Source organism: Hyperolius riggenbachi, chromosome 6 (genome assembly GCF_040937935.1).
Source record: "Hyperolius riggenbachi isolate aHypRig1 chromosome 6, aHypRig1.pri, whole genome shotgun sequence".
In the NCBI taxonomy this organism is placed as follows: Eukaryota; Metazoa; Chordata; class Amphibia; order Anura; family Hyperoliidae; genus Hyperolius; species Hyperolius riggenbachi.
In genome coordinates, this window is record NC_090651.1 from 307,816,395 (window position 1) to 307,918,095 (window position 101,701).

The 101,701-nt window shown below is 44.1% G+C and overlaps 1 protein-coding gene across 1 annotated transcript; it reads left to right on the plus strand.

The window, feature by feature from the left end:
* Positions 1 to 15,803: 15,803 nt before the first annotated feature.
* Positions 15,804 to 83,360, plus strand: CYTH2 (cytohesin 2). Its single transcript, XM_068241285.1, has 12 exons — positions 15,804 to 16,016; positions 50,017 to 50,164; positions 52,024 to 52,090; positions 55,548 to 55,666; positions 57,933 to 58,013; positions 64,126 to 64,238; positions 64,329 to 64,477; positions 67,597 to 67,708; positions 74,410 to 74,486; positions 79,310 to 79,381; positions 81,068 to 81,222; positions 83,213 to 83,360. The coding sequence occupies exons 1-12, from the start codon at positions 15,998 to 16,000 to the stop codon at positions 83,319 to 83,321; spliced, it is 1,221 nt and encodes a 406-aa protein (XP_068097386.1). The 5' UTR covers positions 15,804 to 15,997; the 3' UTR covers positions 83,322 to 83,360.
* Positions 83,361 to 101,701: the final 18,341 nt, after the last annotated feature.

Here is a 101,701-nt window from a genome sequence, read left to right on the forward strand (position 1 = left end):
CACGCAACCAATCACTACCACTTGCTGTTTTGAACTCGCTTCTGCTCACCAATGAGCCTATTGTAGGAGATCTTCTGAAAGAAAATAATGGTCCTTCAGTCACTAGAGGCTTCAGTATGGGATCCCTGGTCAGGATGTCCCAGTTCCTATGGATTTCTTTCTTTATATGATCAGCCATATTGGTGTAGCCAAAAGAGAAGGGAGTTTTTCGCTGTATAGGAAGATTCGTTGGTTTCCTCTGTAAGAGGTCTGATCTCGTTTTGTACTTGCTTTTGACATAGGCCTCTTGGATGTCCTGCTCATTGTAGCCTCTAGCCAACAACCTCACTCCCAGCTCCTCAGACTGCTGGCGGAAATCCGCATCATTAGCATTGTTGCGACGCAGTCTGAGGAATTGGGAGTAGGGCAGAGTCCGGGCCACGTGTGCGGGGTGAAAACTCGATTTGTGCAATAAAGCATTGCTTGCTGTAGGTTTTCAGTATACCTTGGATAATAGCCTATCCTCACTGATTATTAATTCAAGATCAAGAAAGGCAATTCTTTTTGGGTGAATAACGGCTGTAAAAGCCATATTGACAAAATTGCAATTAATGTGGGATAGGAAGTTAAAAAAGGAATCACAAGTCCCGGACCAAAACACCAAGATGTCGTCTACATACCTGGACCACATCCTGAGATCCGCCCTGTATGGGTTGTCCTCCGAATGTATAAAAAGTTCTTTCCACCATGCTAGGAAAATGTTGGCGTAAGTGCAGGAGACCGCCGTCCCCATGGCGGTCCCCGACACCTGCCAATACCATTTCCTGTCAAAAAGAAATGCATTGTGGGTCAATACAAACAGGAGGCATTCGCAAATAAAGTCCTTACAGACCGTAGATTTGTCAGTTTTATCCAAAAAATGTCTTACGGCTTTAATGCCTAATGTGTGGGGTATACGGCTGTAAAGACTTTCAACGTCGATAGTGGCTAACAAATCGCCTTTGTGCCATATTAAGCCCTCAAGGCCCCTGAGCACGTCCATGGTGTCCCAGAGGTGAGAAGGTATTTCCTCCAGGAGAGGTCTCAGGACGTGATCCAAATACCCGGACAACCTCTCCGTGGTCAACCCCATGCCAGAGACAATGGGGCGACCCAGATGGTTAGTCTGGGACTTGTGAATTTAAACCCTGTAGGTCAATAGCACCCTTTCCGGTGCAACCAGGATCTAGCTTGGATATCTTTCAGAAAGTGGTTGAACGTGAATTGAAGGCAGAGAATTATCCAAAAACATGCCTTGAAGTGGCTACGATCTAGACCAGATTTACAAATTAAAAGAGCCGATAAAGGCGGAATAATTGTTGTCACGTCCACAAAGCAATATCATGAGGAAGCCCTTAGGCAATTGCAGGATAGAACAATCTATAAACCACTGTCGAGAGATCCTACTATCCATTTTTTAGACCAATTGAGATCCCTCCTAAGGAAAGGCGTAGAGATAGGAGCCCTTTCTCCCTCACTGGCGAGTGGCCTCATCCCTTCCCACCCAACCAAGCCCATTTGGCATCACATACCCAAGGTTCACAAGTCCCGGACCAACCCTCCGGGTCGCCCCATTGTCTCTGGCATGGGGTCGACCACGGAGAGGTTGTCCGGGTATTGTAAATTTGAAGCCTCCGTATATAAGTATGTAAATTTGCAGCCTCCGTAGAAGCCCAGCACCCACCACCACCCACGCCTCCTCTCACAAGGGTATGTTGATGACTTTTTATGCCATTTTGCAAGATGTTGCACGCCTGCACTTTATGTATGCTACAATAAATTTAACACTTGCAGCAGTGCCAGCTTTCCTGCTCTTCTTACTTGCTTGCTGTTTGACGTTCCTAGCTTGAGCACGCTGAAGAGGTTCTAGAGAAGAGGTGTATACGTTTCCTCCAGTGCACACTGCATGTCCCTTCTAACTGAGTAGTCTTTGTCGCAATCGCTGTAGTGCCAACCGCCTGCTTTCTTTTGTTTTGGCTATAATATCAGTCTTGAGAAGTTTTTATCATTACTATTGACTCTGAGAATTTCTACTTTGTTACTATTTTAAATCTATTTATAATCGCTATATGCTAAATAGACGGCATAAATACAGGCGTCTCCAAACCACTTTCTGTTGTTTTGAAAACAGTTAAGGATGGATTTTTGGTAAAGCCACCAAGGCCCGAGCATTGGGTAGCAGTTAGCCAAGGAACGGCTAGACATGGAAGAGGAATTGCTGCATATGGAAGAAGAGGCTGCAAATGGGAGCAACATAGACATAGACGAGGGGAGCTGCTGCACGAGAGATCTGTATATAACTGAAGGGGGCTGCTGTTAATGAATGTTAGACATGGAAGATGAGGCTTCACAGGGTGCTGGCATAGGGGCAGAAAAAGTATAAATCCAGCCTTAAAAACAGTATGGCCTGGCTTGAAGTTGTTGCCGTTTTGAAGTTGTTGTCTGTCCATTTAGCCATTTTATCCCATCTGTTTTAAAGGACAACTATCGAGAAAAATTGACATACATATAGAATGTAGATTTCTCTACTGCCCTATAAATTACATTTTTTCTATGTTGCTGTCACTTACAGTGGGTAGTGAACTGACAGATTTGACAGGTACCAGGCACAGAAACTCCTTCTTCCCACAAGCAGTTCTTCATCTAAACTAGTGGGGGACTCCCATTTAGCTGAGCATAATCTCCCAGCCGCTACCACCTTGGTCGGAATCTGAACTGTCCTTAAATTTCTGTTTTTGTAGGCCACAATGACCTTCTAGAAATGTAATTGTTATATGTACCACAGCACACCTGTAAATGTCTGTCTTGCGCTTCTGTTTTTGCCTTTCTTATGTAGTTTGTAGTTTGCCTATGCCATGTGTACCACAAATAATTCTGAGTATGACTCCTGTTGTACTTGGCGAATAAAAATGATTCTGATTCTGAGGTTTTGACTAGTTCATCTCTTCATGGGGGATTTTCAGTTTGTTTGTTTTTTTTGTTTTTTTTACAAAAACACTTACTGAGCTGCCGTTCCTCAGTCCAGCTGACAAATTAGTGTGCAAACTAGTAGGAAGACTGGTCAGCAATTTTGTATAGATCCTTTCCAGGAAGTGATTTTGCAAAGAATAATGGTAATTGTAACCCATTCGCGTTCCGTCGGTTTCACTTGAGAAATGTTCACCTCCCATTCATTAGCCTATAACTTTATCACTACTTATCACAATGAACTGATCTATATCTTGTTTTTTCCACCACCAATTAGGCTTTCATTGGGGGGTACATTTTGCTAAGAGCCACTTTACTGTAAATGCATTTTAACAGGAAGAATAAGAAAAAAACAGAAAAAAATGATTATTTCTCAGGTTTAAGCCATTATAGTTTTAAAATAATACATACCTCCATAATTAAAACTCACGTATTGTATTTGCCCATATGTCCCGGTTATCACAATGTATGGCGACAATATTTTATTTGGAAATAAAAGGTGCATTTTTTCCGTTTTGCATCCATCACTATTTACAAGTTTAAAATGAAAAAAATATAGAAATATTTCATCTTTACACTGATATTTAAAAAGTTTAGACCCTTAGGTAAATATTTACATGTTTTTTTTTTATATTAAACATTTTATTTGGGTAGTTTTGGGAGGGTGGGAGGTAAACAGTAGTGTTATAATGTAAATGTGTGTTGATTTTCATTTTTTTTTACTTTTAGTTGTAGTAGTTGTAGTATTACTTTTTGGCCACAAGATGGCGGCCATGAGTTTGTTTACATGACGTCACTCTAAGCGTAACACCCGCTTAGAGCGACACATGGGGGAGGTAACAGCCAGAAAAGGCGCAGCTTCCGAGAGAAGCTGTCGCTTTTTCAGCGGGGGAGAGGAATCAGTGATCGGGCACCATAGCCCGATTCACTGATTGGCTGGCTAACGAACCGCGGGCCGAGAGCGCGCGTGCACGCGTGCGATCGGCCGCCGGAGCGCGCATGGTTCCTGGATGTAGTTTCTACGTCCAGGAACCAAAATAGGTTAAGTATCCCTCATGAGGAGATGGACAAGTCCAAAATCTATCAGACCTGTCAGCTTTTTACTACTTACTACAAATGACAGCAACATACGGAAAAAAAATGGGAGAAATGTACATTATATAAGTATGTATTCCTTCAATGTCGTCCTTTAACCTGCCTGGCGTTCTGATTCCCGCGACGGTGGCCTGACTGTTTTTTTTTTTGCAAAAATATTTTTAAATTTATCATGTAGCTAGCCTAGCGCTAACTACATGATTCCCCCCTCCCTGCGGCGTCCCTCCCACCCCTCCGATCGCTGCCGGCGCAATCACCCGTCCGGAAATCCCGATCTGAACGGGATTTCCAGGAGGGCTTCCCCCGTCGCCATGGTGACGACCATTGTGACGTCATCGACGTCATGATGTCACAGGGAGTCTCGATCCACCCCTCAGCGCTGCCTGGCACTGATTGGCCAGGCAGCGCACGGGGTCTGGGGGGGGGAGGCTGCATCGCAGCGGGTAGCGGCGGTGGCGATCAGGTACAACACGCAGCGCGTTTTAAAAAAAAAATATTCAAATCGGCCCAGTGGGGCCTAAGCGGCGACCTCCGGCGTTTCTGGACGAGCCTAGCTCGTCCAGAACGCCAGGGAGGTTAACCGGTTCGGAACATCCATAGTTAAAATTATGCCACATTTGTGGCTGCCCAAGCCTGTCGTGGCGTAGTCATAACGCCGCCCTCTTCTGTGAATGGGATGCGATCGCCTGTCCCCACTGGCACAAAACTCAGCTGTCTAAAGACAGCTGAGCTCTGACTGTACCTCAGGAGCTTATTTCATTGGCACCAGACCACCTGATCACTGGGAGCCCAAGGGTGTGAGTACCAATGCCAGCTGGGCAACATGCATTGCATGCGTGCTCAAGGATTAAAGTTATATAATACACCTGCTGAATTGAACTAGGCCGTGGTGGCCAATAAAGACGGCCTCGACAGAGAATCTTGAATGAATCCAGCACGTGTACAGTGGTCACTTGATGTCTGCTAATGATGTGGCCTGCTGGATCTTTAGTGGTCCCCCACGCCTGATGAGAGCATTGTTTTTACCATTTCCCCTGCCTGTGGTAAGCTATTTCATCATGCACCGCTCATCCCCTCCCCCCATAGCAACGGGGCCAGTGATGCACACGTACAGCGTCAGCTCTTCTGTTGCCCAAGGGATCGAACCCATCAGGCAACAGTAAGGTCCATGGTGTGTATGGGGCTTAATTGTATATCATGTAGATATGTTACGGCCAGAAGCCGAAGTTTGGCCAGAACTAGAAGTGGCCGGCCACTTCGGGTTCTGGCCGGCCAATGCGCGAACTGGCCGCTGCGCTGCGGCCAATGTGAGAAATGAAACAATTCCTGTAAGGTTTAATGTGATGTTGTGGCCGCAGCGCAGCGGGGCAAAATGTATCACACATCTTTACTTTATTCAATGGCATTAAGCCGCCCGGCTTTTTCCTCTGCCTCTCTCTCCTCCCCTCCCCCCCCGCCTCTCTCTCTCCTTCTCTTTATGGGCACAGCCGGGCGGGGACACGCGTGTCCCTCCGGAGTCGTTCGTCGCGGCAGGGGAATCCTGCCGTTCTTGCAGAGCGGGTGCTGGCAGAAGCAATGTCTGCAGCCTCCCCGCTCTGCTCTCCTGCCGCGAGGAACGACTCTCCTGGACACGCGTGTCCCCGCCCGGCTGTGCCCATAAGAGAAGGGGAGAGAGAGGCGGGGGGGGGAGGAGAGAGAGGCAGAGGAAAAAGCCGGGCGGCTTAATGCCATTGAATAAAGTAAAGATGTGTGATACATTTTGCCCTGCTGCGCTGCGGCCACAACATCACATTTAAACCTTACAGGAATTGTTTCATTTCTCACATTGGCCGCAGCGCAGCGGCCAGTTCGCGCATTGGCCGGCCAGAACCCGAAGTGGCCGGCCACTTCTAGTTCTGGCCAAACTTCGGGTTCTGGCCGTAACAGATACAAAAAATGGCAATTACAATGTTCTCTAGCCAGGAAGCAGAGGTGGGTACTTACAGGATCAGTTGGAGACAGATCAAGCTGTTTAATACCAAATCAAACACTGCATAAGAACAAAGGACTTGGGTTGACTTCCTTTCATCTGAAGTGGGACTGAGAGGCGACATCTAGTTTTGTTTGCCTTTGCAGCCAAGCTTCTGAAGATCATAGGGAAGGATATTGATGCGATGGCTAAAGCTTGCACAATGCCTGTCCATCACTACTGCATGTTTTTTATGAAGGTGCCCATTAACGGTGCATTTTTTTAGCAAAAGATCTCACATTTGATAAGGTAATTCAGATCAACAAAAAATACTGTTTTTAATCATTCCGCAGCATTAAAGAATACAACTTTTGACCATATCTAAACCAGTTATGATTGTATGAAAACATCCACCAGGCCGACCATTTCTGTAAGTAAACAATCCATTAAGCGATCAACCATAGTTAAGGTTAGGTACCAGGGAGAGGGGCTTAAGGTTAGGCACCACCAAGAGGGGTTAAGGTAAGGCAGCACTAGGGGGGGGGGGGTCTTACGGTTAGGCATTGTTAGAGGGAGGGTTCTGTGTGAGAGCCAGGTTAGAGGTTAGGTCACAGCAAAATATAGGTAAAGATTTACAGATATTGTACTATGGTGATTAAGAAGTAGAATATCGGTAATTTTACTGATATTCTACTTGTGGCCATTTATGGCGCCATTTTTACATGTATGACGTCCCTGACCCCTTCTCCCACCCCTTAAGGCGCGTACACATGCCATACCACCATAAACGACGGGTCCGTCAGACCCTCCCACTGGGCGGACGTTCAGCGGACAGTACCACGTGTGTACGCTCAGTCGGCAACGATCCACTCAGCGGATCATTTAGAAACAACGCGTACACACGCGCTACTGTCGGCTGAACGTCCGCTCAGCTAGAGGGTCTGACGGACCTGTCGTTTGCAGCGGTATGGCGTATGTACGCGCCTTTAGAGATGCATTTTAAATTGTACCTTTTTACATGAACCGCAATTAATGGGGCTGGACCCGAAGTTTGCTGAGGGCTAAACATATTCAGATTCAGAGATAATGACTACGGTAATTACCTGGCAGCTGTGAAGTACCAGTAATCCATCATTAGCTTTCCAGATCTGATTAGCAAATTGTGTAATGCTAGAAACACATCATAGTATTTTGTGTTAGATAGATGGTTCAATAGATAATTTCTGTCATGTCCGATATTATTTTAGAACGTTTTTTCCGGTCGATTTTATCATAGAAGTGAATGGAAATTGATAAGAAAAGATAAGAGAATTGAGGGAGAAATCGGGCAGAAATACGAATCGATCGATTGGAAAATGCATCGTGTGTTCCTAGCATAAAGTTACAGTGCAGAGTGCAAAGTTTCGACCTATGCGGTCTTTATCGAGTGCTTGTACCATGTGAGCTGGTAAGATCAATTCTTTATCAGACGCCTGTTAAAATGTACTAAAAGCACACCTGAAATTTGGAAAAACTTCAAATTTAAATACTTATACTTATAAAGCGCCAACATATTACGAAGCGCTGGACATTAGTTTAGGTTACATCGCCGAGAACAAGTGCAGAGTTGAAAACTCATTGCCTTATAGATTTTATACTATTATGTATTGATAGTGCTGTCCGCATTCATTTGATTTAATTATATTATTATATTTCCTTAATTTTTTGTATATAACGATTATGCCTTACTCCGTATATCATATTCGACCATGTACTTCCTCTGGGGGCGGGCCTGACGGACTTGAGGCTAGGTTACGACGGTGACCTGACTGGTTACGTGCGTAATGACGCACGAGCGCAGTCCAGCGGTGGGTGTGGCAACGCCCACCGGTATTCGGCGGCTCTCGGGTTTAAAAGGGTTTTTTGAATCATTGCGCAGTTATCTCCGACTAAGGACAGGGGTCTGGAACGCGTGAGATTGCGCACAGCATTGGGGTCTCGGAATGTGGGCTCTCCTCCATTGGGTAAGTGCATGGTCTGATTATATACATGTACATATAGGTGCGGGCAGCATGGTCATTTTACTTCCGTGATTATTCTTTATCGAGTGCTGCTAGGGATTCATTGTATATTTGCTACCTATATTGTTGTAACATGGTCGCTTGCCTTATGATGGTAATCAGTTTCCTGTGAACTAAGGACTATTGTGAATGAATCTTTATAATGAATCATTGCTGGGCAGAAGTGGCCGGGATCGGTGCAGTGAGCGGATTCCGGGCTCCAGGATGAGCTGTCAGATCACCTGCGTGTCCTGGGTGCAGAGGGGGGTCTCCAAGGAGGTGCCCGATAAGGTGGGACCCCGATCACTGCTATGGGGATCAGCTAGTGATGTCTGATGATGAGCATTGTGCTTGTTTGACAGCATGAATCCTGGCTAGGTCAAGTACCTATTCAGTAAGGAGTTCAAGGCAAGACTCCCTAACACTGCAGGGTGGCCTCCTGAGCGCGTCCCAGTGGCTGTAGCTCTTGAGCGCTTTGAGTCCGACAGGAGAAAAGCGCTATATAAAATGTTCAGATTATTATTATATTATTATTATATATTATTGTGACACAGGTCTTGATTTATGCATTTGTCCCATACATACAGACCCACCGCTGATTGATTTTACTTAATTTTATTTTGTTACCCTCAATAAAGTATTTCATATGATGGCTATGGAGTTGGCTACTTGTTGATTTATAGTGTCATGGACGCTTTTTCTTGTTGTTGCTGATCATGTGTGTTTTGTCCAGAGACATGGATGGAGGTCTGGTTAGAAATGTATCCGTACTCTGTATTGTTTTGGTTAATTAGTTTAGGTTACTGACAATATTTAGGGGTGACATTCAGCAAAATGACAATACATGAATACAAGAAAGACCAGTACATGCAGCACAGTATGAGTACAAGGTAATGCTTAGTCAGTCACTGGATGGGAGCATGAAGAATAGGCAAGTTAGTTTCACTCAGATGCATAGCATGGGTTCACAGTAATGGAGGTGCATGATCAGGTAGGGCAAAAAAGGAAGAGGACCCTGCCCAAAGGCTTACAATCTAGAGTATTGTTACCCCAGTATAGCAAGTACAGTTACCCCAGTATAGCTAGTACAGTTACCCCAGTATAGCTAGTACAGTTACCACAGTACAGCAAGTATAGTTAGCCCAGAATAGCAAGTACAGTTAGCCCAGTATAGCTAGTACAGTTAACCCAGTATAGCATGTACAGTTAGCCCAGTATAGCAAGTATAGTTAGCCCAGTATAGCAAGTACAGTTAGCCCAGTGTAGCCAGTACAGTTAGCCCAGTGAAGCCAGTACAGTTAGCCCAGTGTAGCCAGTACAGTTAGCCCAGTGTAGCCAATAGTTAGCCCAGTACTGTTAGCTCCCCCCCCCCCTCCGAGGCCGCTGCTCCTGTTACCTTATGAGCGGGCGGCCGCATCCTTCCTTATATTCCCCATAGCTGTTCTCCTCGTTGCAGCCCCTTCAATTACAGCATTGCGTCACACGGCTGATGTAAGGAGGAGGGAAGCAGGGCAGCAGTTCCCATGGTAACGGCGATGCATATCCCACATCCACCACCACACCTCACAGGTGGCTCAACATTCTTAAAGGGGAATACTCCTGGTGGAAGGGGAATGGATTCCAGCATATTGCACAATTATTTACATAGATACATATAAAATATATTACATTAAAAATTAACATTATGGTGAGACCAGTCACTATCATCATAGTTAATACAACGCCGGAAGAAGGGGGGGGGGGGGGGGAGACAGCGGGAGAGGAAGAAGGAAAGGAGGGCACAGGGGGGAAAAAACGGAGAGGAGCGGGGAAGGGGGGGGGGGGGGGAGGGAATAAGTCACTCATGATAGAGCAACAACCCACCCCACACATTGCATAGTTAAATAACTCCTTAAAGAGACTCTGTAACAAAAAAAAAGGGTCCCCCTGGTGGATACTCACCTTGGTAGGGGTAAGGCTCAGGGTCCCACTGAGGCTTCCCCCTCCCCTGTAGCTGCAGACAGTCCAGCGCTGGCTCCCCCGAAGTGTTCTGGAATCCTCCCTCGACAAGGCTGACAAGCGCTGATTTATTTACCTGTCCTGGCTCCAGGGGGGGCGCTGTTGCGGAAAACCATACGGAGATATGCGGAAATAGCCGATCTCTGTCGGGTCCGCTCTACTACGCAGGCGCAGGAGACTTGCGCCTGCACAGTAAAGCAGGCCGACAGCAATCGGGTATTTCCGCCTATCTCCGAGCGGATACTGCTCTGGAGCCGGGAAGGTAAATATTTACATGCCCGCTGTTTGGAAGGGCACAGCGAGACCGCCGTGGGACACAGGAGGACGGGGGAAGCCTCGATCGGATCCGGATGCTTCCCCCTACCAAGGTGAGTACCCCCCAGGGGAACTTTTTTGTAGTTACAGGTTTTCTTTAACACCATATCAAGTACAAAAGAGACTGTTCCTCAGACCTCACACTGAATCCCTATATGAATTTCAAACAAAAAGATTAACGTATGACTAACCTCTGGACACCTAATGAAGTGTAAGTGTTTGGTGTAACTGTAGGCTATCTCCCGTGAGGCGGGAGACACTGGCAGCTCGGCCAGGCACCACCTGAGGAGCAGGTGGCCCTCGGCTGTGCAGGGACTATCTCCTAAGAGAGGAGATAGAGATGATCTGGCAGCCCGTGATTCCCTGGTAAACTGGGAATCAGACTGTACTGCAGCCAGAGGACTCCAGAGGAGTAGAGGCCACTGGCTGCTAGCAGGCTGGACTCTCTGAGGAGCAGGAGTCCTAATAGCTAACTGACACTTGGTGGAATAGTGTCACAGCTAGTACAGATAGACTGAGCACTCAAGGGATGAGTGACAGCCTGGAGGGTCGGGAAGGCCAGGTAGGCAACACACGAGCAGATAAGGTACAGAGACAGAAGGCTGATTTGGTAACCGGGTTAGATAGTCATAACAGATATAAAGCACAGTCCTAGTCTGAGGTGTGAGGTCCGTGGTCTCGACACCCAGGAACTAGTCTAGATAATAACTCATCAATGACACAGTAATCCTAAGCTTGGGTGTGGGGTCCTTGGTCTCTACACCCCGGAACTGGTATAAAGTATAACACAGTAATGACACAGTGATCCTAAGCTTGGGTGTGAGGTCCTTGGTCTCTACACCCCGGAACTGGTCTAAAGTATAATACAGTAATGACACAGTGATCCTAAGCTTGGATGTGAGGTCCGTGGTCTCAACACCCCGGAACTGGTCTAAAGTATAACACAGCAATGACACAGTTATCCTAAACTTGGGTGTGAGGTCCTTGGTCTCTACACCCCGGAACTGGTCTAAAGTATAACACAGTAATGACAATAGCGTAATCTGGCTAAGTGTGAATTCCCAGGTCCACCTGATTCTAACACACTGTGGGATCTGACTGAGGTCTGAGTGCTCACACATAAGTATTCGCAACGGCAGACAACCAGCAACTGACAAGCAAGATCTATATATAGCAGCAGTGCTGTGCAGCTCCGCCCAAGCCACTCAGCCAATCCAGAGTCCAGCTGGGATCAGCTGATCGGCCTGATCAGCCGATTCCCCTTCTGCTGGTATAAGTGTCCTGTCGCCTGGCGCGCGCACGCGTAGCTCTCCATCTGTGTGCACTAGAAGATCCAGACAAACCAAACACATGTTGCTGTGCGGAAACCGCCGGCCTGAACGCGGAGACAGCCGCCCCGCCGCCAGACCGCGCGGCGGCATCTCCGCTATTCATTACACTTCATGTTCTAATAATTTATTTTCTAAATCCCCACCTCTACTGTCCAGATAAACCCTCTCTAAACCCTGGAACGTAAAGTGGCTCAGATCCCATTCCCCACTGTGACAGGAACTAAAGTGCTTAGCCACATTGGAGGAATTCAAGCACTTCAGGTTGGCCGCACCACAATAGTGCTCTGCAATTCTAGCCGTCAAGGGTCTAGTGGTACAACCAACATACTGTTTCCTACAGGCATTGCAACTGACAAGGTACACTACACCTTTAGTACATGACCAGTTCAGATGTACTTATACCTGTGAATGAGGTTTGCGCAACTCTATAAGCTTGGATACGGGCAACTGCATCCTAGTTGGACAAGCCTGCAGTGGGAGCAGCAGGCAACGGGGTCCTGGGTGGAAACAGACAGCTCTCCAGAGGGGATCCCTAAGCAGGATAAGCATAGCTCACCCTTCTTTGTGAGTACCTCTCCAGAGGAGTCTGTAGGTAAGTATACATACTGATATATGTTTTATTCGTTGAAACACCTGCTCATGTGCAGCAAACCTGCCACTTTGAGGCCACAAAATGTTGAGGCTAGGGTTACACTTGCCAAAAATTGTGGGCGTTTTCTGCTTCCCAATGCACAATTGCAGTACACTGAGAGCAATGTGCAGTTTTCTGCAGCAGGAAAAAAAAAAAACCGACAGGCCCAGTGCACACCAAAAACCTCTAGAAGATCCACAAAACGCTAGAGGTTTTGAAGCAGATTTTCAGTGTGATTCTAGGCATGTATAGAGGTTTTCTAAACATGCCTACCTTTTTTTACAGCGTTTTTGTGTAGCAGATTTCAAAGATTGTTACAGTAAAGCTGTTACTGAAGAGCTTCTGTAACAAAAACTGAAAAACTGCTCTGATCTAGCGTTTTTTAAAGCTGTTTTCCACTTTCCTACACTTTAACATTGAGGCAGAAACGCCTCAGAAATCTAAAAAATGCTGCAGCCTGAGTTTGTGGAAAAAAGAGCTGCTCTGCTGTGCACCATCCCATTCACTTTTATTAGCTAAGCTGGTTTCCCCTGCAAGCGTTTTAAAAACGCTTTAGAAACGCTCTGGTGTGCACCAGTCCATACTGTTGCTTTTTATCACACAACGCGATTCCCCTTTGCCGACATACACAGACCAAAAGGTCACACACCAACATTCTAATTAGTGGTGAGTGCTGGACCATGTAGCAAGTCAATCCACATAACCAAGAAAGTTATTGTGCCTTGACAAAGGGGACCCTTAGTGGCTCCGAAACAATAGTTAGCGAACAATCAATTTTTGGTAATGGAGCAATAAAATAGGTCCTGCAAGTGTGCTGAGTGGACCCTTCTTGGACATGTGGATCCCGTTTGCCGACAGTCAACCGTTCTCAGCTTTCTGCCAGCCAAGAATGCTGATTTGGGAGCGGGAAAACTCTGCCATTTTTCTCGCAGCCTCAAGTGTGACCCTACCCCCATAGTTATGTCGGTAGGGGAAGCCTCTGGATGATGCAGAGATTTCCCCAACGTCCACGACCTCTCCACTGCAGGCCACAACCCTCAAGTGGAGGGGTCATGGATACAGGGGAAACTGTAGCCACGAACCCCTCAGTGTACGAGCACGGCCACACTGCACAGGTACATAAATGGCTGCGTCTGAGCAGTAGCGCGGAGCTGCTTATGCACAGAGAATGCAGCAATGCTCAAGCAGCTCCATAATACTGCACAGGCATGGGTTATACTGTGCACCCGGCAGAATGGCTAAGCTCGTACATGGAAGAGCAATCTTTGATTTTGGAAGACCGAAGAAGCCTCTGGACCATCCATAATCTTCTCCCTACTGAAGGTTGCTCTTTTTTCAAGCTGGGTACACAGGGAACAGTTTTCTGTCAGATCGACAATCTATTCGATCATTGATTTTTCATATTTATCAACACAAAATCGATCAGAAACAATTTGGATGTCTACACACGATGCAATTTCTTATCAGATCACCAAGTCGATCTGATGTAAAATTGTACCCTGTGTATGAGGCTTTATAGAGTACATGTGGTTCTGGCACCGCTCAGTTCGGTGCAGGGAGAGCAGAATGACGGCTTTCCCTGGTGCCGTTAAACTCCGAGGCGTCATTAAAGCAGAACTGAAGATAATCTAAAAATAAAGAGTTTCACTTTCCTGGGGCTTGCAGCTGTCCTGTTCCGTGCCAGTCCTCCATGATCCTCCGTTCTCCCGCCGCCAGCTTTCGGTTTTGCCATCGGGCTACTGCGCCGGACGGGAACACGTATGACGGATACCCTTGGCAGCCCCTCTACTTACAAGTCGAGTAACGAAACTAGCTGGCGGCAGGGAACAGAGGATCGTTGAGGAGCGCCATGGGACAGGACGACTGCAAGGGGCTTGCAGAAGCCCAAGGTAAGTAAAACTCTTTATTTTTAGATTATCTTCAGTTCAGCTTTATATACTACTAGCAGACCTTAGCAGTGGCTGGATGGTGTAATGGTTAAGGGCTCTGACACAGGAGACCAGGGTTCGAATCTCGGCTCTGCCTGTTCAGTAAGCCAGCACCTATTTAGCAGGAGACCTTAGGCAAGTCTCCCTAACACTGCTACTGCCTATAGAGTGCGTCCTAGTGGCTGAAGCTCTGGCACTTTGAGTCCACCAGGAGAAAAGCGCAATATAAATGTTTTATGTGTCTTGTCTTGTTTAAAAACGGGCTCTAGGTCTGCGATTCCCCGCCACCACCTGTTAGTGTGCTAGTGATGGGAATTCCGACTCTTCTCGAAGAATCGGCTCTTCTGAATCGGCTCCCATTAAAGAGCCGGCTCTCAATTGGCTCTTCATTAAATATCACTAGACACCACTCAGAATCGGAGTAAAAGCCCCGCCCCCGTCTCCATGACAACTCCAGACTGCTTCTCTGACTGGGGCAATCCCTCCTGCTACTGCTCTGCTCCGCCCCATACACTCCTACAAGCTGCAAGAGGAGGACTACATCTCCCAGCATGCCTCAGCGCCCTTTATTACACAGCAAATCAGAGCTGTGTGGGGCGGCTGAGGCATCGGCTCTTTCAAAACTGAGAACCGCCTCTTGTCGTTCGCAGCAATGAGCCGGCTCGTTCACGAACGACCCATCACTATAGTGTGCACCCGCCGCACAATCGGCCGCCCTCTCACACGCCCGCCCATGGCCGTCCTCCTATCTGTGCGAGGCTGGGTCCATGCTGCGCACATGCACAGTAGCAAAAACGCAGCTACACAGAGAAAACTGTCCCTACTGTACACAGGGACAGATGCCCATTATATAGGATACCCCCTCTGAGTTGTCGCAACTCAGAGAGCGATGTAATTCATGGTCTGGTAGCCCCCAGAGCCCCAAATTGGCGCGCAGCATAATATCGCTGCTATGACGGCGCACAGCACCAAAATAACCTGCTTCGAGCTTCATAAAGTGACTTCAGATTTACTTTAGGATACGAGGTAGAATCAGCCTCTTTATCTGAAAGATTTGATCAGGGAGTGACCAGTCACTTGCCATCTTGGGTCATCATGGATGGACACGTGTATGGCTCGAAACAGGGCTAGCAGGAAATGGATTTTGCTGCCCTTTCAGCCAAGACACATCTGCGGCTGGAATTCCACCACACGACGTACAGTGACGTCTTCAGCTCGTTCTCTAACTAAAAAAAAAGTTGCAACAGCGAAATATTTGTGACAAACGGCATCAGCATTTCCTTTCTCTAGCCTCGGGCTAGCTGCAGCTCTCCTTCCTATCAGGAAACCCTATTGGTCAGCCGCCCCTCCCTCCAGGCGCCGCCACACCCTCTGATAAGGAATGCACGTCTGTGATAGGAGAACCCGCTTGTCCGTCAGCGACCAACGGACGTCCTAGAAACAAAGGGGCTCCAGGACTCCGCCCAGAATCGACCCAGCCCGAAGCCCTTTTCGTGACTGGATTGGTGGAAGGGGCCGTCGCTCAGCGGCCGTGGGTGGGAGCTGCGTGTGGCTGCTATGGAGGCAGGGGGCGGGCTTTAGGCGAGACCGTGAGCGGCTGATGAATGCTGTCCGGTTAGAGAGGACGGTGGGCAGGAGGGATTATTGTGCTGTGGTGTTATCAGGGGGCGCCTACTGCCGGGGCTTCGTTATTATCTGACTAGCGAGCGTCACCCCCCTCTGTAGCAATGGAAGACGCCGTGTACGGTGAGTGGACTGCCTGGAACGCTACACCTGGGAGAGGGTGGGGGAGTCTCTCCCTGACAAATGGAATTACTAGAATAACTGGAGGTCCTTTACTGCCCAGCGGGCCTGACTGGGATGTGCACGTCAGCAGGGAGAGCACAGGATGCTCCTTGGTGATGGGGTATAGGGGGGATGGGGAGTGTTACTATTGTGCATAGGAAGCAGCGTGTGTTGGGTCATTCCATCTCCTCACTGCAGAGGGGTAGGCAGCTGCCACTGCATGGTAGGAGATGGAACCACTGCAGTGTGGATACAGGTGCTGAGTGGAAGCTGCTAGTAGTCCAGACAGTGTTTATTGTACGATCTTGCTGTGTCCATGTAATAAAGTGCTTACCTAAGCAATATGTTCAGAGGATTTCCAGCCTGATGGGCCTCCAATGCCTGGCACACACCATGCAATTTCCTGTCAGATCAATGGGTCGAGTAAATACTTTCTGACATTTATTAGTGGTTAGCATGCTTGCCTTGCAGCACTGGGTCCCCGATTCGTATCCCAGCCAGGGCACTATCTGCACGGCGTTTGTATGTTCTCCTTGCTTCTCTGTGGGTATTCCTCTGGGCACTCCGGTTTCTTCCCACATCCCAAAAACATACAGATAAATTAATTGGCCCTAGACTGTGATACATGCACTGCATGATGCATACCATATGACTAAGGTAGGGATTAGATTGTGAGCTCCTCTGAGGGACAGTTAGTGACAAGACTATAGGGACTGTTAGTGACAAGACTATATACTTTGTACGACGCTGTGGAAGATATTGGCGCTATATAAATACTAAATAATAATGTCTGATTTGCGCCCGATTTATAATGGGATCAATTTTGTGCAGTAGTGATCGGAAAATTATTCCCGTTACTGATCGGGAACAGATCGGACATGCTGAAAATCGATTTAACCTGACGATCTCATGGGAAATTGTATGGTGTGTACCTGGCATAAGCTGGCCATACATGTTACAGTACAGTGGTTTGAAAGGGCTATTGATTCACTCCTAGGACAATCATGTCAGATGATCCACTCAGGGATCTAAATCTGGCCATACGCTATACAACTGTGATCGACATTACTAAGAACCATCATTGCTGATTGCAAAATGTCAACCATGGTGCTGGTGGAAAACATGATTTTTTTTGCCTAATAAGGCATTTTTGTTTAATTCAATGTCTAGGTGGGCATAACCTTTTTACAGTGTATGGCCAGTAGATTACCTGTCATTAGTCGATATGTTCAGTGACATGCTAATAATTACAGCTTGTATGCAATTTGGAATTGAGCCAATGGAATGCACTTTGTTGCTGTTTGACCTCTTCCCAAGTGACATCCACTTTGCATGCAAGTTGGAAAAATGAGTCTCTCATTAACTTACCTTTATTCATCAGTCAGATTAGGTGATGACAGAATACCCAAGCAGCTCAGGGTCACCCAGAACCACTACTAACGTATACGGGACCAAAGGAGACCAACAAGCCCTTCTGCACTGAGTGATGAGTATCTGACATCTGTGTAGCAATAGGACTATTTCATTATACGCTGCACAGAGCTCTAGGAATCTTTAAAATAAATCATGCAATTAGACACTTTGCTGCTAGGATGGTGTGTTTAGCAGCAGCAGATTGTTGATTGATTGTTGGGATGAGCAGAAATTTAAAGGATACCACATGTGAAACAACCTAGAGAAATGGTGGGAGCAGGCATATACTGTTACCTGTCCTGATGCTTACTGCTTCTCCTGTTCTCCTCTCTGCCCCCGCAGTTTAACTAAATGCCCTTCTGGGTCGCCGGAGTTGGGCACTACTGCGCCGTGCTGCGTGTGTCCTACAGCGCCGCCTGTGGCCAGGAGTGCACTGCACACGTGTCTGACGTCGTACTCATACGCAGTGTGCGCGCTGTTGGCCACGCGCAGCACGGCCTTCGCAGTAGTGGCTGACTCTGGTGACCCGGAAGAGGCTGCTGGAGGGGCATTTGGGTAGCCTGGTGGGGCAGAGAGCAGAACTGGGAGAGCATCAGGGCAAGTAACAGTGTATGCCTGCTCCCACCATTTCTCTAGGTGATTCCACATCTAGTATCCTTTAAGGCTCGTAGACACGTGCAACTATTCCACCCAACTATCATCTAAACTTGGTCTGTTGGATGATAGTTGGGCGTGTGTACGCTGGCAAAGGACAAGACGTCCAACTGATAACAGGTGATTTGCCCAATCTAATCAGAGGATCAACCTTCCCAGCTATCATACAGGTTGGCCACATGGGTATAAGTAGTTTGAACAACTTGTTTTTTTTAATGCAGACTTGTTGGCATACACAGTATGAGTTGGTTATTTAGTTGATCAGAATACTTGTGTAAACAACAAGTTGCGTGGTTGGTCATGTTGTGCATTAAGTTGCACGTGTATATGAGCCTTTAACTAGGTATGCAAATATGTGCTGACCAGGAAATGGATATGTGTTGGGGATCATTAGGATCCTGAGCTGTCAGTCAGTTGTCTAGCAACTGATAGACCAGTTGCCAGTTTAATGGCTGTACCCACTGGTCTCTGCACAGAAAACTGGGCCGTAGGTCTAGTTTCAGGGACTCAGCAGGAAACCTCATGGGGAACGGTTCTCCAATCACAGCACCCTCTACACCACGAAGCGTTGTGATTCGCTGAATAGTAGTGTGAGTTTACTACAGCCGATATGAAACCTAAAAGTTTGAGAGGGTGCTGTTCACACAATCATGTCAGTGGAATTTCCTTATGAGGTTTCCTGCAGGGTCCCCTAAACTAGACTAGTGCTGAAAACTGCATATTAGATTTTTGGGCATCACTAAGGCTGGGAGGACACTTGTATGAATTGCATGTGTTTTGTCTCGGAGAGTAAAATGCACACAAAATCCCACTCAATGTAAATCTGCAGCGCATAGTAATTCCCAGCTCTCTGATTTGCAATGTGCGTTTTAAAATCGAACAGCATGCAGCTTCTTCACGCATACTGTCTGCAGTCTGCGTATACAGTGCTTTCCTATGGGCCATCAAAAAAATATTTGCAGGGCGATGTAGTCACATCATTGGCAATCATTGCGGCGGGTAGGTGGTCGCAACCCTGTCATAAACTTCAAAGTGTGGTTGCTCTCTAGGGAACATGGCACACTTGGGATAGCGCACCTCTGCCCCCCTCCTCCTTGGTAAGTAATGACGGCTCGCCCCCCAACAGCACTCTGTATTACAAACCTACCTTATTGGGAGGTTCATTTTTTAATTTGTTAGGTCAAGGTACTTGGGTCACTTAAATATGATGTGCCAAATGTTGACTGACTGATTTATTTTCAAAGCCAGGCATGCACCATTAGACACTTTTAACGGATTGGACATACGTTTTGATAACCTCAATATAAGAAAATCTTATTTAAAAACTAGGGCATTCATGTTCAATATTTAATTGAAGCAGGAGTGCCCAGTCTTCGAGCAATGCCAGGGAAAGCACATGTAGGGGTTTTGGGCTACAGCAGTAAATGAGTAATACCATTGCTTGGTACTACATTACTGAAGCGATGAAGTTGGTGGACCAGATGAAAATGTTAGTCATTTACCTGGTCTACCACAAATTGTATACTGTCAAGGGCACCACCTTCTTGTTGAGTTTCATGGTTGTGTCCATTGCATTGGACATGTCGTATATATGGACTTAAGTGTTCCATTACCGCATTGGACACTAGACACGTCAAGCAAAGGATCCGTTCAGACATGCTGACATGTCCGCTGTGGTCCATTCAGTGAACTTAATGAGGCACTTTAACCAAGGATTGCACTTCATCCCAATCGATAGCTGATAACCCCTTTCCCATAAGGAATCTTTACCTTTTTCTCGTGGTTTGTGGATCTGATATTGAGGTGAAATACCACACACACACACACACACACACACACACACACACACACACACACACACACACACACACACACACACACACACACACACACACACACACACACACACACACAGTGTGTTGTTATGACCAAGGTCCTGACAGTTTCCTGTATGTGAACCTCATTGCGTTGTGGGAAATAACTGCTTTTTCCAACTGCCAAGCAAGTATTCTCCTACTCTGTGCATAGAACTCAGTGGCGAATGTTCCGTACAGATCACCTGTCAGAACTAAAGATGTCACCACTGGTGATATATTTCAGAATGTAAATCAGAGAGAGGAAAGATTTTACAATGGCCAGACACTGGCTGACTAATCTATAAATGAATATTGTAAACAAAAAGCAATTTTTTGCATTGTTATTTTCACTACAGTTCCTCCTAATAAAGATCAGATCGCTCAGCAGCATAATTTACTTCCAAATCTCAGGCAATCAGAAACGACTGATCGATTATATGTTGATGATGAATGAATGGTAGCACATCTCCCCCTGTGCACTTGGTTTTATCATTCTGTTTGATATTGATGCTCTGTATATGTTGCTTAGATCATTTCTCCCTGTTGTTTCTTATCATCCGGATTGGGTGATGCAGGACGGCTTTTATTTCATAGAGACTCTAGTTTCATCTGCTTGTAGTTATCTGCAATTATTTGCACAAGATTTTAGTAGTACAATCAATATTTAATGCCTCATTTGTTCTAGGTTTAAAAATAATTTGTATTGCCAGCATCCATCAGGGTTGCACATGAGAAAAGAGGACTTTTGGGCAACAATTTTGACCATAAAAATTTCTAAATGTACTGAAATAAGTTCTAAGCCCATTAGATTTCATTTTTGCTGACACATTTCTGTAACTAGAGTAACCCTTTAAGCTCCTTTTTAAAATGACATTGCACAACCTCATTTATGCTACTTATCAGCCAAATTAAAATCTGAGCTAACACTCCAGAGACCTGCTTTATGCATGGACAGGAACTAAAATTGACTGAGAAAAAAATCCAATCTGGGTTATTGATTTTTTTTGGGGGGTCCCCCCTTCAGCGCAGTAAGCTGTGTGTGTACTTAGCTGAAGATAAGATTTAATGATCATTGCCTGATGTGGCTTGTCTAGACTTGGACAGCAGTCATGTAAGGCCGTATCTACCAGTACGTACAGACTTATGCTGGGTACACACAGTGCGTTCCTGCACTCGATTCCCATCGATGCGCCGCTCTATTCCCGTCGATTTGTTTATTTCCGACATGTCCGATTCGCGTTTAGATGGATAGTTAGGTCGATTTGCCATACTTGGCATTCGACCTAAAAATCATCCAAATGCGCTCGGAAATAATCAAATCGTCGGGAATCGAGTGGCGCATTCGATGCGGGAACGCAACGTGTGTACCCAGCATTAGAGCTGTCAGCCATATTATCTCATGCTTGGAATACACATTAAGATTTTTTGGCAGAAAGATGGTTAGATAGTTAGTTTCCGACAGGTCTGATCAATTTTTTGATCGATTTCCATTCACTTCTGTGAGAAATTGTTCAGAAAAATGAAGATCAAATTGTAAAATAGGACAGTAAATCTGTGTATTCCCAGCAAAAAAAAACAAACAAAAAACACAGAAGTATATACTTGCATAACGTATGTATTAGACTGTCGATTTTTTGATTTTAGTGATTTTTCTATAGTAAAAAAAGAGAAAATGGTTCTTAGGATTTTCCATTTTGACTATATCAATCTTGAAGCCAATCCTGACATCATTTCCTCCCCTTACTCTGTGTATAATTGCTCGCCCTCCTGCCTTCTTCAGAGACTCCCACCAAGCTCTGCAGTAGAAAGTGCATTGTCTCAGCATGATAAATATTGGCTAATCAGATAGGAACACAGGAGGGAAAGAGGCTTCAGCCAATGAGGCTGCATTTGTTACAGTATGTCTGAGGGGAAGGTAAAGAAGACCAACAGAAAAAACCCAGCATGCCCTGCAACTTCCTTTGTGGGGCATATGTACCAAAGAAGAGCCAGGGAAACTGGAGAATGATGATGTTTTATGGAGAAGGAAAGTAAGAGTGATTTTTTTTTTTTTTTTTTTTTTTTATTAACTTTTGGATTGCCTTGGTTAGCATCGTTATTTGTTCACCGGATATAAATAAAGAATTGATTTTTTTATTTCATGCCTTTCAGTTACACTTTACTGTTGCTCAGAATGGTTGATGGAGTTTATTTCAGTTGCCTGTTTATGAATGATCACTGTGGAGATATGTCACTTAGTATCTTTTGAGCAGACTTTCTTTGGGGACTGCAAGAGGGGTGAGGGCCCTTTTCCACTGGGAAGTGGAATCGCCCACAATTTCCACTACCCAAGACTGTAATAAGCTGATGGGAACGGACGGCGATCCTGGCGAGACTCGTGCAGCCCAACAATTGCGATTCGGAAAAATGACTCGCAGGAGTGGGAAATGAGCAACGCAATTTACACATTATTGCGATTAGTCAGAACTGCTGCGATCCATTTACCAAAGCAACTAGTGGAAAAGGGCCCTAAAGAGGCGTCCAGATGTAGATAAAATACTCTAAAATATGAGGTGGCTTACCTCAGATCAAATGATCTGCAAAAAACTTATTTGTAAAACGCTGGTAACACATTTCGTGGGGCTGAATTTCCACTTCCTCAGGCCAGTAACAGTGCCGATTACAGAAAAGAGCTGAGTATTTGATCGTGTCTTCTCTGCATTGTATACCCTCCCACTAGGTGGCTTAGGGCCACAGTCTATTTTTCGGGCTGTTCTTATGAGAGAGTGACTGTGAACCAGTGTAAAATCCAGGATATCAGAGAGCAGACGGAAACTTCTCTACACGCCTTTATTGGTTGGTTGCCCAGTCAAGCAATCTGTGACTCGATTACAACATTGTCAACAATGTTGGGGTACACCTTTAATAGCACTAGTTATGTATCTGTATTTGTATGGTTAGTGTGAATTCTGGTATTTGTAGTATCAATGAAAGGCTTCTTTGCCACCTGGACATTGCATTTTAGGGGACGTTATGGTAGCATAACGTGCCCCTAACGCAACGCCTGGTGGTGCTGGATGTGGACGTCAGACTGAGCCACGTTGTGCAGCTCACTCTGGCGTCCGTGATGTGTACTCTTGGACGCATGCGGCATCACGTGGTGCCGCCAGTCAATCGCCGCACAGAGCGGCCGCTCCAGGAAGTAAACACTGCACATCACACCGTGCAGTGAATATTAATTAGCCATGTGCCTGGCCGCTTTCCCCTCCCCAACATTACTAAGCATGTGCAAGCAGTCTAACACAGCTTAGCCGCATATAATGTACTGCATGCAGTACGTTATCTTGAGGTGCAGCGTTACAATGTAACGCAACGTGGGCACTGTCTACAGCCTATTGATTTTTCATTACTGTGCGGTGGGCTGCGTTACAGGCTGCTTTAACGTAACGCCCTGTAACGTCCCACTGTGAAAGCAGCCAAACCCGTGTGTTACTGAGTATGTTGGGCATGTTCGACTTATAGCTGCCATTTTTAGGATTATACAGCATTGGGATTAAAGAGCAGCTTTGATGTTCAAAGTGAACTGGATTATAGCAAAATATCCACATTTCTACCTTCTAATTAAAGATGATTTCTGGTTTCTGCACCTCCTCAGCGTTTAACACAACTCCTACCCTTCCACAGTAATTTATATAATAAATGCATATAAAGACTATGGATAATACTTTCATGGTCTGGTAAAATAGAACATCCGATTCAATTATCGAATTGTGGGAAAATTGGTGCCGCCAAGTGCATGCCCGATCGACGATGTAACCAAATTTTGAAATTGGTTGCATGAATTGGTTGGACATGCTGCAAGGTGTCGTGGTCGGTCGGGTGAGCGGCGGTAACGGTACTAACGCAAAGAAACACCTGACTGTGTGTGTGTGTGTGTGTGTGTGTCCACCCCACCTCCAGTGCCAGTGCACTGTGATTACCTGACCGTGTTTGCCGCTGGCTTTGAGATCTGTCCTTTGTCCATCCATGTGGGGCGGGTGTATGGATGGAGGAGCCTGGAGGCAGCAGCAGACACTGACAGGTAATAGTGCACTGGGGGGGCGCATTAACAATTAGCGGGACGTCGGGCTGGTGAAGCGGTCGGATGCGGCATCACAAGGCCAATTCCAGATCAATTTCAGTATGAAATTGATTGGGAATCGACCTGCGGTGTATGGGCAGGCAACAGATCTCTCTATCTACCCATACGTCATCTGGTGTTTAAGTACTTTGACTATCATGATTGTACAGTATTGTCTTTTTATGTATGTATTTTTTTTTCTTGCTGTCCTCTTGGGCAAGAATGTTCCTTTTTTACTGCTTAAAGTGGATCCGAGATGAACTTTTACTCATTGCATAATTGTGTTCCTTTCCTATTGTTTATAGGGCATTCCTCAAGCCAAATACTTTTTTGTTTTTGTTTTAATACTCTAATTCCCTATAAATTACACAAGCCACGCCCACAGGTTTTCAGAGAGCCAAGGCACTTTCAGACAGTAGCAAGGCCTCATGGGAGCTCAGTCTGGCCAGGAGGAGGGGGGGTATTACTAGCCAGAGATTTCAGAGGGGAGGAGGAGGGGAGAAATATGTTTATTTACTCAAGATACAGATAAGCCTGCCTCTGTGTAATATTTACAAACAACATGGCTGCTGTCATTGTATCACAGGAATAATCAATCATATTCTGATAAAGCTGTGTGCAGCTAGATTTGCTGTAAACTATCTAAACTTTAGGTAACATATATACACAAGTTACTTGTTATAGGTAGTTTTTCATCTCGGATCCGCTTTAAAGAGAACCTGAACTAAAAATAAAAAGTCGAAATAACCATACACAGGTCATACTTGCCTCCTGTGTAGTGTACTTATCAATCTTTCTCCTCTCGGGTGTCCCATTTGTCCACTGTGATCAATGGATTTTTACGTCCTCTGTTTTTAAAAAATGGCCATATCGCCATAACAGCTTCCTGGTCAGCACACTGTTAAACTGTAATATCACCCACTTGAGCCATAGGGAAACATGGACATTACCTTGCACATTCAGGTGTAGCTGAGACAGCTGCTGTTATATAACTGTCAGCAACTGGTATATTTCAGTTCTGACAAAATATTGTCAGAACTGGAAGGGATCACTGTAAGAAGAAAATGGTGAGGTTCAGAGAGGAACTAACGGTGAGGTTAGTATGTAGTATTCATTTGCAGCTACATCATGTGTTTATTTTAAATAATTTCCCTTGCTTCAGGTTTCCGTTAAAGGATTACTATCGCGAATATCGTCAAATTTAAAATACATGTTAACACATACAAATAAGTATGTTTCTTTTAGAGTAAGATGAGCCATAAACTTTTGTCTTATGTTGCTGTCACTGACAATAGGTAGTAGGAAAAGCATAAGATATGTACTCTTACTAAGCACTCTATGTGGGTCATCTGTATGTGATCATATTCATGCAGCAGCACTGCAAGGCTTCATGTAATGGAAGATATGCATCACAGTGTTCTCCCCAGAAATTTTTTCCAGCCGGGTGGCATGAAAAAGTAGCCGGGTGGGACGAGATGAGAATGCAGGGCAGGTGCTTCTGTGAGCAACTCTGATTACAGCATAGGAGCAGGTGAGCCGACGACAGCCGGGTGGTCACCAAAACTAAAAAGAGCCTGGGGAGAACACTGCATCAGGACCTTCAGATAACATTGACATTACACAGCTGAATGCGGAAAAAAATGTTTTCCCTGATTTTTGACTTGTTTTGTGCTAGGCAAGCATATTTAAATATTTGTGTGACTGCTGATCTCTTTGGATTCTCATTCACAAGAGTTTCTAGAGTTCACCCTGTGGTGCAGAAAGTATCAGTGAGCAGTGGTTCTGAGGACTGGAAATGCCTTATCGATGAGAGAGATCTCAGGAATGGTCAGAACGGTTTAAGATGTTGGTGGGCTACACTAACTAATTTAACCACTGTGAGTACACAGCATGTTGAATCACCCTGGGTTTTCTGCCAGCCAGAAGAAGAAAGCTAAGGCTGCAGTGGGCTCAGGTTTTGCTAAATGTGCAAACGCTGAAAAATATAGCCTAGTCTAATGAACCTTTCGAGTCACACAGGTGGTACAATCAGAATTTGTTGTCAGCAGCATGACTCCAACTTGCCTTTTTAGTAGTCCATTTAGTGATGGTTCGAGATGTGCTAGGTTGTGTATATTCCTTGCATGAATGTGCAGCTAATACAACAAGACATCTGCACTCCTCCAAGAGTGATATAGTAACTGAAAACCTCTTTATGGAATCATCATTAAAATCATACAAAATGGTTACATGGGCAGTGCCATCAGAACAGCTGACTCATTTCCAACCCCACTGGGTACTGTACTTGTAGCTATTTCACCACCGGACCCCTGCCCCCCCCCCCCCCCCCCCCCCCCGGGTGATCCAACAGGCAGGTCCATATTACTCATATTTACATTTATTTACGTTATAAATTGTTCAGTATCTGCGCATCATATGTTGTTGTTGTGTTATTGAAGGTGGGCTCATATACAAACATGATTGATTACAAAACAGAGGCTTCTGCGTTATGTAATCTGACCTCTACTTCTCAGGTGTTTGATGTGCCTCATGCCTGGTGAGGACCAGCATTATCCATTGTAAGCATTCCAGGAAAACAATGTACATAATAGAGGCAGCCCAGCAGATGTATTTTCATGCTCCCTTCACATGCTATTGATAAGTTTGCCTTGCAGCTCAGTGATACAAATGACCTTTTTTTTACCGTTTCCAATTACTCAAGTTAAAAAGGTGCAGCTGTGCGGCTAATGCAGACTTAATAACACTTGCATAGTGTACCCTGAGGCTGCTTAAAATAAACAGCATTACAAAGCAATCCGTAGTGATTCAGAAAATGAGTGAGCAGGTTATTGGCATAGCATAGGGTGAACCTTGTCAGGATCCGGAGGCATGAGCTGACTGGATTGTGCTTGTTGGCCCAGGTGCTCCCCAGATAGAAAACAGCTAAACGCAGTAATGACAAGTTAATTGCTTGTTTTTCGTGATTATATAATATTGTGCCGCCTAACATAAAAGAAAACCAGTGCTGTGGAGTTGATGCACAAAAAATCACCCAACTCCTCCGTATATGAAACCTCTGACTCCAGGTGCCCAAAAAAATGCTCCGACTCCTTGACTCTGTCTCCTTAGTCTACCGGGTCTTCCATGCTTAACAGGGCTGTGGAGTTGGTACAAAAATTATCTGACTCCGGCTCCTCATTTTATGAACCCCCCCCCCCCGACTCCAGGTACCCAAAAGGACTTGGACTCCTCGCCTCTGACTTCACAGCCCTGAAGAGAACGCCATGAATTGTCATTGATTTGGGAACTCATGTTTGCTCCCTTGTCCCTCAAGTTATTAGCTCTACAAATTTTTAAACTCTGTGTACCCATCTGTCCAACTCTCCTATTTGAACAAAGCTAGCCATACACAGGTTGATTGCTGCCAAATGCCAAATCTACCCATTCCCTACCCTTTTCGAATTTGCGGATAGTGAGCACTTCTGACACCGCATGACAAATAGTGATGGTCATGTCTAGGAGAATGCCTGGAGAAGCATGTGATCAGTTTGGTCAGATGATAGATATGCAAGTCTCTGAAATCGCATGCTTCTCCATGAGTTGTAGATATGACCATCGCTATTGGAAAAACTCTATTGGACATTGTCTGAACCGCTAGCATTGTACTGCTCAATGCAGGGCAAGGCTAAGGGTCATCAAACCACAAACTCCTACCCTAACTATAATTTTTTTTTTTTTTTTGATTACTAAATTGTGCAAAATTGATTAAAATTGAATCGGTCAGATATGCTGGAGCAATAAATCACCGGCTGATTTGATCAGTGGTCAAAAATCATTCAGAAAAATAAAATTGATAAGCACATGTGGCCTTACACTAAATTACTATTATAATTCGATGCCCCAACATGGCTCTGTGACCGTAATTTTGATAGACTTTGACTAAATGGAAGTTCTCATTTGAAAAAGGGCAGGGGTGCCAGGGTTAACTGGGTAGTTCGACAGTTGGCTTATGCCGCCACTCACTGAAGAGTTGGATGATTTTTGTACCGACTCCACAGCCCTGTTAAAAATTGACCAGTCAGATGCAGGGCTGTGGAGTCGGTACAAAAATCATCCGACTCCTCAGTTTATGAAACCTCCAACTCTGACTTCAGGTACCCAATATTGCTTCGACTCCAACTCTTACAGCCCTGGTCAGATGCCACAGTAGTAGAATTTGATTGGTTTATTTTCAAACTGCATATATTCACCTAAAATCTACATCAACTCTAATGATTTGCTGCTCTTTGGCTGTCCCTAGTTAAGAGGCCCTGGGGAAGAGGGAATACAGCAACTATTATTACTTCATATTACTTTTGCACTTCCTGGTTACTGAATAGGTTCAGTGCTGCAGAATTTTCCTTCTTTTTTTGTTTTGTTTGATTTTGTTATGCCACTTGGAAATGCTGACTGGGTTGCAGGGCAATCTTCTGGCCATGTTTTGCTGACACCAGAGACAGCATTTCCTTCTGTTCCCCACAAGCCTTTTGGCTATTTCCTGTACTCCAGACCACCACAACAGCCAAATGACTCTTCTCAAGTAACAGATATTGGTTGAGAGTGTGTTGTCCTTGAAATGTATTAAAGAGTAACTCCAGTGAAAATAATGTAATAAAAAAGTGCTTCATTTTTACAATAATGTATAAATGATTTAGTCAGTGAGTGCCCATTGTAAAAACTTTTAAATCCCTGATTTACATCCTGACATTTATTACATGGTGACATTTTGACTGTTGGCAGGTGATGTAGCTGCTGCATGCTTTTTTGGCTGTTGAAAACCGCTGTAAAAAGCTATTTCCCTCAATGCAACAAGGTTCACAGACAGGAAACTGCCAGGAGTACCACGGTCCTCAGTTTCTTGTGGGAGGGGTTTCACCACAATATCAGTCATACAGCGCCCCCTGATGATCCGTTTGTGAAGAGGAAAAGATTTCCCATGTAAAAGGGGGTATCAGCTACTGATTGGGATAAAGTTCAATTCTTGGTTGGAGTTTCTCTTTAAGTTGTTGCTGCACTGAATTCGCCTACAAACATAATATGCGGCACCTTCAAACTTCACATTTAGAGTACAGTACGGATGTCTGACACTTTTTATGAACGCAGTTTAAATAGTTTGCTAGATGAAATATATGCTTCTGCTGCTCATGTTATCTTGAATGTTCAAGAAGAATATCCAGTGACAAATTTCAGACCTGCCAGGTTCCTCTGGTCAACATTAAAGCCCCTTTGTGCTGCATTGCCCCGCATTACTCTTCTGCACCACATCCCCTCTGTGAGGGCCATGCTTGTCTATGGAGACTTGCACACTTCGCGAGATGCGACTCAGGCTGGTTCACATAGACATGTACACAGCGGTAAATGATGGCCGCAGTACTCATCAGTTACGCGATGTCCATTCAAGTGAATGTACAGCTGCCGACACAATTGTTTACCATCCACGCAAGTGCTGCGCTCACTCCTGTTGTCCTCCCCTAATCACCTTTTTCCCCACTCTCAGGGCCTGTTCACACTGAGTGTTCTCAATTTCTTTTTTGTAAGCACTGGCGATTTTTAAAAGTGCTTGTGCAATGATTCTCAATGTAAGTCTTTTCACATGAGCGATGAGCTCTCTTTCCAATCGCCAAACATGGGTCCTGCACCATTTCTTGAGCGTTTGTGCTTCAATGGAAGGTGTAGGAAAATCGCAAAGTGCTTGAAAAAGTGATTTTGTGAGTGATTTTTATAACATTTAAAGAGATTGAGTTCCAGGTCAAAGAGTTCACTTCCTGATTGACTGCAAAAAAATGTGCTTATCACTACACAAGCGCTTTACTAAATCGCTCACCGCTTGCGATTAATAATGTGAACTAGGCCTCATAAGCATTCCCTGCCAGCCACCACTAAAATATCTCCCTTCTTCACCTCCTTTGCTCCCACTGCCATGATAAATCCCTTACTGCCCTCCCCTCAGTCTCCACAGACTCCTAGACCCAAGCATGCTGCATATTGGCTTGGAGGACCAAGTTCTGGCCTAAGGGGTGGGGGCTTGACAATCAATGTTAACTAATTAACCCAGTGCACAATAATGATTATCAGGTGTTTTCTTTAAAACGGAGTGACATGGGTCACTGCACTAGCTGTTAGTACAAACTTGTATTAGCAGGGACTGCTTCTCAAACCCGGGTCAACTAGAGGAAACATCTAAAGCTTGGTAACCGCTGCTTCTAACAACAAGCATTCTGCTTCCAATTAGCCCTGATGTGTAGAGATTACCTACAGCACCTCGCAACAAATTGCTGCAACAAATTTTCTAACTTTAAAGTGAACCCGAATATTTAATGCTAGGAAAATGCTGTTTGATCTCAAAATGTTGTAGATTTTCCACGGGTCATGAATATGCTAATTTTGATTGTGAGTGATAAGCAGAGGCCAAGATATGCCATATAAGGAGAACCTATTATGCTGGGAACACACGTTACGATTTTCCGTACGATAGATGCATCCGATTTGATAAATTCCCTCATGTCCGATATTACTTCCGAGCGGAAAAAACTGTCGGGTGGGAAAATCGAGTGGAAAATCGTAACTTGTGTACCCAGCATTACAGTATCTATCAAACATACAGTGGGAGTCGAACCTGATACTTACCTGAAGAACACAACTACATGGGACCCTTCTGAAGATCACAACCGCGCTCCTCTTTATGCAGGAACACAGCCATGCTGTACATGTGCAGTAGAACAGAGCCGCTCTGGCTTACTGCGCAGGCACGGTTGCACTTGTGCAGGTGCTGTACGGCTGCACTTGTGCATAAAGAGGACCACGGTCCAGAAATCTGACAAGCTCTTGCTGGATTTCTTTAGGGGGTCTGCAAGTGGCGACAGTGGTCTGGAACACAACATTGGAAGCCTCTGCAGGATCCAAAGGCTTCCCTCTTTGCATCCAGACCTTGTTTCCCCCTTATTTTGTTTTTTGTGCATCTTAATGGGATAAAGAGGAATGAGATAGAAAGAACATATTATTTCTCAGTTTAGCCAATTCCAGTGTAAAAATCAAAACCGCTACTGTAGATAAAAAACACAAATTTTGCATGGCTATTTCTACTGTTTCTCACAAAACTTAATTATGTTCCTGTCGCAATTTTTTGGTGAGGATATTTGATTCTGAAGTAATGCTACAGTGTGTAATTTTTACTATGAATTGAGGAAAAAAAGCATTTTTAATAATAAAAATCAATCTTATTGGCTCAGGGAACATATATTCCCTTTCACAAATTAGTGCTGCAGCAGATAGGGCTGAAGGTGTGCATTGGAGCAAGCTAAATCATTCACAGCTGTGCTTCAGCTACAAAACTAACGGCCCGTTTCCACTAGAGTGGAAATCGGGACGAATCCGCAGAGTTTCCCCGCAGGCAAATCGTGCAGGGAAACTGCCAGAGGATAATACTGCCACCGTCCGAATCGCTTGTCATAGCGATTCAGCCAACATTACACGGCTTCGGGGATTCGGCTGCGTACTCGCAGAATAAGAAGTGGCGCCAAGCATCTCGTAGGACGTGCGGGGCTTGTGGAAACGGGGCCTTGTATCTACGTCCTCGTGGCTTACATTAAGTCACAGAGGACGTAGATATACTGTAGTGGTGGATAAAGTGGTTAAGGAGGGCTTTTCAGGTAGAAAGCAGGAGAAAATGCTGTTTGAGTTTAGCTGTTGTGCTGCAGAAAAGCTGTCACTCCTGCTACTGTCAAGTTTTGTTTTTTGTTTCCTTTTTTGTTGTTTTGGTCTTTTTTTTTCGTGTTCTCGGAAACGTTAGTTTTGTCTTTTTTTTTTTTTTTTTTTTTTTTTATTTATTTATTTATTTATTTTGGTAATAAGCTTTTAGCACAGATAAGCTGTAGCAGATTGGATCTTTTAGTTTTTATATGCAACTCCTAGCCGTATGTTACTCCAGTGGAAAATGTGGATGGCAGGGGGTGTGAAGCTTGTGTCAAATTTATTTATCTCTCAGTCAAAGCTGAAGGTGCTACATACATCAGGCGACTTGATCGACCATCCGATTCAAAAATAATTATAATCGAATTGGATGAAAATCTGTGCGGCGAAGAGCATGCCTGATCAATGATGCGACCAATTTAAGGCAGAAATTAGGCGCATGTATTGATGGGGCATGCTGGAAAATCTCAGGCCGACTCGCTCGATCAGGAGCGCGGTAGTAACGCCGTGTGATATCAAGAGACTAATGCATTACTTGGCACTGACCAGCTGTGCTGTAGGCACAGTGTAGATGGGAGTTAAAGCAGCAAGCTGTTCAAACTCCCCTGTATCATCACTGGCAGTAATATCATTAGCGATGGATATTGTTTGATTACTTGTGTGGAGATTGCCTGTAGTGCTGGCAGGGCTACAGAGTCGAGAAGCTGGAGTAATTTTGGGTACCTGGAGTCGGTGGTTTCAATAAATAGTCGGATTATTTTTGTACCCACTCCACAGCCCTGAGTGCTGGTGCATTCAGCATATTAAAGTTTAGACCTTCCCTCCACAAGGAAGTAGGTGAGAGCTGGCACGCGACATGGAGGGCGAGGTGACAAGGATGAGTTAACTCCCCCCTGCCGCGGTGCGTATGCACGGAGATTCCAGTTCAGATCAGCTTGTTCCGAATGGGCATATACTGAATGCACCAGCACTAAACGTCTGTTTATCTTTACTATTTAGATATAGTGCACGTGGCTGGGCAGGCCAGTGGTGAGTGGCTACAGCCAGCAGTGCTGCATGTAATGCTAGGTACACATGATACAATTGTCTGACAGATTTACTGTCAGATTGATTATTTCCAACATATCTGATTTCCGATACATTTTCCATTCACGTCTATGGAAAATCGATTTGGAAATGAGATTGGACTTGTTAAAAATAATTGATCTGGCAGTAAATTTACCAGAAAATCTCATTGCGTGTACCAGGCATTAGGATGAAACGGACCCCACTGTACTCCCTCCCATGTCTATGGCCAGCTATAAGCTGTGAGCTGCTCCTCAGGAGAAAAAGGGTAATATTTTAATAATGTTAAAAAATGACTTGTCGCTGTAACTGGTTACATCAATTTATTAATGGAAGTCACGCTATTAATACACCCCTCTTAGTAAGCTTGTAATCATTGTTACATAAAGTGGTCATATGTCTTCTTACTGAACACTAATGCTCATCACATTTTCCCGATTATAATCTGGCAGCATTTGTTCTCTTTTAGTTGTACACTCAGAAGTAGTTCTTGTATTAGGAGGCAAGGCGGCTCCTTGCACTTCCTGTCTACATCCTTCCCAAGCATTCCTTCTTACTTCTGCCAGAAAGTGACACACAGTATTTTCTCCCCACTGAGATGATTCACTGTGGGAAGACATGACCATGGGAAGTGAATATTCCTCTTCTGGGTGTTCTGAAAGGTTCAAGTTGGAGGGGTTGAAAAAAAATGCACTCCGAGGAAGTTTAGCTTCTTGTAGCCGGAGGAAAGGGGATCACAACTGCCTGGGAAAATACAGTGGCCCTGATTCAATTCATGTTCTCTCCTAGTAGATAATTCTTCACCTTCTAGCACATATGCAATTCACTTTTTGGCCTGAGTTTTCTCCTAGGTGATAGTTTTAGAAAGCAAGAAAATTATCAAAATTATTTTTATATTACTTTTTCACCTACTTTTTGGTACTTTTTTTTTTTTTTTTTTTTTTTTTTGTGGAAAAATGCTGGTAAATTATTTTTAATTGAAGATGAAAAAATGTATCTCCTAGAAGAAAACTCAGGCGAAGAAGTGAATGTCATATGGCCCCCTGTTTAAAATAACTTTTTTTTTCAGTGCCCTGCAGTTGATAAAATACCAAATAGTAGGTGAAAAAGTATTGTCAAAATTATTCCGGGTATTTTACTGCTCGCTGGAGGAAATCTAAAGCCTGTATAAAAAAAATTAAAAAAAACCCTTACCTGGGGCTTCTTACAGTCCCCTGCAGTCATCCAGTGCCCACGCCGTCCTTCAGAGACCCTCCAGCTGGCGACACCCTCTAAGCTGCCTGACCACGCACCTTCTCATCGTGTCCCATGCATGCGCAGAATGCTCCCGACGATGGGACCGTGATCAGGATGCGCACAGCTTGGGGCTGTGCATGCGCAGTAGCCTCCGATTGATCACTTTTGAGGGTGTTGCTGCTGGAAGATAGTATAAGGATGGCGCAGGCACAGGATGACTGCAGGGGGCTGCAAAAAGTTTTGTTTTTTTTCCTAAGTATCCCTTTAAGGCCCCTTTCTTACACTTACTGTGTTTAATTGTATTGCAATCCCCTATTCCGCCGCTGCTGGTTGCAAGGACCATGTAAGTCTTTGGGGACTTGCACACTATGGTGATCCGGTCTGACGGAAGTAGCTGCAAACTCTGCAGCGTGCTGCCACATGATCCGTCTCCTACTGGCTGGATTTGCCACATGCTTGATTTAGGTTTGTGATTAGGACACTACATATGCCAGAAAGATCAGCAGGGCTGGTGTTGTTTAACAGGAAATACATCTGGCAGCCGCCATATCCCTCTCAGTTCAGGTGTACTTTAAAGTGGGCCTGAACTCAGAGCTTCCTCCCTGCTCTAAAAGATAACCGTATAAAGCCCCGTCTACACGGGGCGATGTGTCTTATCAATCGAGCCGTTGATGCGGCTCCATTGATAAGATCCGACAGGTCCGATCTCGCTGCCGCCGATTCCCTGCTCGTTCACCACGAGCGGACAATGGCAGGGAATCGAGCGGAAGATAGGCGGGGACGAGGGGGGATCGAATCCAACGCGAGCAGGTACGCACGGGGATGCGACAGCGGCGATCCGGCAGCTAATCGAGCCGCCGGATCGCTACGTGTAGACCCAGCTTAATAACCTTTTAAAGAAGAACATTATATTTTGTTACAGCTTACAGAACTCCTGCAATAATCTGCAGTGTCTACTTCCTGCTTTTATGGAAGCAGATAAGGGGTTAACATCTTGTGTTTTCAAATTAGCTGTCTGCTGAGGACTGCCTCTGTGCTGACATAGCTGAGAGATCAAATTACACTTGTGATTACTTGAAGATGAGGGGTGGATTCGAGACAGAGATTTTGCTCAGCCCAGACTTCCAGCCTAGGAGGACCTTATTACCCAACACTAACCTGATGCTTGTGAAAAATCGGACTTCCAACCGAAGCCTCTCACCTGAATGCTATGTAATTCCTGCTAGGTATGGTACAGCAGGCAAAGGGTGTATGACAGTGCACCTGATTGGCTGACTGGCGTCTGCTGGCCAGATAGAGGCAGGATATTGCTCTAGCTGGAAGTTAGCAATTGTGTTTGTTGCAGAAAAATCGCACTTGTCAGATATTTTTGTTTTTCCCCTCTCTACTTCTGTAAAGTCGCTGAGACAGGAAGTAAAGGTATTCTGTCAGGAAGCATTCCATGGTTTCCTGATGCTTTCTGGCTTTATTCTTTTTTTCTAATTGTGATAATGTAATCTGTTTACAATGGACTTCACTGTTTAATAAAAACAATTGTTTCGTAATAATAATCTGTGTTTACGCCACAGTCTTTCTAGTAATCCCTGATTTTATAATTTTCAAAAGATTTATTGTATTGTGTTTGTCGCGGTGTTAATGAATCTGCAGAGAGATTATCCTTACCAAACAGGATCAGAATAATGGCATTATGGCCGACATGCCCAGTGTGCATTTCACCAACAGGGATAATCAGATGCTGCATGCATTGCAGGAGATGAGTCAGGAGAAAAATATTCTTTCTATTTCATGTCTGATCGGATGACACTTCCTGAAGTTCTCATTCAGTAGTGCTAGTTTTCCTGGTTGCTGTGTTGATCATCTGGCTATCATACTTTGAAAATAGCTGGCTTAAATGGACCTCAACTCTCGCAAGGGCCAGAAGGAAATCGTATAGAAATGCACCCTGTATGTATTTAGAGAGTATAGCCTGTCTAATTCCACCGCATCTGTGACTAAGCACAACTTATAATTTGATCCTTCGGCTGTGTCAGCTGCCAGCCATGGCAGAGAGCTAAGTGGTGAAGACAGGATGTTAATATGTCTTCTTTCATGAAAGCAGGAAGTAGAAACCCTGAAGATGTATTGCATGATTTGTATCCGCTGTTACAAAGCCATGTTTTTCTTTTAAGGTTATTATGCTGTTGTGTATCTTTGAGAGCAGAGAGGAAGTTCTGAGTTCAGGTCCGCTTAAATACAAGTATTCACATGAGTATATAATAGTGAGAGGATCAGCACTTCAGCCAAGCTACTTGTGTTGTCATAAAATAAAACAAGCAGCCTGCTTTATTTCAATACAACCCTGTCACAAACTTGTGCAATAGAAACTAGCATATGGTGAATAATTGTTCAAACAGCCGGCAGTTCCAGAGATAAGGCTGGTGAAGACAAAAGTGAAAGTAAAATGAGTTGAGCACTGAAGCCACCCGTCACATGACCTGTCACATGACTGACCAGCAGGAAGGCTTAGGAATGGGCAGGGGGAGGAATTAAAGTCGGCTTGTTGGGTTTTCTTTTCTGTTACCTCAGTGACCTGTATCTCAAATATCAAATGCATCTCCACTGACCCATAACTGGTTTTAAATTCCCCCAAACAAGACGTCTGGCTGCTGGTTAATTAACAAGCTGCTGATTGGTTGGTTGTTGTCTAACTGGATCAGTCGAAATTGCAACCCATCACTACAGTAATTACATTTCTAACAAATATAAAAGCAATATCTCCAGACAAGTAGACCCCCATCAATTGGGGGGGTATTCTGCTGCTATCCTGCATAACTTGCATGGTATTGCAAGGGAAGAGGAAATGAGAAGCATCCTGTATGTTGGCAACAAGGAGATGCAAACCCATGACCTGCACAATAACACTGATGACGATTTACTGCAAACATGCTGCCTTTTGAGCTTTTTGAATCCTGGTGTAAAGGTGGGTACACACGTCAGATAAAAGCCTTTGGAAAATGAAAGATCACAGACCAATTTTACCCCCTTCCATGTAGTATGAGAGCCATACCTACACAGTCTATGCTATGGAGCTGAACTCCCAATCAGATAAAATCTTTGCAAGATGCTGCACACAAAGATGCCCGTACATATGCAACAGATCAGTATCTGCAAAAGATCTGTTCCTGCAAAAAATCCATTCCTACAAATTGCATTCATAGTCTATGATATCTGCAGAACACCATACACACCTTGTTTAACAGACATTCATCTGCAGATCAGATCCACCAGGTTGGATCTTCAGATCGGCAGATAATTGTCTGATCTGCAGATGAATGTCTGTTAAACAAGGTGTGTATGAGGATCTGCAGATCTCATAGACTATGAATGCATTTTGCTGAAATGGATCTTTTGCAGGAACAGATCTTTTGCAGATACTGATCTGTTGCATGTGTGCAGCATCTTGCAAAGATTTTTATCTGATGGGGAGTTCAGCTCCATTGAATAGACTGTGTAGGTATGGCTCTCATACTACATGGAAGGGGGTAAAATTGGTCTGTGATCTTTCATTTTCAAAAGACTTTTATCTGACGTGTGTACCCACCTTAAGGCTCTGCGCTTATAGGAGGGTTAGCATTAATATTGTGCAATGATTGATCTTTAGGGCTCATTCACACTACAGAACGCATGCACAAACATGGTTTCGTGCATGCGCTGCCATCGCATGGAATGCACATCGTGCTACGTTAAAGCGCAAACGTTGGCAGCCGTATACAGTAGAACCCATCAGGAAAGGTGTGCGGCATGTGTTACAATGTTCCCTGACACATTACATCGCAGTGCATGGGAACGCACAGCTGTACTGTGAATGGTAACATGAAAGTCTATGGACTTTCCTGTTGCCATGTGGATCGCACACTGTGCAGTGCGTCAATACTTGACAGCGCAGCACATAGTGTGAATGAGCCCTTAGCAGCTAGTGAAGTCTGCTGGAGGATACATAAAGGATTATGTTCCACGTTACGTTTGCCGTTTCCATAAACATCATTTTTCTTGGCTAATCAGTAGATGTTTGACTGTTGCGGTGTGAGTAGTTCATGTTTGTAGAAAATAAAGAGTGCCTCCAGGCATTTATACTGAGGAATTAGGTTTATTGCAGTGTCAGGACAAGCAGGCAGCAGCCTGCCCTTCTGCTACAGCACAGCCTGTACTCTCACTAGCTGATGATGTTCTGATTTCTGACTCAGGGACTTGGAGGCAATAGGAGAGATGATTCGTTCTGCAGCAAAGGCATCACTTAATCCTGTGGCAATATGTAGCAGCGTAGGAGTACAGGGGAAGTCCATTAAGTCTTCATCTGTCGGTTGGAACCCAGTTAGTGTCATGATGTTGTTCCCTCTTTCTGCTAAGCTTCTCCCCACTGACTTTCTCCAAGAGCCGTCCTTATGGTCGTGTGATCACTGCATGCGCTCAGCATTGCCTAGCAATCTTTATATGTATTCACCCTAACAGCATGTTTGTTTAACCTAGATTGTTAAAATACTGTAGTAGTGTGTGTTTAAAAGGACACATAAAGTGAGAGAGATATGGAGGCTTCCATATTGACCTGAACTCAGAACTTTCTCTCTGCTCTACAAGATGGGCAACAGCATAATAACCTTTAAAGGACCACTATCGTGAAAATGTGTAACATTTAAAATGCATGTAAACCTATACAAATAAGAAGTATGTTTTTCCCAGAGCAAAGTGAGCCATAAATTACTTTTCTCCTATGTTGCTGTCACTTACAGTAAGTAGTAGAAATCTGACAGGAGCAATAGGTTTTGAACTAGTCCATCTCTTCATGGGGGATTCTCAGCAAGGCTTTTTTTTTATAAAGACATTCCCTGAAAAGGATTTATACAATGATGCTGGCCAGCCTCCCTGCTCGCTGCACACTTTTTTGGCAGTTAGACAGAGCGACAGCGACTGCCGTTCACTACGCCCCTTTTTTTTCTTTACAAAACTCTGAGCATCCCCTATGAGGAGATGGGCTAGTTCAAAACCTGTTGGTTTTGTCAAATTTCTACTAACTACTGTAAGTGACAGCAACATAGGAGAAAAGTAATGTATGGCTAATTTTGCTCTGGAAGAAATGCACTACTTCTTCTTTGGATGTGTTTACATGTATTTTAAATTTTAAAATTTTTGCGATGGCGTCCTTTTTTTAAAAAACAAACAAACAATTTTTGTTACAGCTGGTAAAAATCCTACAATAAATCTGCACGGTTTCTACTTCCTGCTTTCACAGAAGCAGACATATTGTTAACATCCTGTGCTTTCAAATTGACTTATCTGCTGTGGCAGTCAGGTGACACAGGGGATAGTTAAAATGATAACTTGTTATTAGGCACAGATGAGGGGATATATACAGGCGCTCTCTCTAAATACATACAGGGTGCTTTTTCTCTCTGTTTTCCTTCTGTCAATTGCAAGAGTCCCAGTCCACTTTAATAATGCCAGTTGCCTGGCTGCCCTGCTGATCTTTCATGCCTCAGTAGTGTGTGAATCACACACCTGAAATAAGCATGTGGCTAATTCAGCCAAACCTCAGTCAAACATCTGATTTGCATGCTTGTTCTGGGTTTATGGCTAAAGGTGGCCAATAACGATACAATTCACCGAATTCATACAGGGAACGCATCCATCTGCCTGCGATTAGGGTCGGTTCACACTTGTTTCAAAACTGTATCCGTGGCTTCGTGTGTTTTTTTTTTTTTTTTTGCCCTGGACAGAAACTGAGCCACGGATACCAATGTTAAAAATAGCGTCCGTCTTCACACACTTCAAAAAAAAGATCCGTGGCCTCCGGTTTAGAAAACTGAACAGAGTGTCCGGATTTGCCACATTATCACGGAGTCCAGATACCGCAGAGACAACGAAAGGCAACACAAAAACGGATCTCCCTCTACACAGAGAACTTCTGCACGCAAAACTGATGCTAAAGTGGATTGCCTACTGCCTGCTCCTCCCCTCAGTGTCATCTTTGTGGACCTCCTTTAGCCAATAGAAACACAGGAAGGAAGGACATGTTTTTGACATGTTTAAACGAACTAGAAACATATGCTGCAAAAGCACAACATTTAGAATAACTGATCTGTTTAAAACTCATTCCGATCTGCAACATAAGTGTGGACCGACCCTGATCACGGACTGCACAGAAGTGCGCTCCGCTTACCGCAGTGGATCTCACCAATCCATTGCAGGCTGACAAGTGTGAGTGGCTAAAATATATAAAATAGGAGCCATTCACTGTCAGTTTTGCAATGAGTGGAGAACGGCCAAAAAGTAATTTCTCAGCTCAAGTGTGAACACAACCTAACAGGAAATGTCAGCATTCTATAAATGCGTAACAATAATGATCTCCCCACTGGAGATGCCTTTGTGAATTAGAGTCTATTGTGTTTATGGTGACGCTGTTGCTGCTTGCATTACTATTTCTCCTCAGAAGTCTCTGCAGCTTGGCAGCATCATTTACTTCAAGCCTTGTGGAGGAAAACTAAGCAAGTTCCATTTTCTTCTCACATAACAGAAAATCTGCTCCAGTTAGCAGACATTTGTCCCCGGCTGTCCCAATCCTGTGGCACTAAAGTCATGAGGTGCAGGCGTTTCAGCCAGGGAAATCTGTTTATGCCATGATAAAGATGGCTTTGTGGAAGGAATTTATTAGGCTGGCATTTGAAGTATCCGAGGCCACTGCTAATTTGCATTTTGATTTTGCAGTAACGTATTCTAGAGGTTTGTGACAATGGATCCTCTTATTCAGCATTCCTGCCCGCCAAATGTCACAGGGATAAGTAGTCTGTTGCTTGGCGTCACTGCTGAAACGCTGCACAGATTGGTGAATAGGACCACTCTGTACTTTTTGAAAGTTTGTGGGTTTTTTCCTACTGTTTCAATCTTGGCAGTTTGATGGACAAACTAATTTAGGAAGGAGTCTGGCTAATTTAATAAAAGTGATCAGGAAGTGACTCTTTTTTTTTTTTTTTTTTTTTTTTTTTTTGATCTATTGGTAACTGAACAGCTAGAATATCAACACTGATTTTATTATTTCACATGCCCAAGTACTGTGACTTGCAGGGATTGGAAACGGATCCAGGGCTGAGTGCTGTACAGATGGGTTACTAGTCTATAGGCTAGTGATGCATCTGTTGCTGTGCATAGGGCTGATGCATGGCGTGCAAGGGAGCAACTTCTGGCAGGTGAGAACAGTGCACTACCTTGGCCAAGTGTCATCTAGTGTGTTCCTGTCTAGTGTGTGACTGTGTGTGCAAAGGACAACTGAAGCAAGAGGGATATGGAGGCTGCCATATTTATTTGCCTGGCTGTCCTGTTGATCCTCTGCCTTTAATACTTTTCAGCCATAGACCCTAAACAAGCATATGCAGATCAGATTTTTCTGACATTTTTGTCAGATCTGACAAGATTATCTGCATGCTTGTTTCTGGTGTGATTCAGCCAAATAAATCAGCAGGGCTGCCAGAAAACTGGTATTGTTTAAAAGGAAATTAATATGGCACCCTCCATATTCTTCTCTACAGTTGCCCTTTAAGTAGAGCTGCGGAATCGTTGTTTTATGGTGGCTGCCATGCTGCCAGGAATTGCTAACCAAGGCCCATTTCCACTATTGCAAATGCAAAGCATTGTCCCACATGCGATTCAGACAGGGAACCACATCCTATTAAAATCAGTAGGCTTCTGAATCGTATTGGGGGGGCAGCATGGTGAATAATTTTACATTACGCATGCAATTTCCCCATAGATGGGCAAGGCACGGGTAAATGGAACAGCATGTGAATTGGAAACGCACGCCGGACACACATGGAAATGGGCCTCAAGAGATAAGAGCTGCTGCAGGCGCTACAGGGTCATCTCTGCCTCTGCAGCCCCCTGACAGATGTTTGCATATACAGTACTAGAAGTTTCAGCTGGGCAGTGATGGGCTCACGAGGAGTCACGAGTCCCTAAAAACTCAAATTCATTATTTAAATGAGGCTTAATTGCCTCAGCTGTGCGGCTGGATGACAAGGGGTTAGTTACCCATAAGGCCATCGTCCTCCCTGCGCTCCAAACAGGTTGCACACGTCCTGTTGGACGCATTGCAAGCCTCACTACATGCACTTCCTCCTTCAAGCCGGAAAGAGGAAGTGTGCGGTGGGTCAGAGCACCAGCCAGTTCTGTCAACCCTGAGCCTTGTTGACTGGGTTATTTCTCCTGTAAGGCACTTCTCCCGTGTCTGTATAAACAGTGTGTATGTGGCATAATTTTTGTGAGTAGACTTCTGGTTCAGACTTTATTTGAAAAACATTCCTAAGTTCAGATGCCTTTTTTAAAGAGAACCTGAACTGGAAATAAAAAGTCAAAATAACCATACACAGGTCATACTTGCCTCCTGTGTAGTCTATTCCTCAATCTTTCTTCTCTCCTGTGTCCCATTTGTCCACTGTGATCAATGGAATTCTCTGTCTTCCGTTTTAAAAATTGCCATTGCCCCATAACAGCTTCCTGGTCAGCACACTGTTAAACTGTAATATCACCCACTTGAGCCATAGGGAAACATGGACATTACCTTGCACATTCAGTTGTAACGGACAGCTGCTGATCTATAACTGACAGCAACTGGTATATTTCAGATCTGACAAAATATTGTCAGAACTGGATGGGATCATTGAAAATGGTGAGCTTCTGAGATGAACTGACAGTGAGGTTAGAATGTAATATTCATTTGCAGCTACGTTATGTGTTTATTTTTAAATCATTTTACTTGCTTCATGTTCCCTTTAAGCTATCTGCCAGACATGAGATGATTGTCTCTTGATTGGTTGGTTAATGATACAATCACGTGTAGGTGCTTTTCTTCTGCACCAGTTAGCCACATACCATTTGCACATGTCAGGGATGGTTCACACTTGTATGTGCGTGGTTTCAGCACATACATGTTTTCTGGACATGAGGCACATTTGTAGCCCAGCTCTGTAGCCTACCCCAAGAACTGTGGCGTAATCGTGCAAGATTGTTCTTTGAGGAGAGAAACCAATCTCACGCAATTGCCCACAGAGATGGAAGCTGGGTGTGGAGTAGGTAGCCCAGCCTCCAGAAAAAAAAGCAATGGCATATTCCGCAGGGGGAGGGGCCCTTCACCTTATCTAGTGTAGCCGAGGTGGAGAGTGACTACAATTGCCGCTATCATAATGTGTTATAACACATAGTCCCTAATGCTGGGAATACACCATACAATTTTCTGTTATGCTGGGCATACATGGTGCTTTTATGCGCTGGCATCGAGCCAGCAGCTCGATGCCAGCGCGTCCCCGTGGATCGATTCCTGCTCGTCAGCCGCTCGTTTCTCACATTGTCCGCCTGCGGGGATCAAGCGCAGAATCGATCCGCCACGGTGATCGGACAGGTTGGATATTATCAATCGAGCCATCAGCGTCTTGATTGATAAGAACTATCTAACCATGTATGCCCAGCATAAAGGCCCATACACACGTCTGATTTTCGCAAACGACCGATGTTTGGACGTCAAGTCGGGCGTTTGTACAGTCTGTCGTTCAGCTGATAAGACTGGACTTGAGCGATCTGTGTGTATGGGCCTTACCTGCCAGATAAAGTTCAACATGTTGGAAATGTATCTATCTTACGATCTATCTGCTGAGCAATTAGGCAGTGTTCTACTCAGCAGGAGATAAACAGAAGACAATGCACCAGAGATAATGACCATTCTCTCCAGAAAATAATCTAATTATGCATTCTAATGCCGGGCATACATGGCATAGATTATGCGCCGTCCGCGCGGATCGATCCCCGCTCGTTTCTCCCATTGTTCTCAATCGAGCGCACTATCGTTCCAGCAGGGTATCGGACAGATTGGATATTATCAATCGAGCCATCAGGCTGTCCGTGTATGCCCAGCATTACAGAAGAATCTAACAGAAAATTGTATGCTGCTAACTGCAGCTTATGCTAAAGGTCTGCTTTAGGCTAGGTTCACAGTGGCAGTTGCATTCCCTGTAGCAGCAGGAACGCGTTGCATACAGTCAATGAAAAGTTTGCTTCACGGTCAGTCGGCGTGGGTTGCGGTAACACATTGTCGCTGCACGCCGTTGTACTGCAACGTACCCACCACACTGTGAACGTTGCATTGAAGTGCAGCAAGCCATTATGTGAATGCAGACTTAGTCAGCATGTTGTGGGACACCTGTACACATGCTAGATTTTCGGCTGTCTGCCCCAGCTTTGGCCAGGTTATGCCTAGTGTGTAGGAGGCTTCAGGTAATACATGCAGTGTTATGAAATGAGAATAGATCCCTTACATAATGACCTTGGGAGGGCACTAGGAGTACCTCATTGGTAGGGCACTAGGCTGAGACCTCACTGGCCAAGTCCTTGAAAGATAAAGAAAAGCTGCTACTTAGTTTAACCTTCACATATTTATTCTAAACCTAAACTAACATAGCAGTTTTGTCTTAGCTGACCCGCTTTGTATTTGTTCAGCCTAAGTATACATGACTTCCTGTCATGAGGTACTTAGTGCTGTCTGCTTTAGTTTTTCTCAGACTTGTTGGTAAAACCTCAGAGAATGCTTTGCGACCCCATACCGGTCATTCTGGCCCAAAAGACATGATGATTTGTGGCATTTCTAGGGCTTGGTGATGCAGCCATAGGATAATACTGTGACTGGAATTACAGCGATTCTCTTCCATATGTTGTCTGGTCAGTGTTTTTGGGTCACAAGTCCATGTCCTGACTTCTGAGATCCTTGGACAATTAACCACTCAAGTACCTGCGGTCTCTGCCCCCTTAAAGGATACCAGAGCCCAACTTAATCTGTTAAAGGAAAATAATATGCCCTCTGTTTTCCCCTGCATGCTGTTATTTTCTATAATCCCGGCCCCGTTCTGGTTCATGTCCAGTCCAACCGCAGTATTCCCTTTCTTCTTCCTGTGACCGCGCTCTTGTTACTTGCGCTAGATGCGCGGCCTTGCTCCCATTTTTTTCTGGTGTCACAGCATGAGTGCTCCTCAGCCCTCTGCAGTTGACGCTGAGGAGATGCGTTGGCTGGGTGCCAAAGGCTGCAGCAGGTTTTTTCCTCAAAACAGCAGGAGGTGCGGTAAGTGACCACGAACACCCACCCACCAGCACAATATGTGTTATTTTTGTTTTGTTTTTTTTACAGATTAAGTTGGGCTCTGGTATGCTTTAAAGAGAATCTGTACTGTCCGATTTGTACAATAAAAAACATACCAATCGAGTCACTGTGATCTCCTGGATCCCATTTCGCCATTTCCGCTCCCCGCCGTGATCCTGGCTTTTGATCGCCAGTTTTAGGCAGTGTTTACAAACAAAAAACATGGCTGCTAACCAGGAAGTGATGTTTGTGTATAATATATATTAAACTCCAGTCCGGCATTCTCAGTTTCTCAACATGGGAAGCTCCCTTCCCTCTGGCCTGGTGCACACCAAAAACCGCTAGCAGATCCGCAAAATGCTAGCAGATTTTGAAACGCTTTTTCTTCTTTTTCTGTAGCGTTTCAGCTAGCGTTGTGCGGTTTTGTGTAGCGGTTTTGGTGTAGTAGATTTAATATATTGTTACAGTAAAGCTGTTACTGAACAGCTTCTGTTACAAAAACGCCGGCAAAACCGCTCTGAACAAGCGTTTTTCAGAGCGGTTTGCGTTTTTCCTATACTTAACATTGAGGCAGAAACGCATCCACAATCCAAAAAATGCCTCACCCCGGGAGTTTGCGTTCCTGCAAAACGCCTCCCGCTCTGGTGTGCACCAGCCCATTGAAATACATTACCCAAGCATATCCTCAGCCGCAAGCGGATCGCAAAACGCAGCCGAACCGCTCTGGTGTGCACTAGGCCACACAGACTAGCTGAAACTGAAAGCAGAGAGCTGTCTGTGACTAATAAACAAAGCGCACACACACACAGAGCCTGCAGTGGGTGTGGAGGGGGCATGCATAACTTCTCTCTATCACAGCAGAGGCACTGCATTCCTCTTTGGCTTGACAAGGCTTGACAAAGAAAAGAAGATTAGATGTGTTACAGAGACAGTGCAACTAGAAAAGGCTGCAGTAAGACAGACCCCATTAGAACAGGTATAGGAACTTATAGGATAGAAGAAAAAGGCTGAAAATTTTGTTAGTCTCTTTTAAGGTATCCTTTACCCTACCAGGCTCAGACGTGCTGGTACACACCTTCAATGTTGATTGGCCAATGACTAACCATTTTGAACACCTCCAAGTAGTATGAGAGTCTTGTGAAGGGAAACTTTCTTACTACATGGAGGGGGTAAAACTGGTCAATGATTGGCTAGTCAAAATTGAAGGTGTGTACCAGGAATGACGGCTTGTGGTTATGTTGGCTGTTTAAATATTTCTCCATTAATTGTTGCAATAGCTGAATTTGGAGCAATTCTGCAGACTGAGAAAAGTCACTGTGCTGAATAAGACCTGAATAGATTACCCAGAAAACTGATCAATAGATCGTGGTAATTTCCCTGCTCTTCCACAGCTGGAGCTGCAGATAAATACATGCTGTGTAAGCAGCACATCGATGTGACATTTAACCCTGCAACATTCATGCTGAAAGGCAAGAAATAGAAGCGTTACTGCGGCTAATTAGCATAAATATGCCATGCCAGGAATCCATTACAAGGGTTTAGTTGAATAGTAAATTATTTTGCACAATAGGAGGCAGAATCAGAACCCTTTTGTGACTTGTATGGAAAACTGTATTAGAAATTTTGGCTTTTGAAAGCTCCATCCGCCCACAAACTGAGGAATCTGGGATTATATGCTATGTGTTGGCCCTGTCATGCCTGAAACCAATGTATGTCTGATTCAGAGAGCACTGGACATCGGTCACCCTGGTTCCTATTATGGAAAGGGATGGCCAGTAAGATGCAAGTAATTCCACCTTGGCAGGATCTGATTGGCCCATTTTCAAGTTGCATATATTTACATAATTCTGCATCAGCAAGGAATTTATTTGCATCTCACTGACAAGCATCCATATATCACTTTAAAGTGGACCTGAACTTTTGCACAGGACGGAAGGAAAACCTATAGAAATGCACCCTGTATGTATTTAGAGAGTTTAGCTTGTCTAATTCCCCCTCACCTGTGCCTAATCACAAGTTGTAATTTGATCCCTCGCCTGTATCAGCTAACTGCCACAACAGAGAATCTAATTGGTAAACGCAGGATGTTAACAATATGTCTGCCTCCATGAAAGCAGGAAGTAGACACACTGCAGATTTATTTCAAGATTTGAATTACGGTAGCTATAATGCGACAGCACAGCTGATTGGCTAATTTTTGAATCCATGTTCTATATAAACTGCAATGAATAACATGTATTTGTAGATGCTGGTAACACTTGATAAAGGAGGTTAGTCCTCCGAAACGTTGTACTTATGCCAGTATTCTTTTATTAAAGTAAAAGAGCAAGAACTAGATGGTGCCGGACTCTATCTTCATACATTGAGATATAGGACTTTGGCCTATAGTCCTTTACTCCAGGCACATCAAAACGTCATTCTTACTGGAGTGCGTACTATCTCCACTACGGTAGCTGTAACAAAGAGATGTTTTTTCTTTAACCCTTTCTGGACCAGCACCCTTTGCCCCCTTAAGGACCAGAGGGTGCTGGTCCAGCAAACCGCCGCTTCCCGACGAATCGCCGCAAGTTACCGTCGCTCCCGCCGGACACGCCGCTCTGTCCCCGCCGCAGGCTGCTTTCTCTGCCGTCGCTATGACTGCAGAGTGCTGTGCGCCGGTCAGGAGCCGCTTTCATTGGCTCCTGACCCTGTCACTTCATGTAAGCCAATGGGAAAGGCTTACATGAATGACAGGGCCAGGAGCCAATGAAAACGGCTCCTGCCCGGCTCACAGTGCTCTGCCGTCATAGAGGCGGCAGGGCATCACATTGCGGCGGGGGCAGAGCGGACCGAGCGACGCGGACAGGCGGGGGTGCGCGGTCAATGGGACGTAGAGTTTACGTCCGGTCAGGACCGCAGCGCCCCCTGCCCGACGTAGATTCGTACTCGCTCGGTCCGAAAGTAGTTAAAGAGGATCTGTATTGATAAACAATGCCGCTGGTGGGTGCTCGCCTCGGAAGGGGGAAGCCTCTGGATCCTATTGAGGCTTCTCCATCCCACGCCGGCAGCGATAGAGCGCCCCATATGGCGGGAATGTCGATATTTACCTTCCCGGCTCCAGTGCAGGCGCAGTAGCGGCTCTCTGCACGGAATAGGTGGAAATAGCCGAACCCAGTAGGGTCCGCCTGCGCAGTAGAGCAGACCTGACAAAGATCGGCTATTTCTGAGCCGAGAGCCTCAACAGCGCCCCCCGCTGGAACAGGGAGAGGTATACATTGCAAAGCCTGACAAATTGTCGGCATTGCATTCAGTGGGCTGCAGCGAGACCACCGTGGGACACAGGACAGGGGAAGCCTCAATAGGATCCAGAGGTGAGTACCACCCAGGGGAACTTTTTATTTTTTATTACAGTCTCTTTAAACGTTGTTATGCTGTTGTGTATCTTTTTTAGAGCAGAGAGGAAGTTTTGAGTTCAGGTCCACTTTTAACGGAACCTAAAGCGAGCTTTCCTTGTATATTTCCCTTTAAGTAATACCAGTTGCCTGGCCATCCTGTTGATCCCTTTGGCTGCAGTAGTGTCTGAATCACACACCTGAAACAAGCATGCCGCTAATTTACTCAGACTTCAGTCAGAGCACCTGATGCGCATGCTTGTTCAGGGTCTATGGCTAAAGGTATTAAAGGCAGAGGATCAGCAGGCCAGCCAGGCCATATGCATTGTTTAAAAGGAAATAAATATACATGTTTTTTTTTTTTTCTTCTTGCAATAGGTGGTAGTAGTAGACCAGGGCTGTGGAATCTGTACAAAAAAAATCATCCGACTCAGACTCCTCAGTTTATAAAACCTCCGACTCCAGGTACCCAAAATTGCTCCGACTCCTTAGTCTAGTTTTTACAAAAGCTATGGATTTGTTTCAAAAATCATCCGACTCCTCAGTTTATTGAAACCACCAACTCCGACTCCAGGTACCCAAAATTGCTCCGGCTCCTCGACTCAGACTCCGCAGCCCTGTAGTAGACAACCAGTTGCCCTCACCTTTCCTCCCTCTGACGCCCATACTGGTGTGCCAAGACTGTGGCTTCTTGCCAACAAATGTGTTCAGTATAATTCAGCCTGAGGGAGAAGGGCATCTGGGCTGGTTTCTGAGTTAGGGAACAATTTCCAGTCCTTTCCGAGCAGATTCCCTCCAGCGATATAAGTGCTTGGCTCATGTTTTTGTGTTTTGCCTTTCGTCATAGTATGTGCTGCAGCTCACATCCCATTGAAGCAGAACATGAGCGGATTGTTCATTTAACCAGCAGACGTGTGAAAGGGCCGTGGCGTGTGCGATCTAGTGGTGATTATACTGTACAGGCCTGTCTCTGGTTAGGGGGAGCGTGACAATGGTTCATGTGTTTCCTGCACCAGCTGCGCATAGTTCTGTCCGTTAAACAAAGTATCAGTTATTGTGTTAGAGGTTCTATTAGAGACGGTTTGTAATAAACTCCTATAAAGCTTTCACAATGGCTGCTAACATCAGCCCTACTGAAGGGTTCAGATGATGTAAATAAAATCTACAATAACTGTCAGTTCCACCAATCGATTTACGGCTTTTATTGCTTGGTTAATGGGAAGCTGGTCATTAGCGCAGGCGAGTCTGACCCTGACAGCGAAGGATAAAGCTGTTCAGCCTCAAGGAGATGGGTTTTTTGCTTAAATAGCAGAGAGAGATTTTACTGCCCCATCTCACGCTTTCACTATGAGTGCTATGCCGGTGCTGTACATAAGAGACCCTGAGAATGTTTATTTTTATGCTTCCTTTGTAGTCCCTGCTGACCTGACTCCTGAAGAGCGCATTGAGCTGGAGAACATCCGCCGCAGGAAACAGGAACTGCTGGTGGAGATCCAGAGGCTGCGAGATGAGCTGAGCGATGCCATGAATGAGGTGGAAGGCCTTGAGGCCAATGAAGGAAGGTAGGACTGCTCCTTGCACTGTGCTATAGTGAGCCTTTCTTCTTAGTCATGTCAGATCAGCTTGTCCACCGAAATGTGTAACACTGAAAGTGACCCTTAAAGGACACCCGAGGTGAAAATAAACTTGGATAAAATATTACATTTATCTCTTTAGTGTAAAAAATAAAAAAAATTACATTTATCCTTCTAATCCTAAAAATGACTTTTTAAGTATCCCAAACAAAAATTTGCTTTCCTAAAACAGAAAGAATTTGCGATAATTCAGGTTGGAGTGAGCTCGAGATGTCTCCCAGGCACCACTGCTGAATATATGCAAATTAACCATTATTATGGCTCTGTACAATTTAACAAGCTGACACATCATTGCATTCCAGCGGTTCTGGAGGTGTGTTTAGCTTCTAAGGGTACAATGGTTAATTTGCATATATTCAGCAGTGGTGCTCTGGGAGACATCTCGAGCTCACTCCAACCTGAATTATCACAAATTCTTTCTGTTTTAGGAAAGCAAATTTTTGTTTTTCTTAACATCTTAGTAAGGGGGCTTTTAGGACCATTGTAGTCCCTTACACACTCCAATGAGTTCTGGGTCACCATGAGCTTGCTGGTTAGTCTGTACCTCTTAAGTATCCCAAGGTTTACATTTAAACATTTACAAAGTAGGTTGAATGTGTTACTGACTATAATCAGTGGCAGCCTACTAAGTGTCCCTGAGTTAGAAAAGGTCAATAGTGCATGTATTTTTTTCTCCCTCTGCTCTCAGAAGTTGTATTCTGCCAGGAAAACCTTTATGGCCGTAATTAGCTTACTAATGGTACTTACTATATTCCCGACAAGATACCGACAGGACCGAAGCTGTCACTTCCATGCATAGAAATTAACTATTAGGCAGCAAAATAAAACAGCCTGGTTATCAATGTTTTGCACGGTACATGCACGTTTATTTTATCATGTCACCTCGGGTGCACCTTAAGTGACAATAAACGGAGAACAATTGTAGCCTTCTTCCTACTTCCAAATGTATTTATATATAGATTTTATATATTGCACAGTTTTATTTTATGTTTGATATCTTAGTCTATTTTGTAGCAATTCCATGACCCAGTTTGCCCTGTATCTCAGGGGGCTAAAATATATAAACTATTGACCCTTTTATTTATCCCCTGCTCTCAGTAGCCCTGTTCTGTCTGGAATGTGTTTGGTCTGTAATTCCTTGCCAGTAAGGGGAGCTATAGTCCGACTGGAGAGAAACTGTCAGTTGCATAGCTGAATATTGACGTTCAGGCAGAAAGAGGAAAAAAAAGGAACACACCATATTTATTGGTTTGCTTCCCACTGTACGTACATGTCTATCTCATCATGTGCCCAGGTCACTTAAGTTTACCTTTTACATGTCATTTAAATTCATTATTCTGTCAGATATACATTTTACACTATTTACAGTGAGATTCCAGCTTTGTGCTGAGAAATGAGAAATCCTTTCAGTTCATTTTTGCATATTAGGGTTAACAGAACATTTTTTTTTTTCAATTGATTGATTTGAAAAGCACAAGTTAAAGGCTCAGCTACTCCAGGCACTCAGTTTGTGTAAACGTGGAAAATAAGCAACAATTTAATGCTACCCTGAAAATCTTCCCCAACATGGTTAATATGCAGAAATCTCATCTGCTCACAGCTGGGGAAATGCAGGCATATTTTAAAACCACAGCATCCATTATTACTCATGATTTGTAGAAGCAGATTATTTTCAGATTATTCAGTTTATCAATTTGTTACTTTGGTAATATAAATTGCTATTGTTTGGCTTATCTAGTCATTGTGGTTGATGTTAAATCATTTTTCTTTCTTTTCACACTGTGCAGTAAAACATTGCAAAGAAATCGAAAAATAGGAATGGGCAGAAAGAAATTCAATATGGATCCCAAAAAGGTATTCCTGTTTTTCCTATTCTGAAGTGATGGTTCGAATGTATATTACATATGCTGCAATATTTTGTTTTGGTGATTGCTCTTATTGCATACATTGAGGCTACTTTTCTCCTGATGTATGGTGGTCTTTAAAGTGGAGGGGGTTTGGAGCAACACACTAATTCTTTTAGCCATAGACGCTGAACAAGCATGCAGCAGATCAGGTGTTTCTAATATTATTGTCAGACCTGACAAGATAAGCTGCGTGCTTGTTTCTATTGTGAATCAGACACTACTGCAGCAAATAGATCACCAGGGCTACCAGGCAACTGTTATTGTTTAACCCTCTTGGCAGTAACCCCGACCTACACTCGGGGTAGCCACCGCAGAGGATTTCTCTGCCCCGGGAGTTTTTTTTTTTTTTTTTAAATAAGCTAGCAGCTCGCTAGCTAGCATTGCCCCCCAAGTCCCTCCGGTCTCTACAGATTCGACACCCCCCCCCCCCCTGATCGCTGCCGTTATACGTACCCCCCAGCGATCCCGCGATGTCACAGACTCTCCAATCAGCGCCAGGCTTCGCTATGGGGAGGATCGGGATTGCGCATGACGTCAAATGTCATGTCTGATCGTCGCCATAGTGACTGAAGCACATTGGGGAGGCTGCGACACTCGCGGGATCGCGGCTAAGAAAAGTATAGCAGCGGCGATCTGGGGTATCAGAAGGGGGGGGGGGATTGGGGAACAATGGTAGCTAGCCTAGTGCTAGCTACCAAGGATAAACCAACTTTAATTCAAAAAATCCCTCTCGGGGACGCAGCCTCAGAAACTGCGTACCGCCAGGAGGGTTACATTTAAATGGAAATAAATATGGCAGCTTCTATAAACCTCTCAATTCAGTTCTCCTTTCACCATTTTTAATTTTTCCTGTGTATAGCTTCATAGAGGGTATAGGTGTAATTCATTGTAATATTTATAAGTGCAAGCAACTATAAACTATTGCATGTGAATTGTGTCTCCTTTACATTTTGCAATGTCTGCTAAACCCGCAATACGTATTTCTGTATCTATATATTCCGCTGAGCTGCAGGTCAGACATCTCTAGGAAAACCCGCAGCCAGCCTGACAGCTCCATGGTCTGCTGGTTACCAGCTATGAACACCAGCAGTATAGAAAATAAATTAACCTCTCTCTGAACCAGTCATGCTAAAGAACTATCATTAGGGGCACCTGAAGTTTGTTTTAATGATAAAACTAGATACTCTAGAGTAGACTGTAACCTCACAAGGGCAGGGACCTCTCCCTTGTGCTTCCTGTTTCTGTGCATCTTATCACATGAACATCCCTCAGTATTGGTGATGTTTTTCAAACTACACATCAGTTGTATATATCTGTACTTGTATTGCTGCTTGATCTAATTATTTAGTATGTTGACCTGCTCATGTATCTCTGCTCCCCATTATTTTAGTTTTTTGTACATTGTACAACGCTACGGAAGATGGTGGTGCTACTAAAAAATAAGATGCTGGCCTAAGTAGTGGAAAGCCTCTGGATGTTCCAGCAGCTGCCTGGATCCTCCTGGTGCCCGCCCTACAAGCGCTGGTACCTCTGAACATATTCAACAAGGGCTTGGACACACTATGGCTGTGCTCCTACTCTGAGGGGAGTGCAGCCGGGAGAGCATATGCTGCAAGCTGTTGTCTGATATGCTCAGCGGGATCCTGCGGAGCAACAGTGAGCTCGTGGATGCATTGAAAAGCCTCTGGACCATCCAGTGGCTTCCCTCAACTTGGGTATCTTAAAGTGGACCTGAACTCAGAACTTCCTCTCTGCTCTAAAAATAAGCAACAGCATAATAACCTTTAAAGAAACACGTCTTCGTTACAGCTGATACAAATCCTGCAATTAATCTGCAGTGTGTCTATTTCCTGCTTTCATTTAAGCAGACATGTCCTGTGCTTTCAAATTAGCTGCGCTGCCAAGGCAGCCAGCTGACACAGCTTAGAGACAAAATGACAGTGATGATTAGTCACAGATGAGGGGGGATTAGACAGGATAAACTCTAAAAGTACATACAGGGTTCATTTCTCTGTTTTCCTTCTGTCCAGTTCAGGTCCACATTATAAGCTCCTATCTGTAAACTGTTTTCACTGAAGCTGTCATTTGCAGCCCAGAACATAGTTCAGGAGTCATTACATTGACTAATGTAGTCAATTTTGTTTCGACTGCAAAAGCAACCAGTGTTTGAATTGTTTATTGGTTTAACATGGCGAAAGCTACTGTTAGCTCTACGGGCTGAATGTGTGCCCTTTCCGTCAGTACACTGCAAGCTAGAAGCTGCTCTACCAGTAAAGATGCCATTGCTAATCCGGGAAGCTGCAGTCGCCACCTCCAAACGTAAGATGGCTCTTATATGGTCCATTCAAGTAATAACCGCCTTCACAGCTTAAAAGGAAATAAATATGGCAGCCTCCATATCCCTCTTTCTTCAGGTTTCCTTTTAATGCAGGTACCGCTTACAGGTAGCTGGACTCTATTACAAGCCATGTAATATTTGTGTTGTCTTCACAGAAGTCATGGAGAGTTTTAGATTACACAGTGGCCTCCATTCTGGTACGGTTTTTAAACAAATTACCTCATGTAAGGTAATTTACCTCATGAGGTAATGACATTTAGCAAATCTGGTAGGTTTTTGTCATGTTTTACCTCATGCAGTAAATTATGAGGTAATTTGCATTAACTTTACCTAAAATGGTTATTCTCATGGAAATTAGGGGGCATGTTGGCACATAATTTACCGATCAGTTTAAGACCTGCCTGTACCTGGAGGTAGCCTGTACCTGGAGGTAAAGTCAATTTGTATGCATTTTGCAGTTTTTAGTGGAGTTCCTATTGCTGTTTTAGTGGAGTTGCTATTCAGGCTGTTTAATAGAAAAGAATAGTAGAAATAATAATAAGCTGAAAACAATCGAAGAACAATATTTCGGCTTCTTCAAAGCCAACATAATAAAACTCCAAATATTTACTGGATTTTTATTTTTTTTATAGGTGATGCCTATACTTTTCATAGGTTGATACATAATCAAATACACCTTCCCCCTCCGCAAAAAAAAAAAAAAAAATCTTCCAAACACTATCCTAACTTATGGAAGACAAAGACTACTATTATTTATTGCATGCTTACCGCTGAAATACCACACTTTTTACCACACGTTACCGCATGTTCGGTAATGAAAAGAGGAATATACCGCCCTAAGTATTTTACCTACAAAAAAATTTTACACTCGCATAGCTACCAGAATTAAGCCCAATGTAATGTCTAAATGACTTGTATATTTCTTTTTAACTGGTCATGGAGTGACCGTACCGCCCTTCTGGCCCATTTGGTTGCTGTGTATTGAGTGCTGCAGTTTAAGTTTACAAGGGGTGTTTTGTTTCCTGCTGCTTACCGTAACAGTGTCTTCTGCATGATCTCTTTCCAGGGGATTCTGTTCCTTCAGGAGAATGATCTGCTAAGAAACACCGCAGAGGACATCGCTCGCTTCCTCTACAAGGGGGAGGGGCTCAATAAGACGGCCATCGGAGACTATCTAGGAGAGAGGTACATATCTTGTATATCCACTTGACATAGAACTTATGGAAAGGTGGCTACATGTTATATGCTTTTATTATTTTGACAAGTAAAAGGTTAATTTAGCAATGCTATGCAATCATTTTATTAAATTACCATAAACCTCTATCAAATTTGGTTCCACTAAGAATGGCTTATTGGAATTCTATATTTAAACAACATGGGTCTCGGGGACTTTAAAGGGGATAATATCAAAATTACATTTGTTGTAATTTAAAAAGTCTACTTTTTATTGCAACATTTTTATCTCCTTATTGGTAGGATTCTTCACAGATTTAATTTATAACGGTGATAAAATTCCTTTCTCTGGAAAAAAACTCCTACCGCTAAGTATAGGCAGCCAGTGAGTGAACCCTGAGTGTAGGTAGCCAGTCTGTACTCCCTAGTTTAGGTAGCTAGAGGTTGACCCCATATAGGTAGCCAGAGTGTGCTTCCTATTATGGGTAGTCAGATAATGCACGTGCACTGGGGTTACAGTAAGAGACCTTTAGGCTGGTTTCACACCAGGACGTTGCGTTTTAGGGGACGTTATGGTCGCATAACGTGCCCCTAACGCAATGCCTGGTGCTCTCTGCTGTGGATGTCAGAGTGAGCCGCGTTGTGCAGCTCACTCTGGCGACTGTGATGCGCACTCTTGGACGCATGCGGCATCACGTGGTCCCGCCCGGCCAATTGCCGCACAGAGCGGCCGCTCCAGGAAGTAAACACTGCACGTCACTGAGTGCAGTGAATATTAATTAGCCATGTGCCTGGCCGCTCTCCGCTCCTCCCCAACATTACTGAGCATGTGCAAGCAGTCTAACGCGGCTCTGCCGCTTATAAAGTACTGCATGCAGTACGTTGTCTTATGGCGCAGCGTTACTAAGTAACGCAACATGGGCACTGTGAACAGCCTATTGATTTTTCATTGCTGTGCGGTGGGGTGCGTTACAGGCTGCTCTAACGTGCGCCTGTAACGTCCCACTGTGAAACCAGCCTTAAAGGGACTCCGAGCAGTGCAGAAACTATGGAAAGATGCATATCATTTTAAAAGCTCTCATTCTCCTCTTTCCAATGATATATAAACCGCCGCCCTACGCCTTTTAGTTTTCACTATTTTCGAAATTGAAATTGCCACGGCCGCGATTTCGATCGCGAAAATGGAGAAAACTAAACGGTATAGGGTGACGATTTATGTGTCGTTGGAAAGAGGAGAAAGAGAGCTTTAAAATGATATGCATCTTTCCATAGTTACATTGTATTACACAGGGCGACTTTATCTCAAAGTCAGCAGCTCCATTCAGCAGAAAAAGTCGCCCTGTGTAATACAATGTAACTATGGAAACATGCATATCATTTTAAAGCTCTCTTTCTCCTCTTTCCAACGACACATAAACCGTCGCCCTACGCCGTTTAGTTTTCTCTATTTTTCGAACGAACGAAAACTAAAAGGCGTAGGGCGGCGATATATATATATATATATATATATATATATATATATATATATATATATATATATATATATATATATATATATATATATATATATATATATATATATATATATATATATATATATATATATATATATATATATATATATATATATATATATATATATATATATATATATATATATATATATATATATATATATGAAAGATCTTTTAAAATGATATGCATCCTTCCATAGCTTCTGCACTGCTCGGAGTCCCTTTACTGGAAAAGTGCAGAGGACCAGAATAGTGGAAGGCGGTTGCAGTGTGCCGATGTATGGCTAGGAAGAGAGGAGGAGCATGTTTACACGAAGTGGAGCGTAATAAAGGGGAGAAGAGCGTGGCGTTGGATGTGGTAATTGCTCCCTGTGCACTACACCATTAGTTAAAGCATAAACAGTATATAAAGCGCACCCCCCCAGTTTTAGGGAAAGAAAATTGCATCTTCTATTCCAAAACATATATTTTTCCCTGGACCACTCCAGCCTATCCATACCGCCAGGGAAGTTAAATCTATTCAGTATAAGATCAGCAATCTGTAACCTCTTTATAGGGCCTGAGATTACCTTTTATTTGGAGAGATATATCAGCACTGTAATATTTTTCAGACTAGTAGTGTAGAGAACAATTGCTTATTTTTGCATTTTTCTATGTGGTTAAACCACTTCTGTTCTCTCCTATCTCAATGAGTGGCTATTAGGTCTGCTTACTGGAATGTATGCACAGCTATTTACAACTCGCACGTTTTCTTTCGTTTGCAGGGAAGACTTCAACATTTCTGTTCTTCACTCTTTTGTGGACCTTCACGAGTTTACAGATCTCAACCTTGTCCAAGCTCTCAGGTCCGTTGCCTAGCTATACATGCTAATGTAAAACCACTGACCATTTCCTTTGTGTTGCTTATGTGCAATGAAACAGGAAGGCTAGTGTGAAAGGGGAAGTGGTAATTTCTGCCACAGAGCATAAGCAAAAGTCTATTCAGGAAGCTGTAAAACCAGCAGCAAAAATGAGGAACGCTGATGTGGCTTGCATCTGGTCGTTTTATATCATTTCTCGTAATTATTTCTTTTAACTCTTGTATTACTAATCAAAATGTTATGAAGGTTGAAGCTATGATAGTTTTTGAATAGCAAAGCACAAAGCAATGAGGCCTCTGGGCATGCAGTTACTGATAACACTTAAAGGACCTTTGTCGCGAATATCTTAAAATGTAAAATATATGTAAACCTGTACGTCTTCCAGAGTAAATTGAGCCATAAATTACTTTTCTCCTATGTTGCAATCACTTACAGTAGGTAGTAGAAATCTGACAGAACCGACAGGTTTTGGACTAGTCCATCTCCTCATAGGGGATTCACAGGGATTTCCTTTTCAAAATACACTTAGTGAATGGCAGTTGCTCCATCCAACTGCCCAAAAAATGTACGGTGAGCAGGGAGGCTGGTCAGCATCTTTGTATAAATCTTCTTCAGGGAGTGTCTTTATAAAGAATAAAGGCCATGCTGAGAATCCCCTATGGCAAGATGGACTAGCCCAAAACCTGTCAGTAATGTCAGATTTCTGCTACCTACTGTAAGTGACAGCAACATAGGAGAGAAGTAATTTATGGCTAATTTTACTCAGGAAGAAACGTACTTCTTATTTGTATGTGTTTTCAATTTTACGATTTTCGCGACAGTTCCTCTTTAAGTCAAGGATTGCATTTATACCTTTCTGAATAATGGATTATGATATCACTTGACCAGGCAGATATCAGTATTGGTGTTTAGACACACACACATTTGATTATCCAACAACTAGTCAATTTTTCCACGTCTATATATTATTGGGGCCAGCAGATTTCGCATTCTGTGAACAGATTGTGTAGGGAAGCTCCCAATGCTACATGGAAGTGGTAACCTTACCCAATCAAAATTTGGTGTGTACAACTACTAAACCTGTGACCTATCAGATATCACTGCCTACTTATTGAGTGCAGTGATTGGCCCAATGAGGGTGCCAAGGTCTCACCTGCGAGACCATTGGCTCCACTTAGCAAAAGGAGCAGCAGGCAGCTGTGATTGGCCGATCTGGAGACAGCATCCCTGCCTGATTGATCGCGTGCCAAAGCTTCCCCTATGATGGTCCATGGTGATCTTTCACCGGTGCGCATACCCGATGATGTCATAGGGAAGGTTGGCAGGTGCCACCGGCCGAATAAGTACAGGGATGTGTGTAGTGTGGATGACGAGGGTAACGTGTGTGCCAGGAAGACAGGAGAGATGAGACAGGCGCCAGGTGGCCCAAACTGTTTGTCCAAACGTCCATTAACCCCCTGCCCCCAAGACATTGCTGCATGAATCAGGTGGCTTCTTGGTAGATCCGCCCCGGCTGGTATACTGGATACAGAATTGGTGCACAAAATAGAATTGGTGATTACAGTGACAAAAGTAACATAAATCCCAAGACACATAAGAGGTAGGTAGATGGAATTCAGAAGAAGACCACCTGTCCAATCCAAGAATCACAATATTTTATCTTTTGATCATAAGAATGCCAAAGACAATAGTTTTTAAAAGATCACTTATGCTATGTAACTTTGAAAGTTAGGGGTGACCACATAGTATATTGTACAATAGATGTACCTGAGCCCCTTCTGCTGAAGCGGGCTGTGTGGTGGTCCTACCACAATGCGTATTGTACATCCTGCAGTACTGTGAGCTTTCAGCCAGCCGCCCACATATGTACTGTTGTGCTGTCATGTACCGGCGTATGTGAGAAAGCCATTATACTGCTTTACAAGCTCATCAGACAGATGGAATCTTCACATGGCCCTATATGTGTCAGTGTTTTCCACCTCATTCAGTCTCTTTAAAGCGGATCCGAGATGAAAAACTAACTATAACAAGTAACTTGTCTATCTTATCTAAAGTTTAGATAGTTTACACAGCAAATCTAGCTGCAAACAGCTTTAATAGAATATGATTGACTATTCCTGTTACAATGACAGCAGCCATGTTGTTTGTAAACATTACACAGAAGCAGGCTTATCTGCATCTTGAGCAAAAAAAAACCTAATCCCCCCTCCTCCCCTCTGCTTCTGAAATCCCTGGCTAGTAATACCTCCCCCTCCTCTTGCCCAGACTGAGCTCCCCCTTGCTACTGTCTGAAAGTGCCTTGGCTCTCTAAAAACCTGTGGGTGTGGCTTGTTTAGTTTTTAGGGAATTAGAGTATTTAAAACAAAAACAAAAAATTATTTGGCTCGAGGAATGCCCTATAAACAATAGGAAAGGAACACAAATATGCAATGAGTAAAAGTTCATCTTGGATCCACTTTAATCAAATTCACCACTGCTTGGAGACTTTCCCACAAGCTTGATCAACTTCTTGATCTGCGACAGATCCCTGGTAGAAGTACTTTGCAACCCTGTAAGTAGCAGTAATTCTTTGAAGGGCATCTGCAGGCATGGCATAATCGCCTGTTTTGCCTGAATAAGATTAGTACAATCCCCCTACCACCTTTCCCTCCCCCCCCCCCTCACAGTACAATGACCCCATAATGTGAAAGAATTGCTGTGTACACACTCACTGCTCAAACTTTTCCGTTTGTAGACATTTCTGGTGTGAGAACTGTGGAAGTGTGGTGGAGGGTGGAATGTTCTGCAATATTTTTGCAGCCTATTATAAGCACTACTGTTGTCCATGGCAGTTGATATTGATATAGTCCATTTTAAAGCGGACATGAATGTAGAACTAACTTTCTGCACTAAAAGATAGGCAACAGCATAAACGTCTTTAAAGAAAAAGATTTCTTTATTGCAGCTGATACAAATCCTGCAATAAATCCGCAGTGCCTACTTCCTGCTTTCATGGAAACAGACATATTAACATCTTGTGTTTACCAATGAGCTGCTCTGCCGTGGCAGCCAGCTAACGCAGCTGAGGGATCAAATGATGGGTGATTAGACACAGATGAGGGGGAATTAGACGGGCTAAACTCTCTAAGTACATACAGGGTGCATTTCTCTGTTTTTCCTCTGTCCTGTGCAAGACTTAAAGGGAACCTTAAGTCTGAGAAAAAAAATGACTTTTACTCACCCGAGGCTCCCCTCAGCCTCCTGCAGGTGAACGGTGCCCTCGCCGTGTCCTTCCGATACACCTGGACTCGCCGGTGGCCACTTCCGGTTTGGCCGTCACTGGCCGACAGGCTGGGAACGCGGCTGATTATCCGCGTCCCCGGCCGCAATAGCATTATAGAGGGCGCTATTGCGGCCGGGGACGCAGATAATCAGCCGCGTTCCCAGCCTGTCGGCCAGTGACGGCCAAACCGGAAGTGGCCGCCGGCGAGACCAGGTGTATCGGAGGGACACGGCGAGGGCACCGTTCACCTGCAGGAGGCTGAGGGGAGCCTCGGGTGAGTAAAAGTCATTTTTTTTTCTCAGACTTAAGTATCCCTTTAATGTCCACTTGAAAGTGGATCCGAGATGAACTTCTACTCATTGCATAATTGTGCCCCTTACATATAGTTCATAGGGCATTCCTCAAGCCAAATACTTTTTTTTGTTTTGTTTTAATACCCTGATTACATATAAACTTAAACAAGCCTCGCCCACAGCTCCTCCAGCACCTAGGCATTCTGAGCCCCATGTAGTAAGTACTCATGGGAGCTCAGTCTGGGGAGGAGGCGGCATTACGAGCCAGAGATTTCAGAGGCAAGGGGGTGGAGAGGGAAGGAGATAAGAGTGGAGTTTTCACAGGCTGAGGGGAGGAGATGCAGATCAGCTTGCCTGTGTGATGACAAGCAGAATATGGCTGCTCTCATTGTATCACATAAAGAAATAATCATATACTGTTGAAGCTATTTGCAGCTAGATTTACTGTGCAAACTATCTAAACTTTAGATAAGATACATAGACAAGTTAGTTGTTAGTTTTTCATCTCGGATCCGCTTTAAGGCTATATCTGCCTACAAATATTTGACCTCTTTGTGTGGCTGCTGACACGTTGGATCGCTTGCTTCAGGTCTTATATTTCCCATGGTCTTTCTGGTGAGTTCACAGGATTCCCAGTTCTGAGCTTCCCATAAGCTTAGCAATGGTATCATGTTCTTTATAATCCAAATACGCAAGTACCGGGTGAATCCATCTGTGACGTTACTTTTATGGTCTTGGAGGAGAGTGTTAATAAATGAGCCATTAGCTTTTTTTCCTGGTTTGTGCGTTCCCTTCCCTAGCTTCATACATATTGAGTCACTGACCGGAAATAAGCCTACAACAGAGGAAGGAAGAAGTCTTGGCCTACAAGCCTGTCCCTGGTCAGTGACTCACCATAAAATAAAACCATATGATGAGCAGGTCAGCCAGAGAACCAGTAAAACATGTTGGCAGCTCTCATATTTCTCTCATGACAAATTCCCTTTAATGATCTGATTAGTTGTGGTCTTTCCTTCCCACAAGAATCACATAGATGTATGCAGTCAAATCTTATTCGCTTTCCTGTCAGGAAATGTGTGTATCACGAGTTCCTCAGCTGTGGAAATGCAGTGTGTTGTCAGTCAGGCGTTTATCACAGTGCATGCAGCTACTTTTTATCAGGACAGCTGGCTTTCTCTGATTTTGCTGTCATTGTGAAATACCACAGCTCTAGTAGTATTAGTGTACCCGAGGTGACATGAGATAAACGTATATGAACAGCGCATTAACCAGGCTGTTTTTCTTTTTTTTTTTTTCTTTTGCTGCCTGAAAGAGTTAAGGTAACCGTACATCAGGCAACTTAGTAGCTGATCGACCATCTGATTCGATTATTATAATCGGATGAAAATTGGTGCCGTCAAGTGTCTGCCCGATCGACGATGTGACCAATTTTGGGCCGAAATTGGACACATTCATCGGTCAGACATGCTGCAAGATGTAAGGCCGACTTGCTGGATTGGGTGCATGGTGGTGACAGGAAGTGATATCAGGTCGAGCAACAAAACTCCCGGCGCTGTTCCTGCAATGTATAAATGTGCTGTAAGTGTGCGTTTCTACATTACCTGTCATGCGTCGCAGTGCCAGTCCGTCTTCTATTATTTTCTTTTTTCCAACTCGTGGAATTTCCTGTATTTCTGGTCCTTCTAATGCTATAAACATGCATTATGATAGTCTATAGAGTGATGAGTATGTGTTTTTTAAAGTGATTGGTGGCCATTTGCTTTCACTTCAGTTACAACATCTGAGTCCACAAAATGCTAAAGGATGACCTTTTCCAAACTCGCTCTCGGAAATGTTGAACACCTTTTAAAATATCACCATTCGGTCTAATAATGGCGCTATATAAATACTAAATAATTCAAGATGGCGCAAGCACTTTCGGTTGGTTCACACTAGATTGTGTTTTTGCCGCTGTGCTGTGGCCCAATTCTATGCTGACTCCTTCATATGTACTGCGCCGCACACAGTAATGTATAGTTCTGTGCAAACGTTTATTGTACAGCAGTGGAACATCAGACATGGCTTTCTGTGCAGTGCCTGCATAGTGTACAGGTTAAGGGTTTGAATCTTGGCTCTTCCTCTTCAGTAAGCCAGCACCTACTCAGTGAGGAGACCTTAGGCAAGTCTCCCTAACACTGCTACTGCCTACTGAGTGCATCTTAATGGCTGCAAATCTGGCCCTTTGCAATCCACCAGGAGAAAAGTGTGATATAAATGTTCTGTGTGTGTGATGTTCATGCAGATGGCCCCATGTGTACAGTGTGATGTAACACAATGCACTGGACATAATGATTGAGTCCTTTCCCAGCATTCCCTTGTCAATCTAGACTTCACGTATCATGGTAATGACACATTGATGTCATGGTGGTTTTCATCCTATGATCAGTTTCTGTTGCCAGGTCTGTGATACATTTGCTGTTTAGTTACTTCTGCCCGTGGTTCTTTCTACTTGACTGTGCCAGTTAATACCGGGTTATTTATAAACTGTTTCTTTGGTACACAGGCAGTTTTTGTGGAGTTTTCGTCTACCAGGAGAAGCCCAGAAAATAGACCGAATGATGGAGGCGTTCGCTCAGAGATATTGCATGTGTAACCCGGGCGTGTTCCAGTCCACAGGTATACAGAAACCTCGTTACACCGCAGTCCTTAATGCTGCTCTGTGCTGTAGTGCTGTATTGATGCTGATTTTGTCCCCCCTCAATACAGATACGTGTTATGTTTTGTCGTTTGCGGTCATCATGCTGAACACTAGTTTGCACAATCCTAATGTCCGGGACAAGCCCGGTGTGGAGAGGTTCATCTCTATGAACAGGGGGATTAATGACGGAGGAGACCTGCCTGAGGAGTTGCTCCGGGTAAGAACGTTGCATGGATCATAATTGTACCAGCTCCACTTTTCCTGTTCTTAACCCCCTTGGCGGTATTCCGGAGTCTAGGTCTGGGTCACTTTTACCAGGAATTACTGGCAACCTTGAACAGAAATTTCCAGAAGGAGGGCCGTGTGCAGAGTACACAGCGGAGCTCTAGTATCACTCAACTCCCCGAGATCCAGCAGCAACAGCCAGTCTTCTGCATGTGTACGGGGCACCATCACTATGCGGAGATTACGGTCTGTCACATGACAGATGGCGATCACCACATAGAGATGCAGCGCCCCCCACAGGACAGGAGGAAGACTTGCAGCATGTTGCCATATCCTGGGGAGGTGAGTGATCTACAGGCTCTACTGTACACTCTTCATAGGAGATGGAAGGCCTCTGATGACCTATACTAAAGGCGGGGGGCACTCTGACTACCCATGCTTTGGGGCCCTCTTGCTATCTATACTGGGGGGGGGGGGCACTTTCTGGCTATCAATAACTGGGGGTACAGTCTAGCTACCTATATTGGGGTCACGCTCGGGCTTTCTGCACATGGGGGGTCACTCTCTGGCTGTCTAAACAGAGGGGCTCTTTGGTGCCTATACTTGGCAATCTGATTCTTTCTAGAGAAAACCTTGTTCCACTTTTAGAAACTAAAACCTGGAAAGAATCCTAGTGCTAAGGAGGTTACAGTACACCTGAAGTGAGATGGATATGGTGGCTGCCATGTTTATTTCCTTGTAAACAATACCAGTTGCCTGGCTATCTTACTGGCTGCAGTAGTGTCTGAATCGCACACCTGAAACAAGCATATGGTTAATTCAGTCAGACACCTTGTTGTCAGGGTTTGTGGCTAAGGGTATTAGAGACAGAGGCTCAGCAGCACAGCCAGGCAACTGGTATTCTTTAAAAGAAATAAATGTCAGCCTCCATATCCACTTCATTTCAGGTGTGTTGTAAAGGAAACCTTTACATGGCTCAGTGTGCAAAACTGATAAGGTATGTGAACTGAAACTAGTATACAGAATAAAATAATGGTGGGTGCTCCTATTATTTATTTTTTGGAAGAGCTTACTTTATTCAACTGCCAGGCAATCCGATAAGTTAGTCAGGAGGTGTCTGTGGCTAAATATGTAGTGGGCATGTGCGAGTTCTGAACCGTGCATGCCCAGTAAACGGGAATTGATGCATTTGCACTGAGCATGTGCAACTTAATGAGATGAGCTGCATGTGCTCAGTAACATGAATCATGCAGAAGTGATTCCTTTTACCGGGTACGCCTGGTTCATAAAATCGAGCATGCACACTGCAAATGGGCAAGTTTACAGCCGCAAGCACTTGGGGAGGAGGGGGTTATAACGGGAGGCACATCGTGGACTGGTATATTTTTGTCCTTCTAATTAGAAGCTGATAATGTTGCTGAGAGTAGACTGCTAGAAAAGTTTTTTCTCTTGTACTTGTGAAAGTGCAAAGTCATTTGTCTTTAAATTGGCAGGAAAACTTAAAGGATAACTGTAGTGAGAGGTATATGGAGGCTGCCATATTTACTTTTAAGCAATACCAGTTGCCTGGCAGCCCTGCTGGTCTATTTGGCTGAAGAAGTGTCTGAATCGCACCAGAAACAAGCATGCAGCTAATCTCTCACTGGCTGGGGCCTCTAAAGCACCATGCAATACCCAGAGGGAAGTGTGGATGGGCCCTGGATCTCTCGCCACCAAAGAATTCACCCCCTCTAGACTGAATGCTGTCTGCAACACACACAATTGCTCACTCCCAGCTAAAGCAATTTCCTACCTTTATGTGGTCAGCAGGCGCCAATCAGGTGTACTGTTATACACCCTTTGCCTGCCATGCCAAATCTAGTAGGAATTGCATAAATTAAGCAGCATCCAAGTGGAAGGCTTCAGTTGGACGTAATCGTAGATTACATCACTAGCAGGGACGCCCCATGCAGGCAGGTCTCCCATACGGTCCCCTCCCCAACCACTCACCTGTCAACCGCATCCTGGAAGCTGCAAAAAGAAATTTAAAATCGCAAACACTGGTCCACCATTGGACAGAGCTTCATCATTCTCTGCAACAATCGCTGCTGACCTCTCCCATTTTACACATAATGCGTTGGTATGCTTTTAGTACACTTTAGTATGTGTTGGTACATGTTTTTGTTTTGTTTTTTCTCTCCATAGCAGTGTATTGTGAAAAAGCTGAAGCTCTGGCACAAATTGAGATGCTTAAAGAGAGGGAAGCCTCAGGATCCAATTGAAGCTTCCCTCCTTGCTCCCATATTCCCCGTCGCTGAGTGCGGCCCCCCAGAAGGTTACCAACAAGGCATTGTCGCTAATCCTATCAGGATAGTGCAGCTCCTCTTCTTGCAGCAAGCCCACCTGTGCATGTGCAGTAAGGCGGAGCCGCGGGCTCTGTGCTACTGCGCATGTACCACTGTTCTTGCGTGTCTACTACCCGGCCACACTGAAAGACTGGAAAGAGCGAGGCCCCGATCTGGAGGGGAGCTGTGACGGGGGACATCAGACCACCAAGGGAAGCTTCCGCAGGACCTTGAGGCTCAGGATCGCTTTAATTTAAAGCGCATGTAGTGTGAACTGAGCCATAGGAAAACATGGAGGTTACTTTGAGAATCAGTTGTCTTTCAGTTATAACTGAAAGCAACTGATTAAGTGTTAAAGGACCCTTAGCTGGTGGTACCAGGTTGCCTACTGTGTGTGATGGCTGCAGAGCAAATGACGGAACAGGTTAGTGGTTACTATAGCGGACCTGACAGGAGAGGGGGGGGGGTCAAATGCTGATATTAGAGCTGTCTTAGTGGCCTGACCAAGGCCCCAGCAGCTGCCTTCTTCCTGCAGGTGAGACGCTGTTAGGAGGCTTTGTTATTAGTAGGTAGGCCCCTAGCTGTTCCATAAGCCCGAATGCCTTTTTATATGGGCTATTGAGCTTTATGTCCTACCATACTGTATATTGCAATATATAGAGGCAGGATTTATGATGGCATTTTTATCTGTTTGCAGTCGAATAATCTTATGGGGTCACAAGCATGATCCGGTCTCTATAGTGTATTTCATTGCTTTTGTGATAATCATGCATTCCTTCTGTTGCAGAATCTATATGACAGTATACGGAATGAGCCATTTAAAATCCCAGAGGATGATGGGAATGATCTGACACACACCTTCTTTAACCCAGATAGAGAAGGCTGGCTCCTCAAACTGGGTAAGCTGTGCTGTTCTGTTCAGTTTGCTGCATATCTTCTAGCCTTGCAGTCTATATTCCGCTCTTCTTACTCTCCCTCCTCACCCCTTTGGAGCCATGTATGATTCCAGCCAGTGTGGGCCTCACAGGGTACAATGTGGCAGTATTCTCTCACTTCACAGATTAGTATTGCCAGGGAGGTAAAATGCACAGGTTTCAAAAGGAGAAACTGTACAACAAACATGGACTCCTACGCGCCCTTCCCCTAGTGGGATGCTTGGAAACCATGTGACTGTGGTTATTGTTAGTTATACTTTAAACCATTTCACGCTGAAGCAGTTTCAGATGGTTGTCCTTCAGTATGTAGGATACGTGTAAAAACTGGCTGTATAACTTCTCACCAATTCCAGAGGAGAGCATCTGAGTTTAACCTGTGCCAGATAACTGCTTCATATAGTTCATATAAATAAAGGTCTAAGTTCATGGAAAATCATTACCTCTACTACGTCAATGAGCAACTTCAAGCAGGAAGTCTAGTCAGTCACTGAACCACTAAATCTATCCGGAACGAATCTAGCACCTTGTTAAAATCAGTTTACTCAGTTATTTTGCTCCAAGTTTCAGGCAGTTTTCTTACATTTGTATCATTGCTATCTGTAGATGTATGGGCACCTTAAGTGTATGTCCAGCTTTAAGGATACCAGAAGTGACATGAGATAGACATGGGTATGTACAGTGCCAAGCACACAAATAACTATGCTGTGGCTGACTCAGTCCTGCCTCAGACAGGAAGTGACTACAGTGTGACCCTCGCTGATAAGAAATTCCAACTATAAAACACTTTCCTAGCAGAAATTGGCTTCTAAGAGCAAGAAAGAGATAAAAAGGATCAATAGTTAATACATTTTAGCTCTGGCATACTTCAATTAATGTGTCATTGAGCAAAAGTCATTTTTAGGAGAAAGAAGATGGATACAATTGTTTATTTCATTTGTTTATTTTCGCTTCGTGTGTCCTTTAAGCTATTACTCTGTGCTTACACTGGTAACAAACTAGCTGCATTGTAAAGGTATATGTAGAAGCTTTCCAGAGGCGCCAATAGAATAAAAGTCACTTAAACGAGCTTAAAACCGATGGGGCAGTGGTGGGCCTATCCCATCCATGCAGACAAAGCAAACAAAGGAAGGACTGTGGCATCAACAGTCAAACAACAATTTTATTTATACTCCACGGTAAAAATAGGTAACGCGTTTCACGGGCTCAATCCCGCTTCATCAGGCCAATCAAAAAGGAGCATACAGCTTAACAGCATCAAAACCACACTGAGCGCCTCTGTGGCACTTTTGCTCCCAGTCGATTCTGTTTCGATAATTATCAAATGAAAATCTGTGCTGCAACAAGCATGCCTGATTGATCAGACATGCCGGGAAATCTCGGACCGGCGTGGTCGATTGGGTGCGCAGTGGCGACAGCATGCGAAATCACGACTGACCAATGCAACAGAACCTCCGCCCGCTGTCCCCTCAAAAGTGTTATGTGCCCGTGCATTTACCTGTCCGCTGCCGCCGAGTGTCATTGGTTCCCCACATGCTTGTGTGACGTCATGCAATATGCCCACAGAACGTGGGAAGCAAATGTGGAAGCACAGCTACCCGGCGGCAGCGTGACAGGTAAAGTATATTAATGCATGGGCACTGGGGGCACATATAACATTTTGGGGTGCAGCAAGGTGCTGTTGAAATCGGTCAAAAATTGGCCTGCTGTGTATGGGCAGCCAACAGAGCTCTCTGGTCAAATTTGATCGAGATTTGTCTTAGTCGACCTGCCCATACATTTTTATCAGCTATGTACACTGGTTTAAACTCTGGCAAAACAGCCGGTGAGGACCATCTCTACCAGGACTCTAGCAATAGGACACCCTCGACGTTCACGTAAGATTCAACATGCCGGATCTTTAGCAATGTCCCACCCCTCACCCACCACTGAGCACATTGTTCTCCTTCTCACCCCGAGCGCTGGAAGCCGCTTCAGCATGCGCTGGACATTGTTCCTTCTCCCCCGTAAACATATATGGTAGCCTAGGCTAGCAACGTGTCTGTACAGCGCTTGGCACCGAAAAGCCGTGCCTTGAGTTTGAGTTCTGATCCCTGTGGGCTACAGTACTTGTACATGTGTAAGAAGCATACGTTTGGTTAGTAATTAAGCTAGCGTGGCTTGCAGACTGTATTATCAACTCTAGCAGTAAACAAAAGCAATAAGTGTATTAAAAATAGTAAATGTGTTAATTTTAGCAAAAAACTTGTTGGATGGCCTGAAAACACAACTTTTGTATCTTGACCCTACCCCTTAAATCATTGCAAATTGTAACAAATATACTGGTATAAGTCCAATTCCAAGGTAATCTGAATCTTTTCCCATAAATTCCTCATACGTGCAACATTGGGGTCTACCTCCAGATTAGGCTTTAAAGGGAACCTGAAGTGTGAGCTCTATGGAAGTTGTCTTATTTATTTTTTTAAACCATACCAGTTGCCTGGCTGTCCAGCTTATCTTCTGGTAAAGTCTGAATCACACAGCTGAAACAAGCATTTGTCAGATTTGTCATAGAGATCTTATCAGCATGCTTGTTCAGGGTCTATGACTAAAAGTATTAGAGGCAGAATATCAGCAGAACAGCCAGGCAATGTGCATTATTTAAATGAAATAAGCATGTCGGCCTCCATATACCTCTCACTTTGGGTTCCTATTCATGCTGGGCATACACGGCGCGATAGTTCTTATCAATCGAGCCGCTGATGGCTCGATTGATAATATCCAACGTGTCCAATCACCGCGGCGGATCAATACCGCGCTCGATCCCCGCAGGCGGACAATGCAGGAAACGAAGCGCTGATAAGGAAGCATCTGCGGGGACGAGCGGGAATCGATCCACGCACGGACGAGCGGTGACGCGCCTGCATCGAGCCGCTGGCTCGATTCCGGTGCATTGTCTCACCGTGTATGCCCAGCATATTAGCCTGTGTACTATTCACTGGCCAATTCATGAATGCAAAATTTCTCTTCTAATACATACTGCTGTGATGCAGCCAGCTGATCAGAGAGAAAACGATGCAATCTCACCACATATGGATTCTTATGGACTGTTATTTGGAGTTCCGTTACTGCTGCTTCAGAAGTCCTCTACCTCCCACTGCTCATGTTCAGTGATGAATACACTCTGGGATACCAGATTGAATTTTGATACATTTGTTGTGGTGGGTTTTTTTTTTGTTGTGTGTTTTTTTTTTTTTTTTTTCATCTCTAACTTACACCATTTAAGATGTGCGGTGGAGGGTGAGGCAACAGATATGAAATATCCCAGAAGGTATTTCAGGTGAATAGTTTTGTAGGGCTTTGGTCATGAAAATACAAGTATTTGTGTGTTTGCTTCATATACAGGGCCGGCCCTACCGTGAAGTTATCTGAATCATTTTATTTACATTGTAAAATCTAGGCGGCAGCACCAGAGACCATCTAAATAGCAGAGCCGCAGTAATTTGTCTAGTCCAGCACTGGATCTTCTCCTTTTCTGCATTGTAACCTAACGTTGATCAGTGTCTCTCCGTAGGCTCAGTGCTAAATTATCTACTAGAAATTGGCCCCTCCAGTCCTGTAGTTGTCTTGACACCCCCTTCCCTCCTGACACAGTACATGGCTCCTTCCAAATCTTGCTTTGTTCCCTTAGAGCTAGAATGATTGCGCTAAGTGCTCTGTGCCTAGAGGATGTGTATGAACCTTGATTTCCACCTTTGGTTTATGTAACTTATTTTACCTTTTCTCTTTATCCTCGCCTGCCTGCCCTCCCTCTCTTGTTATGTGCACCTCCTTTCTTTCCCCTGACTTTGTTTTTCATACCTTGTGTGCTACGCCGCTGATGACCTTTGCTCTTCCGCCTGCTCACAATAATCCCCCAGGAGGTAGGTAGTCTGTGTTTCACTTGACCCTCATCCTAGTTTTACATGTAGTGGCGCAGTGCACATTGTCTAGTGATCCATGATCCATGGGCTCCACTCACATGCCAAGGTTTTATGTGCTGTACGAGGGATCTATCATTTCAGCTGTGTTTACTGGATAGTGCTGCATACTGAAGATTTGTACCAGAGTAGACTGTGTGATAGCAGGTGGGGGTTCCTCCCTCCTACTGATGCCCTAGCTCTCCAGGGCCTTGGTTAGACCTTTTTATCAGGCCAACTTTTAGTTCACAAAATAAAAATTCAGTCATCACTTTGCTGTACATGCCTCACCTGCCTTGAAGCAAACCTGAAGCAAAAACATTAGTAGCAAAGAAAATCACATTTTTATTTTCAGATATATAGCTTTTTGAAATAACATTGCATCATTCTGTCACAGTTGCAGTTTTAAAAGTACACTTATCTTTTGAACTTTCCTGAAGTAAAACCCTATCTCAAGCTGTCTCTCACTGTTTCTTTGTTGTTTAGGTGCTTCAGAAAACAGGACTATGATGACCCACTGGGTCCAATAGCTCAGATAAGCTCTTATGTATAGAGAACTGAAGTTTTTTGTTTTTTACTCTTCCTGTACTGGAAACCAGTATGAGACTTTCTTTGCTTCTAATGTTCTATTTCTTAAGGTGGACAGGAATGATCCAGTTTCTGTTTGGAAGTGAAATCTTTCACTACACCATCAACAAACCAATCTTTGCTTCTTATCTATCACAAGCGGAAGAAAATCCAAATTTTGCTTTGACAAAATACAGTCGGACGATGATCAGAATTTCTGATTGCCTGAACGATTTTTCGCAAGAGATTGTACCGTTCGTGGCCACCTTTAACTGTACTGCATACACCAGTTTATTTTCGCTTCAGGTTTGCTTTAAACAGGAGAGAAGAAGTTGATTGCTCTGTCAACTGGCGCCCATTTTTTTTTTTAAAATACCATTTGTGGTTCAAACAGATTGGTATGTGTAAGTAGGCTGTGTCTACATAGACAATATATGCAAATGAGAAACAGTGCAGCTGGTGCTATCAGGGGGCAACTGGGTGGTCTTGCACCTGTATGCCGGGGTAAACTAATCAAGTCAGTTTTCCCGGCGCATAAGCTCTAATGCTGGGAATACACGGTTCGTTTTTGCCTTCGTTTAAACCTTCGATTCGTTCTGTAAACTAATCTAGTGTGGAAAACGTATGTGAAAATAGTCATAATCTCATTATAGTTTCGATTAATAGACCCCAAAAACGAACGACTAGTGATCGAACATGTTTGATATTATCTCTCTTTATCCATCTAATCGAGCCATTGGTAGGCTTGATGGCTGTTCAGATCGATTATATATTCGTTTATGCTAGTCCGTCCCTGTAAAAAGGGATTTTCGTTTCGTTTCTTTGCAGCCTTCGATCATTGGAAAAACGAAACCATCAGAATCGAAAAAAAAAACGAAACCGTGGGTGGTGATATTAACCGTATGACCGATTATTTCGGGATCGAAAAGGACAAAAGGCACAATCGAAACGAAGGTTTAAACGAAGGCAAAAACGAACCGTGTATTCCCAGCATTAGGTCCATTTGAGTCCCATCCTCCACTAATGGACACCCCCCCCCCCCCCCGTTCTTTGAACGGGATTTCCTCATCGGAGATCGCCACAGGCGATCGAAGCGAGCCGGGGGATGCCGCTGCATAGCGGCTATCATGTAGCGAGCCCTGGGCTCGCTACATGATTTAAAAAAAAAAAATTAAAAAAGACTGCTGCGCTGCCCCCTGGTGGACTTTAATAAACCGCCAGGAGGATTAAAGATTGAAGCCCAGTCAGGCTACAGTCCCCTGACGAAGCTTCATTTACATTTGTGGAGGACAGGACTCAAACGGTCCTCAGAGCTTATACACTGAGGAAATTGACTTCTACATCCTAACGCATATGCCTGTGAGCAGCCTGTACTCAAAATTGCTGCAGAGACCAAGGAAATCTGTCACCAAGTGGCTGGGAGAGGTGTGGCAAGGGGCTTAAAGGGGACGGGAGTGAGTGTGGCTGGGTATTCAAACAAGGTCTAGTCAAACGCCAGCACTCAGAGAGATCAGCAGTTCCTAATTGGTGAAAAGAACCAGTGCTGCAGTCGTAGTCATTCTGTATAGTAAGCCATATAGGGAGGTCGTGACTCACTACAGACTTCCAGTTGAGGAGCTGCTGAACTGCTGGCATGTCTTCAGGACTGCCTGAATGCTGCACATAACGTAGTTGGCTGTCATGGACCACATGGTGATGTGCTGCGCTTTGTGTGGCTACTGCTTTTGCTGTTTAATAAGTAGTTGCAATGATAGATCCCTTTACTATCTACAGTTATGTACATGTCTTTAGTGCACAGCCTTTGTCTCACTGAAAATGGACTAATTCCGAAAATCTGTACCCTAATCTTAGACTGTAACCGGCTAAAGTGACATTTCACGTCTTGTGCATAACATAACATCCATTGACTCCTACGGGAGTCGGGCGCAGTCAATTCATCTCATATTGTACCGTGTAAGCCATCCGCTCATGAGAGATGTAGAGGAGCCACGGTCTGGTTTCACTCACGGGACATGGCATTTCATATGTGGGGATTTGTCTTGTCACATATAGTGGGTGGAGCATTGCATATAGAGAGAGCACAGCACAAGTTGGGTGTCTGGAGTGAAGTGCTCACCCCCCTTCTTCCATTACATTCTCCCTACATTTCATGTTCTCTTGCAGGTGGGCGGGTCAAAACATGGAAGCGCCGCTGGTTCATTCTGACCGACAACTGTTTGTATTACTTTGAATATACTACGGTAAGTGCCTTGCCTACTTTTTTATGTATGACATGATCGAAGTAGGTTTTCTGGTATAAATTTATTCCATCCTTTCCTGGCTGAGAGATTTATACAGGGTGAAGAATATAAGTGGCCTTGCAAAGCTCAACTAGATTTAAAAATAAAAATGGGTACTTGCGAATGATCCTGTCTACCGAATTTGAATTCCCTTTGAAAGTCTACATAGTGTTGGAAAGCCGAGAATCTTGGTACTGTCATTGCGATGCATTGTTGTGTGAGGGGTATCCACTGCACCTAGCTACCAGCAGCGCTAACCTGGCAGCCCAAGTTTCCAGCCCGAAGTGGAGGGGAGGGTCCTGCTGTGCAGTGTTCACTATCCAAGTGGACACAGAGCTAGTATAAAAAGTTGTCCAAGGCAAGCGAAGGACGGACCCCATGGGCAAGGGGTGCAATAATTCCAGTATATAGGAAATATCGCTTTAAAAGGATTGGTCACCCCTTATTCAATACCCCCAACTCAGAAACGAGCCAACATTCTCTGCTTTCCAACAATATGTACGTTTCCAAAGGTGAGTAAATATAATTGAAATGGCTGGCAGTAAAATTTGGTAGATGGGATAATAGGTAAGTACCTAAAAGAGATACTAGTGTTAAATGCTAAAAATAGTGCAACCCTTGCCTGGGCTGTATCAGACTACAGTAAGGATTTCTGAAAGATTGAGTAAAGTTGAGTTTGCACCATTACAGTTGATCACACCTACACACAGAGCCTTATCATGGTCCTCACATCATACTGTGGGAGGGGTTTTACTGGTTTGCTGGTTGAGATGAAGTTCAATCCTTGGTTTAAAGAGAATCTGTACTCTAAAATTCTTACAGTAAAAAGCATACCATTATATTCCTTATGTTCTCCTGGGCCCCTCTGTGCTGTTTCTGCCACTCCCTGCTGCAATCCTGGCTTGTAATTGCCAGTTTAAGGCAGTGTTTACAAACAAAAAACATGGCTTCTAACTAGAGCAGGCATGGGCAAACTTGGCCCTCCAGCTGTTACGGAACTACAAGTCCCACAATGCATTGCAGGGGTCTGACAGCCACAGTCATGACTCATAAAGGCAAATGCATTGTGGGACTTGTAGTTCCATAACAGCTGGAGGGCCAAGTTTGCCCATGCCTGAACTAGAGTGCAATAGGCTTGAGAGTAGCTCAGTCTCTGACTCATACAAAGCTTGGAGAGGGTGTGTATAGCTTCTACCAATGACAAGCAGTGCTGCACATTCCACGCATTCCAGCCTGAGCCCGACAGACCCGACAGAGGAGAGAAGATAGGATTTATTACAGAGACAGTGCAACTAGAAAAAGCTGCAGTAAGCCAGAGCACATTAGAACAGGTGTAGCAACTTATAGGATAGAAGAAATAATGCTCAACATTTTGTTACAGAGTCTCTTTAAGTTTCCCTTTAATTTTAGCACCAGTCTCCTGAGAGTACCCCCTCTCTGCCCCCATGGTTCGTGTTATTTTGTATGTATAGGTTAAGATGTTTCATCAAGGCATGTGTGAACATTGAGTTGAAAGAACTGCTTTCCCTGCTTGCACGTATTTATTGATCTTCTGCATACCTGGAATCCATCACCGTTTAGCCAAACATGACTTTAATAGCTTGAGAATGTATGATGTTTACACATGAAGAGATCGGTTTTGACCTGTTTTAGCATAAAATGCATGGGGGGGACGCACTTAATTTATCATACGTGAAATATTTGAAAGCTCTGCATTGCCAACGACTCCTTCTGTTCCTTTTGTTTTTCATGTGTTTAAAAGTTAGACTGGATGGTTTCTATGGGAATACATACATTTCAGTCTTGATCCTTAGGATTTGGAGACTAAAAGTTGCTGGTCCTCAACTTGCTGTGCGAAGTTCTTGTTCTGTTAAATGGAACCTAAAGCAAATGGGGGAGGAAGTTTAACAGTTTAACTTTCCACCAGCCCCTTGCAGTCATCCTGTGCCTGTACCGTCACGTCGCAATGCTCCAGCACCCCTCTTTCAGCCTGGCGAGTCAATGGCCACTGTGTCCTCGATCGGCATCCCGTTGCCGGGAGCGTTCTGCACATGTGCAGTAGACATTTTTTCCATACTGCACATGCGATGAGTGCTCCCATCCATGGCAGCGCGATCAGGAGGCGTGTGGACTTGGGCTGTGCATCCAGCTGAAAGAGGGGGCAAAGATTGATTGCACATGATGGATGCAGGGGGCTGCTAGAAGCCCCAGGTAAGTTTTTTGTGGCTTTAGGTTTCCTTTAAGTAATATACAGCTCCAATGAAACTCTTTCATAATATATTCTTCCTATCAAGATGACTATTTTTGTATGTTTAAAAGTTGTGTAACATAATTATGAAAAAAGTTTACCTCAGTAAACTACTGTGCTGGCTTGCCAAAAGTGAACAGGGAAAACACTCAGTACTGCAGTCAGACAACCGTCTTTGTAAAGAATCTGCAAGTATTGAGGCTCCTACACATGATCAACAAAAGTCTTTTAAATGCACTATTATCAAACCACTTTTGTTGTTGAAACAAACCAAAAAAGTTGTTTTTATTGTTTAAACAACTGATAAGACGCAGCGTCTTATTAGTTGTTTGAACAATAGCAAACAACTTTTTTTGGGTTTGTTTCAACAACAAAAGTTGTTTGATAATTCTGCATTTAAAAGACTTTTGTTGATCCCCTTTAGAGGATTGCCTGATCCAGTTAAACATGGCCAGACTGGACAATTGTTACCTGATACCTTGATGACCAAAGCACCAAATTAGATTCAAAATGTGCTTTCTGTTGACAGCTTGGGGATCCAAAGCTAATAGAAAATTAAAATGATACTAAACATGGGGTTGCTGAAATCTTGGCCATAGCTAAATCTCAGTCAAAGTTATGGAGCATCCCATGCTGCTGCCTGCATTGGCTGCTCTAGAATAAACTGACATGTCTGTATCGGTATTCATTCAACATTTCAAACAAATGTTAGGGTTGATCTAGTATTTGTTAGATTTTCATTTGAATTGATGGTTATTATCAAATCTGTTTAATGTGTTTCAAAAATTGTGCAGAGTCCGGCCACAAAGGTAAAAGGGCCGTGGATGCTAATACAGCAACTTGAGGTTCTAAATTGTCGGGTAGTTTTAAAATTTATTTCCAGTAATGGACTGTTTGGCTTTTAGTGTAGCCAAGCGGAAAGCAACACTATCTCTGACCAGAGATCCTTAAAGCGGACCTGAACTCTTGCACAGGACGGAAGGAAAACCTAGAGAAATGCACCCTGTATGTATTGAGAGAGTTTAGCCCCCCCATCTGTGACTAATCAAGTGTAATTTGATCTCTCAGCTGTGTCCGCACCGAAATCTCGCCAGTCTTCAGCAGAGAAGCTAATTTGCAAAAACAGGATGTTAACCCCATGTCTGCTTCCATGAAAGTAGGAAGTAGACGCGCTGCAGATTTATTGCAGTATTTGTATCAGCTGTAACAAAGAAATGTTTTTCATTAAAGGTTATTGTGCTGTTGCTTGTCTTTTTGAGCAGAGGGGAAGTTCTGAGTTCAGGTTGCCTACCACATTTCTATGAGCCGTGTGCTGATGCTTGCTGGTCATTTGTACCAGCAGTTGCTCGGTTGCTGCTGATGAGTCACGTGTGTTTGGCCGGTGTAGTATGTTCATTTTTCAGGGTTCTACATCCACATGAGACTTTTGTTTGTTCTCCTCATGAGTTTGGCAGAGTAACACGATGGAGAGGACACATGTGAGGTTTGCTTCTTCTTCCTTATTACACATTATATTGGTGGACTGAAGTCCAGCCGTAGCTGAAGCCATTCATACTTGTGCGTAGCATTCCTTCATCTGACCTGTTTTGATGTTTGAGGATATAATGTGTTTGGAATGCTACAAGCATGGTCCCTGGTACATATTACACTCTGGTATGAAAGGAAAACTGAAGAGCCCATTACCAGATGCCAGGCTAAGTGCTCTCACTTCACATCAAAGTGATGTATGCTGAGTAAACCGCCAGACAAATATTTCCACAGACGGCTGCTACGGAAGCCTCAGTGCAAGTCCACCAAACTTTGGTAGCAAGATCATGGTCAGGCGTTTCCCCTCATAAATGAATACTAAAGCGGATAATTATTGTTATTTAGAGAAATTGTTGCGCTGCGTGGAGCAGCTGAAGTCTGTTTGTTGAGGTGAATAGCGGCTTCTACCTGGCTGAATGAAGGTCTGGCCCCCATTTACTTGCATTGGGGTGTGTGCTTTGAAATACTACTGATACATAGCCAGGCTACAAAGGGCCGTACCGGAAGTAAATGCCATTTTCAATGAATCAATTAAGGAAATATATAATTTCTTTTATTTTAGGTTTCTGTATCTTCTGATTTTTTTTTTTCCTCAACATAATCACCTTCTTGAAGCATTTATCATATCTTTACAATGTTTGCAGTCTCATTGATGTAGTATCACACGCCTCACCTGTTAGTAGGATGATTTGACAGGGGGGAAGACTTAATGCTAATGCTGCTGAATAAACAGTTACCAGCTTTCTGCAGTCACGTGACCAGCAGTGCAAGGAAAGAAGAGATTAACTTGACAGATGCAAGTTAAATGGCACAGAATTCCCTGTGTGGCAAATTAAAAAAAAAAAAATTTGCCTGTTACTTTCCGGATGACCCTCGTATCATTTCACAAGCCTACATTACTATAAACAGGCCTCCCTGTGCAACGGTCTACAATCATTTTTACTTGATATTCGCTATGTCTTCCAGTAGTTGTCACTGTGTTCCAACAAATGTTTCCTTCCCCCTGCAGGATAAAGAGCCACGGGGGATCATACCACTGGAGAATCTCAGTATCCGGGAAGTTGAGGATCCCAGGAAACCAGTAAGGCTTTTTGTTTTGGTGCCAGTTGGTTGAAATAGGTTTCCTTATAATGAACCTGTCATATATTTTCAAATAATGTCCAGCTATAAACTGCATGCCTAGCATGAAGGTACAACAGCATGCCAGGTATGCCCCTCCCCCTCATATACCTTCTGACTAAATGCCGCTCTGTACATTGGACATGTTAGACCGGTGTGAGTAGGGGGTGTGGCTCTGGGAGGTAACTATGCACCCCATGCCCCTTTTATCTATAGGCCAACCTTTTCTCCAGAGTAGAGGCTAGAGTATGGTCAGGTGGTCAGGCAGAATATATAGCTAACAGGAAGTAGCAAGGCAATGGGACAAAACTTTTGTCTATGCAGAGCTTGTATTGCAAGTAGGATAACATTTTCAAGATGAATGAGAACTGTATATTCTCAAGACAGCACTCGTCCTCTGACCCAGCTATTCTGACTGAGCTCTTCTCCTTGCTCATATCCTCCAGTAGAGATAAATACTAAAATATACTTTAAATGGGTAAAAAAAACAAAACACGGCTATTACTGGCAATGACAGTGCCCCTCTGGCTGTCTTAGGCTAGGTTCACTCTAGAGAAAAAAAAACAAAAACTCCAATTCAGTGGTGCACAAGCTTATATGTAAACCGGTCCTAGGTTAAGCATAAGATCCATTCATGCTTTCCACTTAAAATGTAGTGGAACCACAGCCATAGCACACGTTACCGACATGGCATGATTTTCTTCAGGGCCCGCATACTTTGCGGATGCTCACAGAATCAGTCCAAGTCTGAGTCCTGACTGGCTGTTTTCCCCCACCGTTCCAGAGCTACTCGCCTGTCTTTCCACAGCCTTTTGGGTCTTCTACACTGCTGGGCTCGGGGACAGGTGTTGGGAGTCCTGGCAAAAGAATAGGTTTCCCATTGGATTGTCAAAGACCAATGAGAATCTTCTGTAGCAACAGGGAAGTTTTTCATTGGTTCAGGGTTGCGCCAATGCATCTTCCCTGTTGTTGTTTTACAATCCAATGCGAAACCTATGCTTCTGCTTGTCCCCCAAGCTCAGCATTAGTGTCAGCCGCCCAGAGTACACGAATGGCAGCAGCAATGGACCGGATGAAGAATGGTGGGGAGTGTAAACATCTCTTTATATGTTATGGCAAATCACAGTGTATCCGCTCAGGATATGATGTGAACGCACTGTTGTGCATCCGGTGTAGTGTGGACCTAGCCTTACTGCCCCTGTCCTTTTTTAATTGATCATGGCACTGATCAGTGAGATGCTGCTACATCTGTACGCAAATTGGTACTGCCCCAGTCAAATGCACTTTTTTGCCTATCTCGATTGGTCAAATTCCAAATAGGGATTGTCATTGAGATGCTAATTATTCCAAGTTGCAGGATCATGCACATTTTGTATGTAAATTCTACCTTATGGGATTCAATAGGTTCATTTTCAAGCTGCATAAATGTGCATATAACATATGGATAATCCTATATACACTTGAAATTATTTGCCCTTCTCTCTTTGCCTGCAAGATTTGTTAGCATTTTGCTGACCATGTCAGCGAACTAGCTTGTTAGCATGAGCACATCTAGGCCAATGTATGGTTTAGGATTAATGCTCAGCTTTCATATAAAATTCTTTTGTTGCTTTTCAGAATCACTAATATGTGTTTATTCCCAATGCAGAACTGCTTTGAGCTGTACATTCCCAACAACAAGGGTCAGTTAATTAAAGCTTGCAAAACAGAAGCTGATGGGAGAGTGGTGGAGGGCAACCACAACGTCTACCGAATCTCAGCTCCAACCCCAGAGGAGAAAGAGGAGTGGATCAAGTCTATAAAGTAAGAAGCCACATACCACTGACTTATGGTCACACAGATGTCTATATTCTATTGACAGTTACTCCCAACAATCTGTAGTTTAAAGGACATTTTATTGTGGGAAAAAAATATTATTCCATCAAACTCTGTCTCCCTTCATCAAATAGTCACTTTTCCTGAATAAATAATCAGTGAATCTCTAGCAGGCCCATTACACAGAGATGATTAGATAAACCGTGTAGAGGTGCCCATACATTTAGAAATTTTGGTGGCTTATCGACCAAGAGACAGATTTCTCTCTGATCGGAGAGAGATTTGACCGCCATAAACCGCAGACAGATTCCCAATTGACTTTAGCATGTAATCTTTCAGGAATCGCCTAGTGACGTCGCCTCGCCACCCCCAGCCATTGTCCCCCCCCCAAATGAAGATGTACCTCTCCCCCTCCACCGATACTTAACCTGTCGGTGTACACCGCTGTCTCTGTCTCTGCAACTCTTCCTCACACTCATGCACCCCACGTGGTTGCCGGCGTATTGCACATGGGCACGTGCGTGACATCAATATGCTGGCAACCATGTGGGGCACGTGGGTGTGTGAGGAAGAGTACAGAGACGGATCCAACGGTGGACACTGATAGGTAAAGTGTTTTTTTGTTTTTTTAATGCATGGGCACCGGGGAAGGCGTGAGGGCACATTTTACGCTAGAGGAGGCTGTGCCGGGTATTCTGCTGAGTTTGATTGCCCCTATATCACACGCCGTTACCAATGCACACCTAATCGAGCACGTCAGCATGAGATTTTACAGCCTGTCAGATCGATACATGCAACTAATTTTGGCCCAAATCGGTTGCATCATCGATCGCCATGCTCTTGACAGCACAGATTTTCATTTGATTATAAGTATAGAATCTGTTAGTCTATTGAACGCGGACATGAGAAATGTATGGACCCCTTAAAGGTGATTGCACATTATACGGTCACAGTGTGTCCTGCAGACATTCATTGTTTACCTGATCTAATAGTGTATGGCAGGTTTACCAATTGTCTGGTCAACAGGACTTGGCAAATGTATTCAGAAGCTTTTCACCAGAACTACCCTTGGAGTTGGGAAGAGTTTTAGAGAGTTCTGAACATCCCTGACCTCCCCCCTCCAAGCAGCCAGATTGCAATGGGACCTGTGCCTAGAGGGATCTCTGGCTAGCCTTTCAGTGATCTGTTCCACTCCTGATCATCAGCAAGGCAAAGCCAAGAGGCGGCTGTGTCTCACAGAAATCGCCTGTTCTCTTTGCGCAGCGTAGCACTAATGCCCATCATTGGGCTGCTGGGGGGAGGCAGATTCCATCCCTTTCTCAATGTAATGACAGAGGATCTAATGTACACTGAAAACATGTGTTTTGCACTGCAATAGATGTGTTGCCATTGTATGGCTGGCTGGCAGCTGAAGCAGTGCATTCATGGTAAACCTCGCCTAACCTTCCTTTACCAGAGTGGAGTGCAGGTGGAGAGATGGTGACTAAGTTATGCAAAGGCCTGTGGACATGTCAGAAATAAGCAGTACAGTAAATTGGATGTTGTGTTCTGTAATGAAAACTGATGTTCCCAGCCAGTTCCTCCTGGCCGCAATAGCAGCATAGGGGGCGATATACAGGCTGGGAATGCCTGTCGGCCAAACCGGAAGTGTTCGCCGGCGGGTCCTGGGCCATCGGAGCGGGCTGCGAGGGCACCGATCGTCTGCAGGGGGCTGAGGGAAGCCCCAGGTAAGTTCATCTCGTGTTGTGGTGTTTTTTTTTTTTGTTTGTTTTTGTTTTTTTTTTTTTTTTGTGACTTTAGGTTTACTTTAAGCATGTGGCAGTTAGTATATTTTTTTTAAACCAGTTTTCCTGCTCCCTTGGAGTTTCCTATAACAAGATTATGCTGTATGTATATAGTTGTGTATAGTTACAGAAAGATGACTTTTATATTATAGAAAATGGAGTAATTTTTCCCTGTGTCTTGTGCCTTTCTGTAGAGCGGCCGTGAGTGTGGATCCCTTCTATGAAATGCTGGCTGCCCGGAAGAAACGCATCTCTGTGAAGAAAAAGCAACAAATGCAGCAACAGCAGCAAGAACAATCCTAGGTGACCTACTTCCCATTAAAGCAGATTGCATTCCTGTGACTTCCAGCCTCTTCTGAGCACTTCTCCTGACAGATAAGGACCATGGGAAGTTTGCCCTGTTATGGGCTGTCTAATCTGGAAAGCCTAGTTTGATGGCTGCAGAGGCCCGATTCCCTCATTGCTGGAAGTGAAGCAGCCACCTGGATTTCAATCATTATCACCATTGAAGATCTAGCTTCCTGTTCAGCAATGGTGGCCACTCGCAGAGGCTTGTGGTCTTTGGGCTGTAGACATTATTTGCTGTCACAAACTGTTTAATAAGAACTCTAAGCCTTGCAGGCAAGTAAACTTTGTAAAAAAGCTGAAAAACAAACAAACAAAAAAACTGCATGGAAGAGCAATACAACCCGTAACCTGAGCATTTCAACAGCACAAAGGTTCGAAGACTGTGGCCACACACCAGTTTTGTAGACCATATTCTGTTCTTCCCTAAAATAGCGTTTCAGCTATTCCGCCCATCAGTGATAGTGCCTGATGGCTCTCATGTACTGGTTGTGTCAGTACAAGAACTTCTATGTGGTCTAAGTTATACATATGCCACCCAAACATACAGCTGCCCGTTTCATTTAATACTTCCTTCCTAATCTCATCTGTAGGACATAAAGAGCTGAAGTTGGTCCTGTGGACCACCCAAACGCAAAATGCCTCCAGTACCCATCATTCTATTTTTTCTCTAGTTTCTCCCGTTCACCACGATATCTTTGGCACTTGCTCAAAGGTGAATATACAGAATAACACTTGCACATCAAAGCCAGGACCATAAGGTCCCATCACATACATATATTGGCTGTTTATGCCGCCCCAAATGTCTTCAGGAACGTCTGTTCTGCTGTACAACCAGGGTTCTTCTGCTTGTGTGGGCATTGCCCCATCCTTGCCACTAGGTCATAATCTACAGAAACCTAAGCTTGAAGGTCTTCATAGGCAGCCAAATTTGCTATAAGGGTTAAACAGTTGTTCCAGCTTTGATGTGCAGGCTTTATTTGGGATTTATTTCCCTGTAAAGATCTCCTTTATGCTAAACTAGTCTTTAGTAGATGGTAGATATCTGCAGACTTCTGCAGGTTCCTTCATGATCTTATCCATCTCTGAAACTTGGCATATCCGAATATGTTAATGGCACCTTTCTTTAAGAAACTTATGCCTAGCACTCTATCCTGAGTGATGAGCCATTTGTTGCCTCAGGAGGTGATGTCTACCGCAGTTCCCTTATGGACATTGAAAGGAAGACTAAAGTGACAAATTTGTGTTCTAAAATTTCTCATTACTCGAGTCACTAGAGTAACTACTTCAGGTCATTAGAATTGAAGAAATTCTTTACTCAAAGTGATAAAATATTTTCTAGAATACAAAATGTCCAATTAAAGCTACCTTATTTTTCTTTAAGTAGACCATGATCTGGATAACGGAGAACCTTAACAGAAATAGCCACGCTTAAGACAGTTGGTATCGACCTATGAGAACATTTCAGGATTCCTGAACACAGTGTGTGCTGGGACATTCTATTGCTGAGTATAGTAGGTGGTGTTATGTTAGGCACAGATACTCTCAGCTCTCATTTTCTGGTGGAGCGATTTGGACTTTTGGCATGGTGGATGTTTATAAGCAGCTCCACCTTTTGTATCAGATTTGACACTGATGCAAGCCAGCAAAACATAAATTTTGTAAATACTATTTATCTTCTAATTTGTGTTTTCTGTACAGGCTTTTGAAGTGTCCATTGTGCCCTACCTAAAGTGTTTACATTCTTATCGCTGCCATGGAGGCCAATCCTCGTTTGCGTTCATAATTTTTTGTTTTTTTTTGCTATATCCACGTGGCAGCCACCAAACTGAACACTTGTTCTGAAAACTTCAAGAACCTGTACAAGTTGAAGTGACACTTAACTAAAACAAAACTCTTTTTTTCATATAAGGCCGTATTCTAAATACAGAGATTTCTAGGTTATCGTTGCTGAAAACACTGTGTAGAAATCCATTGCTGATCAGGCAGTGCAACCACTTTTGTGCTCTCATTAGTTTCCACTTTCTACAGTGGTGGAACTTTGTCTTCTGCAAACTCTCAACTGATAAGAAAGAACTTGTTTGTAACCAAATGTGGCCATATAAGCGCTGATAACTACCCAGCTATATGAACTACGGATTATACTCGGATAGGTATGGATTGGGGTGTAACAATTGATCCAGCACGTAATGGTATTCTGTTGCAATAACACATACGCTGAAATCTGGTGGAAAATACTTTGTACCACTTCCCATCTAGGTTTTACTGATTGGTGCATTATAAAGCCATGCAGTTGCCCGATTGGCGTAAAGAAACTGTAGCCCTTCAGCATATTTCTGACCAATAAGCTGTCTAAAAAAGATCAGCAAGGGGACAGTGAATAGATTTCATAGCAATTCAATCAGTGTTTAAATTTATAGGAAGACCCGGTTTCATGATACATTAAAGGGAAACTGAAGCAAGAATTATATAGAGGCTACCATATTTATTTCCTTTTAAGCCATACCAATTGCCTGGCTGTATTAGTGTCTGAATCACTAGAAACAAGAATGCAGCTAAATCTGACAATGTTGAAAGGGATTAATTTTATTAAGTGTTTAAAAAAAATTACCTTATTGTGATTTTTTTTTTTTAGCCCCTAGGTGGCACTGCAAACACTACCCTGGCATACCAGGAACTGCTTCTTTTTTTTTCTTTTACATTTTCTCATTCCTTCAAGGCAAGACGATTGGCTCTGGGAACTTTTGTTCCCCTTCACCAATTGCAGCCACGTAAATGCTGTTGGGAATGAGTGGTAAGAGCACCCACCAACGTAACGTCCAGTTAGACTTTAGGAGCTTCTATCTGGACTATAGTCCAGATCAGCCTTTCTCAACCTTTTTACCCTGGAGGAACCCTGCAAATAACTTTTGGATCTCAAGGAACCCCTGCAAACAATTTTTTAATCTCAAAGGAAACCCTGCATTTATTTTGCAGGAGTCATGGTCTTTAAAAGTAGGTGAGGCTGTTTGTTTCACTAACTCCTATTACACTGCCACTCATTATACGGTGCTCATTATTATTCTGACACCCAATTTAGTGCTTCTTTTTTACAGTACCCCCTATTATAATGTGCTCTATTATACTTCCTCCACGATGGGGGGGAAATGCCAAGGAACCCCTACAGAGTCCTCGCGGAACCCTGGTTGAGAAAGCCTGGTCCAGATATACTCAAGTGGTTAAAAGGAAATGCATATGGCAGCCTCCATATCTCTTTCACTTCAGGTGTGGATCAAGCACAGGTTTGCTTTTATGGAACATTGATAATGAAAGCTACTTGCTGTTTGAAGTGCATTTTTGTACTTTGCTGCCCTTTTTCTTTGCTAGGTCAGTATATAAATGTGCCATTACCCTTAAACAGGACAAAAGCAATTCTGGAGTTTTGAGCAAAATAGATGAAATAAAATGCAAGGCTTGAAAACTGACATTGGCGATAGTGTTTATACATTGCTGAGAGCACTTGGGACAATAGTTTGTCCTTCATGCTGGATCCTAGGGCTGTAGAGATGAGTCTCTCTAAACCCAAATTTAAAAATAAACCTTGCAGCTGGCGTAGTGTGGGCTAGCTCATCACTCCCCTGCATTCCTATTGACTTTTTCTCCCCTAACCCCCACCCTCTTTTCCCCAGCTTATTTCCAAAGATAGTGTGGCAATGTGGTTTCCTGCTCCCTGCTAGGCATGTGTCACTCTTCAGGCTAGGACTGCATCGCTCCTGAGGTTCTACCTCGCGGTCTTCAGTGCTAGTCACATGACTTCTAGCTTGTATGGAGCTAATGCCTGCTGATCAAGGTAGGGATGAGATATGGTTATAGCTTGATGACTGTGATCGATATCTTGGCAGGAGTAGTTGATCACCCCCCCCCCCACCACCACCACCACCACCCTCTTTAGCTATGAAAAGCAGCAATGTTGGGCAGGAAGCAATGCAGGACATTGCTGACTTAATCAACACTAATCCTGCTGCATGTGTTCATCTATAGGGTAGGTTCACACTACTCTTAAACCAAGGCAGTGGGGTCAGTACACAAATACTCAGTTTATGAAATCAGACTCAGATTTCAGGTACTCAAAATTGCTCTGTACAAAAAATCATCCAACTCAGACTCCTCAGTTTCATGAAACCTTTAACTCCAGGTAACCAAAATTGATCCAACTTTTTGACGCACCCCTATTCTAAATAAACATCAGTAGTTCCCTGGCTCCGGTAGAGCACCAAATAGAAATTCAATTCATTTCTATGATGGCACTCACACTGATGCATTTGTGTTGATGCTGCACCTGTGCACCCTGCATGCAATGTCTTTTGCCCATTTCTTGGGCAACATGTTATTTTCTCCTTTTGGTGGAAAATGAACATTTATCTCAAGTCTCTGAAACAGGCATGGGCAAACTTGGCCCTTCAGCTGTTACGGAACTACAAGTCCCACAATGCATTTCCGGAGTCTGACAGCCACAGTCATGAGTCATAAAGGCAAATGCATTGTGGGACTTGTAGTTCCGTAACAGCTGGAGGGCTGAGTTTGCCCATGCCTGCTCTGAAAGCGCGGTAAACACCTATGCGGCATTCATTTTTTGTGTGATGCCACCCATAGATGTACTTTGATATTCTAAAGGAGAAAGACTGGCTGTCAGCCAGTTATCCAGCCTGGTCTTTCTTTTTAGTTGGCGTTACTCTTCCGGGCCAACTGCCTCTGCTGTTTGCTTGTGTAGGAGTTGAATCTGGCAGTGTCATTCTACTTCCTCAAGGGCTTGATTCTTTACCCTAGCATTTAGTCACGATGCAGCTCACATTCTGTCTTCATTTTTGTTGATGAATAATGCCTGTGACTGCATCTGTTCCCCTCACTTGCTTCCGTATGTCTTTAGCTGCAGTTCCTGGTGTTCTCTGTAAATGTGTGGCTACTTTGGGCACAGGTAGTGTGTTTAAGAAGTGGGTCCAGAGGAGAGCTCAAAGTGTGGACAGAGGGCCATGGGAGTAGGAGGAACTTCAGTTGAAGAGAGAGCCTTACTAGTATCTAGCATGGCATGAAACTGGGACCAGGAGGTGGGACTTCAGGAGGTGATCTGTTGACAAAGATGCTGGGGACCGGATTGCAGTCCAGTCAGCGAGTAGAGTTTTACGTTGCCGATATGAACAGCAACATGATTTGTCAAGTATAAGTTTTGATCACCATCTCTTATAAATTTAGGATTTTAGACCCCATGGCTAGACCACTAAAATCCCTGGGTTTTGTTTGCACTGAAGTAGTTCTCATAAGTCTAATGCATTCCTCGTGCTTTGCTTTGTATTCTCAAAAGTTTTTCCATAGATTTTGAATTGCTAAACAGTGCCTGTTGCAACACAGTGGGCCATATGCAATTCACTTTTTCACCTGAGTTTTCTAGGTGATATTTTCCCAACTTGTAAATAAAATGCTTTTTACACCACCAGTAAGCAAACTAATACTCAAAATAATTGTGATAGTACTTTTTCACCTACCCTTTGGTACTTTTTCTATTGAAAAGTGCTAAAAAGTTAATATAAATTTAAGATGAAAAATTATCACCTAGGAGAAAAAGTTAATTGTATATAGGCCCGTGTGTTAGTATGAAAGTACCCTTACAGGCATATGTACACGTGATCAAGTTAATAATTACCTTCATAAAACAGAAGGTATTGAAAGAGAGACCCTGTCGCTACTTCATACATGGGGCCAAATTCACAAAGCATCATTAAGATTGCCATGCGCAGGTAGCGCACTGCAATATTACTGTTTACTTACACAGGCTTCGAAGCCTTTTTTTTTCTTTTTAGCAATGCCAGCATTGCCCAGCGCTAATTGCACAACACGCTATGTAGATGGCGTTAGAAACTGTAAATTTGTTGAGCACAGCAATCTTACCAATGTTTAGTGAATTTGGCCCTTGGTGTTTTAAAACAGAACTAATGTTAGAAAAAAATCAGTTTGTGTCAGCAATAAGGATATGTCTTTCCTCCAGCAGCAGCTAGTGCACACAACACAGCAATATGGTGGCAATATGTGAGCTATGGGTTTATACTTTTATTAGTACAAGGCGGGATTAAGTTATCTACCGACGTTTTGTCTGGTGTAAAATGATAGACCAGATTAAAGAATTAATATCAGAAAGAGATCAGTTTGTCTAATTTACCACAAATGCATTTGGCATGTTTATTTGTGTACATCTAGCATTACTCAGCTAAGGAAAAGTGAGTTCTTGAAGTTGATGTGTTGCAAAGAGGAAAAGTGGTCAAGTGTAATGATCTCCGCAACTTTGACCAGAGCCGCATTGTGACTGACTTATGACTGGGTCAGAGCACTTTCTTCCGTCAGATCTTGTGTGGTGTTCCAGGTAGGCAGCATTTAATAACTACCAAAAATGATCCATGGAAGCACAGTGAGTGAACTGGTGCTTGTGTCATTGGTGCCTAAGGTTTAATCATATGTGAAGAGAAAAGCCATGCCATCTGGTCTGATCCTGGAGAAGACCTACTGTAGCACAAATTGCTGAAAAATGTAATGCTGGTTATGAGGGTTGGTCTTCACAACTATCAGTGCATCACTGCTTTCAGTACTCATGTTGACCCCCATCTACTACCAAAAGCGCCTACAATGGGCACATGAATGCTACAACTAGACCTTGGAGCAAGACGTTGTCTCCAGACATATTTTCTTTTACAACATGGGTATTTGATGTACTACCTACACAGTGTTTTTGCAGACCACGTACGTTTTTTTTTTCCTAATGGCAAAGGATGTGCTGTTAATATCTTGATGCCAGATACCACAGGACACCACCTTAGTTGGGTAAGAGCTGTTTTGGTGGCACAAGGGGGACTTACACAGGTGGCCTAATGTTTAGGCCGATCGGTGTATTGTGATTGTTCGGTGTTGGAGCAGGACTAGAGAGTGCTTATCACTCTTAAAACCTTTTATAAGTTAACTTTTTTAGTTGCCTAAAGCTACATACTCCCGTAAGGTTTTATACTAGTGCCATGCAAGTCAGTAGTGCTCTTCCAATTTGGATATTAACCACATTTGTTAAACTGCATTATTTAAATAAGTCTGTTATATGTCCATGGTGTCCAAGCAATAATGAGTTTCTGTAGAAGAAAAATTGCCCAATACTAGAAGTTATTGCTGTAAATGCAAGCTTTGGGACAGCCAGAAGACTGAAGTCTGCTCAGGAGAGGAGGCCGAGGATTAAGGACCACTAATGGGAATATTCAAGCCCCGCCTGGAACTCTTCCACTTTGTGCCGTAGTCTATACATGGCAATAAAACACTACAGTTGGTAAAAGGTTACACTTAAGCAAACCATGATAATGCACGCGTTTCTTATCCTAGTGCGACAATCGAATGGAATTTAAAGCACATCTTTTTTTGGATATGTAAGCTAAGGGGCATTAATGTTGAACTGTTTTTGAGTTTTTGTAATGTGACATTTCTGACAGGTTTTGTAAATTGTCGTGCCAAAGTGGGGGCAACCTCCACCGCACTGTGCCTGTCTGTTACCTTCTCGAAAGGAAGTACTGTGAAAATGATTCAGGACTGAATGCCTCATCTTCCTTGTAAGGGGTAAGACCGGGTATTACTGGGTTGGATTTTGTTGTATTTTTTTCTATTTAATATTCTACACCAAGTTTGAGTTAATAAAAAACTGTCAAAACTTCAGTACGAGTTTTCACTTGTAAAATATTCTTATTACGGTTTCACAGGGTATTCCTTCAAGAGCGATTTGAGCAGAACAATGTACAGCATTTGACAATGTCTTACCACTGGTTTGAACTCATTAGCAGCTTCAAACAAATTTTTTTTCGGCTTATATGTGAGTCAGTGGAGCAGAACGGATGGTGAAGCCAGTTTTGTTATTGGCATCGGAGTGTAAAGATTGTGCACTAGTGGTCTCTTGCCAGCTGGCTCCCTGCTCTGTCTATCCCCCCCCCCCCCCCCCCATCCTCTGCAACATAGTGTGCTGCTAAACACTACCGGTGTCCTCTGGCTTGTGGAACAGAGCCTGCAAGCAGGTGTCAGCAGTGCAATGATCAGGGATTCTTCCTGTGTGGCAATTGCTGTCTCATCGCTGACGCCCTCTAGTGGCATTTTGAGACACAGCTGTATGATCCTGGTGCAAATCACTTTTTCCAGGTTTCTGAGGGGAAAGTGGGTACCTCGGCTTATACACGGGTCGCCATATATGCGAGTATATACGGTACTTGTTCCAGACTTCTGGCAGGTCTTCTGGGTTCTGATCACATGATGTGACGTAATCAGGATCCAGGAGACCGCGTTAGCTTTATAGCGCCACCCGGGTAACGCTGACATGGTTTCCTGATCGCGTCATATCATGTGATCAGAACTGAGAAGATGTATCGGGATTACATCACCGCTGCAGTGGAGTAGAGTAGAAGCTGATCCAGCCATCCGGACAGGTAACTATAAAAGCTCCCTGCCGCCCACTCTGTCTGCAGAGCCTGCCAGGCTGGGGAAGGCACACTTCCCCCAGCGGCAGGAAAAAAGTCATTCCTGCAGCTGCTAAAGGGTTAAAGGGCAACTGTAGTGAGAGGTATATGGAGGCTGCCATATTTATTTTCTTTTAAACAATACCAATTGCCTGGCAGCCCTGCTGAACTGTTTACCTGCAATGGGATCTGAGTCATACCAGAAACAAGCATTCAGCTAATCTCATCAGATCTGATGTCAGGTAGACCTGATCTGCTGCATGCTTGTTCAGGGTCTGTGACTATATGTATTAGAGGCAAAGGATCAGCAGGATAGCCAGGCAACTGGTATTGTTTAAAAAAAAAAAAAAAAAATGGCAGCCTCCATATACATCTCACTACTGTTGTCCTTTAATAACATGGTGAAGTGAATTAGGTTTACTGCTGGGATCCGGGAGATTCAACTGTTCGTTAGCGATGGTCAGTGAGATGTAAGGCCCCGTTCACACTTGCGGTTTTGTCAAAACCGCACCGGATGTCCGGACCGCACCGGAGCCGGACCGGACCTGATCCGTACGGTTCCTATCCGGATCCGGTCCGGATCCGGTCCGTTTGCATCCGGTTTCCGTGTGGTGTGAACACGGTTGCGGTCCGGATCCGGTTTCTTAAGGAGATACCATCCTGTAAATCTCTGGGGTCTGGGAGGTCAGCAGAAGGGTCTGGGGTCATTGTTGGAGACAGGTGGACGTGTGGAGACCATCCGTGGATACAGAGACTGCAGTTGGGACCATGGATCCAGGCATTTTTTACTCGTAAACCTGGGAATTCTCTCCTTCCTGTTGTTCGCCTCCTCGTTATCAGACATCAGACATGTTGCTGCCAAAACGAGCTCCAGCATGAAATCGCTGCTGCCCCACTCTTTGAACGCTGGGCCCATGTGGTCCCCATCCAAAATGCATAGGAAGTGGGGTAGAACGTCCGGTTTTTGTAGCCAGTGTGTTGTGCGCTCTCCGGTTCTCATTGCTTTGTATTGGCCGGATAGTGCAGTCCGGCTCCGCTCCGGATACGGCTGCCGGAGGAGCCGGACCAAAAAATAGCGCATGTTGGAACGGACGCCGGAGTCCGGATCCGGTCCGGCTCCGGTCCGGCAGAACGGACGCATGTGAACGGACGCATAGGCTTTCATTGCTATTGCCGTGCGTCCGTTCCGTCCGTTCTGCAAGCGGTCCGGCTCCGGCACGGCGATTCCGGACGGCCACCGCTAATGTGAACCGGGCCTTAATGGTTCCAAGATGATGCAGTGTTATGCACATTTATGCAACTTGAAACTGGACCAATCAGATCTAACCCAGGGGGAATCTGATCACTCTTTTTCAAGCTGCATACAAAATTTGCATAATCCTGCAACAACTCTTAATTGCATCTCATTGACCAACCCTATTGTACAGGCAGCTTCAACTGCAGGGGGAGAGATTAGAGAGCAGTACAGCTGTTTTGTGTAGAATATTAGCCGTTGAGATCCTTCAGTGGGTTGTTTAGCTACATAAAAAAGCACCATCTTTGAAAATCGGTTTCCTTTTTCCATGACGGAGGAAATGTGAAAGACAAGCCATAATTCTGGTTGGAAACTCATAATTCTCCGCTGGTAATTCTGTTGGAAAAGTGTACAGTGGTATGCTTCTGCCCATAGGGGGAAAAAGAGTTGAACTTACCCGGGGCTTCTAATGTTCCCCCGCAGACGCCTGTGCCTGCGCAGCCACTTACCAATGCTCCTGTCCCCACCCCCGGTTCATTTCTGGAATTTCCGACTTTAATGTCGGAAAACCAGACTGTACTGGGCCTGCGCAATACTCTCATGGTGACGTCAGTAGGAAGGAAGTTCCAGAAGTGAACCAAAGGCGGGGCCCAGAGCATCGGTGAGTGGCTGCGCAGGCACAGGGGTCTGCGGGGGACTATTAGAAGCCCCGGGTAAGTTCAACTTTTTTTTTTCCCCCCCTACCACTACTCCTTATAATATCGATGTAGGGAAATCAGATCTATCAGAAAGTAGAATGATTTAATTATTAGTAAAAAAAAAAAAAAAAGCCCGCCCATTAGAGAATGGGCATGTGCCGCGGACAACCTCGCACATACAGCTGCGAACACACACAACCAACCAAGCATGCATGTACGATTGAAATCCACAAGCTGGCATGCACGGCTGTGACCCACGCACATGCAAACGTGTACACACTTGTCCACGACCGCTGCCTGAGGTCTGCCACATGCTGTGCATGTGCACCAGGCACAACAGACGTGAGGGCACAGAAATGATTATATAGGATTGCTACAGTAAGTTAAAAGCAGAGGTTTTAAGGTATCCATACAGTACTTTATTTGTGGCATTAATATTGCTCAGATTTGATCATAATGATCGAATATGCCAGAGATCGGTTCCACAACTTGGCCTCCCAATGGCAATTTTGATCAAAACGATCGATCTGGCATGCTGGAAAGCTCTCGCTTGAAATTTCTTGGTCAGGTGCACAACTGTAGCAGCATTTGATTTCCCGATGACTGATGGTCTCCCGGTAATGTGTAGCCCCTGGGTTCAACTATCCCAAGTCTTCTCTACTTAGACTTCTGTACAAAAGGAGAGATTAGCTGGGCAGACGCCTCTAGAGGAGTTGCATCACACGCAGGCAGCAATAAACGGAAAAAAAACCACAAGCAAACACAGCTGGCGTCGGCTAAGCATGCACAGAGACGTGCTTCCAGCGATGCAAGAAAAAGGAAGGAAGTTCAAGAGTATTGCAAAACAAAACGAATAGACTTGGCACTGTTCTATTTGTCCTGTCCCAGTGCCTGGTCTATTCGTTTTGTTTTGAAGTCTTCTCTACTTAACCAGCAGGTCGCCTGTACCATGTGACCTGATTGCAAATATGAGGTCACGCACGTGCCATGGGCTACAGGCGTTCATGTCGGGACACTGAACCTGGCATGGATAGGTTAGCCCAGGGGGTACGGCAGGCAGAGGCGGCAGCTCTAGTATGAACAATTTCCAATAGACCTCTTGGAAATTTATTGGAAATCCATGTGCAAGTAAATTAGACCCCTCTCTGATCAGAGTGGGAGCTATCTGATTGCCGATCTGGTAGCTAGGCATGGTCAGTCAGGTGCAAATAATTCTGAGTTCATGCAGGATTACTGTATATACATTTTATATGCAAATGTATGCAGCTTGAAAATGAACCAATCAAGTCCCAACAAGGTTTAATTTGATTGGTCCATTTTTCAATCCTCATATATTTCCATACAGAATTTGCATTATCGTGCTTTAACTGTTTTTATTATGATCTGCCCATTGTATTATTGCAATTATTTTGCATAGTTATATACACCATTCAGATGCTCCCCTGAGTTTTGTATGTGTCCTAACTGGCCCAATAATATGCATAATGCAGCATGCAAACCTATCAAAAGCTTAGGAGCACGTATCCTAATGTCTCTGCATGGGACAGAGCGCTTCGGACTAACCTCAAAGGGCACTAATATAAATCTATGCACCATACACGCAACAGAATGAGTAGATAAAAGCAGGCTGACCCTTCACCATATTGTCAAGGATATCAGTTCAGTGGACTGGCAATACTGAATATATAGACAACACATTTGCTATTTTTATCACTATGCGGCTCTCTGAATTGAATGTGGCATAACTGGTTCCAGTGTTTGCACTGGAACCTGCATCTTTGCTCCCCAGATTTTGTTTTGTTTACAAAAGCCTATAGAGATTGTAAAGATGCACATTAAAGTTTGCACAAAAAGCAGAAAATTGCAGGTGTTAAAAGCAATGATAAATTCTGTCGAGAACCACATTTGCGCCAATGATGGGAGTGCGCATGCGCTGTAGCCCATGAATGGAGCTATACTTACAGATCTTATGAAGGGAACATCGAGAAACCTGAAAGACTAACTATTTTGGTCCAATTCAGGAGTGCTTTAAAGCAGACCTCAACTCAGAATGTCCTTTCTGCACTAAAAGATATGCAACATCATAATAGTCTTTAAAAAAAACATTTTGTTGGTACAGCTGATGCAAATCCTAAAATAAATCTGCACTGTTTCTGCTTCCTGATTCATGGAGCAGACATATTGTTAACATCCTGTGCTTTCAAATGGGCTTATCTGTTGTGGCAGTCATGTGACACGGGGAGAGATCAAATTACAACTCGAGATTAGACAAAGATGCGGGGGAATTAAACAGGCTAAACTCTCTAAATACATACAAGGTGCATTTCTCTGTTTTCCTTCTGTCCTATGCAAGAGTTCAGTTCCACTTTAGGGACCGATGTAAAGAGATTACCTAGAGAGCGTATAGCGGTGCAGCCTATAGGGTTACATACTCAGGTTTCCCGATCAGCAAGTGGCCTGCAGATTTTAGGATTCACTATGGCTGTCTTCTTGGTCACATGAGAGGGGGGAAAATGGTTTATAGCTACACAATAGTTTATTTTTTCTCTTTTTGAGAAATTGAAATATGTGTTGGTCTGTACTGCTCCTGAACAAACAGCTACAGTGAAGTCTTTAGCAGGAAGTAAAGTACAGTTTGAGGCTTTTAGCTCTGCAGCCAGCAAAGTGTGATGAGTGCAGAATAGCTTACCTAGGTCTATTCCCTTGACCTTGTCTTTGTCTCTGGATGACATCAGCACTGATCCTCAGCTAATGGGATGATCAGCAGAGGGTTTTGCTTTCAGGGAAGGATAAAGCCAAAATCTTAAGTAGGTGTTGATGATCCGTGCATTAGATTCAGCTTTCAAACTGTCTTTCAAAAAAAAAAAAAAAAGGCAGAATATCCAGAGCTCATGGATAACTATGCCTTATATAAGTGTTACTGTTGAAGGAAACCTGAAGCAGATAAAAGGAAAAAATAAAAATTTAACTTACCTGGAGCTTCTACCGGCCCCCTGCATCCGCCCTGTGACTGCACCGGGACAAACCAATTTTTCGGTACCATGCAGCAACTCTGATTTGACTTTGGCGACTGAGCCAGTCAATGGCCACTGCGCCAGCGGGAGTGTCCTGCGCATGTGTGGTATTGTTGCAGGGGGCCGGTAGAAGCCCCGGGTAAGTTGCTCTTTTTTTGGGGGGGGGCGGTGGGGGGAGTTTGCTTTAGGTTCACTTTAACAAATGAGCCATCACTGAATGAGCTGATAAAAACTGAGACTCAAAGGTGGCCACATACTGTACAATCTTGATTGTGCAATTTTAACCCAAGATAAACAGAATATTCTGAACAAATCAAACTACATGTATGGTACAATCAAGACGGCATGGTGTAGAGCTACATGCAGAGTATTGGTGGCAACTGACATTTTGTTTACAACAATAGATATCTGGCTCTGTTATAAGGTTGATAAATGTAATGTAGTCCTTGTTACATATCCATCCATTACAGTCAATCACATTGTAAGGTTGGTTCACATACCCTAAAAACAATCCTGCCGTGGGGCAATGTGGGAGCAGCGGTCTGCCTGACGACCGTTTCGCTTGATGTAAGCTTCTTCCGAGGTGCCGTGCGCATTATTTCCCACAATGCAATGAGGTTCACAGACGGAAAACTGTCAGGACCATGGTCATGACATCACACTGTGGGAGGGGTTACACCACAATATCAGCCATACAGACCCCCTCATGCTTTATTTGAGAAAAGGTACATTTTTCTTGTGGGAAAGGGGGCATCAGCTACTAACTGGAATGAAGTTTAATCCTTGGTTAAAGTTTCTCTTTAACCCTTGCAAACACACTAGATTAAACTTGGCCAAGGCAGCTGATGATCATTAATGTGTACAGCAATTCCGTTAGTGAGCAAGCCACCTTGCAGATCAACTCCCCCAAGGGCATTTTTCTCCGAACTAATCCCACTCATTCTCTGATGCTCCTCGTGCGCCACTTTTTGTCGAAGTCTGTCTGCAGTCTCTGCCTCTTCCCTACAAGCTACCATGGGGAAATGTAGCAAACATCACACTCACATATGGCCTCAATTCACTAAGCTTATCTCCTGTCTTTAATAACTCTTCTAGAGTTGTTACCAATGGTGATAAGACATGTAGTATTCAGGAAACATTTTACCTCAGGCAAACCTAAAGTTAACTCTTCTGTCTAAAGGGGCCCATACACTCAGCCGATTTTCTGGCCGACCGATCGATCCCGATCGATTGATCGTTTGCAAATCGGTTGGCCAATCGACCGATCGATGGCCGATTTCGATCGATTTTGATGGATTTCCATCGACCAGGCAGGATGGAAAATTTAGGTCGATCTGATGAGATTGCTTATCAGTTTGCATTGGCCTTAATGGAAATCTGATGGCAAAAAAATGCCATCAGATCGAATTTCAATAGATTTCAAACTGAAATCTATTGGAATTCTATCCTGGTAAAAAATGTTCTAAAAACGCATCAGATAGATCATCAGATGCATTTCTTATCTATCTGCTGCCAATCTGACGAGTGTATGGGCACCTTAAAGGTAAGTTAAGGCGAGATCTCTAAAGTTAACTCTTCAATCCTTAAAATAACTTCAGAATTCTAACGTTAATGACAGGCTGTTATTAACTGCATATGAAAATAACTACAGAGGAGGTAACTTAAGGACTGAAGTGATAAGATAACGCTCTCGCTGAAAACTTATCTCTACGCTTTAATAAGGCAAGATCGATGTGTGGAGGTTTTCTCTTGCCTTATTATCTCCTGCATGATCTTGGTGAATTGAGGCCTAGTCCACTCAGATCAGCTTGCTTACAGAATGCAGAGCTGGACAATGAGCTCACCCCATCCTTCTACTGTGCAGTTTTGTTTTCAGATCCCTTCTTTAGTTGCTGCAGTTGCCTATACAGGTTTGTGTTGCTCAGACTGAATGTGAAATGAACAAGTGAGTCTCAGGATTAGATCTGGAAGTAAGCTGCTTACTGGTAGCGTGCGTATGCAGCTTTAGTGAAATCAGAGCAGTCTTTAGACTCTAAAGGATAAAGTTTAGAGCAGCACAGAATGGAAGGTAGCAGATATTATTCGATAACAGAGTGGAACTTCTGAGAAATGAAAATATCAGCGCTACTGCTAGCTCAGGCATTGTTCTATTAGAGTTTCTAGACAAGGTAAAGTTAGGAAGTGACGTGTTGGTGTGAGAGCTCTGGGAGGATTAGGGTCAGTTTTACTCTAGGGTACAGGTGTGGAACTCCAGTCCTCAAGGACCATATCTATACCAGTGTTTAGGATAGACTGAGAAATGTGTTCTACCTGATGAAACACACCTTTCCTTATTCAGTCACAATTAATTTGAGCTGTGCCACAAATGTGTGGGGACCTCTGCCTTTGAGGACTGGAGTTTGACATCCCTGCTTTAGGGCATTAGCACTGGTGTGGCTAAAGAGCTATGGGTCCCAGTGCAAATTTTACATTTGGCCCTCACAAGCACCATACATCATTAATATAAACCAATAAAAATCTGACATGGACAGCTGCAGTGTTGGAGATGTGTAAGCAGAGGAGAGGAACAGTTTGTTAAATGATGCTATTCCAAATGCATATTGAAGGGATCATTAAGAGTATAGCATCAATGGAAGTGGGATAGTGAAAGCTCATAATGAGAGCGGGACAGAGAAGAAGGTGTGGTGGCCCAAAGCAGCAGCAGGATAGGGACAGTGAAGGGCCCATAGTGAGAGCAGAACAGAGAAGGTGTGGTGGCCCAAAGCAGGAGAAGGGTTGGGACAGTGAAGGGCCCATAGTGAGAGCAGAACAGAGAAGGTGTGGTGGCCCAAAGCAGCAGCAGGATAGGGGCAGTGAAGGGCCCATAGCGAGAGCAGAACAAAGGTGTGGTTGCCCAAAGCAGCAGAAGGATTGGGGCAGTGAAAGGCCCATAGTGAGAGCAGAACAGAGAAGGTGTGGTGGTCCAAAGCAGCAGAAGGATTGGGGCAGTGAAGGGCTTATAGTGAACACGGAACAGAGGTGTGGTGGCCCAAAGCAGCAGAAGAATTGGGGCAGTGAAGGGCCCATAGTGAACACGGAACAGAGAAGGTGTGGTGGCCCAAAGCAGCAGAAGGATTGGGGCAGTGAAGGGCCCATAGTGAACACGGAACAGAGAAGAAGGTGTGGTGGCCTGAAGCAGCAGAAGAATAGGGATAGTGGAGAGCAGAAAAGGTGGTGTGGTGGACCAAAGAAAGCATAAGGCCTGTGGGAGGAGGAATTAAGAAATTGATGTGGTAGTCCAATGCAGCAGAAGGACAGAGAAGCTGGTTATGAAATAAGGTCAGAGTTGGAATGCAGAAGTTGGTGTATTGTTCTAAAGCAACAAGACAGAGTAGATTGAAGCATAGAGTGGCAAGGGGGGTCAGAGAACATCTGTATCATGCTTTTCTCCTGGCGACTCAAAGTGCCAGAGCTACAGCCACTTAGGGCATGCTCCATGGGCAACCAGGATCATTAGGGAGCCTTGCCCACAGACTCCTTACTATTTACATACTGGCTTGAACCAGGATTCAAACCCTAGTCAAAATCTCAAATCCCACACTAAAGGCTATTAGCCAAAAGGAAAGGAGAAAGGCCTATAAGGAGAAGAGATTGAGACATTGATGGGGTCAGCTATCCCGCGCTAAACCTCCCATACCCAGAATCCATGGTGTGCACAATGGACATATACTGAGAAATGTAACACACAGGTTAGAATATTATGCAAAAATCTATTTATTTTAGTAATTCAACTTAAAAGGTGAAACTAATATATGAAATAGACAACCCATGGAAAGCAAAATATTTCAAACCTTTATTTGTTATAACTTTGATGCTCACAGCTTATGAGAACACCAAAATCTCAGACCATTAGAATATTGAGAAAATGCTCAATGCTGTAGGCTCAAAGTGTCAGACTCTAATCAGCTAATTAATCCAAAACACCTGTAAAGGGTTCCGAATCCCCCTATGTCATGTATAAGTTTCTTTTAAAGGGATACTGTAGGGGGGTCGGGGGAAAATGAGTTGAACTTACCCGGGGCTTCTAACGGTCCCCTGCAGACATCCTGTGTTGGCGCAGCCACTAACCGATGCTCCGGCCCCGCCTCCGGTTCACTTCTTGAATTTCAGACTTTAAAGTCTGAAAACCACTGCGCCTGCGTTGCCGTGTCCTCGATCCCGCTGATGTCACCAAGAGCGCACAGCGCAGGCCCAGTATGGTCTGTGTCTGCGCAGTACACTCCTGGTGACATCAGCGGGAGTGAGGACATGGCAATGCAGGCGCAGTGGTTTTCTGACTTTAAAGTCAGAAATTCCAGAAGTGAACTGGAGGCGGGGCCGGAGCATCAGTGAGTGGCTGCGCAGGCACAGGATGCCTGCGATGGACCATTAGAAGCCCCGGGTAAGTTCAACTCATTTTCCCCCGACCCCCCCCCCCCCCCCCCCCCCCCCTACAGTATCCCTTTAAGTTGAATTACTGAAATGAATGGACTTTTGCAAGATAACCTAATTTTCAAGTTTTACCTGTATACAGAAACTACCCAATAATACAATATGGTACTGTAAACAGCGATTCAACTTCTTAAATAGAATCTATCCTTTCACTACAGGGACAGCATAAATAAAGGCCAAACTCCTCCCTCACATTTTAAACCGCATTCGAGTATGCAATTGTCCACTGTATAAATGTATTTTAATACAAAGCTGTACACAAACATGTGAGGAACAAAGCGTACAGCTCCAAGATTTCTCCCTGTGCCACAGAAAAGGCAACAGAAGTAGGTGAGTCCATTTGCTTACAATGACTCAGTTCTAATGCATTTCCATATCGTGGCAAAAACGTGAAAAACCGTGCATGGTGGGAGGGAGGCCT

What these genes read in the sequence shown, in the direction of transcription:
- CYTH2 (XM_068241285.1), top strand. An exon ending in TCAATATGGATCCCAAAAAG is followed by an intron (nt 52,091 to 55,547) that starts GTATTCCTGTTT and finishes ATCTCTTTCCAG; the next exon opens with GGGATTCTGTTCCTTCAGGA. An exon ending in AGGCTGGCTCCTCAAACTGG is followed by an intron (nt 67,709 to 74,409) that starts GTAAGCTGTGCT and finishes GTTCTCTTGCAG; the next exon opens with GTGGGCGGGTCAAAACATGG.